Genomic DNA, 144,179 nt, shown 5'->3' on the forward strand with positions numbered 1-144,179 from the left:
CCAGCCACTCACTCATTCCCCATTTTCTTTCGCCGGGTAACAGCACAGGAGTAGTTGTGCTCCGCCCGTAAGAAACACTTTCTTTCCCTTCCTCAGTGCGTTACAGTTGCTCCGGAGTGGGAGTGGGTGTGTCCTTCCCTGGGACCCGCTTGGGGGACCTCCCGCCGCGCGGGCAGCACGTTTCCAGGGGCTGGAACTCCTGGGACTGCCCAGGCTTTGTCCTCTGGCCCGCGGCCGCAGCAGAGGTGAACGCCTCGGCGCCTCCCTCGCCCCGGGTTGGCCCGCGCTCCCCCCTGGGGGCCGGAATGTGTCCGGAGTCTCGCTCCTGGTTCTTTATTCCTTGCTTCAGTCTTTGCTTGACCCCGTGGACCCTAGTCTCCCGCGCTTCCGATCGCTCTCAGTCTCAATCGCTTGGCCCGGTGCTTATCTCCTCGCCCCCCTCCGGGTTCGTCCTTAGGGGTCGCCTCCCAGCCCTCCCGCCCCGGCCTGCCCTGACTCCCTCGCTCTCGTCCCTTCCCTGATACACTCTGGAGTTCACAGAGACCCGGACACTGCCCTTCCGGACCCTTCAACCTTGCAAAGTTGGGCCGGACTCCGCTTACCGCGCGCTCCCTCCCGCCACCCCGCGTCCGCTGCGGAGCTGTAACTTGGAGGCTCAGCTCTCAACTTCGGGTGATTTTTCTTGGCTATCCGCTCCTCCGGCAAAGTTTCCCTAGCAGAGCCACGGGCTCGGGGCTTTCGCTTCGGCCCCGGACATCCGCACGCGGGGAGCGAGCGCGGCGGCGGTGGCGGGGAGGGGAAGTGGGTGTGCGCACGGAGGAGGGTGTCCGGGAGCAACTCTACCTGGCGTCCCTCCTCCCGCGCTTCCCCGGCCCCGGGCTGCATCCTCCTCGGGTACTCTTGCGGCTGCGACTGCTTCTTCTTCTTTTTTAAAATAACCTTTCATTTTTTGAGTCCGCGTGCGGGGGGGGGGGGGGGAGTAGCAAGGCGCACGTCTTGCCCCCCCCCCCCCCCGCCGCCCCTTTCTTCTTTCGTGGCCAAGCCGCCGCCTCCGCGCTCGCTGCGGCCACTGGTGAGCCCGCGGCCCCAGCGCCCCCTCCCATCCGCCGCCCCTCCCCCGGGGGCCGCGTCTGGCGTCTGCTGAGCCCCCCGCCCGCACCTCCCCCGCCCCGCACTGGCCATTGGCTTGTCCTGGTCTCTTTTTCATGTCCAGCCCCTGATGTGTGTCCATTGGTGTGAGCTTCCCCTTCCCTCCTCCCCTTCTCTCCTGCTCGCCCTGCCCATGTTTTGTGTGTCTCTGTCCATCCAGACTCCTGACGTTCAAGTTCGCAGGGACGTCACGTCCGCACTTGAACTTGCAGCTCAGGGGGGCTTTTGCCATTTTTTTCATCTCTCTCTCTCTCCCTCTATCTCTCTGCTCTCTCTCTCTCTCTCTCTTTTTTTTTGCTTAAAAAAAAAAGCCATGACGGCTCTCCCACAATTCATCTTCCCTGCGCCATCTTTGTATTATTTCTAATTTATTTTGGATGTCAAAAGGCACTGATGAAGATATTTTCTCTGGAGTCTCCTTCTTTCTAACCCGGCTCTCCCGATGTGAACCGAGCCGTCGTCCGCCCGCCGCCGCCGCCGCCGCCGCCGCCCGCCCCGCAGCCCACCATGTCTCGCCGCAAGCAAGGCAAACCCCAGCACTTAAGCAAACGGGAATTCTCGCGTAAGTAACCCAATAATAGTAATAATAATTATTAATAATCACGAGAGCGCGCAGGACAAGAAGCTAGAGCGAGGGGGAGAGAGGGGTGTGTGCGTGCATCTAATTTTTTTCCACGAGAAAAATCTCCTATAGTTGGGCTAAAAAAAAAAAAATTAAAGGGGGAGGGAAAAAAAAGCCCTCATACCATCCCAAACCATAACGCTGTGTACACTTTTGGGGATAGCACAGACCTTTTAATTTAATTTAATTAAAAAAAAACGTGTCTCCTCCTCTTTCCTGCTTTCCGCTGTCTTATTTCGCCTTTGGAAAAGGACTGCTATGATTTCTCCTTCAGTTTTGCAAAAATAATGAACAATGCTAAGGATGAGTACAACTCTTGCAAACCTAGAGGAAGGAGCTGGAGGGAGCGAAAGGGGGTTGTTTGCACTCACCGTAGGAAAATGGAGTGGGGTGGGGGAGGGAGTTCAAACCTAAAGAAAAAAAAAATCCCGGGGAGAAAAAGAAGTGAGACTGGCCCTCGGACACCCGCGCGCTCACGGTCAAGTGTGCATGGGAGCAAAGTAGTCATCTCCACAATAGTGAGAAAGTGGGACCATGGGGGGGCCCCCGGCGTTCGGGACTCAGCCGAGTCTGGAAAGGGGCCGCGGCTGCAGGGAGAGCCAGGCGGCGGGGAAGGACCGGAGGCGCGGCCGGCTCTGCTGCCTTTTGTTCCGGCCCGAGGTGGGTGTTTGTCCCGTGGCCTTTTGTGCCGGCTCCTCGCGTTTGCCCTCCCGCGCCGCCTTCGAAGGGCAGGAGGAACGGCCAGGGGCCAGCGGGAGAGGGAAGGGAGGGCGCCCGAACTGCGATCGCTGGATTTGCCCTGCCCGCCCCTCCCGGCTGAACCTTAGTGGCGGCGAGAAGACATGCAAAATGAAAAGAAATAAAAATAAAATAAAAGAGACATGAAAAAGAGAAAACCTCCTGCCTAAACAGAAGCAAGCGTTCCGCCGGCGATTTTTTTTTTTTTTGCAACGGTCTTCTCTTTACACTCCCCGCCCCCCCCCCCGCAAAAATCTTATGATCCCTAATTGAAGGGGGGTAAAAATTTACCCCCTTCCCCAAAATCCTTTTAGTTGCAAACTTAGAGCGCCAGCGACACGGAGAGGGAGCGAGGAACTCCCTCCTCTTACTATTTTTTGGAAGATTTTCAAAAAAAGTGGAAGTGGATTTTGATTGGGAAAAATCTCGTGTCTGAATGTTTACAAGCACCGCGTGTGCGGGAGCCTCCTGCCAACAAACAGACAGAGGACCGAGCGCAGCGCGGCAGCCCAGAAGCGGGTGGCGGCGGCGGCTGGGCCTCGCCGGGCCTCACCGCGCCCCCGCCCCGCCCGCGATCGCCCACCCGGCGCCCGCCGCCCGCCCGCCCGCACAGCGGCAGGCCGCGCTGCGACTCCGCGCCAGCCGGGTCCAAGGTCTCGCCTCGCCCCCAGCACAATGCGCAGACCGCCTCCCGGCCAGATCGACTGCAAAATCGGCCGGGGAAAAACTTGACTTTCCAAAGCATCATCATCATCATCATTATTATTATTTTTAAATGTTGCGAAGCTACTGGAAAAGCGCGTTTTCTGTTCTCTCCTCGGCCCCTCCCCCGCCCCAATTCTTGTCCACAGTACAGGACAGAGGGGAGGTCACCACGTGCTTTCCCTAACTGCCCCCAACTCCTCCCCCCACCCCACCTTTGGGTCTGGCTACTAATTCCTGGCGCTCCAGTGAGGCCCGGCCAGGTGGGAGTGACGGTGGGGGCGGGGTGGACAGGAGAGACATATGTTCAAATGTGCGTTTTGGAATGCTTGACCCAGGAACACTGCGCACTTCACCTTTGAGTTCTTACCCTCGGTTCCGGACCGGGGTCGGTGGATACTTGCATGTGTGGGGATGTGAAGGAGGGGGTTAAACGGTCCTTCTGAGTCTATGTACAGAACTGTCTCAAGTCTAATCAAACACGCCTGCAAGAGCGTGGGTACTTACTAAAGTTTGATAGCAGGAAAAAAAGGCGTGAGAAGGCCCACAATCATTCCCCTTTTCATACTTGACTAATTTTAATTTTTGGTGCCGGTTTAAAGGAAGATATATATATATATCTCATATATATATATATATATATATATATATATATATGTATATCTCCAGGTCTCCAGTTCTGTACTTTTTAAGGGAGGTGCGCATAGGTTTTGAATTTTTCACTGGGCTCTGGAACTTGTCATATACTTCGGAAGCTCCCCCGCCCCGGCACGTTGCGGGGCCCTCCCTCTCCCCACCCCCGCGCATCCCTCCCTCACCACTCTCCCCCGCCCCCTACTCCCCCGGCAGCGCCGGATACGCAGCAGACACGGCGCGCAGCGGTGTGAAGTTACAACCCGGCCAGGTACCGGCGGGAAGGAAGGGCAGTGTTCGCAGGACTCGGGAAAGGCTGGCCCTTTTGCGCAAGGATGCGCTGGGGGGCTCAGAAAACGGACTGGGGCTTGCTGTCGGGCTGCCCGCCCCAAACCCCCATCCCGGGCTCATCTCGGGACAGTGCAGGCTGGGCGAGTTAGTCCCTGTCTTCCCCAACCCCAAGGAGAAGTTTTAGATTATAGGACCAATTTGGAAGGGCTGCTGCTTCTTTTCTGGGTGTTAGAGGGGGGCGGGAACCCTCCAGTCCGCAGGACCCCCTCTCCCCCCCATCCACCGCTCTTGGGCTGAATGAACCATTCGGTCGCTAGGAGGCAGAACAAGATCAAAAAAGCTCAGCGAACTTGAACCTGTACCAGCGCCTCCCCCAACCCCCTGTTCGGCGTTTCTCAGCCGGGGAGGGACCAGCTTTGCGAGGGTGGGGGTGGGGGAAACGGACGGTTAGGCAGAATTCCTTTTCTCCCCCCACCCCCTTCACCCCTTAAGTCTTTGTTCTTCCTTTTGACTTTAAAAATGCTTCTGGCCTGGGCTTCAGAGACGAGCCCGTGCGCGCGGCCGACACCCCCGCATGCCCAGCACCTAGCGGGGTGCAGTTTTCTCTTTCTCTCGGGGAGGGGTTTTTTTCCTTTTCTTTTCTTCTTTTTTGTTTGTTTTTTTTTGGTAAGAAGGAAAGGGGAGTGAGCTACGGGGCGAGGCCAAAGGGCAAGATGTGGCTAGTTTGCACTTCGTGTTGAGGTTCACTTCTTCCACCTCCTTATCCCCTGCGCTAAGAACTGACCCCGGCGGCAGCGGCGGGCTTGCTTGCGGGGCAGATCTGCAGTCCAGCCCCCCTGCCCCACCCCCCACCCCACCTCCTGCAGCTCTCGCCTTGGAGCCCGAAATCACAACAATAGTAATAGTTATCATCATAATGATGCGGGCAAGCAGCGTCATTAATAATGAATAACCGCAGCCGCCGCCGCCTCGCTGCGCACACCGGTCCCGGGAATTGCGGGAGAAATGCATTTACAGAGATTAACACTCCCCCCACCCCCAAAGTAAAAAGTGTGAGCTTGTGGACACAACGAATTTCAGGACCCGCGCTCGAGGTGCGCGGGGTGATTAACGAGACGGAATCAGGCTAACCGGCCGGGTTTCCCAAACCTCACTCCTTCTTCAACTGCCGGGCCCTAGGAACCGTGGTCACCCGCTGCGGGGCTGGATCGGCGCTGGAGCGACAGTCGGGGGTCCCTAGCCGCCCGCTACCGGCAGATCGCCGACCCTGGGTCTCCCCCAGCTCGGCCGCCGCCGTTGCACGTGTTCACCGCGAACACTGCCCGAGCCGGCGGCCAGCAAGCTGCGCGCTTTGTGCCCCAGAGTCCCCGCGCCCAACTTCACTTCTACTCGTTACGCCCCCGCCGGTCCCCCTGCCCCGGACCTGTCGCCCTTGCTTTCTCTTTTGTTGCTTTACTTTTTCCTTTCTGCATTTCACCAGCGGTTGGCTTCCTTGCTCTGTTAAGACAATCAAAGAGAAGAACTTGGAAAGCAAACTTGAAGGCTTAGCCCCCCCTCTCCCCCTCCCCTAAGCAGTCCTCGTTTCCCTTCTCTACATTTCTTCTAAGTGTTAGCCCCCCCCCGCTCCCCCCTCCCCCCCCCCCCACCCCGGCTTCACACACACCCTTTCTTTCTTGTTGTTGTAAATTTATTCCTCCGCAATTGCAGAGAGAGGAAAGGGACCTTAGTCTGCCGCTGGGCTATTGAGACATTACATTCTGTCTTGCTGTTTGAACGCAGAAACATTTTATTTCAATTTCTTTCTCCCCTTACAGAAAATCCGCGGCTAATTATTACGATTATTTGCCCACTCCCTTCCACTTTAATTCTGGACTCCTATCTTTGTAGCTGAGACTGGAGTTTAGAAACGATGGTATTGTGGGGGTGAAGAAGGATAGAGTTGAATTGAGGGAGGGGGGTAAAATGGCTGAGGTTAGGAATGTTTTTAGGGAAAAAGGAATTTGCATTAAAATACAGAGAAATTATCAGATGCCCAGAAAGGAAATGTTGATTGCCTCTGAGAAAAGATGTCAATGCAAATCAGACTACACCAAGAGAATTGTATTTTCATATTTTCTTTGTGCCCCATTTCCTCTGATTTTTAATAATACAGCAGTAATAATAAGAACACTTTGGTATTTCTCTGAACATCTCTAGCTAAATGTTTGCAAGGAGCCCTATGTTAAGCGTATTTCATACATTAGGATATAATTCTTGTTAATTAGCAATAATTTACGTTAAGAGCATAGAAAATGTTGAGGTTACAGGTTTTATATCTGTACATTTGATCATCTTGTTATTTTCAAGAACTTTGCCTCCTATAAAATTAATTAGGTGAAATGTGGAGGTGTAATCAGCAACCTCTGAATTACCACTTCATTTCCTGGTTTTGATTGTAAGTCAGTTCAGTCACTACATTTAGAAGACTTTAACCAAGTCTGTTTTGTACTGCATTACCTTTAACTGTTTGGTACCTAGAAGAATATTTCCTTTTGCTCCTAAATAATATTTTTATTTTTATGAATGTTTTAGGCCTTGGGAATAAGAAGCCAATCTTAGCAGTGGGATTAAAATATACTTTGCCCCCCAAAAGGTTCAACATACTACAAACTTTAGTAAAATTAATTTTTTCCAAGTTTTTAATCCAGGAACTTTAGATGTTGTAGTTAACACTGAACAAAAAAGAGACATATTTGACAATGTGTTTATAAAATCCTTAGTATGATCATTAGGGATCCTAGAGAATGACTTCTCTATTCAAGTTGCTCAGTTGGTCAAAATGAAAGCAAATATGGGAGAAAAATGACATAGAGATACAATGCAAAAGCACTTCCATTTGTCTCCATATTTGAAAAGTCTGCCTGTGTATTTTGTATTTATCTTTGGTCAGTATGTTGGGCAAAGTGCTTACCTTGCTGCCTTTATTAGTAAGGAAATAACCTTCATATTCCTGTGGTGACCTTACATTAAATTGGGAGGAGTACCAGAGGCTAGAAATGATGACATGTCCTACTTGAGCACAGGTGCAGCTAGGCTGGGCCCTCTCAATATTATTTCACCCAGCACATCTGGGAGTTACTCCAGATCTTCCCCCTCAATATGCAGCCCGGGTAGGGTTGAAATAAATTTAACCTGAGTTCACTGGATTTTTGCACTTTATCAAAATCTGTTCCAATATTCTACACTCAAATTAAAATCTATTTTTTGATTCTCTGTGGCTTTAAGTTCATTAAATGTGAAATTGGCAGCTTGCTAAAGAAGGTCAGACTGATTAACTGTTTAAGACTTGTACATTTTCTGCTTCAGTTTTATTAACTTGCAGCATCACAGATGTGTTTTGTATTTTGTGAGAAAAAATTTTTTTAAGTATAAGGTTTTAGGAGTCAAGAGACCAACTCTCTTTTTCTTCTTTGGAAGGTTAAAAAATGATAGACACTGTTCAAATAGATGCTGGAGTATATATGGTGCAAAGTTTGAAAAAAAAAGAAAAAGGAAAACAGGATCGAAACACATATCTACCTTGTTCTACCATCCGCTAGTGATTATGTGTGTAGAAATAGTTCCATAATGAAGCGTTTTGGAGCTCATTCAGAAAATTAGTCAACTTTGACAACATTAGAAGAAGTATTTCAAGTCTGAAGAAAGAGCTTCTCAGCCTTGTTCTGAAATGTGGCGTTTGCTTGACCATTCTGATTTTTATGTGATGGAGGCCACCAAGTGCAAACATGTTTAGAATATTTTAGGCATTCCTTTCTTCAGAATGAAAAAATGACTAATTGGCTTATTTTCTTAAGTACTCAAAAGTATCCCATTTAGCTAATGTGTCTGAGAAGAATTGCCAGTGAATTTGGTATTTCTTTGATTTTGTGGCACTGCTGAGAGTGAGATCAGAAAGGTTTTTGGCAGTGTGAATTATGCTGCGTTATGATTATTATTTAGATCTGTTTCACAGGTGAATGCATTCGTTTTCTTATTACAATAGTGAAAATGTGGCACATTTTCTGTGTGATGTAGTAGCTTTTAAATTTATGAGGCTATATCTCTGTATTGTATACTTAGGAGTATATCCACATACAAAGGCTGTGTGTGTTTATTCACCTCTTTCATTCTTTGGCACAATAGACTACTTAATCTCTAAGGAAAAAAATAAACAAATTTGGTTTCAATTCATATTTTTGCCATTTGGGGAGGCTAGTTATTATTTAAGTTTTCTTTATGTTGCCTATGTTAACTATTTATTTGACATTCATAGTCTCTATAAACTCACAAGGCAGACACCTGTGTTGTGCGAGTGTGCATGCGTGCGTGCGTGCGTGCGTACGTGTGTGTGTGTGTGTGTGCTGTGTATATGTGTGCATTTTTCTCTAGAGTTGAGCAAATCAGGCAGTTTTCTTGAAATTCATGCTGATTTATCTCATGGATAAAAATTGCTTTCTTGTTGATTATCTCCATATCCTGGTGCATTGTAGGTGCTCACATATTCTGAGTGTTAGCTGGAGAAGACTAAGATTGTTCTGCATAATGTGGTTTGGGGTGGGCTGGGGTTGAGAATGTATATCCCCTTTTCCCTCCTGTCTGGCACTCTAATAATTGTGCTTTTGTTTTTCCAACCACAGCCGAACCTCTTGAAGCCATTCTTACAGATGATGAACCAGACCACGGCCCTTTGGGAGCGCCAGAAGGGGACCATGACCTCCTCACGTGTGGGCAGTGCCAGATGAACTTCCCATTGGGGGACATTCTTATTTTTATCGAGCACAAACGGAAACAATGCAATGGCAGCCTCTGCTTAGAAAAAGCTGTGGATAAGCCACCTTCCCCTTCACCAATCGAGATGAAAAAAGCATCCAATCCCGTGGAGGTTGGCATCCAGGTCACGCCAGAGGATGACGATTGTTTATCAACGTCATCTAGAGGAATTTGCCCCAAACAGGAACACATAGCAGGTAAATGAGAAGCAAGGAGAAAAGCTGTTTGCATGTTTTCTTTTCATTTTTAGAGGTGCTATAGCCAAGCACTAAGGAGTGGTGGAGTGATTTCTGTATTTCTCCCTGTGACTGTCTGTGACAGCCTGTAATGCTAAAATCATCATTCCTCTTATATCCAGAGTACACACACAAATAAATATTTTCCACTTCACTGAGTCAGATGTGGGCGGACTAGGTACACACACCTGATAACCCTCTCTCTGCCTGAGTTGATTCTCTATTCCTTTCCCTTTTCCTCTCCATCTCCCTTTTGGGGTTTGAAACTTACCACACTGCACCCACTTTGTGTTGCCCATTTCTAGCCTTGGTGATGAGTCAAAGGCAAAGTGGCCATGCAGAAGCCTATGTAGTTGGGCTAATGACCCGTTTGGATCAGAATGCCTGTTCTGGCCTCCAGTTAGTTGCCAAGGCTTCTGTGAGGTGGGGTGGGCTGGCAGGGCATTTGGGAGGGGTGGAAAGAGTTAACTGAGCTTCAGGGCTAGCCTTGGATCCATATTGGCTGTCAGCCCTTATGGGGCTGTAATTAAACACAGCCCATGGTGGGATGACACCGTGACCTTGACTTTAAGATGCCATTTTCGACTGGCCAGGCCAGAGTAGAGAGGGCAGTTGCTGAAGCGCACAGACATGCTTACTCGAAAAGTTTAAGGGCATGTTGGAAATTTCAAAAGGTTGGTTTGACAGGAACGGCTGCTCCCTGCAGCCTGCCTCCTCGGCTAAATGATAAATGCTTCTCTGTGCTCTCTCTTGTCTCTGATGTGGTTTTGACAGATGTATCTTGATTTTGTTTGTGGTTTACACAACCACATGTCACCCTTACAAATGTCCAGTCCAGACTTCCACTGTTTCTGCTAACACAATGTAAAAATTCTCTTGGAAAAAAAATACACTCTTCTTCAACAGCTCTCCTTCCTTTGTTAATTTTAGCAGAGAGGTAATAGCTAGGTGTGTGGGTTTCTCAGCAGCCCAGGGGAGAAGGAATTAAAGGCTAACAGAGGGACTTAAATCCCTACTCTCAATGATAAACAGCAGCACTAGATAGTGGCCCTTAAAACATGTTTTTAGGAAAACAATAGTGATTTAACACATAGGACAAAGTGAGTGTAGATTCTGTGATGACAGAAACGGGCATGCCTGTTCATACATCTCCTTCCTCTCCTAATAACAGAGGTTTGTTCACTTTTAGGAAGGACAGGGCCTCTGATCAGTGGACTCTTAGAAACTTGTCTCTTCGACCTAGTTTGACCACAGAGTTGAACTGCTGTAGACCGGTGGTCTGGAGGGAATTAAATGTCATGTATTTCTCTACTCCCCCTCCAGAATTTGAGCATGAAAATCAAACGTGGCGTTTTCTTTCTTTTTAAAAATGCTTTCTACAATAGCACTCAGATACTTTTGCTTTAGTGAAGTGAGAAATCTGCTCCTAGGATGCATTTACAAAATATATTTTTCCTGAACCTACCACCTTTAGCTTATGTGACATATAGGTTAAGATTTTATCTTGTCCCTCCCCACCTACCTCCCAGTAGGAGATGGCAATGACCATTTCCATGTGCTGTTTTGTGACTGGAAGGAAAATGAACAGAAGTGTAAGGCATGATTAATGAAGCAAGAGCAAGCGGAAGGGGGATTTGTCGTCTTCCGAGATCCAAAGCCTTTCTAAATCACCAAATATGGAGTAACACTTGCGTGATGTAACATCGTATTTACATATCGAGCTGCTCGTTTAAAAGACAAAACACAGTGTCTGTCAAGCAAGAATTAAAACCACACTTCTAACTGAGGTCCCAAATAGGTTATTCAGTCTCAGATTAACCGACTCAGAAATTCTGTGCCTCTGTACTTAGTGGAGGAATGTTAAAGCTGGGAAGAAGGCCCTATATATAGTTAAGGCTTTTTACTGCTACATTGTAAATTTATGTAAGGAAAGAAAAGATATTTTCCTTAACTCTGGTTGTCATAAAGATTATACTGTGTTGTTTCTTTCTCTCTTTCTTTCTTTCTTTCTTTCTTTCTTTCTTTCTTTCTTTCTTTCTTTCTTCTAGTACAATAGCCGGGTCCAGGGAAACCAAACAAAGCAAAACAAAACGGCAACTTTAAAATGTTTTATAGGGCTGTCACCAAATAATTTCACTGAGATGAAAAGCTGTCTGAGGTATCTAAGATATTCAATGGGTGCACAGGTGCTGTGACCCAGGTGAGGCAAACCTCTCATGCATGAATAATTGCAAAGTCTTGATTCCTCTCATTGGGTTTAATCACCTGTCCTCACCCTGGAATTGGTGGAACATAAATAGCCTGGTCACATCTCAAAACGAGACATCAGTAACTAGAATCACAACTTCTCATAATTCACAACAATGTAAGAGTTTCCTATAGTGAAATTAACATTCTGCCATTGCACATAAATTAAGATGCTCAGGCTTCTTTGCTGCCTCTGGAGTGAAGTTCTGGAAGTCAGCTCTGCCCTCCCAGCCTGTGGCTCTCAAGCACGTCTTTGCAATTCCAAGTCTGTTTTTCTTTTTATGATGAGGAAGGAAACAATAAGAGTAATCATTCAGTAGATACTTGAATTGTGTCACAGAGAGAAAGGAGAAGCAACGCTCTGTATTAGGAAGGGGATACATTGATGAATCTCTAGAAGAATATGTTTGGCAACCACATAAAAGGTAGCCATTGAAGTGCGCCATGGAGGGAAGTCTTTATTAAAGTGATGTAAGTTGGATTCCGGTTGTCTTGTGTGCTCTGTGCATTTTATAGGCAGGAAGCAGGAATGAAACAGTGACACATTTTCTTCCTGACATAAATAAGGTTTGGAATTTGAGGCTTTCAAATAGAAGAATGAAGTAGAGTTCTTTAAATGATCAGTAAAATGGTGTGCATCTCGACTGTACAAAGGCCTCTCCTAGCTGAGTATTTTTTCGGAAGGTTGATTTTTACCTGTAAATAAGTGTCTACGCTCCATCGCTGCACTCATGTACAAATGCTCAGACCACACCTATCTGTGGATCAGGCTGTTTTTAAATATTTTATTCAAATATTCAAAATATCTTGTGATTGATCCAGTGAGATCTTTGAACTATTATTTTGATTGAAAACGAGCAGATTATACTGTCTGAGGCCCATTTCATCACTGTGTCTGTCAAATATCCACCATGGCCTTTGACTGGCAGTTCCGACATTTAATAAGAACTTTGTTTTTTAGTTACACATTTTATGACAGGAGAAATAATCATGGAAGATCAATGAATGTGAAACTACTGTTCCCTTCTAGAAAATTAAAAAATATATATATATATTATTCTGCAACGTCAAACTTTTTACTTCTTACATATCAAAATCTTTAAATTAGGACCGGGTTGTCATAAAGTTACTTGCTTTTTGAGAGAATTAGAGTAAATATGACAAGTTCTTTAAATATAGTAAAATCTACTACAGTTGATATGCAGCATTTTTCCCCTTTAAAATCATGAACATAGACATATTAGAATATTAAAAAGTTATTTGCTTAGGCAATATGCCTCATAACTAAATAATCATGTGTAAGGCCTCTAAGACAGGTAGTCCAGTAAAGAGAGAATTACCCATTTAAAACAAAACATTAGAATGTTACTTAAAATTAAAGCAAATATAAGACATTTGTGCTTTTCATAATTTAGAAAATCAAATTGCCTGTTCTTTTTTGTACCCTTTCTAATTCCTTTTTAGGTCAGATTGAACTGGAGGATATATTTGTATGCTTTCTAGTATAATTGTAAATGAGACTATAAATTATAGTATGCCATCATAACTACTTATTTTTTTATTTCTCTTTATTTGTGTGATTCTGAATAAAAGCTAACCGGCTTCTAAAGTGAATTTTTAGCATGGCAGTTAAAAGGAACAACTACCAACATCCTATCCCCTGAAGCCCCCCACCCCCATCAGCTCATATAGTGGTGAATATTTTACTTACTTTCAGAATCCAGAGAACAGGGAATAGTGTTTCCTAAGATTTTCTTAGGGAGCCTATGTTTGTGAGGCCACTACCCAAAGATTCATGTTCAGGAGACTGGGAGTCCTATATACAAGCTGTATTTGTAAATAAGACACAGAAAGGTTGTGAACTGGCAGCTTGGATGTTTTGTCAAAGTACAATGTCAGAGAAACTCTTTCTAAGACAAATTGTAAATAGAACTGTCACAGTGATTGCATGATTGAGCCGCAGAAGTGTCTTACAATTGTTGGCATTGTCAGAGGACTTTTGAAAGCTTAATTAAACACAGTGGCCCGCATGGCTGCTAAATTTACTTCGGGAAGCCAAAAAGAAAAAAAAATCTAAAATGTGGAAGGTTCCCCAGATCCCAAAATTCCTCAGACATTACTCTTTCTGTGCCACGGAAAAGATCCATTTTGCATTTTCCTGGTTATCTTTTATAAATCATAGTTTTGAGAATAGGTTCACGTGATATGAAGATCATCCTGTGTGTGATGTGGAGATTGTGTTAGTTTTTCTGTCTCCTGCTGTTACGGACAGTTAATGTAAAAATGGCCTTTTATTGGAAACACAAATATGTATTCACTTCAAGAACAGGAGCAGAGGGGAAAGTTTCCCTCCCATTCTCTCTGTTTATTCCGTGAAAGCTTGAAGAAAAAAAAACCACCAAAGCACTGTGCTACAATTTCTTGAGTCACCCCATTCCTTGTTATGTTGCAAGGTGTGCCTTTTATTTTGAAGGATCTGGAATCTGTTTTGCACACCTTTCTCCTAGTGAATGTGGCATTTAATTGTGGAGCTGCCCATGGGCTGGAAAATGCAATTGGGTGTAGAAACGAGCAGGCAATGTCAGGACAACAAACCTCAAGCTAAGGGAAGAAGCGAGTTGGATGCATATTAATGGCACATTTTAGAGTCCTGGAAAATCATTAATTTCACTATGCAACCTCAGCGTAGTTTGGCTAATGTGGGAGGACTAAATTGGAGAATATAACAAATGTGCAAATTTGTTATCCCCCTGCCCCCTAGAATTTTTGTGATTTCTTAATGAAAGTGTTTAATCAGGGTGGCTAGGTGAATGGTGGCTTCACACCCTGATCAGTGTGAACGGAAGAAAGTTGGACTTCCCTTTGGGAGAAAATATGAAATTGAAGTGAAGCAGTGCAGCTAGGGAGATGCACAGAAGTTGCATCATTCGATGTTAATTTAATCTACTTTGGTTAGTCTGTTCACACCCTTTATTGCACAAAGAAATCATTTGAACAAAATTTACCCCAAGCCTAAGTCTGTTTTTATATACAGTAGTACCAGCTTTGTGCAATAAAAAGCACTTAGCATCAAGCTGGACCCAGCCTGGCACATTGCCACTTTTTTAGCAAGAGATTTAATCACCAAGGATCTTTAGTACCTTTCTGCTTGTTCAGATTTCATTTAGGTCATGGTTTTGTCAGCAGTGTTGTTATTACAAGGATTAAATTTTTTTTAACTTAGTGCCCACTTTTAACATTATCTCAAATGAAGCAGGTTTTAATCTTATGTGTCAGTTTGGAAGACATTAATAAAGTTCATAAAGTATGCTCATATTATATAATTTATTGGGTAACTAGTATTTTTATTTGTATGGCAAATAGAAAATTGGTCAAGGTAGCCATCCTTCCTCTGTTTCCTCCTTCCCAGGTAAATACTTTCTGTCTAGGGTATAGACTACTGGCCAATATCAGTAAATTTACCTTTGTAATTTGCCATGTAGCTTTTACAACAATGACCTAATTAATTTGAGCACTAACCATATTATTGCTACTAGAGTCATTTTCTGTCACAAACTTCATTTCCAGGAAATGTAACCTGATGAATAAGAATGCGTTAACTCTCCACATGTGCTCCTAGAAACCAAAGGCAGATTTAAAATAATAATAAAAAAATGCCAGTATTATTAAAGCCAGTATGCTTGATGCCAAACTCAATTTGAAGCCAGTAAACATCAGGCTGTATTTCTAATCAGTTTGAGAATGTAACGTATTCCACATTGGGTTTGCTGGAATTTGTCTCTCTGCTTTTTTACTGGCCAGCTGCACTCCCTATGCATTTTTAAAACATTTCAGCAAAGGCTTTTGCTGTTCTTAGCAGGGTTAGTAACTTGGGGTCTATTTCTGAGCTCATTCGTCATTCTGTGATGGCATTGAGTTAGGTTGGCAAGGGAGGAATTTGAGGCGTGGGGGGTGCTGAGGTCACTTCTGACCCCAGCAGGGAATAGGTGAGCTTCATTTGCCTTTACAATAGGCGCACACTGACTGCACCTTGGCAGAGCTCTCAGGTGCCGCTCAGATGGGCGCATGTAAATGCCCTGTCAGATGCGGAGCCGGAATATTAATGCTGCTTCAACTACCACACCATAATAAAGCTGTACACAGCAAGCTTAATATGCGGCTTAGTCCGGGGAATTGTGTAAACTTAGATAGCCCAGTGTGAGAGACAGCGATGTGAAAATGCTCGATACACCACAGTTTCTACTCGTGTTTGTCTTTGATCTAGAGCAAAATGAACACATCATCCTTACCTCCTTTTGGAGTTGTCTCCCCAACTCTGCCACCTCCCAATCTACCACCATGGTTTTTTTTTTTTTTTGCATGTGCTGGTATGGAGAAATGCGCCATAATTTGTTTCATATGGTTAATTACAGGCATTTGACTATTTAAAAATTTAAATAGCCGAGTTTCAGCTTTTCCTGTTAAAAGTATGTGATTTGAACAAAGGGAGTACAGTGTAAATATTTGTCATGATTTGCAACATCCCTCTTTCCCATTAGACAGACAGAGAGACAGACACGCACACACGTGCACACACATGGCCATTCAGTTTCAATCTTGTGCTGACTTAAAGGACTTCTGTATTCTTCATTTGTACTTTTTTTTTGAAAGCCAACTTTCAACTGGAACTCCATTAAAATATTTTATCATTATTTTTGAGTCCACTCTTGCTTGAGGTTTTAAAGAGGGCTTTTTTTTTTTTAATAATGTGTTCACTTAACAGAATCAACAGCTGTCAGAACCAGTTGTGGTAAATCCACAAAACATACAAAGAAAAACACACACATTTCCTGAAACCAAACACTTGGAAAATTAAGCTGCCAAGAACTGGCAAATGGGAAGTTTGCAGACGGGGCATGAGAGTATTTCATCTCTGGGCTCACCCTGGAGACGGATGTGAGCGGATCTGATGCAATGCCGCTGGAAGGCTTACCTGGACAGGTGGCTCCTGTGCTAGGCTGGGCTCCCTCCTCTGTCCTCGTTTTGCTTTTTGATCTCTTTAGAAAAATGTAATACCACGTTCTTGGAGTGCTAAACAACAAATTAGACCCACCAAAGGTGAGAGGATCAGATTTAAACTTCCTGTAAAAGAGGCGAGAAGGCGCCCGGCACGCCCTTTTTCAGATCAGGTAGGTAGTGTGTTATTCAGAATGGAAAGGGCCCTGCCAGGGAATTCCCAGAGGAAACAGGCATGTTGATGAAGGGGATACCTGGGGACCTTTGGTCACTCACAATGCGTCTCTGTTTGTACCTTCACTGTGGTTAGCATTCGTGATGAACAATTACACCTGTGCTTTGGTTGGAGTTTTAGATAGGGGTGAGCCCACTGATTTGAAAAAATCCATTAAAATGAAGAATGGAATTATTGTGAAACTGAAAAGGTGCTTTTTCACAAAGAACATGGGGGTCATTATATATCCCCCCTTTTCTTTTTGAACTTTCTTAAAACTACAAGCCTCCTACTAAGCATCAGGGCATTTACACTGATGTTCATCAATTGTTCATTTTCTTCGTATATAATGATGCATAAAAAAGCTGCATAAGAAGCAGAGCAGTTAATTTTCAGGGAAATCAGGTGTACCTGATTGGGTTCTTACCTGAGTTGGCACATAGTGCCATGTCTCATCTTTCACATGTTAAATGTGGACTTTTTTCTATGAGCTCCCAAAACATTTCTCTTTACTCAAGAGATCCCATGATTTTCTGACATTCGCATTTTAGGGGAGCTCACAGTGAACCTTTTACTGCTCACTTTAGCACTCGTCCCCAGTCTTTGAGTACTCAGTTAAAACAATATATTCACCCATATTAAAATTTGAATCTCTTGAGTTTCCATCTCTCACTGCATTCCACCTTAAGATTTTTTTTAAAAGGTTATATATATATATAAATATAAAATATTATTTAAAAGTGAACATTGGCTACTGAAGACTGATTTAAAGACTGAGGAAATTTTTAATAATAAATCGTAACCTTCTCATGTTATGTTTTTGTTATGTTAAGGGGAAAAATCAATAAGGAAAAATTTAATTCTGATAAAGATACTCTTGGATCTTTGAAAACAACTGCTGTCCTTTTAACTAAAACATTTGAGCAGCTTCAAAGACTATGTATTTCTTCTGATCTTGGAGCTGTGTGACTGGTAGCAAGAAAGGAAAAAAAATCTTATTCTACATACAAGTGGATTGCTTAACAAGTCTGCACAGACACGTACTTGTTTGTACAATAGAGATAAAAATTCCTGTATAAAAATAATTCAGCTGCTGACAGCAGGCATTGTTGTTGGACCTGTCTTTTGTGCTTGTCCCAGCTCTGGGCCCCCACCTCCCGTATCTGCTTGGGGCAGCTTGCTGCCTGCAGACTCCTGACCAGAAGTTAATTGCTGTGTATTAAGTATATAGGTATTATATCTATAGAGGAGCATCTTAGGGTTTCCTATACTTATTCACCCTTTTTTTAAAAGGTGGGATTGCAGCTTTGCCTGCAGTGGGGTGACAGGGAAATAAATACTCTAATAGGGAAAATGATGTGAAGGCAGTTAGGGGAAATTTGGCCTTCAAGTCCCATTTGCTCTTCAGTGTAGCATTGGTTTCTAAACTTTTGTTTTTAATCTAATTCTGATTTACTCTGTCACATCCCATATCAACCCTCATTGAACTCTACTCATGTAGAGTAACATTAGTGTCAAATGGAATTGGTCAGGACTGTGGACCTGTGGCTCATACAGATGGTGGTGGATGCGGTCCTGCAGTCTGTTCTTTCGAAGAAACATTGGAAAGTGGCAGGTTTCTGAGCAGGACCTATGGATGAGAGAGTTAAGGAGTCAGGGTTCAGGCCTGAAGCGTTCTCCCATCTCTGTCTCATTTCCTTCTTCTCTCCCATATTTTAGGTAATCTCAGCTCTTAAGCTCTGTGGGTCATGATGGGGCAGGGAGTTAGTGTGGTGAAGGATGAGGAGGGAGAGCCAGGTGGCCAAGGGATTGAAATATTTTTAATAGGAATTCAAATGTGGTAATGTGGCCACCAGACAGAGATCCTGTCAGGTCTGGCAGTGGATGTGTGGGAGCAGGCACCCTGGTCCTTTCAAAGTCCTTCTTAATCTGACTTGCAGTCTAGATGAGAGGGGGCTTTCATGTCTTCACCTGGGTTGGGGTTTTGGAAAGCCAGAAAAGGAGGACTGTCTTGGGAATGCTAGCCATGGAATTCTTCCAGTGTCTTGAGTTCAGGAAGGTGTGGGTTGGCATTCAAGGTGGGAGTTTGATTCTTCTCTAGACAGGTCGTTGGCAAACTGGAAAATGCCTATTCCCACTGCACTTTAATAAGAGGAGTGATTTGATGCGTTTGGTGGCTGGACCCCATGGCTCTCTGGATCATAGTTGCTCTTGGATGCAGCGCAGTCAGTGTAGGAGGGGGGGACACCAGGAGGAGAAATACTGAACGACAGGATTTTTAACTTCTCGGAAGTAAACCAGATCTCGTGCCCCTGCCTCATAGCTTCTCCTTTCTTGCTCTTTTCTCTTTGGAAGCAGAAACTTCTAAAATGAATGCCAGTCGATGAAAAAGCTGTTTTTATACCATAGTGGATGTTTACACAGGAGACTCAACTTGAGGGGAAAAAGGCTTTTTGGGAGGGTGGTGGGACTTGTGTTAATCTGTTTTGTTGGAGGCCTGTGCAGTATTGCCTATGAGCAACTCTGGGCTGTTTTTGATAAATTACCATGTTTAGAGATAGGTTTGGCTCTTAAGGGCTTAGTTTTATGAACAAAGTCCGTAACGATGTTTGCAGCCTCTGTTTGTCTCTTAGCCCCTTTGGCTTCACTAGAAGCTCAATGTTTAGTTTAAGCTCAGTCTGGAAGATATAACAATTTTGCATTAAAAAAATGAGGAAATCATAGGAAGAAAAACCCTTTGCTTTTTGGATGAATCTTACTGATAATTTGCTAAAGCTCATTTGAATTTTAAGCACTTCTTTAATCTTCAAAGGCTAAATTGCTTTATGAATATGCATGGTGTGGGCAGACTTCAGTTCATTACCTAGTTGTAAATTCTAATGACCATTAGGTCCTTCCAGTAATTGCGAATTGTTTTGCATTTTTGATTGGCCTATTAACATGTACATTCGGTGCACATCAGGCTGGCCTGTCAGCCTGCTGAAGGAGAAAAAAAAGGTGAAAATTGTTTGTAGCACCAAGATTCTTAGATTTTTCAATCTTGCAAAATTGATGATGTAAAAAAATTAAAGCTGTGTTTTTTCTTCTCAAGATTGAAAGTTCACCAAGAGATTTGACATATTTAATTTACATGATGACTTTGCACTCCTTCATTAATGCAATTTGCATATGAAGCTGTTGTTAATCACTTTTGATCATGTTTTGTGTATTAGCTGCCTCAGTGGCTCTACTCCTCAGATGCCCCAGTAGAAAGGAGCAAAATGATGCATCTTCTTGCCAAGTTTTCTTTAGTGAATTGAGGAATTAGAAGTCTAACCTAGAGTAATTACATATGTTTTATCCGTTTTCTTTTAACGTTAAGTACAGTTTGTGGAAGTGTTGGCTGGAAGTCGTTCTCATTTGGGGGGAAGACTGTACAATTTAAGTGTTTGATTGAGGCCCATCCTGATACGCACAGAAATAAGCGCAGAAATATCGCTCGTCCCTGTTCTCTCAGTAAAGTTGCTGCCACTCTCATTGTTAGCAGTGCAATGGCAGAGAGACTTGAGTCTAACAGTGGATTAAGACATCAGACTCCTTTGGAAGAGAGACTGCTGCAAACGACAGACCTTAACAATGCACAGGATTCCTTCTCTTAGACCCGCAGCAGGCCCTATTTGCCTGGGCTGGGCTGTCTTATTTGGCTTTTTGCTCAGGTCCCAAACCCTGTGGCCTTGGTGGCGAATGCTTTCAGCTGCTCCGTATCCTCCCCTAGCCACCAAAGGAAACTTTGGTTTCTGGGCTCCCAGGTGCCTTCCTCAAGGTACAACCAGTGCCCTGGTTGTGAAAGTCAGGTGCTCACTAACGGTTTCCAGTGTTTGAGAGCTTGTGATTGGGGTGGGGGTGGGGGGGTGTTTTTGCTGGGGAATACCTGCGCTCTTATTGATGTTCATCTTGGAGTCTATGAGTTTATGGCTGGTTAATCAGCAGAATCAGAATCCTGAAACTGATAGTCTGATGAAAAGGAATGTTTAATGAAAGGAAATAAGTTGTGCTGGAAAACGAACAGTGTGTAAGAAACAGAACTATAATTTTAACCGCCCAGGGACCCTAGGGCTGCCCCTCGGTGACTTCTAGCCATACCATACTAAAAGCATGCCTTAGTTCAAAGTTGTTAATATTCAGCTGGGAAACAGTATCCAGAACACAAATAAATTATTAAGTGCATGAACTTTTTAGGCAGTAAGATGAACTGATGGGGTCCATCTGTGAGATCCAGGGGCTTTTTATTTGTGTGTGTCGAGCGATTCTGCCCTCTCCGACTTCACAGCCTTTGGTCTTCGGCCAACTGCATGCATAATTGATTCCACACGCACTATCATTTTCTTGATGTAATTGCTTTACTAAGATATGATGAAATCTAATGGATAATTTGCTATTTGAAAATAGGCAAAAACATATTCATACTTTTTATTGGGTAGGGGGAGAGCGCTAGGGAAGGGTATTCAGATGACCTGGTATTTAAAAAAAAACGTGACAGAATGAAAAAGACAAAACGAACTTCTGCACCCTGTTTCAATCGTGTGGGCTGTGAGGAAGAAAGTCTTTGTAAGTGGAAGCCAGTGTGTAAATCTCTCTCTCTCTCTTTCTCATATCACACATTCCCCCCACCCCCTTCATTCCTTCTTTCTATGTCTCTCCCCCAAACTTTACAAGAAAAGGATCTCTAACCAGGTAAAAAGTAAACAATTTAGTCATCACAAGCCTTATTATTCAGTCTATCCAGGAGTTTTGCCATGTCGGTTTATTTAACTTCCAGGAATGTAAACACTGACACAGCCCTAGAAGCAGCAAGAAAGATTACAGTATTAGAGTTAAAAACCGTGAGCAGGGAGCAGCTTGTGCTTTATACACAGCTATAGTCATACTTTACATTGAAGCATAATGGCAAGTCAAGACTGACTGGAAACTTCTGCTTATATGGAGCACAAATTTCATTCTAATAGATAGGCACAATCTTGCAGACTCAGAGTAGATTGTTATATAATGGAGAAACTGTGTAAGTGTCAAGTACACAAATAATTCCACAGGAAGTAAATGAAAAGTATTAGAATTTCTTAAACCACCATTAAATTTTGTTGGTGGGACAATCTCATTAGCTCCCTCAAAATCATGTGTGGCTTTGCATCAGTCTTAAAAACATATTTTGAGGGAATTTACAGATGTTGAAACATTACATTGTTTTAATCCAAACCAGTTCATGCTTAAATGTACCTTAAAAAAATTGTTCTGTTTTTCGAAGTCCTGAAAGGGAGTGGAGGGGTAGAGAGCATATAAAGCAAATCCATCTCACTGTGGCAAACTGTTTTTCAAGTAAAGTCATAATAATGAACAACACATGATCTGAAATTTGATCAGCAAACATATACTTATGCCAAGGAATTTTCTTCTTTTTTTTCTTTTTCTTCCCGCACCCCCCCCACCCCGCCCCCCGCCCCGCCATTCACATACCAAGTTTCTGTAAATCAGTAAACCAGGCTATCGGAAAGAGAGAGGCTAAATCATAGTATATAGGATAGCACAGCTTACTTAGCTGTCTTTGGGGAAGAAACATTAAAACTAGCATTACCAACAAAAACAAAAATGATAAAGTGTTTTACAAAACTGGAAATGACAGATTAGTTTTAAAGGAGGGGGAAAAATCTATCCTACCTTCGGATGCTCAAAACTTCAAACTATTAATAGACCACCAGTGAGAGAGACTGTCTTTGTGCCTTGAAATGCAAAACCAGGGAAATAATTAGCAGAGGGACAAAATTCTCAAAATTTGAAGAACTTCTGTGATTACTGGGGTACAGTGAAAAGGAAATGCAAATTTCTTCCTGATCTTAATTAGATTCGATTGTGCGGTGGGTGTGTTGGATTTGGGGGAGAGGGAAGGGGAGGGGGCAGCTGGGGGTAAAGCCAGGGGCTGTTGGGATGTGGTGACAGGTAAACAGGGCCTTGGTGGCGGTGGGAAGAAAGGCGACTTCCAGGGCTGGAGCTGTTGACTGGACTGAGAGACCAGCCTGAGTCACTTGGTCAGGCTCATTTCATTCTGGGTCTAGGGGGTGTCATTCTTTATATGGGGGGTGGGTCGGGAGGTAAAGGGTGGCCACTGCCAGAACAGCCTGGGCTGCCTTGGGAAGAGGAAGCAGCCTGTGGGTAACTTTTCCCAGCTGCTTGGGGAAGCTGTCTTGGGAGTGAGACATTGTGGACTCTGCCTCGTACTGTGACCAGGGGCCTCTCATGGGGGCATTTCCAGAACCCCCAGTTCCAGGCCACTGTTCTTCCCTTCATCCCCATTTGTTCAGTAACGGTCAATGGTGGTGGCTGGCTGGCCGAAGGGCATATGTGCAGCGACTTCCACTGGCTGTGTTTCCCCTGGTGTGAAATAATAAAAGCTCAAGCCAAGGCTTATGAATCTATTTTTGTTTCATTAATATTATTTATTATGTATTTTATGAATATTTTTAGGAGGGACTGTGCTCTTATTTGACCATTTGTAGTTATAATTAATACATTCCGTACTGGTTGTAAAAAGTGTACTTGCATTTAATTGCAAGTCAGGATAAATTAATGGATATGATTTAAAACAAAACCAACTTCAAGTATTCTTGCAGGGAGCGAAACAGGGGGCAGTCCCTGTGTTTAATTTTCTTGGTGAGTATCTGTGGTGAGAGGGTCGAAAGGACTGTGGGGGTCTTCCAGGAGTCCTGCAGGAGTTCGGGGGCTATGGGGGCCACAGAGGGGGAGGAGGGAAACCTGGGAAGGAGGAGGGGCAGCTGGGGTCTCCTTTTCTTTAATTTCTGAGGTTGCCAGGAGGGCTTTAAGCAAAGTGGTCAAGTCCATCTGCTCCGGAGAAGGTGGGAAAGAAAAGAGGTTAGTGGCAAGAGGGAAGGAGCACAAAGGGAAAATTGTACATTGGGAGAGTTGCTCTCGCTGGCCGAGTTGTAGCCAGACTGGTTTAGCAGACAGAATGATAGATTGTTTTGTCAAGGGTCCCAGGGTGTGCCCTGAACTTGAAGCACTTTGTTTATCTTGAATAGAAAGGGAAAAGCGCAGACATAATCGATGTCTAGTTTTTAGGAGCTCGAAAGAGGTAGGAGAACAGAGAAGAGTCGGGTGGTGGGGGAGGTGCAGGGCCTGGTTGTGGCTGTCCATTAACAGATGAACTTGGCTGAGGGCCAAGCTTTAGATGAGAGCGTGTCAGCACCCGGTGCAGCCAAGCCTTTTCAGTGTGTGTGAGTGTGTGTGTGTGTGTGTGTGTGTGTGTGTTGTGGTTCCATTTTTCTCTTTTTCTTTTCCTTTTCATTCCTTCTCCTCCTCCTTTCTTTTTTAAAATACCTGCTGACTATACATCAAATGCTTTCAGGACTTTGGCTAAAGGCAATTAAAAAAAAAAAAAGCAAACCACACACGGTTCCATTTTCTACGCTCAGAACCAGTTGAGGCCAGTCTTTTGGCTACACATACAGGTTCTATCATCTTTGCTGGCTTGCCACTGGGAAAAAACGTGTTGTGATAATTCCAGTAACCCTAGGGGCTGGGACAGGAAGGGATTGTTGTATTGGGAGACCAGTGTGTGTGAATGCATATGTCAACATAGGTGTGCAAAGCTGGAGCAGGGCCCCGGTATGCTGGTAAGAAAGGAGTAGAAATGATTGTTGAAAACATTTTTAAGAAATGCTATATTGGGGTCACGTCCAGTGGTGCTCAGGGGCCACTTCCAGCTTATGTTCTAACCATATGTTCTATGGTTGCTTTAAGTGGTATACAGGGAACCATGTGGTACCAGGGATTGAACCCAGGCCTCTCATGCAAACTGTTTGCTCAGCCCATTGAGATATCTCTCTGGCCCTAGTTGGTTTTTTAAAATTTGTGTGTGTGTGTGTGTGTGTGTGTGTGTGTGTGTGTGTTTTAAATGATTGAATTCAGACTCAGTGTTGGAAAAGACTCATGAGCAAATCTAGATACACACACACCAGCCAGGCCCAGGAAGGGCAGGGCGGGAGTAAGGAGCGCCTTTGGAAGGTAGCTTCTCCTGCTCTGGGTGGAGGGCAGCCCTTGTGTCTGGGCTTGTTTTGTTCTTGATTATGTTATCTTTGCTGGTCTGTTGCTGTGTTTTTCAGTTTATTGTGACATTATGCATTCACTTAGGAGTGTTGGCAAGCGAGAATTGTCAGCCCAATAACTTCTTGACAGTTTTAGCTCTTTTACTGTGCAGTCTTTGCCCTCCCGCCATGAGGCAAGGCCATTGAATTTCCCTCTGACTGGCAGGAGGCAGGTTTTGGCTCCCACTGGAGGGTATATGGGGCTAAATTGGGATTCCTAGAATTTTGCCTAGGGGACAGCTAAGGTCTTTAGGTGTTTTGGAGGCCTGTCTGAAATACATTTCACACAGTAAAAAAAAAAAATTTCCCCCCACTAAAGGGTGACTTGAGAAAACCCCTTTGTGAACATCTGTATAAAACACGAGAAGATCATGTTTACTTCTCAGGACTGAAACCATATTGCCCACTTATCTAGTAGCAAATAGAAACCGGAAAATTTGGAGGTCTCTGGACTCATCCCACAAAGAACCCCCCCAAATCAGGCAATCTTTGAGATGCCATCCTGGGTGCCACTCAGTGCAGTGCTCTGGTCAAAAAGGGACCCAGGTCCACAAAACAGGACTTGAGCCCTGAATTTATGTCTCTTTCCTTGGATCTCTTCCTTCCCTTCAGCCTTATCATTCCAGGAAATAAAGTGGACCAGCAGAACAGCATGTGAGCTGCGGGGGGCCAGATTGGTATCTTCATGTCCCTGAACTTCAGTTTCCTCATCTGACGAGTAGGGAATATGCAGAAGCCCCTCATGAGAGAAGCTGGCCCCTGAAGCTGTAAGCACTAGGGAAACTCCAGTTACTAGGGTGATACTGACTCCTTCTCTAAGAACTGGAGTCTGGAGATAAGTTCCTCCATGTGTGGGCTGAGCAGGTTCAGGTGAGGGGAGACCCAGGCAGAGAGGACTCGAATGCCCACAAAACCTCTTTCTGCCCACGGGTGGAGTTGTATGTGTGTGTATATGTGTGTGTGAGTGTGTGGGTCTGTGTACATGTATCTGTGGTCATTAGGTGGAAACAGTCCAGTAACCCCTGAAAATGATTTGGGTTGATGAAGCGGGGAGGTTTCTCTCCATTGGCAGCCTACTCAGTGCTTGGGGTTTCCCTTTCCCCATGAACATGGGCTGCATCGCCAGAATTGTGTACCTGGTGTGGGAGAGTTGTTCTGGTTTGAATTCCAGTACCCCCACTGACTGGAAGAGTTTGGGCACGCCAAGTAGCCTCCCTGATGTGGAGAACAACCCAGAGTCCCTCCTTTGGAGGTCTCTGCAGAGCCTGTATAGGTTTGTGACCCATCCTTCTCTCTGAGTGTGGCTACCACATCACTATGTGCCCCAAGCATTGCCACTTTATCCCATAGCACCCCTCAGAAAGGAAGTTCTATTAAAAGAGGGAATTGGGGCTCACTAAAGGTTAAAAACATTCCCTGAGGGCCCAGAGCTATTAAGGGTTGAGTCCTTAATCCTTCTTTTGCTAGCTACCTTCTCCAAATGTTTGCAGCTTGGTGCTCTCTCTCTCTCTCTCTCTCTCTCTCTCTCTCTCTCTCTCTCTCTCTGTGTTTGTTATACAGGGGTGGAGTACTTGGCTGGACCCCATTTGGGTGGGAAGTTCTACTATGAGTGCTGTGTCCTCTTCTGGGTTTGTTTTGGGGTTTTTCTGTGTTTAGGGTTCAGGGTCTTCTGGGCAATAGCAGTATGTTTTCATTCTGTCCAGAATGGCTGGCCTGGCATGCCAGAGGCACCTTTCAGGTTTTGAAAACTTGCACCTGTAAAGATCCCTACTCTGCAAGGAATCACTTCATCCTTTGCCCAGGGTGATCCAGAAATGAGTCGAGGGCTTGTGAAGAAGAGGGAGGTGGTTTTATTATTTGTGTGTGACTTAGTTGCAGCAGCAGTAGGCTGACCAAGCAACTGAGCAAGGACTTTGAAGAGCCAGTGAATCTGATTTTCAGCCCATCTCTTCTATTGTCCTTTTTTGTATTTTAAAGGTGGGGTGAAACAGAATTTTACTGGAGTAGGGGGAAGGAAGAAAAATCTGGGGATGTTGCGTGCTGGGGATATACTGGGGGGCTAATAATCTGCTTAGAGGAGGTTTTCACTTCTGACAGAATGAGCACTGTGGTAAGGCAAGTCCGGAAGGTATGCTAGGAGACTTGAGGGAATTTTTGGAAACTACAGTCAACAACTCTGTATGATCCACATGTGGCTTTTCCTGAGGCAAGTCTTCAATTGCATGGTGGCCTCCCCCAGTCACTCTGCAGGCTGCTCTGCTCTGACACCATTAATATTTGCTGAAGCAAGACCTGAGGTTCATTGCAGAGGGATTACATAAAATATTCCAAAACCAAATGTCAGTGTTTTCCTGTCATTATCTATCATTTAAAATTAGCTGGGCCATTATGGACCTTCATCTAGGTACTGTTGTGGGATAGCTCAGAGTTACCTACTGTGTGCATAGACTCTGCCCATGATGGCTTCAGTGCTGATTATTGAGTGGCATGTAGGCACTTCCTTGGTCATTCCTCTGCTCCAAACCTAGTATGGACTCAGCTCCACTGCCAAGACGTTATCATTGACTTGGAGCCAGGCAGTGTTTTTAGTTCAAGGTGGCATGGAGGTTGCTGCTAAGGATACCTGTGGGCCAAGTACTATGGTTCAGTTCTTACTCTGCCCCAGTACTGTCCTGTCTGTCCCCGATGAACTTTGTTTTCTCCCATGTCTTCGAGCTCTTTACAAGGTCTCTGCAGGCCCAGGGCTCAGAACCAATCTGATTTATTCCCTGCTAGTTGCAGGAGAAGTGCTCAATGGGACTTGGGGAGCATGGGGTGGGGGCGTGGATCTAGATTGACAGCTGCATTGATAAAGGAAAGACCATGGCTTTCAAGCCCACCTAGTTTTCTCTCCATTCCCTTGACTATCAAACTATTTCTCAGCCAGTAGCCTTTTGTTTCTTTTCCTTTTTTTGGTTCTGCCTTCGTTAAGGTAAGCACAAATTTAATGTCCCAAGAGGCAGACCGGTGACCCTCCAGGCCAAGTGCCTGAATGTGACAACACTGTAATAAATATTGAATGGTGAGAGCAATGGAAATTTAACAAAGCCATAACCAAGGAGACCGCAGAGGGACAGCAGACTGGTTAAGAGGCTATTGGATAAGCTGGGTAGTATTTCTACTTCAACCTGATTGAAATGTCGACTAAAAATCAATGCTGTTGACTAGTGATAATTTACAACGTTCCCTGCGCTAAGTAGTTCCCCGTTTAAGAATGTGTTGGCCGGGCAGAGATTAGTGCCGGGAGTTGTGTGTGTCACAATGAATCAGACGCATTATAGGTCAGCCCTTTATTTGTTTCCTCATGACTTTTACACAGTTGTCATGTAATTTATGGCTGCTTTCACATTGTCAAACATTTTCATTGCATCTTCTTCTTTAACACACTCCTGACACAGACGCGCTGTCTTGGAAGGCCTGCTATTATTTCATAATCTGAGAGGAGGCCTATAAACCATCAAATTACGCTATCTTCAGGCTGGTCTAAATGCACGGCAGATTAAAATCAGAGCTCATTTGTCCCTGATGCAAATTATTAAGTTCTAATTATAAATATCCATTTAATTACCCCATACATTTTTATTTTGCGGACCCTTTTGAGCACTGCTGTCTGCAGCGGGGGGAGTCACATAGGAGACAATCTGCAGTAATTAATGTACACTTCCCAAATGGTAAAGGATAAACATATGCTGCTTTGTTCCTCTTATTTATTGATTGATGAGAGAGAGAGAGAGTGAGAGAGAGAGAGAGAGAGAGAGAGAGAGAGAGAGAGAGAGAGAGAGAGAGAGATTTTGGCATTGGCACAACCCGAAGTTAAAATCTTTTAAAAAACAAAAACTATTTTAAATATCTTTCGGGGAAGAAAAAAAAATATAACCTGTCAAGTGTTCTCTGCTAGAACCATCATCCTCGGATTTTCACTGGATCTGGAATTTCACAAAGTCTTGATTATGCACAAGGGTGAGAGAAATCCTACCTGTTTGGTACCTAGGAGGTGAAATCATTGCTATAGAAGAAACTCTCAAGTCTTATAAAGAATAGTACCCTTGTTTTCAGAGCTGTTGCCATTCTCCTCTAGGAAATGTCTGCCTGTGATAAGAAGACAGAGCTATTGACAGCCTTATACTTTTGATTACAGGACAAGAAAGTGGAAAAGGATAAAGATTTGTAAAGGTCTTACAACTAAAGATTTACTCGTCCATAAAGGCAATGGAAAAATGAATAAGACTGGTTGATTTTATGTGCCTGTGCATGTGTGTGTGTGTGTATTTGGGTGTGTGTTTGGGTGTGTATGGGTATGTATGGATGTGCGTGGGAGGTGGAAAGAAGAGGGTGGGGAATCAGGTCTTTTGGTGATTACAAATTTTTTTAGATCCAAACTTCAACTTTCAATGTTAGTGACTGAGGAACCAGGATTCCTGATTCTGTCATCAAGCTGTAAGATTTTGGGCACCTTCAACCTTTGGCATTTTAGTTTCCTTATTTGTGAAATGGTTACTTTGAACCTCTTTAATCTCTAAATGCCTACCTGTTCTAGCCCACTCTAGCCCACTCTGAATCCCACTCCATAGACCCATTCACCACTTCTTTTCCACCCTGCTTCTAGTTGCAATCTACTTGCTAAATGGGACCCACCTGCAAAATGGGCAGAATTTTTTTTTTATTTGCCTGAAAGACAGAAGCTAATGTGGAAATGAAGGATCGCTTAGCAGAAAACTTAAGAGCAATTTTCAAATCCCTGGAAGCAAAATTAAAGCACCGTATAATGCAATGGTGAGATTGCACAGAAGTTTCCAGCCTTACAAGATATCTTCATCTTTTTTAATTGTTGCAAGCTGTTTTTTTTTTAAATAAACTCGAAGGAGTATAATGTGTATTTCTTCAAGCTTGCTTTTTTTGGCAACTGTAGCTATGTCAAAATAGAAATATGTTTGACAAAGAAATCAGTTGAATTTAAACAACCAGGTATTTTAAATTCAATTAACTGACTGAATTCAGTGATATTTTCCTCTTCCTCTTCCCCAAAGCTGGTTTCTCTGTATGGACATAGCCTACATATGCTGAGTTCTTGGAGTTAAGAATTCTTGCTTGTTAAAGGCACCGATGCAACATGTTTAGAAGAACTCTCCCTCTGTTAGTGTTGAAGGCAGCATAAATTGAGGAGAAAATGTTCTTTTTTTATTCATCATGTAGGTAAAAGCATATGGCCTGTTTTGGGAAGATGATCTTTGCGATCCATTTTCTAAACTTGGTGTTTTACCATTGCTTTTAGTACAGATGTTTCTGTTTTCTACACTGTCCAGCAAATAACAGTTATACATGGCATTAAGTTAGATATAAAATGATGTTTTCAGGAGTATGCTAAAAAGAACATTCAAAGTTATTCTTTGAATAATAAAACTTTCTTTTATTATTTCATGTGCTGAGAATAAGGGAGAAATGAACCAGTTGTGAAATACATGTTCCTTGTAGGACACAGGCACTCTTGAGATCCATTGCTTTAATAAAAAGTAATTTATTTAAATTACTGCCTCTTTCATTTATAGTGTTTTGGGGATTTTTATTGGAAATGCTCTATTAGGGCAGTGATAATGAGCTACTTCAAATTCTGTATGTCCTCTGTCTCTAGCAAACAAAAAATACCCCACAGAAAAACAGAGAGAGGAAAAAGTAAAAGTTGGAAGTTCATTAGGAAGATAAGGGACTGACTGAATAGACCAGCCACCCAGAAGCATTACTTTCCTATTCTGTTATTACTTGAACACAAAGCACAATAATATTCTTGCCAAAGAGAGCAGTGATGGAATATGTATTTGGCTGTGAAGTTTAGGATTTCATGGTCCTCTCGTCTGTCTCAGCTCCACACCCTTGGCTGGAGGGTGCAAATGTGTCAGCTGTTGTGTTGTGAATGTAGGAAAGACTGTTGCTCGCTAGGACAGTCTTGGCTCACTAATGGGGTCAGCGTGTCACAATGTGATATATGGATTATGTTTACCATGGCATATTTTGTTTGTGAGCTGGGCTGTGAGATGAGAGCAGATGATAAATGAAGAGACCCTACTGCTTTCACAACAGTTTCTGTGGACCTGAGTTTCCCCAACAGTCAGGCACACTTAATACTGGAGAGGTATTATGGACGTAATTGACATCCAAGTTTTAGTTCTCTGGATAAAGTTTAAGATGTGATAGTCCATTATACCAATGTCTTCCCCTGAAGCCCCTTTCCAAGTAAATTATTTTTGAGTTTGTTGTTAAAATCTCAGGAAATTCTCAAACTTTCTGGCTAAAAAACTTTCTAGTGGCTTTCTGTGTCTTCACAATTCCTTGGCCTGGGCTCCTGTGTTTGTATAGTTTCTGGATGTATTCTCAAGTTTCACTGGCAGCCAATGGCTTTTCTTACTTGAGTTTTATGTGGCATACCTATAAAACATTTACTACTTCTGGAAAAAAAAGTTCCCAAATACATCAACACATTCCTACAAATGATACAATTTTCCATTTAACGCATATGTGTATAGAAATAGTGTGTGACAGAGAGAGCATGAAGATCTTTAGAATTTATCTGGATGCAGTTAAGTTGGTCTAGAAATTTAAAAAAATTGCTTTTGTTATCATATCAACACATATAAAATTCTGGCTTAGGTAAATCAGTTGTAATGCTATTCTTCTCTGAGGATCTGACAGTCACATACCCTGGATGGAGGGGCACAGTTGCTAATTTGGGATGAATTCTCAAGTCAGAATTCTGACTTGCAGACTGTCCTTTGCCTGCACTGAGCTGGAATCCCCTTTTCTTTTCTTTTTCTTTCTTTTTTTATTTTTTGATGACTACAGCACCTGTTGCCTTGAAGTTGCTTCTTTAGAGTTTCTGTCATGAGTGTATTTCCCGGGATCTGCTTCTGCATCTGGTTAAACAGACTTCAGTAATCAGTGCACAGTACTCCTTCATTATTCTTTATTTTGAAAGATAATAAACCCAACAAGCTTTTTACTCATGGATTCTGCTGAAAAAACAGTCAGGCAATTTTTTGTTTCAATATTGGTGTCCCTCTAGAGTGCTAGTTCCAGAGGCTGATCAATAGGTTTTATTGTAGACCTCAACTGTCTCTAAAAGCATTGTGACCTTATCCTGTCTAAAAATAGTATTTGCTCTTGCCTGCAGAACCTTGACCTGTGAAAACCCATTTGGAACATAACTGACATATCTAGTCAGCTGTATATCCAAGACATGCTCTGTGAATGAATTCTGTACTGTACCATCCTACAGAATTGTAGCTTCGAAGAAAAGTAGCTACCAGTTCCAAAAGCTGGGAGCACCCCTGCTTGCTCAATGTGTGGATGAGACTGGGGTGTGAATGAGGAAGACTTTATGTCGGGGAGGGGAGATAAGGACCCTTCTAGAGGACTCTTGGAGGTGCATTCTCTCCCCAGGAGAGCTGGAACTTGGGCCAAAGGGCAAGGTAGCTTTCAGCAAGGTCTGTGACCCCATTTAGAGAATGTGGCTCTTCAAATGCTTTCCTTGGCAGCTTCAATCTTAAACCTTAGTGGAAAGGATCTTGTGATGCTGGGGCCAACTGCGAAGATGTGCTCTGAATTTCAGGTCGCTCCTCTATTCAATCATAAGAAATTATTGACATTTTATTCCTTTTTTTTAAGGCGAGGTAATGATTTTGTGGTTAGGAAAAAAAGTATCTTTATCTCTTGAAAATACATATGGAAGCTCTTGACTGATGAAATGATAGGCATTTGGAATCAGTTTCGTAAGCCAGTAGGAAAAGCTGACAAGAGTCCAGATGAAACAAGATTGTTGCTGAGCTGCTAGTGGTTGAAGTGGAGTTCTGTGTCCCTGGAGGTCCGTTGATACCAGTTTCTCTGATTTTGTGGTAGTTGAGATCCTGCTGTAAACAAAGGTGCTGCCTGACTGGCAATGAGCAAAGTGACCTTGTTCAGCAGGGCTCGTTCCTTGGCTCAAGGTTTGGTCCAGAGTAAGTGGGGTCTGGTGTCCTTTGGGGCAGAAAGTACTTGAAGTGGAGCTCTGGTCTCCTGTCTGGAGAGCCCATGGCTGAGCGAGTCATCCTAGCATCTCCTCCAGGCAATGTGTTTATTGGTCCTGTGAGAAAAGAGGCCTTAGGGTCTCATTCAGTGCAAGAAGAAGAGCTGGAAATCATCTGAATTTGGGCACTTGGGCCTCTTTCTGCCGTGGTGTCTGTTGGTAAGAATTTGCTAGGAAGTGTCTGCTTCTAAGGGGGTGTGGATGACCAGAAGGCTCTGGGGCTTCCTGTAGCTACAGTGGAAGATGTTGTCCTGAGAGACCACAGTCTGGGGAAGAAGGGCACCAAGTCCAGTAAAGGGAGGAAGGGAGATGCGTAGCATCTAACCTTTCACAAAGGTGAAAAGGTATGGTATAGTTAGAGCGGGGCAGTTTTGCTCCCCTATTTAGCAAAGCTAGGACTGACACTGTAAAGTGCCAAAGCGAGGTCATGGCGGTCTGTAGCCATTGTCCAGGCCACCAGGGTGGACTGGTCTCTGCCGTGTCTGCTGCCTGCAAGCCCAGCCCGGCCGGGCCTCCTCGGTTCCCAGGTGCAGGACTCTCTGGTTTACAAAATGTCCGCCTGACTCGCCTCATGCAGAGGCTATTATTAGCAAGTGTCACTCAGTTATCGCAGAGTGGTGCTTTTAGCTGCCATCTAAGTGCCTGACACTTGGGCTTACAACAGATTAAATTAAATTTTAGGCTGGTTTGGCCTCACTGGCAGTAGACAATAGGAGCAGCTGTTGTAGAAGTGTAACCTGGCACCCTCAAGGCCGAGTGTGTATGTGTGTGTGTGTGTGTGTGTGTGTGTGTGTGTGTTGCATGCACATGAGCGTCAGTGCGTGTATGCATGTGGGTATGTGTGGGTCCAAGTGCGTGTTGCTGTGAGGGGTGTAAGTGGTTTATACATGTGTGCCTTTAGGACTTCTAACCATGCAGGTAACTCTTCAGTGATTAGGGATCTGACAGGCCACCAAAGTGGATATGGCGAAGGTGCTGTTGCTGCAGCTGGCAGTTGGTGACACCTTTTCTCTTCTTCCATCTCTTCCTTAAAAAGTGTTGGCGCAGACTAACAGTTTCTCCAGCTTGTTTTTATCCTGCTTGGGTGACAACATGTGTAGGAAGCTGGGAAGATCTCTTTTTTTTTCTAAAATTGTTCTACAAAGAAAGGGCTGACCCTCAAGGAAACCCGCCCGAACCAGGCAATAGACGACTTTCAGCTCGTTGCCACCTGGTGAGCCAGTGGATCTGGTGGAAGCAGAGTAGGTGGCCGCTCCTCTATCCTGCTTCTTTGTCTCAGACCCCCAGAGGCACACTAGAGTGGAGTTTATGAAGCTCTGCTCTTTGAGTGCAAAGCTCTGGGTTCTCCTTGGCCAGTGTGCAGGGGTTGGCATGGCTGTGCCCCCGACCTTTATGCCTTTCTTTGGAATTAGAACATAGCAGCTCACATCTCCATCACTTATTTAAAATTCCCCAGAAGTCCATGCAGACAATTTCTCCTCACAAATGGAATGCAAATGTATACATTATTCTACCAAAGGGCGAGGCTCTTTACTTTTATAATCCAGATTTAAAAAAAATTGCATGGCACTGATTTCAGTTGCTCAGACTCCAAAATTTATACTCACTGATTAGTAATACATTATGCAAATAATTCAGTTTACATATCTAAATACTGTTTTGCATCATTCACACCTCATGTCTTGAAAAAAAAAGTGAAATGTTTCCTCAAAATAAACAGAACCTGCAGAAGAGTTTATTGTAGGGGTGAAAATTAAAGAGGCACCGGTTTTCCTGGGAACTTTTGAGGAAATATTTAATGCTCCTGCATAAATAATTCTGCAAGGTTTATTTTTACGTTGAGGGACTTCTCCCTCTAGGACATGCCATTCAAGGTATGTTATATGTTTTTGAATTTTTCAATCTTTAGAGAAAAGAAGCTATATATTACAGCAGGTGCACATTTATGCATTTATACATCCAGCCCTCAATGAACATTTGAGCTGAGTTATTTGAAGGTGGTACAAGAGTTACTGCCTAGTGACATGATTTTTCTACCAGAATGAGGGGGAGAATCAGAACCTTTTCAATACTCCATGTGAAGAGAGTGAATGCAGCTATGAATGCTATGATTCTACATTGGTGCAGGGGGATACTCTGCCAAAAGTACCATTTGCTTTTTGTGGGTTTTTATTCTTAAGCCTTCACTCTGTGACTTGGAGCCCTTGTCTGAAGCTTCCTGTTCCCATGCCCCCAGAAGAGTATATACCAGTGGTTTTGCCTTCATGCGTCCAGATAGAATTGGCCTCAGACATCTGCTCAAGGAATCCCGAGGCCTCAATCTCACTCTGGAGCAGTTCACTTACTGCTGCCACTCAGATTACTGATTTCAGAAGGAATTTTCCTTCTAAGGCAGGAAGGGCAGGAAGGAAGGGACGAGAGCAAGCCAGGACCTTGTCTTTTCTCTGCGGCGTGAGCTGTCATCTTTCCCGGACGATGTTCCACACCCAACCCTCCTCACAGGTTATAGACACATTTTTGGCATGGCGTGAGATAAGTGTTCCAACATGTTTTTTAATCCTGAACTTTCACATTGTTAAATGTCTGACAGACTGATTTTCAGCTGCCTGGAGATAGTTCAGGGTATTGCACCTGACAGGTGTAGTGTTTTGTGTTTTATGTCTCTCGATGTGGAGATATAGAATCAAAAAGGCCACTAAATACCTTAAAGATGTAGCACTGTAGCACTGTCCTCCTGTTGTTCATCGATTTTTCTCGAGAAGGCATCAGTAACGTCTCCATTGTGAGACTTCTTAAAGATGTAGATACCCATTATACCAAGCACATGCCACCCTCAGGTTCCTCTTTCCATTTTGACATTCATACCTGAATTGGAAAGGGGCCTTTGGTATATTTAGGCCACAAGAAACTTCTTGGCAAGGCATTACCTCCTCAAGTGTCAGCTCCAAGGTGTCCCATGTCTCTCCACCTTCTCTCAGGACTGAGAAAGGGCACAATTGCCCTTTGAAAGGAACTCTCAGGGAACTGGTTCCAGAGATAGAGCATGAACCTTATGTGTAAGAGGCTCTGAATTGAATCCCTGGACCCACAGGGACTGAACCCTGCTGGATATTGACCCTACCTGGCCCAAGCACTGAATTTTCAGAGGATGCATCCCATCCCTGGGAATGGAACCAGGTCACCACAGCACCCAATGTGGTCCCTCTGGAAAAATGATAGCAGAGTGCTCCCTCCTATGGACATGAATTATAGGGAGGCCCAACTGGGTGGGTTTTATGGCCTCCCAGAGATGACCAGGTGAGGAACACCCAGTCCCAGTACTTCTTGCATTGGGAACTCTGCTCTATGTTCCCCAGAGTGGAGCTAGCCTAGTGGTTATTGGATTCCCAGGATCCCCAGGGGTAGCCCTTCATTATTTCTGGTTTTATATGGACCTTTCAGGCACTCTGTAATGATAAGTTCATGCTTGAAATTGGCTAAGTATTCATGGATGAGTCTCTGTGTCATGCTATCTCTGGTCTGGGGTGTGGTGTTTCTCAGTTGATGGTGTCTGTGCCTTGATAAATTGATGTTCTTAAGTGGATGCTCTCCATGTGTGATTTCTGCTTCTCCCCATCTCTTCCTATGACCATACAGAAATTAGGGTAAGTTAGAGTGTCATTTTATGGGCGTAATCCAGAGTCTTCTCTAACACAGACACTTACAAGGTAAATAATTTTTATTAGTGTTGAGTAGTAACATGAGCCTTTGGTCTTAACTTCCTGCCTGAGGTGGCTGGTGGTGGCCACCTAAAATTTATTTTCAGGGCCCGTTTCTTGCTCTTCAGGGAGCAGTTGAGGAATCGTAGAGGAGAGGACAGTTTCTTGAGCAGTGCCTTTTCCCTACAGGAGGGGCGGTCCATGTTTATTGGTGTCATTCAGCAGACCCAGAATGGTGAAGTCCTGCTGTTTATCCTTGCACTTTTCAGGTGAGATAGGTTGAGGCCGAGGTGGCAGCCATGGGCTCACAGCCACTCAGCAGGCAGAAGCAGAATTGGCCAAGAGCCTGGGCCTCACACTTTCATTCCTGGCTCCTGAGCCGGCTGGTGCAGCCTTGCCTCGCCCAGCATGACCCAGGATTGCTGCTGAGAAGATTGTGCTACTGCCATTGCTTTTCTGCATGAAGGCAAGAATCCTTTTCAGAACTGAGGCTCTGCTGGAGGAAACCCCAGAGGCCTCTAGGCAATGCTAACCTAAGGATCTCACTGTAAAAACACGCATACACTCACACACACACACACACACACACACACACACACACACACCACACCACACCACACCACACCACACCACATACCACCATACTCCCTATCCCTGCTTTATCTTCTGCTCCTTTCTACCCTTCCACCCCCATACACACACACACACACACATACACACACACACACACACACACACACACTCCTTGAATGATTGGTTTTGACCTTTCAGTCCTTCTTCCTTTGCTTCATGCCCTGGTTTGAGCAGGCCCTCCTCCTGCCATGCTTCTTGACAGGCTTCCAAGGTGTGCCACATCTATGGCTGGTACCTTGTGCTTATGGGCCAACGTGGTGTTTTGATCCTGAACATTGAGCAATAAGGGATAGATGTGGAACCTGCACCTTCCTAGTGACAGGCAGGGGTGAGAGTTGACAAGCCTGGTCTCTTTATTCTTTACATGGGTTCTGCTTTTTCACTTTTTCAACTAAAATTTGGTGATGAGAACTAAACCCTGAGACTTATCGATATGAACCTACACTCCTCTCCTGAGCTCTATCTCTGGCCACATGGGCATTTTTTTAAATTTTATTGAATCACCGTGAGATAGTTATATTTTTAAATTTATATTTTATTGTAGCTTAGACAGCATAGTTACCACGACATTAATTTTCATGGTTTTGATGAACTTTCACCATCACCGAAGTACCTAAAACCCCTCACCACTATCCTTGTGTCATTTCTAGTTTGCTTTTACCCCCTTATATTTCCTCCTCAGTTATGCTCTCAAGGGCCAAGGGTTTGAACTTATTCAATATTGTCTTTTATCTTGTTTCATTTTTTTATAGCACAAATTATTATTATCCATCAAGTATTTGTCCTCCCTTGACTTATTTTATTTAAACCTATTTTATTTAAACCTCCTGTTCCATCCAAGTGACAGTGAACTTCAAGCTTTCATCTCTTCTTATAGCTGCATAGTATTTTATTATATATATATGTATATAATTACTGGGGAATTATGACTTCTTCATCAAGATCATGAACGATCGGTTTGAGTCTCTTCGTGTTCCTAGAATGAACAGACGCCATTGGGCTACACTAGCACGCGACAGGGAGAAATGGAGACGTTACTGGCACCCGCTTGAGCAAATTGACGATTAACGGGAAGTCAAGTGATCAAGTGATATGTATATACACACATATTCAATGCATATATATTTCAATTTATCTAAATATATGCATATCACAACTAATTTATCCATTCACCTATTGTTGGACATTTTGTTTATTTTCATATTCTAGCTATTATACCAAGCACTGTAATGAACACAGGTGTTCTATTTCTATGAGACATGTCTAAATTATAGGTAACCCTTTCTTCTGTCTACCTTTAACCCCATTTCTCAGGATTCTGTTATTTATTTATTAAAAATTTTTTTCGGGATTCTGTTTTTAAGAGATGTGTCTCAATTACAGGTAGCCCTTCCTTCTGTCTACCTTAAATCCCTTAGCCTTCAGTTTCACCCCTTTTCTTCTCATTTCAAGGAAGACTCCTCACCAGCTTTGGGACAAAGTTCCTCATGTGTTAGAATCCTTTCCTCTGCTTCTGGCTTCTGCTCTTTTCTAAGTAATTTTTAGCCCTTGAACTTGACTCCTTTATCTGGTTTCCTGAACTGCATTGATAGCACAGCGGGTAGGGCGTTCGCCTTACACGCAGCCAACATGGCCGACCCGAGTTCGATTCCTCCGCCCCTCTCGGAGAGCCTGGCAAGCTACCGAGAGTATTCGATATGCCAGACACAGTAACAACAAAGTCTCCATTGGAGACGTTACTGGGCCCGCTCGAGCAAATCGACGATCAACGGGAGGGCCTTTTACTTCTCTTCAGAAACTCGTGATCTTCTGCTTCTCTTATTCAAACTCATCTGATCACTACAGAGTACAAACTTCTTTAGTGCTTTCCACCATTCCTATTCCCGGGCCTATGCCCAGGTGACTTGCTTGCTTTACAAAAGCCAGCACTTCACTGCTGCCGCATACTCAGTTGAGGGACACCAGAGTCCCTAGATCTTCCTTCATTGTTTTCAAATGCAGTTAAACTCACTCCTAACAGCTTTGATTCCATGTCTCACTTATTATTGATAGAACACTGTTCATGGCTTTCTGCTGACATCTGGAGCACAGAGGTTTTGAAGGAGCAGAGCTCACATTTCCCTGTGAGCCAGAGCCAAGTCTTATGAGTTTCCAGCACAACCTGGTTATAATCTTGGCAGTGGGTCACTATGTTTATCTTTTACTTTATTTTTTTCCAGCCACACCCAGCTGTACTCAGGGCTAACTCCTGACACTCCTTGGGGGAACCATATGGGAAGCCAGGGATTGAGCCCAGGTCAGTTATGTGCCCAAGGCAAGCACCATACCCCCAGTACTTCCTCTCTGGTCTCCAGTCACTGTTTAAGAGTAAAACTAAACCTCTGTGCCTGGAATATGAACATCTTCCCTGGGTGCCGGGGTGAGAAGAGGTGACCGTTGTGTGTAGGATGATAGCAGAAGCATGACAGACCTGGGGAGGCATTTCAGAGCACACAAACATGGCATGAGTAATCCCAGGGCAAGCAGCCACAGGCTAGATTTTCAACCCCAGTCTACCCTGTTTGATACTCTAGTTTAATTATTTCAGAAATAAAAGGCAGCCAGAGAAGAGAGACTGCCTATCCTTAAGACTCCTGTGGAGCTCAGGACCTCCAAGGGTACTGGCCCACTAGAACCCAGAGAATATTTCTTCGACTGGACCTTTCCTGGAGTGACTTGCTCATTTCCTGTTCTGCCCAGCCCAGAGGTGATTCGGTAATCCCCATGGCATGACCTCACTGTGGGCGCAATGGCCTGGGAACTTCTGCTGCCAGTTTCAAGTCAGGAGCAGAAGTGGAAAAGCTGGGAAGTGGGGTAATGAAACTCAGTGTCAAGCCTTCCTCCTATCTGTCTTCTGATCATCCCTGTTTTTTCCTTGCCTGAAAGTCCTGGATTCTTTTCAAGGAAAGAAGAGGGCAGCAGGCCCCATATACAGGCATTATGGGCATCTCTATCACCTCCCAGATCAGGCCACAGAGTGCAGACATTTCTCCAAGGAACAATGCGTCTGGCTCCCACCAGGCAGAGCAACTCCAAGGCCCAGGCTCATTTTGGAGGCTCTGAGACAGAGAGTGCATACTCGACCTTCATTGTCCAGAGTTTTGGTCTGTCCTTCTTCCCAAACTCTAACCCTGTGAGGGAGGAGTCTTATTTATTTTTTATTTTTTATTTATTCTTTGCATTTTCATGCTCTCCATGATTTTGGCTTATATATAGTATTGAAGGGCTGGAGCGATAGCACAGCGGGTAGGGTGTTCGCCTTACAAGCGGCCAACATGGCCGACCCGAGTTCGATTCCTCCGCCCCTCTCGGAGAGCCCGGCAAGCTACCGAGAGTATTTGATATGCCAGACACAGTAACAACAAAGTCTCCAATGGAGACGTTACTGGGCCCGCTCGAGCAAATCGACGATCAACGGGAGGGCCTTTACCTTTACCTTTATAGTATTGAAGGGCTGGAGCAATAGCACAGCGGGCAGGGTGTTTGCCTTGCATGCAGCCGAATTCATACTTGACTCAAATGGATTAGAAATAACAGTGCTGTGAGTTGGGTTCCCTGGCCCCTTCATGGAAAGGTACTAAGGCTAGGGTGAGTTCATTTTCCTCCAGATCACCATGTGGAGAAGATGGAAAAGGGCTGGAGTTGGGTTCAGGGATGATATCTGTGCAGCCTTCACTCCTTGGGCTTGTTCACTTGTGGTCAAGCATCAGCCCAAGCTTGCAGCTTTTGCTTCTTCCAATCTGGAAATTAGCATTGAGAGGCTCATCAGGGCTGGGAAGACAACTGGCAAGTCAACTAGGGAATCCCTGGGGATGTAGAAATTTTAGTGTGGCATCCTGTAAACAGCTCAGACATGCTAGAAAGGTGTGTGGTCTGGATTCAGAAAGGCTTAAGTCCTGCTTTTCTTTAGATAGATCTGGCTGGCCCTGGTTTCACTGGTAAATCTCTCTCCCCTTTTTCAGAGTAAGTGTATGCAAAACCTGTGATGTTTGAGTCAGGAAGTCCTTTCATTTCAATGGAATTCACTGACTCTGGAAGGGTGGTACCTTTTTTCAGTGTGTTGGAAGGAGAGTCATCCAGAACAATGAGACTTATTTGCACAGTTCTGATTTCTTTTATAAGGAAAAAGAATTACCAACTGAGTCCTCTGTTTAGATGGTTGATTCTCCAGAGCTGTCCAGAGTCGGGTAGCTCAACAAGATCCAGACTCAACATTGCCATCCAATCCATGGCCAGGGCCATGCAGGCCTTCTAGTTAGTTGTACTGATTGTCTCTGTAGATATGCTGCCCCTCCTACCTGCACTGCTGGAGATGGTCCAACAGGAAAGCCTCAGGGAGCACAGCCTGCTTTCAGGGCTCTCAGGAGAGTCCCAGAGGAAATAGCTGTGGCACCATCTCAGCCCATGTCACTCCTCCCATCTCCCTTCTGCTTTCTTTTTTTTTCCATTTCCTCTCATCTCATCTGCTCTCCTTCTCTGCTCTCCCCGATCTCTTTCCTCCACTCTCTTGCTTTCCCTGTACTCCTTTGGGGATTTCGGGATCTGAACTTAAGCAATTCACCAGCGTTGATCTAGAATCCAGTTCTCTGACTTAAGTCTAGAGTATTTTCCCACCACGGATTTGGAGGCAGCTTCTCTTCCCTGGAGGTGTCTATCAGTGGATGGCAGCCCCAGGCTGACTTGCTGAGATGTGTGGCCACCTGACCTTTGGACCCTGTGGAATCTGTAGCACCTGCTCCCTTTGAGGAGATTGACCCAGTGCTGCTCCATTCTCAAGCTGGGTCTCATATCTTCTTTCCACAATAGTGGCTTGGTGTGAGTGTAAGTTGTGGCAGGAGATTTTCAAACCCCTCTTGGGTAGAGGTGAGCGGATTCCATTGAGGGAGTGAGTGGGCAGCCCCTTGGAGAAGTGGATGTCTAGTAGGAAGAGAGCAGGACTGGGGAGATCTGGATAGGACTTGTACGGGAGTTCCAGTAAGAGAAGAAGCAGGAGTTCTTGCAGGAGGCTGACCTGCAGAGGCAGCTCTGGGAAGGGGGGAGGTTGGCTCTGGGCCTGCTGGGCAGCAGATTGTGCGGTGGAAAAGCCTCTAAGGGGGAATGGACGCCCTGAGAAGTGGGTCCCATGGGACAAGAACATTGCTAATGGCCACTTTAAAGACTAAATTCTTTGTCTCCTCCCTGTCTTATCTTCTCCATTTGCACAGCTTGAGGATGAGGACATGTTAAGAGTGTGCCTTTGACCTTGTCGACCTGCAGGCCCCCAACTGTGGCTAACCTCTTCCCAAGGGAGAGTCTTTCAGAGTCTGGTCAAATGAGTGAGCAAACAACCCTACAAGTCCATCAGGCCTATGGATTTGTGTGGGAAGGTGAGGCCTTGCTGGTCCCTGCAATCCTCCCCTCAGGGTGATTGTTCTTATGATCCTCTTTTCTTAGCTTTTCTCAGGGGGATCCAGAGGTGATGGTTGGTGGAATGTGACATACTGCTATGGGGTGAGAGGCAGCCTCGAGCGCGCTGAGTGGGGAAACTGGTGGAGGCCAGGTGGGTGGGCCATGGGCCTCTCATCTCCTCACTACAGATGTGAACTGCGGTGAGACCTGCCTGTTCTCCTACCCCTCATTAACGGTGACTCATGGTTGAGAGACTAAAAGAAAATAAACCGTCTTCCTCACACTGTCATCTTCTTCAGGCTCTTAAACCAATTCCGAATAACCTGGGGATGTCCGCCTGCCCACAGCGTCGGGGCCCCTTCCGTGAGATAGCAGCGTGCAGTTCTGGAGGACTTGCATTCTCCCAGGAGCAAGGCTTCTGAGCTGGGAGGAGAGGCGATACCATCTAATCTGATTTCTGCCGCCAGCCTGTGTTGATTTTACTTATTTATTTATTTATTTTTGGGCCACACTTGGAGGTGCTCCTGGTTTATACCTGACTCTGCGCTCAGGGGTAACTCCTGGCCAGCCCGTTTTTATTGAGAACATATTCCACACTCTGCATTGTCCTGGGTGCTGAGGATGTAGAGATGAGCAAGACCTGGTAAGGTCTGTTTGGGAAGGCCCACAGACACACTTAGGAGAAGGGTGTCTGTCTAAGTCTCTTCAGCCTAGAGTCAGGAGAGCTGCAGCACTCAGGCCAGCCTACCTTGTTCCTGCCCAGCTCAGACACAAGTCAAGTCTTTGTTTCCGAGTCTCAGGCATGCCAGGCAGCCTCTTCCAGCGACTCAGTGCTTATGGGTGGGGCCCTAGGCCTCCCTCTCATTGTTCCTTTACTTTAATGAGTTAATTAATTTTTCAGGGTAGGGACTGAACTTGGAGCCTCCCCTTTAAGCCTCCTAGGTAAGCAGGCTTCCTCTCTTTTTGTTTTGGGGAGGCACACCCTGCACTGCTGAAGGCTTATTTCTACCTTTACGCTCAGGGATCACTCCTGGCGGTGCTCAGGTAACCAGATGGGGTGCCAGGATCTCACTCTGGCCAGCCGCGTGCAAGGCAAGAGCCTTCCTGCTGTGCTGTCTCTCTGGCCCCGGCTTTCCCTCTTGACAACACTCCAGGGAAGATGAGTACACAGAGTCTTTGTGAGTCCCACTCTAGTGGCTCTTCGTCTGTTATATTGTTTGGATGGAATTGCAGGCTCTGGACCTGCATGTATACTTATTTTGTTGTGTTAAAATCTTATATGTCCCTGGTAGAGTGACTGTCTCTTTGGCCTAGTCAGTACTGAGCACCGAGACATCACTTTTCATTGACCCCCTTCAAACCCTCCACCTAGATACTCGAACAGATTGATACATAGGGGGATAGATTAAAAACCTCCAATTCTTAGTGATTTGTTTTGGGAGAAAGAAAAATTTCCACTTGCCATTCAACTTCTTGTCTTCATAGGAACAATGTACGAAGCTTGGAGAGGAATTCATGGTATTACCACCCTTCCCCACCCCCCAAATAAGTCTTATGTTTTGAGCTTCTTCTATACCCAGTACATTTTCAATGTATTACAGCTTTTCTATAGCTTAGAAAATACCTTGACTGAGTGATGATTGTTTTCATGAAACGGTGCAACATGTAAAGCAGTGGTTGTCATTAATAGTGCAGTTATGTAGAGTGTAGCTCTTTAAGCCTTCAGTTTCAAATCAGATTAGCGCTCTGTTAACTTAAAATAGCCCCAAAAAAGAAGAAAGGGAAAAAAAGAACTGTCGGAAATCAGAAGGAAATATTAGCATTATGAAACATGTTAACAAGTGGCCATTAGCACTTTATGTCTGCATGAATAGCATCTTTAAGTGTTTTATTGGTAACAGAATAGAGTGGAGTCACATAGAATGGCATTACTTTTCAAATTGGCAAGTTCTTTTAATTCAGACTTCTTCTTGTTATTGCCTACTGGGGAGCATTTATTCACCTGTCAAAATGTTCACTGGGTGGGAAAAGGCACTTTAGTTTTTTTCTGATTGATCCTGGGCTCTTAGATATAAGAGATTTGTCCCCTCATCATGCTCCCCCCCAGAATCCCTCCTCACTAGGAGGAGGAAGAATGTGAAGGACAACTGATGTTGTTGAGGAAAGAATATGCTCAGAGGATGCTGGGGGTCAGGGCCTGGTCCCCTTTTGCCACACTCTCACATGCCTAGGGCATGAGTCTGACCATCCCAGTGAGCCTAGTGTGGGTGAGGACTGCTAAGACAGAGGACCTCTGAAGCCCTTCTCTTTCTAGAAGCTCCTCAATAAATCTTGAAGAAGAGACTTTCATTTGATCTTGATCAACCCCCTCAAGAGCCCCTCATTCCTTTCCTTTCCTCAAAATCAGTTACTCCCTGCATTTTTATAGTGTAATGCAAAATGCAGTTCCCTCAGGCCTCTGGAGAAAATGGAATTTAGCCAAAACTCAGACTTCAAAGTGAAAGGATCCCTAGGTCAGACTGTCAACCTGGTAGTTTGATAGAGATGGCAGGAGTGGCCCCTTGGCAGCTTGGATTGGAAGGGTCACACATGTCTTTTGAGTACCTGCCAAGTGTGCCAGGAAGTATTCTCAGTCATGAACTTAGATCAATGCCCCCAAATGTTCAACAGCCCATTTTTCGATGGACAGAAAACAAACATGTGAATTATACTGCATGCCAGAGATGATCCGGACACTTTGGGGAAAAACATGGGGCCGAGAACTAGGGAAGATGTGGTGGGTTTTAAATAGGACGGTTAGGAATGGCCCCTCTGAGGCTCTGAGGAAGCCAGATAGGCAGGTGGATTTCTGTGGAAAGTGCTTTCTGGCCTCAGTGAATTGTGAGGGCCATGTGCACCATCCGGCTGGCTGCTGGAGGAGTGAGGGGGCCCTGGGTGGGAGTAGGAGGGAGTGTGGGGAACTGAGGTCAGAGTTCGGGGGAACCAGACTTGCTAGACTTTGTGAGAACTTCGGCTCTGACTCCAAGGCAGGTGGAACAACTAGAGATGCGGTGCCAGGGGACTTAGGTTTCTAGAAGGTCACTTTGGCTCCATATGAGACGAGTGTAGGAAGGTGGCAGCCTCAGTCAGGGGGCTGTTACCATAATTCAGGTGGGATGATGGTGGCTCAGTCCATTGGTTGTGGATGTTTGGTTTTGTGACTGCAGGGTTGATTGGCTGTGCTCCAAAGGGTCAGGATACTCTGATCAAATGAAGGGCTTCTTCCTCCACATCTCCCTTTTTCCCTCCACCTGCTGCCCTCACCCCGCTCCCTTAGGCCCAGGGGTGGGTGTTGGATTATCTCTGGCTCGAAGGATTGGGAGGGATGGGAAGGCCCCAGATGGACCAGTGAAGTGGACTGCTCATGATGGCCATGACTGACCAGCCTTCAGTAGAGAAAGTGTTTTAATTTCAATCACTGTATGCAATTTTCTTTTCCATGTTCTTTAGTACCCCAAGACAACCTAACCTTAGGAACTTAGAAATGTGTGCTTGTTACTTGCGTTTCTTGTTTGCTTGGGTAAACAATAATGGTCAGAGGCTGGTACTCGAGATGGAAGGAACTCTCAGCTTCTCTCAGGTCTGTGGCCGTGGTACCCCACTGCTCTGAAGAGGAGCCTCTTTCCTGATGAGCCCCTCGTGGCTCGGACATGCCAGTCCGCTGGGTCTGGAATTTCCTGTGGAAATCACAGTCCTCCTTTCCATGGTTCTCCTCCCTTTTCCCATTCCTGGAAAGAAGCTGGCTGGCAGATAGAGGGGTTTTTCCTTGAAAGGAGAGTGGAGAGCCCTCTAATGGAAAAGCAAAATAATTCTTGGAATCCTGCTCACACCTAAGCTGGGCAAAACGGAGACCAAGGGAGTTATCTGGGGGAAACTTGCCAGTGCTGGAATCACACTGATGGCTTCTTTGCCCTAAAGATTGAATCCAGACCATATGCCTGTGATTAGGAGTCTGGTACGAAGGAGGAGCTGGCAAATCTGTTGGAATCACATTTGCTGGGACAGATCTTCTAGGCTTTGGAGGACACTGGTGAAAATCTTTGCACCTGGAGCAAACTGGCCAAGAGAGAAAGCTTCTCTGCTCCTCAAGCCTCAGTAAGGACCTCAGACAGTCGCTTTTAGAGATATTATCCCTAGGGCAAATTTTGCTTTTTATATATCTCTCTATACCGCTGCTTGGCCACACTGCAAATAAATTATTCTGAAATCATAGATGACCCAGGCAAGAAACCCTAGAACAATCTGGCCTGTCAGCTACAAGGTCGTGGAGACTCCAGAAAGTGCAAAGGTCACCGATATTCCCCAGGTTCCCCGTATAGCTGAGCTGGGGTACAGAACCCATCTTTCTGGTGGAGTTAACTGTCTTTCCTCGAGAGTTTGCTGAAGTGCTCAGGCCAGCTTCCTTCTCCTGCCAATCATGTCCCTATTCAATGCAGAAGGCAAACTCTAACCACAACCCCCTAAACTTCCAAGGGGAGAAGTTTGATGGAGTTCCACATGTGGACTTATAGCTTCCATCCTTTTGGGGGTGGGGGATGTTTGTCTCCAAGCAGCTACCTGCCTTCTTCATTTCATAAATGTCACACTCAGTGACTTAGCCTGCAATAACATCCTATGTCCCCACCCCAAACCTTTCACGCTCCTTCCTCTCAAGCATTTGCTGCCATGTTCAAGTTTGCTTTCCTCCTAACTTAAATTCACATGATTTGGAGCTGGGGGGTTGTCCTTTGGAAGGGGTGGGTTACCTGGGGGCGGTCAACATTTCAGGTTGGGTTCTAGGAGATGAATACCTACTTAGATATTGCTCCTACTTTTGTTTGTGAAAGAAATGGCAGAAAGCACCATGACATAAGGGAATTTCAGGTTTATTGTGATTTCTTTTTGTGTTTGCATCTATCCTGCTTGGTGAGGGCATTCCCTGTAACCCCAGAGGAGCCCAAACTGAAGATGGTGCAATTTGAAAGCTTTAGAAAGCTGTGTGTATAATACGTCTTTTGTGAAAAAGAAAAGAAAACAAAAACCGAAAACATTTTTTTTTGTTCTTTTGCTTCAGAAACTGTAATAATAATGTGTAGTAGGGGCACTATATTAGTGTGAAAATTTAGTGTAAACTGAATAGTGTCCTCTATACGGTTTCAACAGCTTAATTTTGCTTCTCCCTTTTATTCCCATCTAGCTATCCCCTGTCCCTTGTGTTCCGTGCCTCCCCCCCATCCCCCCTCTGCTTTCTGTCTTGTGCTATTTGGAAGACAATTTCCACATTTCTTCCTTATGTCTTAGGAAAGCTCAGGACTTAGAGGCAGTAACTGACTTAGGGCAGGGAGCTTAGTTCAGGTGGAAAGGACAGCCCTGGGTAGCGGTGACTGTTATGCAGCCGGCGAGCTGTTGAAACAGCTGCATTTGGAAATAGTACTTCCCCTGGCTTGCCCTCTTTTCTTGAGAGACTCCCAGACATCTGAAATGCAAAAGCACTTCACTAGGTTTTAACTTTTCTAACTTGAACAGAAGCAGCTTCAAATCAACAAGAGCACAGTAGCCTTTGTGTGTTTTATACACATTTTCCCTACTTTTCAAGAAATATGAGTGTTTTTCTCTTTTCTTTTTTTTTTCTCTCCCTTCCTGCCATTCTTCTTTTTATTCTTTCAAACAACAACAAAAAAATTTTTGGTGCCTTGTTTTGCATTCTGCTGAACTGGAAGAGCTTTTAATCCTTGGCCTCCTGTCTGTTGAGATATTATGTTTTTTTAATAGTGCTTGTTTATGACTAAGGTCAAAGACAGTATTTCAGAACAAAAATTAGAGTTAGTTCATAATTGAGTACATATGTATGTAACTGTTTATTTTTATAGTTTGCTAATTTATTTTTAAACAGTTCAGTTATGCCAACATGTTTATAGCTCCGTTCATCACATGCCTTACCAGTCGGGGTGTTAAAAGGCACATGTTTTTCAATAGTTTGGATCCCAACTTAAATTAGATAATGCCGTCAGGTAGCAATTTAATTACATTAATTGAATGTTTAGGCGGAAAGGTAGTTTTTCAGAGGCTATAATGAAATCACATTTATAAGCACACATGTATAAATCTCGGCATCATAGACATTATTGGAGGTGGCTGACAGAAAAATGGATATATATCAGGAGGGAGTGAGGAGACTCTCATCAGTGGTAAATGCTGCCTGCGCAATTTTGGAGGCCGCTGGGCATAGCCCTTCCCTCCGTGAGCTGCCTTTATCATTAGTGCTTTGAGCAGAGACACACAAAGGCACTTGGGTGTGTTTTGTACAGCCAGGGATTTCCTGGGCGGCAGCATGCCAGTTGGGCTGGCTCACTGAGCCAGAAAAGGCGAGACACAGTCTGGTGAGATCTTTGTCACCTTGGAGGGTCGAGGCTTGGCACACTTGGCTTTATCTCCCTGCTACTCCATGCCAGCTCTGTCTGAAGCAGGAGGAGGGCTGTCTCGGGGCTCTGAGGGGTTTTTCTGGCCAGGATGGAAGCTTGAAGCCTAGACTGGCCAGTCAGCTAGTAGCTCTTGCCTTGGAAAGGTGACTTTCCCTGGGAGTCAGAGAGAGTTCAAGGAGGGGGCCCAAGCAACAGCCCCTGGTCAGCTGTCTGTCCTTCATACCCCTGGACTAGACAGGAAGCACGACATTCAAATAGGCTGAGTCTCATTCCTTGGCCTTTGGGTAAGACTGTGTGGAATAGGACAAGCTATTCTGGGCCCAGGTGTTCTTTGCTACCTCGCTGATGGAGTGTGGTAGGTGTTAAATGATGGCTAGAAAACAGAGATTTTTTAGGTGTGCTAACAACAGATTCGTTGCCTATGAGTAATTCTTTGTCTTCTGACACCATCTGCTTTCACCCAGGCTGCAAAGCCTAGTGTGGTGTCCCGTCCCCTGCAAAACCTTCTGTGGGTTCTTTGCCAAATGCCACCACGCCTCCCCCACAGCGTCTGGCAGAGAAATCAGGTGGAGCCGCTTTCACGGCTGGCTGGCTGATGGCTGGTTGCGAATTTTTCTGTCCCTACCATCGTTTGGGGTGGTGGTGGTGGGGGGGTTTATCCCTCTCCCTCAGGGGGAGTTGAAGCCCAGTGAGACTTCCTCAGCACTCAGCCATGAGTAAGTTCTCTGAAGTGAAAGACCTAGAGGGAACAGAGAGTGACACCCTTGTGTCCCCTGCCTCTTTAGGAGGACAGGCAGTGGGGGCTTCCTATTCACCACACCTCTGTCTGGTGGCCTGAGGGTCTCTGTCTTTTGAAAGGTTGTTGGGGGAGCTGAAGGAAGGGTGGGAAGGTGTGCTTTTGAGGAAAGGGGGCCCACTGGAAGAAAGTTCTGCTCTGGTGCGGACCTGTGTTTGTCCAGCTGAACACGGCCCCACTCCACTGACTACCTGACGAGTGATTTTCTCCAAGCTGACAGCTGCTCCAACACATTTCACCTACATGTCCTGACAAAGTGGTGTGTTCTTTGGGGGCTGTTATTCCTACCACCGGCATTTAGAAGATTCTGGAAAAAGAACAACCTTGAAGTAATTTCTGAGTAGCTGCTTCTGACTTTCTTATCCATCCTACACTTTAGGGGCGGGTGGTTATAAGACATCAAGCTCATCCCTTTCATATACTCATTGTGCTACTGGTAATGAGGTGGGAATTAAAATTGTGGAGTGTTTTATGGTTCTGGAATAAGCCCTCTGATGAGTATTGTTATATTAGAGTCTCACCTCAGGGGCAGCCTTGTGGACGGGGCAGAGGAGGTGGTGCTTCCCAGAGGGACTCACTCAGCCCTTGGGTGCTGAGTTGGGCTTCAGACCAGGGCTTCTCAAGTTGGTCTCCTGCGCCTCCTCTATGGGACAGCCTGTCAGGCTGCAGAAGGCTGGATTTGGGTAGAAGATTTATTTGCAGCTTTGGAAAAATGGTAGGGATGGAGGTGGTAGGAATGAATTTGCTCTTTGAAGGATTAGCAGGGACAGAAATGTGCCTGACATTTAGCCTTGCCGTACAATTCCAAGGATTTCTTGTCAGTGTCCCCTACGCAGCAGAACAAATGTTAACTTGAAGAGCTTCTCAGGAATGACCTGGTGAGCAGTGATACCTGTTCCTTGGGTCTGTTTCTGGCTGGCTGCAACACTTAAGAGCAGAGGGTTTGAGGAGACACATGGGGTGGCCAGTTTTCCTCACTCAACCTGCCTTCTCTGGCTTGAGATTTGACTCTCTGCCTTGTGGGATGCTAAGCTCTCATCTGAAGAACATTAATGTACACAAAACTCATCGTAGAGGCAAAATTATTTTCTTACCTATTCCTCTTTGGGAGAGCAGGCTGGCAGGGGCAGGGGGCAGTTCAAGTGTGGGGAATATTCTGGCATTCGGATTGGTGGCCTCTCAATTTAGCAGTGTGTCTGGTGAAGTTCTGGGAGGACTTTGAAAAGGACAGGCTGGCCTGACCTCTGGAGGACCAAACATCTTCCTCAAGGCTTGTCTAGAGCCTCTCATTGAAGACCTGACGGATTTGCTCTTTTGTTTGGGTTGGTACTTCCTGTCAGGCAAGTCTGAATGAAAAAGGATATGAGGACACCCTGGAACACAGGGGTGGTGGAGGCTGAGTGATTCCTGGCAGAGATCTTAGAACACATTCCCTTTCTAGTGGTGCCACCCTCCCCCGCCCCCCCCCACCTCTCCCCGCCACACACACACACACACACACACACACACACACACACACAGAGCTCAGTGCACTGTGAGCCCAGGTTTGGCCTGACTGCTTAGAGATTCCTTGTCTTTCTTTCCCTACAACCTTCCCCTCCTTCCTTTTCTTCTCTCACACACTCTCCTCTTTGATCAATTAAGCAGCAGTGGGGTTCAATATGCAAATTATCAATAAAAATATTTATAATAAAAGAATGAAACTGAGCAAAGATCTAGAATGCCATTCCTCTTGATGATTACTTGGTTTCCACCTTGTCGCATCCTCGAAATGGCTTCTGTTGTGCTCCCCAGTGGGGCCACGAGGCTTTTGCTGAAAGCCCTTTACCCTGGTTGTGACCTTGTGAGTGTGGACAGCACTTGGATCTCTGTTTCTCAAGTCTTCCTGGGCCGTGAACAGAGGGGACATCTGACCAGGTAGGTGGGGACTAGTGTTCATCCCTGGGTAGAGAAGGGGCAGTATGGCACAAAGGAACTAGTCCTGGGGCCCCAAGTGTGGCAGGGTGAAAAATCTGAACTGGGAGGACTGGTTAGGGTGAAGCAGCAGAAGTAGGATTTCAAGAGGCCAGGACCTCTGGAGACACGAGGCTCCTTTGCAGATTTTTCTTTGGGGTCCCCAGCTACATTTTAGGTTGGTCCTTGCCTCTGTGTGGAGACCCCCAATGCCTTCAGAAGGGATTGGCATGGGGGCATGTGTACTCCCCACTCCTGTTTGACTTCCTCCTCTGGTTCTTAAGTCTGGGGCTGCCCCTTTCCCATAGAGAACTTTCTTATGGGCTCTGCTCCTTAGTTGAGGAGACACACGCTGGTCCGGGGAGTTCCCGTCCACACTTGCTGGGCTCTGTGCCCGGGAGTTGGGTCGGCATTTGGAGAAAGTCAGCAGTGAGCCTTCCTCTGGAAGCCCCAGGTGACCAGTGCTCCCCTCCCTCCTCTTTCCCCTCTCCCTCTTTTCCTCTCTTCCTTTCCTCCTTCCCACCCTCTCTCTTTCTCACCTCCTGCTCTCTCTCACCCTTCCCATCTCCTTATTCAGGAGAAACTCCCCGTCTTTGAGCATAGAAGCCTCTTTTTGGTCACAGAGCTTCTTAGTGCCAGGCGAGGATGTGGCTAATCTTTTGATTACCGACCCACAGCTTTCTCTGTACTGCTCCATTCCCAGGATCAGAGCTCATTTTGCTTCTCTGTGATTGGAATTTCTTAAACGCATATTTTCATCTGAGTAAACAGGGGATTGAAGGTGAAGAATACTTTTTGATGGAGGAGGAAGTTGAGGGAGGAAGGGCTAAGGGACAATTGTGGGGAGCGGGGTCCAAAGTTTGGGAGTCCGACCGGCACCGCAGGGATGGCAGAGCGCAAGGCTGTGCGGGCAGGGCCACTGTGCGGTACTTCTGAATTCCACGGGGCGGTTCATCTCTCTGTGTAATTTTATTAGGCCGAGACTTTTTCCGATGGTTTATTTTTCCGTTTGCTCACAGCCCATAGAAGGGAGCCAGGGAGGGAAGCCAACACGTTTGTACTATTTACCTACTCTCTGACTCTGGAACTCAGCAGAGCTGCGTGCGTGGCTTTGTTTTGCCGACTTTTACAAATCAGGACAATAAACTGTAAGCACATCAGCTCACTTCAAGGGACCCGATATCTGATTGTTGCTTTGATAAGTATCTGTACAAATATTTATATGATTCGGATAGTCTTGAGTTGTGTTGTTACAACATGCAGAGTTGTCAGGTTTCCAGGACTTCTGGTGGTGGAGGATTGTTTGCGAGCTGGCCTTTCTTCCCTGCAACCCACTTAGCCTGAGATTTCACCTAGTGCAATAAAAGCATAGAAAGAAAGCTACCCCACACTTACCTCCTTCTATGTTCACTAATCAAATAACTAGCTGGGGCCAGACTGAAATGCAGAGAGCTGGTATCATTTCTTCAAACTTGTCTTCCTGTCCACCCAACTTCCATTTTCCAGGAGAGTTGAGTCTATTTCTGTAATTAAGAGAACAGGGTGGTAATTTGGAGAAAACTTTCTCTCTTGCCATTCAAGTGAGCGCCTAAAAGAGTACTTCTAAACAGCTTAGAAGTGACAATCAGAGTACAAAAGTATTCTTCATATCCTTGAAGGGTCCCTGTCTTCCTGGGACACTTGTATATTTTCACATCATTCCGGATTCCAGCAACTAGACTGTGAGCTCCTTGAGGACAAGGAAGAGAAATAGCATTTTATTTTGTTCTTCCAGCCATTAGTAGCATGTATTTGCAACCACTGAATAAAATTGGCTGCCACTGAATATCAAGCAGAAAAAAGGGAGCATTTCTGAACAATGATGCAAATAAGTGCAGAGCTAGTAACTGACAGCTTTCCAGAAGCTGGCTTAGTAGGGGAAGATGAGCCAAGAGCATCTCCTGAGGAAGGGCCTTGGGTGGCAGTTGGAGACCTCTGTGGTTGATTTATTTAACTGGGAGTCACACCAAGCCATGAAGGTTTCCCCATGTTGAGCTGCAGATGGGCCCCCGCACCCTCTTGGCAGGATGACTGGGTGCCAGTGGTGCTGGGCTGAGTGTTTCAGACACCATTTCAATCAGCTTCCACTGCCACCCGGCCAAGGATGGCATGTCAAGGATTGATGCACAGGAAGTAAAGAGACTCTGGAACATGAAAGAGCTGCTCAGGCTTATACTGGCCAGGAAGATTCCAGAGTTTTCACCTGCCTAACTCAGGAGTCAGAATATTCCCCTTGCTGGCCCGCAGGGGCTTGTGCCGGGTGGCCTGCTCTGAGCCCCGAGTTTGCTGTTTGTGGGGCTTGTCTGCCTCACCCCTGGGCTGTTGGCAGGTGCTTCTAGAGGTGGAGAGAACTGCCAGCTGCCAGCCTGGCTCTGGACTTGGTCCCAGAGGGTTGGAGGGTATGGGGGGGGGCATCCTTCATTTGTTGTTGCACTTCCCTGTCTTTCCCAGGGCCTCACCTTCCTGCCCTACCTGGAGACTGTTTGCCTGGCTCTGGGGCAGGTCACTTGCTCAGTGCATTCCTGACAGGATTATGGCTCTGGCCAGGCCAGGCTGATGCTCCCCACCCCTCCATGAAGGCATGCCAGTCGGCCTGGAGGGGTGCGGTTCATGGGGTAGAGAAGTCAGAGTCTGCTTGGCCTGAAGGAATTGGGACTGGGGAGCCTCACCTATCCCCCAGATTCCTGAGCCCAGCTGGAGTTCAGGGTGGCCTCACTCTCAGGTGCATCTATCTCTCCCCCTACATGCTCTGCTGCCCAGGTAGCACCCCGACTCTTTCCTGGCCCTCTGTGCATTTTTCGTCCCCAGGCAGAGCCGCAGGACTGCGCTGCTGTCACGTCCCAACCTTGAGTGCCCAGGGCAGAGCCCTGACATGCAGTCGCCCTGGCAAGCAGCTTTGGGCAGGTCTGGGCAGAGGACAAAAAGAAGGAGACGGGAGCTGCCACAGACCAGCCGGGAGACAGCAGCTCCAGAGCAAGCAACCTGGCAGGTGTGTGTGTGTGTGTGTGTGTGTGTGTGTGTGTGTGTGTGTGTGTGTGTGTATTGGAGGGTGGCCCCAGAGGCCACCCTGGGAGGAGTCAGGCTGGTACCTGCTTTAGGCCTGCTGGAGGCTGGCCAAGGCTTTGTGGGGGGTCAGAGCACAGAGTCTGCGAGGCTGCGGTTGTGGGTTGGCAGCAGAAGGAGAGAGCTGATGTGCTGGGGCCTGTGTCCCCTTCCTCACAGCGCACCAGGGTCCAGATGTTGCCCCAGAGCCCGTTAGCAGCAGCCACCCCACTGAAGGCCACATATTATTGCTAGGGCAGATTCTGTTCCCCAGAGTCCTCTGACACCTCTTCCCAGGGCTGCTGGGAGGAACAGCATCTTGAGAAGGCAGGGCTCTGTCTTGAAAGCTTCGTACATGCACACAGGGTTCCTTCACATGCTGGCTGGGTGGCCTGAAACAAGTTGATCAACCCCATGGAGCCTCAGGCTCCTTATCTGTAAAATGGGGTTAATTATCCTTCCTGTCCACTGGGAAGAAATGCTCTCCCTGGCTCTCACTCAGATGCCTCTGCAGGCTGTTGTTTTGGAAGGACCACAGCATGGTGGTCCTTTGGCTTCAGCCTCAGTCAATGTGGGTCTGAACCCTGTGGCTGGGGAAGGCATGTACCCTATAGGGATTGGGTTCTTATAGCCCACTGAAGTGTGCTATCTGCTGACTGTACACATGTGTGGTGGCTGCAGCTCCCTGGGTTCCCCCAGGTTCTGTGACCAGAACTGCTTCTCCAGCAACTTGGCTCTGGAGACCACAAAGGGCTCTGAGGACCGGAGCTCTGGCTGGTGAGTACTGTGGATACGGCATTTGCTTGGTCCTGGCAAGCTTTGTTCTCTCTCAAGTACCACCAAGGGTCACCTGGATAATCCCCAGCTCTACAGGAGCCAAGCAGCACCACATCCTTATAACCCTGCATTAAACTGACCACCACACTAGCCAAGCGGCACTACATCCTTATAACCCTGCATTAAATTGGCCAATTAATGCATGCTGGCTGAGAACTTCCAGGAGGGGCCACTGGGCCTTCTTGCATCTAGGGGAGATGTGTACGGTCATCTCCCAGGTAAGGCAGAGAGCAAAGGGTCTACATGGCAGATGCTTAGTTTTGAATGCCCAGGTTTGGAGACAGAAGAGAGGAGAATGGGTGGACCCTGCTCTCTGCTAGAGGATCATCTGGGCTTGAGAGAAGTTTCTGGATGATTGAAATATCATAATGCACTTCATTCATACAGAAACCTGAGAGTCTCCTCTGAGCAAAGAGCCTCCAAGACTCTTGGGAATCAGTGGCTTGACCTACAATGGGGTACACTTGGAGGGGGACCATGGGCCTATAGGTGATCTCAGCTGACCCCTCCCCCTCTCCCCACCATGCCTCTGCTTCTGTCCTCTCCTTCATGCCTGTTTTGCTCTCCTTTTCTGTGTTGGGGAGTGGCTGGTCAGATCCTCTTTTCTTTCTTGTCTTCGCTCATCATCTGTTTTGCAATTACATTTGGAAGCATAAGAGCAGTTCACTGAGGAGGTTGTGTTCTGGGTATCCTGGGCCTCTTCCAGGAAGGGGAGTAGGTGTGGGCAGCACAGGGATGTGAGCACCTTCCCGGTAGCGTGATGCAGTGTTAGGATGCTGTCTCCTCCCCTCCCCTTCAGTGCACGCCCTTGCAACCTTGCAGGGACCCCTCCAACCTGCTTGGTCTGGCATACATCTTCTGTGCTTGGTCGGCACTGATAGGGGTGCTCGCTGGGGAGGTGTCCTCTTCGCACGTACTCTGAGCTGGTGTCCTGGGCCTCCTCTGCCAGGGCCCTGCTGGTTATCACTGTGGGCATTATCTCTACTCACCACCACTGTGCCCAGGCTTGGGGTGTCCCCTGAGAAGCCCCACGCCCAACTACCCAGAGGGCTTTACTCTTAGTCTGACCTAATCCTTCCCTCCTCCAGGGATCTTTTACTCCACCCAACACTACTCAGAATAACGTGCCTCTACAAAGAGCTGAAATTGGCTCTCCATGTCCCCCCTCCTCCGAAGTTCCTCATCTTCTTGGGCCACATTGGGTGGTTTTCTGCAATCTCCCCAACATCTAAACCTTTGTGAGTTTTTTCGGGGGGGAGTCTTGACTGGTGAAGTTTTTTTTTGTAGGGTTTTGCCCTTTTATGTTTGACATGTCCTGCCATTGGTAGAGGGAGAAATAGTACAAGTGGGAATGGGATCCTTTGGGGAAGTGTGCACTTATGGTAAGGTGACAGCACAGAAGAAGAGGAGAGTAGAAGACTGGTCTTGAAAACCTTCAAAGGAACTCTGGTTTATAAAATTGCTGTATAAACTGCAAAGTGCCATTCAGAGGAAGCTATTATTATTTTCATCATCATAATGGTCATTATCATCACCATTATAGGATATGGCAATGAGGTAGGAGGTAAATGTTGAGCACTGATGGAGTTTTCAGCTGATGACTGAGTTTAGGGGCCATGAATTTGTCTACCCAGAATATTCTAGTTCTGTTCAGGGGCTAGGGTTTGAGTCTAAATGTCAGAACTCTCTGCTATTTCTTTACTTACTCAATTGAGAGCAAGTTTCTAGGGTTTGACTTGAACAACTTATATGAATATGACTCACTCAGATAGGACAACTGAAATTATCAGAAGGGGTGATGCTTTATTTTACGAATCAATCTTATGGAAGAACATGCAGTGGCTGTGTAATCCTTTCCCATGGACTGTTACTCTAACTCAGTAAGTGCTTATAGGTCACTCACTGCTCCTTAGGAAAAATTTGGTAGAGGAAGGGAAGGCTGCAAGGAAAGATGCCAGCTCAGATGTTGCTGGTTAAATAGAATTAGAATCTATTAGCCAACAGCTGCCTGCTAACCACACCCTGCACTCAGCATAGGCATCCTTCCCTAAGGAGTTACAGGCCTTATAGAAGCAAACTTCTCATGTAGTGGTTGTGTAGACCAGTGTTTCTCAACTGGGGAACATATCCTCCCCTCCCCACCCCGCTTATGGCTTCCAGGATATTCTAAAGGAGGCATAGGTATAGTTGAAAATAATGAATGCGGGCAGGGCCATAGTATAAGAAAGCCTTGGGCGGGGGGTGTCACACATTGGTAGGAAACAAGGTGGAAGGGGGCCATGGTCAGAAAAGGATTGATTAACACTGTCAAAGACACAGTCACAAAGATGGAAGTCTGGTGCTAAGCCATGTTAACTCAGTCTCTTTGGATTGTGGGTGGGGAGAGAGGTCATTGTTCATAAACCTTAACCTCCAGCGAGCTTTTCAGAATTACAGCAAGGGAGGTCTGAGAAAGAGCTGGCCTAAGATTCATCTTGGGACAAGAAGAGAACTCATGATATCATGTGGAGGGGATACTGAAGGGTGGTCTGGGACTTAGGTCTGTGATGAGGGCATGTGCTCTAGAAACAGCCTATAGGCTGCAGGGAAAGAGATGGTTGAGGAGAGATAGTGCAAGCGTGAAGAGGGGGCACACAATAGACCTTTTCCAAGGGCTAGCTGGCTGTGGAGCTAATGGCAAAATTGAAGATGATGCTTCTTTCCCTCCACCTGCTACTCTGAGCTCATTTTTGCTGTACCCGGAAAGCTGACTTGGCGCATGTGTGACTGATCATGAGCCTGTCAGCACCAGCTCCATCTCTGTCTATATGTGGAAAGGGTCCAAAAGACTCTGGGCTCTGGTCTTGGTGCCTGCCTCAGAGGGGCACCTGCTTGTCCCTTTTGATGGCAGCTCTCCCCTGTTCCCTGGGGTATGTCAGCCTATATCACCTTGCCACAGGCTTGCTGTCCTTGCTTAGTGGACATTGTTGAACATGTGATACATTTTTTTTCAGTGTGCAAGGTCTGGGTGTTTGGGATTTCATGAACAAGTCCATGTTCTCCCGATGCTTTGTGATAAACATTTCTCTCATTCACCATCCCTGTTGCTCTCCTACCAGCCTTGACCATCAGTGGCGCCTAGGAGAGTAGCCTGGGTCCCTTCTCTGTAGTTTTTTTCTCCTCTTCTGGCAATTTTTTTCCAGATCTCTGGTATGTTTCTTAGTTTTTTTTTTATTAAAAGGAATGGGGGAGGTTGAGGGAGAGTACTCTGGTGCTGTAACATTGTATGCATGAAAGTATCATTAACAGTGAACAGTGCTGTAAGTCATGGTGCTTTTCAGCAAAATTAAAAATTAACAAATAAATTTTAAAAAAATAAAAAAGGTTCCTAGAACAATGGAAACATCCTTGTCACTAGAAGACTTGGGTATACAATAGCCTTGTCTGCCCATGACTGCCCCTGCCCTGCCTTTCTGGAGCACCGGAGCACCGGGTTTGGGTTGGGGGAGGATGGAACTGCCTGTCTAAGCAGAAGGGAAATGGGGTTTACTGAATACTTTCCCTCTGCAGACAGAAAGTGCTTTTAGACACTTTTACATCCAGCAACACCCCAGGATTTCAGGTCCTTCTGCCTCCCAGCCTAGAAAGCAGCTTGATTGCCCCACTGACCAAATTGGGCTCTGTTCTAGAGGATTCCTCCTGGAAGCCTCACGATGCCCTCCTGGTGGGTTCCACGTACAGCCCAGTGAGGATAGAGGCAGCTTGGACAGCGGGATGGTGGGGGGGGCGGTGTCTGTGAAGTTATGAGTGAAGTTAGGTACGTGGGATCCCTGAGCAGGTAGCTGATTCCAGAACAAAATTTGGTCTGGTGCAAGCTAACAGTTGTTTTATCACTGGCCCCATAGAAGGGTTTGGCTTCATCTGATTGGGGTGGGGGTGAGGGTGGAGGGGCAGAGGAGTGAGGGTGGAAGGGCAGAGGAGTGATAGGTCTCCAGGGCTGTGGCCAGTTGGCTGGTGGCCTCTGTCCAAAGGTCCTTTAGTGGGTGGAGAATTCTATATTCTTTCTCAATGGGAAGAAAATGATTTTTGTTTCAGGCCAGGTAGGTTAGATCATTCCCCCCTAATTGTAAAAAGAGACCATGGTTACCCTGGAAATTGTGCTACCTCATGACTGTCCATCTAGTTTTCCTCTCTCCTTTCCATCCATCTGTCCTGTAGAGGCATCTAGCAGATCCCAGCAATGGTGGCAGGACCTGCTTTCTCAATGGCCTTCCCTCCCAGCCTCATGCTCTCTCCTCTTTCTCCCTCTTTGCTTCTTTTTAAAGATTGAACTTCCTCAAGGGAAAGAAGGGAGTGACCTCATTTCTGCTTAGGTGTAATTAATAATCACCAGACGTGTGTGCTTTATTTCACAGAGCATTTCCTCTTAGTACTTTACAAATACACATTTTATTTTTTATAATAATTCCATATCTGTTCCCATTTCACAGATTCCCATTTTACAGCGTTGTTCCCCTCTACCCAGCTTTAAAAAAATCCCACCTCTAAGGAAATAAAATCTGGTATTGAGGCACTAGTAGCAAATGAGGAATTGTGTTCTGTCTTCCCTGGTCTGGCTTTGTCAACCTGAGATAGAGTAGTTAGAATGACCTTGTCCTCCCTTACCCCCAACTCACCCCACTTGGTATCGTAGCAAGCACTGGGCCGTTTCCACTCTCATCCTTCCTTATTCCTACTTTGGCAAAATTGTCCATGGTTTGTAAGACAGGAAGATGTTAGAGATCACTGATTTCAACCCCCTTGTGTACTGTGTCAGGATCTAGCTATAGTTCACGTGTCCAGTGAGTGACAATGTGCCTAGAAGAGGCCAGGGCTGTCTGTTCTTAGCCCTACATCCTCCCCCACCCCATCCTCAACATCCTCCTATTTTGCAGCCTCACAGTCCCAGCCCCAGGAGCCAGAATCTACTCAGGTGTCAAAGTAGTGCAGGCGTGCATTCCCCCAGACCTTTGTTTTCTCTTTCTGCCCCTATGGCCAGGAGTGCTCGGTTCTCTTTTCTCCAGTGCCTTCGCCATGCATTGTTGACTTTCTATGTAAGATGGCCACCCCCTTCTCTGGTCTGTCCACCTTGCACTTCTGCTACACTGTGCTAGAGGCCTTCGTGGTGCTTCTGCTACCCGTACACCTGTTGTCCTCCAGCCCTGCCCAGTCCTGCGTAGGAGTGGGGAAGAGGAGCAGGGTTCTCTGTTGTCCCCAGAACGGAGCTGCAGCTGTCCACCTTGGGTGTTGTGTGTCAGAGGCCTCGATGTTATCTTTCTTCCCAAGGTATTTTGGCCAACTAGAAGTTCTCTCCAGGACCCTTGGCTGCCATTCAACAACTTCACTAACCGGGAAAGGTTGAACACGTTCCTCTCCAACCTGCTGGAGGATCTTACTGTTCTCAATTCCTTATTGAATAATGAACCCTGACTCTGTCTAAGTGAATCCCCATTATAGAAAGTTTTAAGGGGTATCTTTCCATCATTTCTTCACTTAGAGAAGTGGAAAGGTATCTGCTAGGAATCAGGGGAATTTGGTAATTGATCCCAACAGATGGGGTCAGTTACCAAATTGGCAATTTCAAAGCTAGGACACAGGCTTTGGAATTGCATTTTAGGGCATGTCTGCAAGATAATGAAATGGGGACTCGGTGTGCTTTCAAACTTGAAACCTCTTCTCAAAATTTGAATTACACTTGGTATGTACCAATGAGACATGAAGAAACGCCATCATACATCATACATGTAGATACATGTTCACTGTAGCGTTGTGCACAACAGTTCAAAAAAGAGTAACATTTAAATGCCCATTAGTAGGTGAACATTGAATAGTGAATTGAAGGGTAGTCATACACTGTCTATTCTGGATAAGAATGAAGTAGTAACACACGACAATGTGGATGAATCTCAAAACCACTATGCTTAGTGAAAGAAATTAAACACAAATGGCAATGCGTTATATGCTTCCATTTATACAAAATTCTAGAACTGTTTTTTCAAGTACTATGGGGAGAAGATCAATGATTGAAAGATCAGACATCAAGGGAGGGAATTGGGGATAGAGGGACATGAGGAAAGTAGTGATAATGTTCTCTCTTAATTTTGGGCAGAGGTTAACCAACTGTATACATTTAACAAAATTTACCAAACTGTACAGTTAAAATGAGTAACTTTTACTGTATGTAAGTGATGACTCAATAAAGTTAAAAAATAAAAAAGAGTTGCTTGAATTTGACCATCTTCGAAGACTGTCTATCTCATCTATAGCTTTTAACTGCATTTTCTCAAGACTTCAAGTGATTTGCTGGGAGGGGAGAAAGTATGTTTCAGGGGGAAACCTGAATGCCTTTGAGTTCTGCAGAGTTCATAGAAATTATTAATGACTGGGTGAAAGGCAAAGGTAGAATGAGAGGCATCATACACCACTAGCAGAGCCTGCATGCTGTGTGAGAGGATGCCTGGGTGCTTTTGTGCATTTACGAGGCAAGCGGGTGACAAGGCAGGGAACATAGTGCAGAGCCTCCTTCAAGAACGGAAAGAGTGAGAATCTCCAAGTCAGTCTTAACTCTTCTCTTGCAGGGAGATCCCAACTGTGTAAGTGTTTGGTGAATTCCTGGGAGTAAATGCTTTTACTGAAATTTCTCTTTGATTTGGCAGGTCAGTGTGGAGGGCCTATTCTGAACCCAAAGTGGGACTAAACTTTGGGAGTTGCGTCCTTACCCTAGAAAACCTCTCTTTGTGTGAAATGGGGTCCATTTGAACATGTGGCCTGACCTCATGTTCTGGCTATTAAGGGGGAGTTAGGATACCCATGGCATTTTGACACCCAAGAACATACCAATCCTGAGACTAGAGGACAGTGATTCTAATAATAGGTCTTCTTTATACTGTAACCAATAGATAAAGGAGGCTAAGGCATGTTTGCACTACTCTGGCATCAAAGGTTTCTCTAGCATCAGCACGAGTCCTTTTAGTGGTGCTGGATTTAAAAAATATTAGACACATGTTTTCAGAACTCAGGTCCTTAGCGGAGGATGTGCCCCTGCTGAACCTAACTTCTTTGCCATGACTGTGGTTAAAAAACTGCTAAAGAGTTGCACAACCTTCAAGTTGGGTTTCACCTGCAGAAGATGTTATTATTTTTTGGTAACTCTGACAGCCAGACTTGTTCGACCTGGCTCTGGTTGGCACATGCTTTTCACGTCGGCTCTTCTCCAGGGTGTGGGGTGGCTGTTTAAAGAGGGTGGGTATTAATTCTAATCTCTATGTAGCATAACATGTTACCACCACTTGCCTTTGTTATCTGGAAGTTCAAGCAGGTATCAGAAGGGAACTGTTTGTGGGTACAGAGATAGTTGACATTACAATTATGAACAGTAAATGATACTGAGAAAAGTAACTTCTCTTTTAGAAAGGTAAATTGGTCACTTAGCTACTATTTGTTGAATACTTAGGATATATGTAGATCACATTTGTTGAATTCCTGGAATATATGTACTATGCTGAGTACTTTGAAATACGATACCCATAAGTAGAAGACAGAGTCTCTGCACTAGAGAGTGGGAAGATAGAGATTAGATCGAGGCATAGAGAGGTAGCCAGTGATGAGTATGAGTCCAGGACAGTTCAGAAATGACTGTGCTACAGGGTTAGAGAAGGCATAGACTCATGCTTGGATCATTAGTTGACCATAAACTGGGCCTTGAAGTATGAAGAGGATTTCAGGAAGTTATAGGGGAAGAGGAGCCAGCAAGGGATTTTCATCTGAGCAGTTATTTTTGTTGGTGCAGAGAAGGCGCTAAGCCTGGAATAGAAATTTGAGGCTGGATGATGGAGGCCAGAAATGGCAGCTGAAGGAATCACACCCAATCCTGTAGTTAATGGGTGGCTGTTGGAATGTTCTGTGCAGAGGATGAAAGCAGCAGATCAAGTATGTAAACTGAGGACTCTGTCCAGGGGTGATATAAGAGAGTTGTTGGAATTCTCTCTGTCAGTTCCTGCATGCTGAATTTTCCCCATGTTGACATATATGTTCTAGAGCAAGGAGATTGATTAACTTTCACAAACAGTAGGGAACCAGGCAGGATAGGAGACTAGCAAATGCAACTGTTATTAATGCAGGAGAAATATTAAGTTATTGGAGACTTAAAATTTTGACAATATTACAGTTGGGGAGTCAACAGGAGTGGGGTTGGCCACATGATCCCATCACTTTCTACTTTGTTCCCTTGTCCCTCTGCTTCAGACCACAGATATACGCAGGGGAGCTGTCCAGGGCAAGGACAGTTCTCTATGATGACATTAATCATTCAGAAATCATGGGATGAAGGAAGGCAGGCTCCAAAATCCATTCCCTAACTTCCTTTAATTGCACCCTCCTACACTTGGAGTTCGTAAGCTAGCCTGAATTGCACAAACTTTTTCTGGATAGTATAAGAGAGATGCTGATGAAAGGGGCCACAGATAGGCATGTAGAAAGGAAAGAAACTGTGGGGTTCAGAAGACTAACCAGGGAAGCACAAAAAACCCAATGGCAAGCAGAGACTCCCATGAGCCCACCATGGAAGAGGAGAACATTAGGCTGTGAAGTAGTTGGAGCCTCTTTTTAGCTTCTGACATGGCAATTCTTCCTCTAGCCAGATTTTGTGTGTGTGAAACAAGTGGTCAAACAAGCATTTGTTTATGGTTGGTCACTTGGCATACAGCAGGACAACTTGTGTGAGACAATGAGGAAGCCCTTTTAACGGTGAGCAGGGCTGCTATGTGCTCATTCTTGTCTGTTGCAAAAGAATAATAGCTTCTCAGAGACATGGTGGCTTTGGGGGGGCGTGAGGGAGGAACTCAGTGGCAGGAATTAATTAGAAAGTAGAATAGAACTGACTTCTCTAGACTGGTATTATATGGATTTGAATATGCTATGGGCAAAATGACACACAGGAAGTGGAATGAAAAATAAGTATTAGTGACTGAGGGGATCTGTTGGCCAGGGGACTGGGGCAGACTGGCACCTGTGGGTCAGGTAGGTGTCTCAACTTCGTCTTCCCAAGTCTCTAAAGAATGATTTTACTCCCTTAAGAAACTTCTTGGCCACCTATTATTTATGACCAACAGCAATTTTACTCTCTTTTTTTCCTTGAAGGTAAATTTATTTTGGGTGGTAAGGTCTTTAAGCTATTTTTGTATTTCAAATCTTTGGTTATTGACTTGGATTGATCAGCTTACTTTTATTTTACTTAAAAATCATTTTTCACATTGATCAAAACTAGAAAGTATCAATAAATTCCCATGCTGTATTACAATTTTTTTTTAATCAGGGAAGTAAACGACATATAGCCATAAGAGGGTTAACGATGAATTGTTTAAGTGATACTGACTTTTGTCTCAGCAGATAAATAAATAAATAACCCCAAACAAAAACTGATCATAGCTGACATTACTTAAATGACAGTGCCGACGTGTGTCCTTTCTTTCACATTTGCTGTAATCCTGTTATGGCATTGTCCTATTACCTCAAGCACTGTCATCTTTAAATGCTGTCACATCATAACTGGATTGGCAAGGACAGAAGAAGGAATCATGGTGTTTCCCACCAGGTCTCAGAGCCGGCCCTTTGCCTGGCTCACAGGTGGAAGTCTTAAAGAAACTGCATCATTAAAATAATGTCTCAAGTATTTCTTACTGGCTTTTCTGAATTAGCCGGATTTATCCTCCATGTTCCTAGATAGAAAGAAATAGCCAGTGAGACAGACTTCCAAGATATTAATTCCAAGATATTAATGTTACAGTAACAACAAGTCTCACAATGGAGATGTTACTGGGCCCGCTCGAGCAAATTGATGAACAATGGGAGGACAGTGACAGTTACAGTGACTGCATAATAAGAATGTGTTGCTTTTAAATTTTTTAAATAGGGTCACTCCAAGCTGAGCTCGAAGTCCTTGGTGCTTGGAATTCACCAGGGCCATTCTCAGCATCAGCATAGCTGTTCTTGGAGGCTAGAAGGCCACACTCCGCAGGTCTTGGGAGACTATACAATGCTGGGGATCTGAATTCAGGACTTTTCTCATGCTACGCATGTGCATTATCACCTGAGTTATCTTGCTAGTCTGAAAATGCACGCTAAGCATTATCACCATGCTTTTAAATCAAGTCAAAAGTTAGAGCACAAAGGGTTCTATCTCAGAGTTTAGCAACCAATTAATCTCTCTGTTTCTCCAAATGTGGCTAGGAAATTCCATTTAATTTATTTTTCAGTTTTGTTTTTGGGTCTCACCTTGCAGTACTCAAGGGTTATTCCTGGCTTAGTGCTCAGGAGTAACCCCTGATAGTGCTCAGGGAACCATATGCAGTGCTTGGGAATGAAATGAGATTGGTCTCATGCAGGGCAATTTCCTTGACCCCTGTATTATCTCTTCAACCCCTACAGAATTCTATTTCAGAGAGGAGGAGACTGAGCCATGAGACAGTAGAGTCAGCAGATCATCAAACACTAGTTCTGCTTGTACCACATGTCCACTCTCTAAATACATTCTGTTCCAATTTTTACATAAAGACTCATAAATCTCCACTCTTCACCTTTCTGCAGTTTTTAAAAATGCAGTTGTTAATCACTATCACTGTCCTCCTGTTGTTCATCAATTTTCTCGAGTGGACCCAGTAACATCTCCATTGTGAGACTTTGTTTTTAACTGTGTTTGGCATATCGAATATGTCACAAGGAGCTTGCCAGTCTTTCCCGTGCGGGTGAGAAACTCTCGGTAGCTTGCTGAGCTCTCAGAGAGGGGTGGAGAAATCGAACTCGGGTCGGCCATGTTGGATGCATGCAAGGCAAATGCCCTACCCGCTGTGCTATCGCTCTAGCCCAGTAGTTAATATCAAATAAAAATAAAGTCTTTTGTATTTTGCATTCCATAGAAGTGGGAAATGGTTACATTGACTGTCCTTAGTAAGACTCTTTCATCTGCCAGAGAATGGGGCTAAACTTTAGAGGACTGAATAAGACTTCTGTTTCAATTTTTTTTTTTGCTTTGGATTCTTAACGGTATAATTTAGTTTTTCCTTGATCTGATTCTGTATTCATTTTTAAATATATAATGTTGATGAGTATGTTCTATTATTTATAACCTTCCAGAAGGATCTCAAGGGAAGATAATCTCCATTTGAGAAGATGATTTCCAAATTTCCATACAGATGGCAAAACAGCAACTGCCCACTGCACACCCTTCTCCCCCACCTTAACCCCCTCCTTGAGTCTTCTGATGCTCTATGTGTGTGTGGCACTGGGTGTGTAGCTGCAGATACCCAGAAGCCTTACTGGAGGTGCAACATGGGATGTGCTGACATTAACGCGAAAGGACTGGCTAATTGACTTGCAAAATATAGGTTAGGGAGTTTTATGGGATATCAAATTATCTTACTCTTTCTCTGATTAAAGACAAAATATTATATTAAGTAGATCATTACATGGGGAAAAGGCTAGAACTTCACATACTTTGAGGTGTAGCACTGACTCTTCCCTCCTGCTGTGGCAAAAGCTTGTGGCAAATAACGGACAAAGACAGGAAGCTTACAGTTCGAAGACCCGAGGCCACTTCAGCAGGCTGAGTTAGACTCAGAGTGGGTGTGGGCCTTGGCTTTGAAGACCTGAGTCTTTTTGATTTGGGAAGAATAGTCATCTTAAAATTAAATATTAATTTGTTCTGTTAGCAGGGAGAGGGTGAATCTGTGATGGGAGTTACGTGCAGCAGACAGAGAGATGGATGAGAGATGGAGGTCCAGCTCAGGCTGCCTGCACGTGCACAGGGCGCTGGGTGAAAGGTGGCTCTGTGAGGGGATGCACACGACCTAAGATGACAGCTTCCCTGTCACACCACAGTCCACCGTTGAGTTCTGCAATGGTCTTCTTGAATCTTAGAGCCCAGTCCTGATGTGAAGTTGGCATTTCTGCATATCTGAATATGATCTGCTGACTAACCCAGCAGGCCACCTATTTCTGTGCCTTATTTATTTTAAAACCTGAGGACTTTGTGTCTGTCACAGGGTTTGTGACAGAAAGGGAAAATTTCAAGGCTGTTTTAGATGTAGCCTTTTTCTTTCAATATTGTATATTGATAGGTCTTTAGAAATGATCCCCCCCTCACTCTGTGTGTGTGTGTGTGTGTGTGTGTGTCTGTGTGTGTGAGAGAGAGAGAGAGACACTATTGGGTTCTTTAACTCCCTTGTTTCAGTATGAAATTTCACCTATGTGCGTTTGGCTTCTTTCTTATTGTGTGAGAAATAGGGAGGATTGCCAAATTGATGGTGGGACATGTGAACTAGGAGGGTTGTAATTGGTGTTCTGATTTGATGTGTAGGGGAAAAAACAATTCACAAGTCATTCTCTAGAAATCAGGCATTGTCCACCTGAAGATCCATGACCCTGAAAAGGTGTCTTTACCTTCTGCAGGCAAATTCTTTCCAAGAGAACAACTTACCACTGTTCACTACTCCTGACCCACTGACAAAGCAGTCTACGAAGCTTTGGGTAGATATGAAAATAGGTCCCTAAACATAGTCAACATCTCTCTCTCTCGCCCCTTTCTTTCCTCTTCTTCCTCTCTCTCTCTCTCTCTCTCTCTCTCTCTCTCTCTCTCTCTCTCTCTGTGTTGAGAAAGAATTGGAATAGGGGTTTGGACAAAGAAAAAAAAACAAAAATGAGCCATCTTCCTATGGAAAATGAGAATCAGATGTAGCAATATGTATTTACAGAAGAAGACAAAGTCATTTCTTTGGTGAAAAGGTTTGTTGGAGCAGGGGAGTATGTGTGTGTGTGTGGGGGGGGGTACTGAAATTGCTGTGTGACCTTAGGGAAACACTTACGTTCTCTGGGCTGAGCTCAGTCCATTGTTCACAAGGGCCAGTGCTGATATTTATAGACCATGTTTAACAGTCCCCAGTGAGAGGCAACTTCACTTCTCACCCCAGAATAGCAAGTGTCCTCATATCTAGGTTGCTGGGCCAGCTTCCTAGGAACCTCATATTCAGCAGCTGTGTGACGTTGGAGGGTTTTTCTTCTTTCAAATGAAACCAATTGGTTGGTTTTCATCACTTTTCTCATTCTTTTCCAATTGTAGATTTTCTTGTACTTTCCCCTTGCAGGCAGCATCTGAGTGACAAGGGAATCTGTCCTAGTGTGCCCCACCCTGATTTTCAGGAAGGCACTGAGGGTCAGTACCCACGATGGCAGCAGCAGCATGTCCGTGGAGTAAGGGTACTCCCTGGAGTTTAGCCGCTCCTCACCCCCTGGATGTTCTTGGGTTTCTTTCCAGGGTCACATTCCACCTCTGCCCTGGTCACTGTGACTTTACCTAATTCTGCCTTTATATGAATTTGACAATCCAGCCTATGGCATTCCACCCCCTCTCACTCCATGGCCTTGTCTATGCCAACAACTCCTGGCCAGGCTCCTGTTACCCTCAACCTCCTGCCCTTGTGTTCAGGGAACATAGGGAAGAATTGGGGATTCTTAGGGAACGGAGCTTTGCCCTGTGACATAAGTCATCTTGGGAGCGCTGGTAGCAGGGTGAGCTTATTCTCCCAGGGTGTGCCTTGGTGGCAGCGGTGGGGTTGCAAATAGTCTTTCCATTTCCTCTTTTGAATTAAATACTGGTCTCTTTTTTTGGTCAAGTCCCAAGCAAGTGTCAAGATAATTTATTTGTGACTTGAACTTGAAAATTAGATGAACTTGATGGAAAGCAAGTTTATTCACACATGATCAAGGATACATACATCACCCCAGTCCAACCTGGCACCTAGTCATAAGGTCCCATTCTGAGGTGGGAGTCCTTATTACTTGGGTTTTTTGGGGGGGGAGGTATGGAGATGGGGGAAAGATCTTGGTTTATTTTGGCCACAAAGAGTGGTGCCCAGAGCTTACTCCTTGCTCTGTGCTCAGATAGTGATTTTGGTGGGCTTTGATCCCTATCATTTGAAGTCTTACCCTGGAAAGATGAGAAGGGCAAAAACACCTCAGTCCCATCTGCATTTTTTGAGTTGTTGATAATTCTTCCTGTGCCCACCTCCACCCTCCCTTTTCAAGGCCCCCCTTCTCAGAATGACGAACACAAGCATAAGCATTTCTGGAATGTTGAAAGTGTAGTCTCAACCTCTGGCTCACCAGGTGCAACTACTGACCTGTGCAAAAGAGGGAGAAAAGGGGGCTTGTGTGGATTTATCTTAGAGAAGGGTATAGTTTCTGTTCCACAATCACTACTATTTCAATAAAAAGCAACTTGGTTTATCTGTCAAACCTACTTCCCGTTCTGATGACTGTGACCATTATCCCTAGCAGAGGACCCTGCCTGGGGTGGGGGTGGGAGTGGGGGTGGGGTAAGTGAGAAGGGAGGTGTAGGAATGGGATGGAAAGGAGGGAAATAGAGATGGAAAGAAAAAGGGAAGAGAGAAGGCAGGGGGGACTTGGGGAAGAGGGTTAACTTTAGATATTTTTAGTTGATAGGAATGCAGATTTCAGCCAAGTTGCTGGCTGTGGGGAAAAGTGCCTAAGTGTCGGTCACCTTCCCTGTAACTTCCTGTGAAGCGGCTGTGGCAACACTGGCTTTTTTTTTTGACACTGTCAGAGTTTGAACAACCCTGCCAGCTTCTGGAAGGGCAGCCTGACAACTGTCACAGGCGAAGTATCAAAAGCGGGAGCTGTCGATAGTGACCTGCATTTGCAGAAAATCCAAGGGCTTTCTAATTAACGGAGGAGCTCTAAATTAGAGGAAAGCTGTTCGACAAGCCCCCTTGTCCGCAGTAAGTGTCACGGCGCAGATAATCATTACATCTAACAAGCTTCTGATTTTTAACTGAAGCTATGAGGCAAGCTTGCTGGTAATGGCTCATTTTAAAAGGGTGGAGAGAAGCAAGTATCTTCCCCAAGAAAAAGAAGAAAAAAAGGAGGAAGGGAAGAAAGAATAACAAGAAGAGGGGGAAAGTGGTAGGAGATGAAAGGAAATTCTCACTTTAGTGCTTTGGGCAAATATTCAAATCCCGGTCCTGAATGCCTGCTTTTGTAGCTATTAGACGCATTTAGATCCATCTTCTATTTTAGATTTTCTGAAATGTTGCCTCCCTGAGTTATTTCTGATCCCCATAGCCTCCTGTGGGGATCTGATTTGCTGAAAGCAATGCCCCCAACTTTGACAACATGACCATGATAATCTAAATGTGAGATGCAGATGAGATGGGCTTGGTTTCTGCCTTGGAACTGACAAATGGGCCGAGGGGCCTGGATTGAAAAGGACCTTGAGGACTTGCCTGAAATTTCTTGGGACTTGCTTGAACTCAAGCCTCTAGAGGATGGAGTGGGCTCCTGGCATGAAGCAGAGTCCTGATTTGAGACAAGGACTTAAACTAGTTTGCAAAGGCCTGCATAGTTCATGATTTATGTGCCTTCCTTTCTGAGTGCTCCCCCTATCATGGCTGCTTCTCTACCATCAGAGAGGGGGGATGTGGAGGAGACTTCGGGAGCTTTGCTGGCAGGTGGCATTGTTCAGGAAGTATAGCTTTAGAAGTGGCACTTCTCTTGCCCAAGTTGACTCCCTCCAAACTCCTCATCCTAGCCTTGCAATTATTCCTGGGAAAGAATCTAAATCACAGAGCCTGATTCTTCTGTAGCAGCTCACCAAGTAATCACAGGCTGAAGTGCAGGTTTTCTTACGTTGTCTTTATCCGTAAATCAGGTTTTGAGTATTTATCAGCAAAAGTTAGATTTAAGCATCATTCCTGTAATGTTTGAAAGGAAGAAGATTTGTTGCAGTAGGGATTCTGCCAATCAGCGCTCCTCCAGCTTGACTCTGCTATCAATTATTGCTGCAATTATTTGTCTGGTTGGATATATAAAATGTCATCAGAGAGAGATGATTACATATTCCAGAAAGCAAAGCACTGTATAATCAGATGAACTGAATCCAGTTAAATGTAGTGTAGCACCAACCTGTCCTTCAAAGTAGAATTCCTAGGCTACCTCGCAGCAGCTACCTTCTGCCGGGGTTTCAGGAAGCTGATCTTCACCTCGGGAAGCTGCGCGCTGCCAGTGCCGGGTGAGACTCAATTATGGGAAGGCTTCCAAGTCTGAAAATGGAATAGCTCCTTCAGATACATGAGAAGCTCATTTTGGTTATCTCATTCAATTCATCTGCAAATCTATAAATAAGAAGTCCCTCCATTCTTCTTGCTTCCTGTGGATTTAAATGCCAAATCCTGATTTGTGGCAAAGTTGTCACATGCCCCCTTTCCCACTCACTGTGCCTGGTGCCCAGGATCTAAGCAGTGGCAGTAGAAATTACAACTGTTTAGAAGCCAAGAAAAAGCTCCATTTCTCACTTTTCTCCAATTCCGGATATTCTCGGCCCTGCTCCATCTATCAGCCTTCTCCCCACGCACCTCCTCCCCGGCATACCCTCCTTCTGTCCGTTCTGAACAGGAAACAAATACAGATCCAACTTTGTATTTTTTTTAAGGAAAAGAAACCACAACTTGCACAAACAACAAAAAACTCCAGCCAAACTAAACTCTCTGGATAGAATGATCCCAAATGTTCCAAGCATATAGGAATCACTCCAGAATAAGTCTGCAGCATATCCCAGGTGTTAGGGGGAACCTTGATGAGGCTATTGAATTTGAAATGATGGCTACCATTGGCCAGGATACATGAGGTCACTGCCGTTCCTCTGACACCAAGATGAGAATCATTTTCTCTAGCTGGATGGTGCGTGGGAATGGATAGGACTGGGTTCACGAGTTCTAGAATTTTTGGTGGGGGCTTTCTATCAAGTTGTTTTCCCAAGTTGCTTCCCAGATTGCATATTGAGCTCTTATGATCCCTGAACATCACTGTGGTGAAAAGTTTGTCCTATCATAGCATAAGCTCTATTAGAGGTAAGTTAGAAAATTGACATCAGTGAAAGAAGAAAAATACCTATTAAAATAGTCAAGCCTTGAGATGTAGGTGCTGGAGTGTGTGGGAGAGAAATGTAGGGGGTGGAACAACAACAACAAAATCACATCCCATTGAAATGGAGCAGAATTACTGCCTGCTGTTGTCACGCTTGGCTAGGAGTAGGTAGAGGCCCTGGACCCATTGTCCACTCTTTCCCTTACCAGCTCAGGACCCTCATCTTGCCTGATTTTCCCTGCTAGACTTTCAGCTCAAAGCATGGACAATCTAGGATTGGGATGACCTGGGTCAGCTGATCACTCTTGCCTGAGTGGGGGGAGATAAGTTGCTCTGCCCCTTGAAAGCATGTTACAGGCTTGTGGTGGGTGAGGTGCACCATGATAAAACCACAAAGCAGAGGTGTGAAGGGTCTGGTTTCTCTCTTGGGGGACTGAGAAGCCCTGGGTTATAATGCTTTTAACTTTTCTGTCCCAGTTTTGTTTTCAAGGTGTATGTGCTTCTCTCTTCATAGCCCTCCTCCTACAGCATATCCTTAGCAAAGTTGGGGGCCTGGGCTTGTGCACAGGCTCTGGCTTGGAAGGAACTCTTTGCCAGGGTTCCCTCGAAGCCGGGGTCCTTGCCAGGCATTCAACTGGGAAGCCACAGTGAGCACAGGAAGACTTCGCATCCTTTGCTGGGCTTCTGGGCCCAGCTGAGGTCTCGTCCAGCCTGCTGGTGAGAGGTGGGTGTGGCAGGGGTCTCCCTGCAAGGAGGACAGACAGCTTGATGAATCAGCTTTAGCGAACCTCCATAGTCCGTGTCCCAGCCTTGTTTAAGCTCCTGAAGTGGAGCAAAACTATGGGTTCGAAGTAGTTCCACATGAAGGAAAGAATTTCGTGCTGCTTTTTTCCTCTGGGAGCAGAAAGACAGAGGTGAGGGGGATGGAGGGAATGAAAAAGTGTGGGAGATTGTTAAAAACAAAACAGGAGATACAGAGTAGGTAATTGGGACTGGTTCATCAGAAGACTAAAGGTAAAAGGATATCTCTTATATCTCTTCTAAGTGTGCAATTACACACATTTGGAAAGTGAATGATTTACCTGATCATCCGTAACAACCATTGAGTAAATATACAATTACAGGTTGCCACAATTGTACAGTGAACCAATGGGCCCAGCCATTTTCAAGGGACACTCATCATCTCCCCGGTCAAGTCTGCCCCCGAGGCTTCTTGGTTAGTGAAACATTTACAGAAGGGACACTTGAGCCTGCAGGAAGAGAAGGTTGCCAGGTACCTGCTAGCTGGCTTCATGGCAGGTCCTTCTATCCAGTTGCTTAGGACAAGGAGAGGGCCACTCTCCAGGACCTCCTTTCCTTGACCCATGGTGTTGGGCTGGGCAGTGAGGGGTGGATATCACAGTCTTAGTTCTCAGAAGGATTTAGTTGGGAAATTTTCATCCACCATTAGTGGGAGACCCAGCTTTGCAAGAAATTACTCCAGGTCCCTGTATTCATTAACCTTAGAGACATAGAGTATAGAGGGTGTCCCTCCATCCTCTAAACAGGGACTGTCCCCAGCCCCCTGACCTGAAGGGCAGCCGTCAGCTTATAGGGGCCTCTTCCCGGGAAAGTCCGCAGCCTGCTCCACCCAGAGAAGCCAGCCAGCCAAGAGCCGCAGGTCATAAATGCAAAGTATGGTTTAACAAAAGCAGCTTTTGAGTGAGAAAGCAGAGTGGAGTTGTCCCAACCTGTCAACTTCAGATTTCTTTCCTCCTCCCCATAAATCAAAAAACGGTTGGTGGAAGGGAGGGACAGAAGCGTTTCATTTTCAGATTTTGTAAGAAAATCAAATCAAATCAAAAGAACTTGTCCCACGCTGATACCTTACATGCCAGGTTTGAGCCTGAGGCAAATTTTTGCGGCCATGTAATAAGCCTCTTTAAAATGGTGACAGACCCTTGACTCTTTGCCTTGAATTACATTGATAAAAGACATTTTATTGCGTTAGAGCCGGGGCAGGAGTACAGGACGGTTCTTGCCTGGTCGGCCTCTTTGAAACCGTGTCAGTCCTGCTGTCCACACTCCCCACCGCCTGACAGAGTTGGAGCCGGGTGGCTGTGGAGATCTGTGGGCTGGTGACAGAGGGAGCTTTCTACCCAGCAGTTGAAAGTTGAGACTCTGGAAGCAAAAGGATTTCCACCTGAGTGGCTTGTTAGGGAGAGTGGAGTGTCTCCAGTCCCCAGGACGCAGGAGGAGGCCTGATACCAGTGCCCAGGTCAGCCTCCCTGTATAGAAAATGTGGAAATAGAATGCTGCCCCTCCTCCCCCAGATTTTAGTTGGAGGGAGACTGAGGGATTAAGAATAGAAACCAAACCAAACACACACACACAGACCCATTCCCCTCACCCTCTCTAAATCTACCACAAAAACCATCACACCACACACATACCATACCACTCACACACACACACACACACACACACACACACACATACACACAATCCACCACACACACACACACACACTGGTTAGAGAAATAGTATAGTGGGTAGATATCCTGCCTTGCATGCAGTCAACCCATAATTGATCCCTGGTACCACATATGGTCCCCCTAGACCTGAGAACAGTCAGGAGTGATCCCTGAGCTTAGAGCCAGAAGTAAGCCCTGAGCACATGCAGATATGGCCCCCAGATAAAACAAAACAAACAAAAAACCCAAATGAAAACCATCCTGGATCTGCCACGGAGTGTGGGTCTCTTTACCCTCTTACTCCCCAGCTTCCTGCTGCTTATTTAGAAAGAAAAGGGGGTGTGAGCTCTTGGTCCAGAGAGCCTGATCTGCACAGATTAAGCTACCAAGTAGACCTAGAGAAATGGTAGGTAGAAAAAAGTTAAAAAGATGGTGCATTTTGGGTTTAAGGAGCTTGGCGAAATCTGATAACCTTGGGTCTCCCCATTCTCTTGAATCAACAAGTCATGTCCCTGTCCCCCAACACCTGGCAGGCTCAACCCTGTAACTGGATTGAGACCACTCACATGATAGCGGATTATGCACATGAGTATTTCTTTTTCACTCAGGAAATTCTTTCCAGGTTGGTCAGTGGTATAAATGAAGGATTAAAGATAGGTTAAAACACCAGGAAAGTCAGGAGGAAGCCAAGAACACAGGCCTCAGATACATAGGTTTTGTCTGCTGAGCCTTTGTTCTGTGAGATCTTTCTGAGAGGTTTGCAGTGAGCCTGCAGGAGGGAAGTGCTGAGGGACTGAGGAGACAGAAGCACAGGTCGGAGGAGCTGATGGGCGGGCAGAGGCCTGTTTCTGAGGGAAGGACTTGCCGCCCTGGGACACGGCCTGGCCTCACAGCACCAGAGCCCTCCTCTATTCAATCTCACCTCCGGCAAGAGGGCAACCTAGTTTTATTCCTGAAGAAATGTCAGAGCCTGACCTGCTAGACCATTTTTTCTTAGCCTGTAGAACTTTGAAGACTTAAATTAGTTCTTACAATTTCTGAGCAGTTCTGTACTAGCTGTAGGATATAATAAGTTTTAGTTCTGGAGAATGGCCAGTTCCGGTTCTAAGAGTCTCTTGGCTGGAGCAGTCACTGAGTCTTAGGTCCAGAGTGGGTACCTTTTCCATTCCTGGCACACTGGGCAGTCCAACGGCTGCCTGTGGGTAGCTATAAGACTCAGGTATGTGGCTCATATTCTGCTTTGTCCCCCTTGAGGACTTCTGAGATTCTGGTTGTAATTAGGGGCAAAGCTTGGTTCCTAAGCAGTTTGTCGGGATTTTGACTGCCAGCCTTGACCTCGCTACGTACGTGGGGATTCTTCTGGATCTTACATCCCTCATTGGGGAGATGATGGTAAGACCTTCCCTCATTCCAGAGAGTTTTGTGGTGAGAGAAGAGTTGGGAGAACACTTTGAGAGGAAGGTAAATCACTCATAAGTTTCAGGATGTACTTCCTTAAGAAGGTTGAACTTGAAGCTTTGGCAGAGCCTGACAGGGGCTGCCCATTCTTATTGACCCATTTGCCCTTGCAAGTTTGCCTAGGCCAGTCATGGTAGGAGAGATCAGAAAAGTCACTACCCTGCAGGGCAGTAGTTCTGTCTGGGCCTGATCACATGTACAAGCTTCACTGCTCCTGTCTTCTTTCTCCAGCACCTTCATCACCCCACCCTGCCAACTTCTCTTCCTCCAGGTCCAAGAACACTTGGAAACATCAAGGTTTATCTTTCTTCTGTGAAACTTGGTTTTCTGAAGTGTCTTCTGGCTTTTTTTTTTTTTTTTTTTTTTTTTGGTGACTGATGAAAGTGTTTATGGAGACCCATAGATGACATTTGTTGTGACTTGACACAGAGAACAAGGCTCAGGATGGCCTTTTCAGAGTAATGTGGGAGGTTCATGTCCTGCTGTTTGGATGTCAAGTCTATCTCTGCCCTGGCTAGTATTAGTATTAGAACAAAATGTTTGCTAAGCAACGACCAGTCTCCTTGGATCTGCCCTCAGTTCCAGTGCTATTTTCTCCCAGTGGAAAACGCTCTCTCCACCTTCCTCGGGCATCAATTCAGAGGATCTCAAATGTAGGTTTCAAGGCTTTCCAGGTGTCTCATTCCATGATTTTCCATCCTGTGCTTCACTTCTTGGGTTGGGTTGGGAGGCGCTAGTGTTGTCTGCAGCTGCACACCCAGGTGAGGCTGGACAAACCTGGTGGAAGAAACACATTCAAGGCTGCATCTTGGGTTGTTCATCCCTTCTTGCCCCCATGAAGGTATTTTTCATTTGAACCCCACCTTTTGAGATCCCTATACACGGAACATCTCATCAATGGAAACTGATAAATTAGAGGGTGATTCTTCACATTACTCAAAGATTGTTAACTTTTCAAAAGGTTTCACCACAGGGTTCCTTTAAATAGTGAGCTCCCCCACTGAATTTAAAGTGTTTGTTTACAGATCATTAACTACTTGACTGAGAGGTTGGGGTTGGGATGGGGGTTGGGGGAGAAGAGAAGAAGCACTTAAAAGGTAAAATGTTAGAAGTCCTGCCAATTTTCAATGAACCTGGAAGGGTGACGAAACATCTCTGAAATGATGTCGGTGAGCCAACATAATTCGTTTTACAGAAATTCTTTTTACACAAGGCTTTCCAGGAACCTTTCAAGTGGGTGAAGGGCAGGACCACTGCGTGCAGGGACCTTGCTGCCCCAGTGTGAAGGGGCTGGGAGAGAACTGTCCCTTTTCTGAGAGCCTTGTGGGTGCCCTCATGGGCAGTGGAGCCAGGCTCTGGCCTGAGGCCCAGCTTTGCCACTGGCCTTCTGGCATGAGCTGTGGAGACCTTTTCCCCTGACATTTAGCTTTGCGTTTGTGTGAAGTTTCTTCCTGGTTCTCTTTGACCTTCAGTCTCTTTGTTTCTGAACTCACCTAGAGTTCCTCCTTGAAGCTCAGACAGTTGTGATTTTGCAAGACTGTGCCCAGGAGAAAGGAATTCACCACTAGGTCTCTCCTTGGTGTGGGAGAATTAGCTTGGTGGCCCATCCTGGCAAGGTCACAAAGGACATAGGCTTATTGGGACTGGCCCTACAGTGGTCCATAGATAGGACCTCAGAACTAGGTCTGGTGTCAAGAAGACTCAAATTGGCATGGTCAATAGGAGAACAAAGTAATCTATCTAACTCAGTCTTCTCTGTTTAAAGTCAGAAAACATAGTTCCCTAGAGGAAGAACTTACTCTAGTGGGTAAGTAGAGTGGCAGAGTTGGAACTGAGAACTTACATTCCTTTGTTCCAACACTATTTCCAATGGAATGAGTTGCTGGTGTCCTAAAGGAAGAAAAGGCTATGGGGTGAGGTTCACTGGAATTCATGAAATACAGTGGGGAAGGGCATCCTTAAAATTACTCCTATAAATATCCCCAAAGAACCAGATAGAGACAGACTCGTGAGCACATAATATTTATCCCCCAACAAATTCCTCACATAATCTCAAATAAGAGATCAGGGTACTAATAGACTTACCCCACCCATGATTTTGAAGAGAAGAAAGAAGGGAAATTTGGAGGGAAGGTGAGGTCGATGATAGAAGAGACAAAGCAGTGTAGGCAAATCTCCACACTTCTCACCAGTCGTTTGTCGAAAATGTGTCAGCAAGTACAAGCCCATCTTCAGCTGGTAATGAAACATCTGAATTAGATTATTGACGCCAGGGAGGCAGTATTGCAGAAAAGAACATGTCTATCAGCACTCATCTGTGTGGCTCAGAGGAACGAAACAGTGAGTTCTGTCTTAGCAGACCACCCACCATTCATGGGGGTGGGGGAATCAACTTGGGGGAAAGCATAGCAATTGCCTACAGATGATGCCCCTTATTTTAATAAAACATGATTCTGAAAAAGATGGACTTGAGAAAGCTGAAAACTTTCCCTCAATCTTCATATGGTTTAGTTAGATGAGCTTCTCTTGTCCATCAAATGCATTGATGGAAAATATTCCCATTTAAATGTAACTACCTGTTTAGCTCCAATGGCTCAGTGTACACCTTGTGCTTTACTTTCTTAAAAGTGTCTGAAATGTGCCTAAGACTCAACTATCAGTAATTTTGTAAATCGTGGTTCTTTAATGAAAAAAATGAAAAAAATTGAGAAATCAAAAATAAATAAAAGTGCCTACAATGGGGGTAATTTCCCTTTCTTGGAATTCTTTAAGCCGTTTAGCTGTTCCTATCTCATGACTCACTTTCAGTGTCCCAGTGGAATGCTTTTTTGGGGGTAGATAGAGTGCTTTCAGTGCGGTGCAAGCTTCTCTACTAGCTGACGGTCTCCTGCAGACTTCTCTCTGGAGGTCTCCCTGTGCGCCCTCTGAGGCCAGCCTGCTGCTTTGGGCATTATAGGCAATCAGTGCATAGTAGCTGAATGAATGTACAAAAGAATGAATTCTTGGAACTTATTCTGGGTGTACATGTTTTGTATAGGGAGGTACACAGTTAAATAAAGGGGGGGAAAACTGTCTGAAGACAATTTATCTTTTATGCAGCTGCCCTTCCAGTCTCCTCCAGAAGTTCCACCATTCTAAGGCAAACGCTTAAAGCGTAATAAAAATTTATCTAATTCACGATCAAGTGAAAATACTTTGGGCCCAGAGCCAAAGAATATTATTGGAGTGAACTTTTTTCAACACCCTAAATTTAACCAGCTGGAATTCTTTTTTTAAGTACCATCCTATTCAACCTTTTGAAATGAAGGATTTGCCTTTTAGTGGGAAATCTGCATTTCAACACAAAGATGGAACACAATGTCTTTGGCTTAGTTATTCTTTAGAAAAGCAAGCTCTCTCCCTCTCTCTCTTTATTTTTGAATTTTGTGCTTTGCTTATGTTAAAGACACAGATTGCAGAAAATTTTGTTTAGGCCTGACAGATTGGTGGCTTTCATTTTTTGCATTTTATAGATGTCATCGTTTCTTCCCCTCAACATAGGACAAATGCCTAGAGTGAAAAACTCTTAAAAGGTGAAATTAGTGACGAGTTATTTAAATAATCTGGGTCTGAGAGGATATAATTACTTAAAGAAGACCTCACCTCCTGCCTCCATAACATACATTTTTGTTTGTTTTTGTACTGGGATCACACTGGGCTGTGTTCAGGACTTATTCCTGGCTATGTGCTCAGAGATCACTCCTGGAGGGCTCTGGGGACCATATGGGGTGCCAAGGATCAAACGTGGGTCAGCTGCATACAAGGCAAGTGCTCTACCCACTGTATTACCTCTATGGTCCCCACAATGCTCTTTTGGGCACCATGACTCAATCAAAACTTAGCTAGTTTAAAAAATTTGAAAAAAAATGCTTATATAAACTCTTATTTCTAGAACAAAAGTGAATGTGATTTGATAACATCAGAATGCCAGTTAATAAATTTGTTAACAATGATAAGGTTGGCACGTTTTCAGTTCAGATGGACAGAGCTCAATCACAGGCCCAGATAATATTTACTCTTACTTCTGTAAGTCACAGAATCTAAGAGAAGAGCTGGTATCTGTCATAAACAGAGGGTCAAAAGCTAGGCTATTGAGTGGATTTACTTTCCTGTTAGATCAAAAAACCTCTAGCTCAGACTGGCCGCAATGTTATTTTTGTGATTTGGATCCAGTAATACTGATAGACTAAAATTGATTTGTTCAGGGAACTTTACAAATTTCAGGGATGCATTTTAGAAGATATTTTAGATAGTTTAGAAGATAACTGCTCACTAGGTGGGTAGAAGGCCCTTGAGATTCTTACTTGGAAGAATCTTTATGTTGCTTGGAAGTATCTTTATTTTGCCTTGTCACCACTAGAGACACTTTTCCATCATAGTGGGTTGTCCTCCTGCCATCCTGCCTTTTCGTGAAGGCCTGGGGTGAAAAGCAACTACATGGTTTCACAAGATAGCCATTCCAGGTAGGGATGTCTTTACTTTTATGTCCTTTTGTTTTTGTTTTTGCAGTACCAGGACTTGAACTCCAGGCCTAGTGCATGCTAGTCATGTACTCTACCACTTAAAGCCTTCTCCTTACCCACTTGTATCTTGTTTTGTTTAAAAACAGGAGAGCGATCTAAAAAGCTAAGAAAATATGTATGCTTAATGAATGGTGAACATCTGTATATCACATACGCTAGAGAGGCCAGGGATTTTAAAAACTGATGAAAATTGTGCACTTGGGGCCAGAGCAATAGTACAGTGGGTAGGGTGTTTACCTTGCACACAGCTGACCCAGATTCAACCCCTGGTATCCCATATGGTCTCCTGAGTACCACCAGGAGTAATTCCTGAGTGCAGAGCCAGGAGTAACCTCTGAGCATAGCTGGGTGTGACCCAAAAAGAAAAAAAAATTGGGTACTCCAAGTGGTTGTGATATGAAGTATGTTAAGGTGATGCTGAGCTGTTTAGGCACTTTTTTTGGTCAGAGGTGGGGGTGGATGGTGCCACAGTCAACTGTGCTAAGGGATCACTCCTAGCAGTGCTGGGGGAACCATAGGAGGTACCTGGGATCAAAATCAGGTTAGGTCAGCTGTGTGCAAGGCAAGTGACCCACCTACTGTACTATCTCTCTGGTACCTGATCTGACATATTTCTAGATCAACAGTGATAACTTGGTGATCAGTGGGCAACAGTATATCCAGAAACAAATGGCATTGATCTGTTAGAGGAGTCTTTGGAATGTTCTGAGAAACTAAAACTTGACTTAATATTACGGATACCCTACAGGGCTTCTTAATTTCTGAATCAGAAATTCTTAACCAAGGAAATAGCTAGGAAAACTGGAACACATGCTTCCTATGCAGAAGTCTTGGTTTAACCCCTGACACTGCCTAGTCCCCTGAGCACCACAGGGAGCTATCCCAGACTACTGGGTCAGGAGGTGCTCCTGAGCACTGTGGATGTGTTCTCTCCCCAAAAGTTCTTAACCAACGTATGTATAAATACCAATAGAAAGTGATCAGAGTAGAACATGAAACCAGAAGCATTCCCAATTGACTGCAGGTTTTTAACAAAGACCCAAGAAGTATGATTCTTTATTCTTTATTCAGTCATAAGGATACTTTGCAATCTCATCATGCTTAAGATGAGGGTCCAATTGGGTTAAAACCTCTCACTAGAGGGGAGTACAAGGCATTTGACAAATGACTGGTTCAGAGAAGGACCACATTTCCCAGGCGAGAGCAGAGAGGGCATAGGGAGTGAGGTTGTGCATGTCACAGCTGATCCCTTAGACAGTGCAGCTTCCCTGCAAGCTAAGAGCACTCCATCTGCTCCACACATGCTGCTTAGGAACTGTCTGATACGAAAAGGTTCCCTGCCTGATGGAGAACCAATTTCCTGCCCTGGCCAATGAGATCTGCTAGAGACTCAAGTTCCAAGGAGGTGTCTTGAGGGATTCCCCAAGCTACCTCTGTTTTGAATTGTTCCATCCTAAAAATGGTGATTCTGAAACAGAAGGGAAAACTGCCAAAGGGTCTTGTCAAAGCTTCCAGTGCCCATGCCCTCATTCCCCAGATAGTACCAATGAATTAGATTATGTATCCGAATCATCTGGAGGACCTATTCAATAAATGTTTCTTATACTCCTTGTTTCTGATTTAGTAAATCATGGGTAGGAGTTACTGAGAGGTTGCATTTACAGCATCCCAGGTGATACTGGTGCTGATTTGGGTCAGTACTTGAAGACCCACCACTCAAAAAAGAGAGACCCCCAAGAAGGTCACCCATTTAAATCACCTGAGTCCATCCATCTCTCTATGGGAGGATGAAATTGAAGGTGAAGACTTTGAGACTCTCAACAAGACCAGCTCTTGTGCCCTCTCAGCCTGGAAGACTGAACTCCTGGCTGGCTTGACACTTAGAAGCATTAATTGTGAGACTTTACTCTGTCTAAACCGTGATGAAATAATTGAAAGCATCATAGCAAGAAGTTAAGCCCTAGGGAGGCTATTAACAATTTAGCATTTCCAGTTCCTGTGGGAATGTTGATTCTACTTACCACTGAGAATGTTGTGACCACGTTCAGTGGGAGAAGCAGCAGAATCAACCAGAGTTCCCAATAGACTTGATCCTGACACCCTTCGCTGAAGAAGGGAAATGTGAGTTTCTATCACAAAGACAATGTGCTCTTCCCACTCCTCACACCCCCAAGAAAAGAACTTGTTGGGCTCATGGGAATGAATTGTTTTTCTTCAGCTGGCTAATGCTGCAAGGAAGCAGAAGTAGAGGGTGAAATACTGGGACATGTCAAAAAACACAGGAAGCAGGTCAGGTGTGGTTTTACAATATGGAAACCAGTCAGTTTATTTGGACCTTCTGAACGGCCTATTTCATATCTTTGGACTGGAGCCTCCCCCACAAAAGCAATCACTAAAAATGTTTCTGTTAATAGGCCAGGAGAAAGAGAAAACCCTTCCATCCTGTTTCTCAGATAGTAAAGATAAGATGGCAACAGGGAGGAACTAGAGGAACATTGCATGGGTTGGGATAAAACTTCTGTTCACAGTGTGGTCAGCAGTCAATATTATCATGAGTCACTTGTTTCATTGCCTAAGGTGTCCATTTCCCTGTCTGTCCAATGATAGCATAGATGTGATAATCTCTAAAGATTTTTGAATCTTTAGAGATTCAAAAAAAAAAAAACCCAAACCAAACAACCCCAAAGCAACCCATAGATACAACTAAATCATGATGCCAGACACACAGATAGTGGCCTAGAAAAATCAAACTTGGCTTTGCCATGTGGCCAGCAGTGGGAAAACCCTTTCGTATTTGTTGGCAGCTCTGCCATCAGAGATCCATGCCAGTGGCCAGGGCTGGATTCTGTTAGCAGTCTTGTCCCTTTGCTGGATGCCTATTATGGGGGTTTCTTCTTAGAGCTAAGTGGCAAGGAATTTAAAATCAGACTCACCATGTGTAAGGGTGCAAGAACCTTGTTTTTATGCTGGGGTCACAGAGGTACCTGGTTGTGTGGCTCTCCTGAGAAAATGATTTCAGTCTTGGCAACAAACACACTTATTAAAGAGCAGAGGCAAAAGGACAAGTGCAAAAATGGAATTGCAGACTTCTTGTTAAAAAGACACGACTGAATCTGTAGTTAATTTTACCTTCTACTTTCACAACATTTAGCATAAACAGTCAAATGGAGATATACTTCCTTTTTTTAAGTTTTCCCACATTTGTTAATTCACTCTGTTTCAGGGATAGGAGCTTAGGTCACATCTCATGGTGCTCAGGGGCTACTCCTGGGTCTGTGCTTGGGGGTTCATGTGGTACCAAGGGTCGAAACTGTACTATTCTGTAGCCCACATTAATTTACTTTTTTATTTTGATTTTGTGTTGGGTCAGAAAGGAGGAAATGTCTTTAGGGGTTCTCAGACTAGTTGGATCCTCAGAAGAAGTTTCTGTGCAGGCTTGGTATTAATAAATCACTGCTGTCTGCTTGCAGCTCTCCTAAACATTGTGCCATTGTTGCCCACCAGGCAACTATGCAAAGAAACCTTGTATCTGTTGACCATCCTGGAAGTTGTTGGCAATGGAATCTAGAGAACAGGGTGCATTTTACACTTGAGACCTGCTATCCTAGAGTATAACAACACTTTTCAATGTTCTTAATATTAAGATAATAGAAAACACTCTGTTTACTCACCATCAAAGTCTGTTTTTCTTCTCTCCCTCCTCCAATCATCACAAGCTCTGGGTCTCAAGTACTAACCCAGCCTCTTCTGCACCATCCATCTGCCCTGCACTGTCTCAGGGTTGACCTCTGCATGCTTGGTTAGCTCAACACGGACTTGGAAAAGCTAGGAACTTACCACAGAAACCATATAATCCCCATATTGCACAAACCAAGTATTTCCTTTCTCATAAAAAATCTTGGTGTTAGAAATGCTTGATTTACTGCTAGATTTATGTTTATTAGAGTGAGAAGTCTTCTTTATTTTCCTTACCAGAGTGTTTCAAAGTGCAATAGAATGAAGAAGGTGGGACACATTTTCTTGGGTCCTGTTATGGTCGAAATGTGGATTTTTTTCTGTAAGATTCTCATAGGAGGATTTCTCACCCTCAAGGTGGGGTTTGGATTAATGATACTTTAACTCCAAAAATTTAGTCTTCACTCTTCACAGCTCTAAGCAGCCCTTTGTATGTGGGATCTTCTGTTGGTAGAATTCTAGAATGTAGCCAAGTAAAGGCCAGAAATGCCAAATGTTTCCCTGACATTGGATGTGTGGGAAGAAGGGAACAGTGGGATGGGAAAGGTAGAGTGGGGCTCACTGTTCTAGAAGAAATGGTTCATAAATCTATTCGCTTCCTATTAGCATGTTGTTTGTTGCTTAATCTTGCCTATTAAGTAAAATAAACGTATGCACGTAAACCAGCCTTTCAGATAAATTCACCCACTTTCCCAGCCAATTCGGAATATTACTCATTTTTCTTGTGCTATTTATGCATCCATTTTTATAAGAGAACAATAAAACAATAAATAAACAAGCAATGAACAAACCAAAGACACTCCCCTGATGCCTGAAACAAGTCTTTTCCCTTTTGTCAGAAAAAAACAAATTAAAAAAAAAATCCTGAAACTGTGGGAAAGAACTCACCACTGTACTTTTGATATAGGCCTTGGGCCTGTTAACTATCTGCAAGGCTGTTGTAATGATGTTAATCTATTTTAATGGAATTGAAATGTGATATCCTGTGGTTTACTGATGCACATTGTTTATAGCTCTAGTGCTTGATTTTGGGTTTCTTTCACAGATAAACTTCTGCACTGGAGGGGTCTCTCTTCCCCTCGTTCTGCACATGGAGCTCTAATCCCCACGCCCGGGATGAGTGCAGAATATGCCCCGCAGGGTATTTGTAAGTTGAGCATTATTTCTTCTACAAATGTTCATGTGTGTATATAGAGATGAGAGTTTCCGGAATTTGCCCTTACTTTTTAATAAGGGAGTTACTTCTAAAATAGACTGGCATCTGCATATGTAATATTCCATTACTCACTTGGCATCCACTCTTCAATCCTCAGCCCCCAGTGACTTTTTCCCTCCCCCCCTTTTCCCTTTCCTCACTGAAGGCAGGGAGCTGACAGCAGATGTCCCTGTGGGTCTCCTCCCCAGGGTCTTGTATGGCTCCACCACTGGCGACCACATTGGTCTGAGCTTCCAGGTCCTATTTTATTGCTTGACGTTCACTTCCACAGCCTAATTTAGGACTTTGAATAGAATCCATGGCACATTTCTGCTCAGATCATGGCCTATTAGCAGAGGCCAGAACCAAAAGGAGTAAGTTTAATTACTCCAGAGTTATTCTTCATGCATATTTTATGTGAATTTACATGTATATCAAAACATGGCATATTTTGGTGTGGATATATATAAATAAGCTATTTTATATGTATCTAACTTGCTTTGCACCTAGATTTAGGGAAAAATGAATAGTTCTTTTGGTTACCACACCACCACCATCACTACCATCCAACTTCTATGATGAGGAGCTTTGTATGAAATTTAAATTTGTATGTTTATAAAAATGTTTTTGAAAGATACTGATTAAGAAGGTAATGCAGTTTGCTTCTCCAGGTAGGAATAAATGGTATGAGCCATCCACAGCTAAAAACTGGAGAAGGAAAGAGGGTTGATTCCACCTTAAACACATATATACACACATATGCACACACACACACAATCACACACACACACACACACACACACACAGAACATCTGCGCCTAAGCCTGGGTTAGGTCACAGATTGCAGAGAGTTCTGGGGTCTGGGCTATGATTTCAAATCTCTTCCTTCTTACTGAGTGGGGAGAGCTCTCCTCATTTTGATGGGTGTGCCTGAGGCCCATGTTTGGCTGATAGTGCAGGGAAAGGATTCTAGTAGGACATTAGAGGGAGGAGCAGTTGACAGACTGAGCTGCTGGCCTGGGAAACAGTGTAGTTATATCTCTGCTGTCCCAGGGAGTTTGACTGGAAGGAAAGGACACCAGACCTTGAAGTGGGGATCCCTGTCATCTTCCCCACCTCAAAGAAAGGGAGAATCCATAGTTTTCAGGTGCCCATGCTAACAGGACTAGTTTAGGAGTGAGCAGAATGAGGTATGTGGAAAGGAGTTGTAGTGTTCCAGAAAACTCTCAGGCAAAAAAAACCCCTGAAGCTCAGAGAAATGAAGTGTCTGTCCCAGAGTCACACGCTAATAGTAGCTAGAACCTAGTTAAGACCTCCTTGTTCTTCAAAATTTTGAGGTCACTTGAGAATTTAGTCATGTGACCAATTAGAAGGAGGGGGGTCATTCCTTCCCATACAATAAAATAAAATAAAATAAAACAAATGCTGGTGGGGAAGCTAATAGCTGATTTTTTTTAACTGCTTTGATGCCGTAAGTACCCATACTTGGGGCCAGGTCTCAGTTTATTGCTCTAAATCAAAGCAATCCCTGTGAATGCCCAATGAGGCTCTCAAATTGAGAAGTTGATTTTCATCAGAGTAAATGAAGAATATTATTATATTTTACACGTCAATAAATCAATGTAGCCCTAATTTTGCCACGCAGGAAATCAATTCTGGTCTTTCTAAACCATCAAAGATGTTATGAACAAAGTAATTTCACAAATTATGGCAAGTAACACATTTATTGATGACTGCAGTTTAGGAATTTAGAATCTGTGAGCTCTGTAATATAATATGGTACACTGGCATGAGCTGAGTGAAATACAGATTATATGGTGAAACTGTAATGCATCATTTGCTATTAGTGGACTGGTAATAATTACCAGTTTCAAAGCAGCTCTTTCCATGTAATCTTTAGTCTAAATCGTAACAGCCCTTCTCATTGACATTATGATTACACTAGCTGCCCTCATGATCTAGACTATCTAGTTGATGGGAATACTAAAATGTGATAGTGGAAACTGTATGTTGTATGCTCATTATAAGATAAAATGCCATTTTCCCTGACCTGATGTACGAGAGGGGAAGGAGACAGCAGAGTGTTAACATATTACACAATCACACAACTAGCTCTGCAAACAAAATATGTGCATGCTCCGGACAGCAAAATAAAAAGCGTTTTTCTAATTTAAGTCTTTGGGAATGAAGACAAGAGGAGAGCCTTGACTGAAAGCTGTAGATTTGAGAATCGATCAGTGGTCTCCTCCATAGTGCCTGCAAAGGCCACATCACTAATAATGCATCCAGACCAGGGTTTCAATACAATAGTAAATGGTAAAATATGATTTAAGGCATTTGGAGTGCTGAAAGTGTTAAAAGCTTGCTTCAACTGACAAATCTCTTTTTTACTTGCCTGCTTCAGATTGTCAGTCTAAATATATGATAAAATCACAGAGTCTTAGAAGGGGAGAGGAGAAATCCAGAGAGGGTCAACCAGAATGGGAACCAGATCGCTTTTCCCCTTCCTATTTAGCACCCAAGTCATTGTTCAACAACAACAAAACATTTATGAAAATACACTCAATGATGCTTTTTATTTCCCTTTGAAGACAGGAGGCAAACAAAAATAGGAAGATAATGTGAGACTAATGTCAGCATTTTCTTTCAAAATCATTCTGCCTTTCTCCCCCCCTCCCCGACCCCCCCCCCCACACACACACACATATTAGGCAAATGCTTGAAACCTAATTTTGGTATCTTATCGTCTAATCTTGTTAAAGAGATTTACCCATGAGTGAGATTATAAAAGCATTGTAAAGTAAATTACAAGGCCAGGGCAGGGAGTCCGTTATGCAGACCAGTACCTAAATGAGGCTGGCAGGTTTTGGAATAAGAATATTTGGGACTCCTGAGAAGATCAGATCATGCCAGCTTTTTGTTTCTGACTTTCTAAATGGAGGAATCACAGCTGATTAATTCTTCCTTCTCCCATTTTAGCTTCATGATTATTTTTAAAATATTCTTTTAAAAAAAGTTACTGACAAACAGGAGTGAAGTCTTAAGGACTCCCCTGGCCTCTCTTTTAAAAGATGGGTTAAAGTTTATTAGTTCACATTTGTATTTTATACAGCCATTTTTGGAATCCCTGGGAAGTTATCCGTTTTTCTCATCCTTATCCATTGGCTACCAACATCTGCACATTTTTTAATACCACAGTTGCCTGGTAAACTGTTCAGTTGGTCTTGGGGTATATATGTTTTTTAATTTAGCTATCTCCCAAAATGAATGATTGTGAAGTCAAGCTGGCCCCTCTTTGCCAAAGTGGCATTTACCACTCTCGATTCTTTTCAGCGAGAGAAATAATATGACTTAAGCAGGGCCCTTCTCCAGACTGCTTGGCTACTGGCCAAAGAGTTGACTAGCTGAACTGTATCTTTCTGTTTCTTTCTCAACTGGAGCTGAGGCTCAGACGAGGGCGCAGGATGTTGTATAATTTGGTTCACCGTTGTTAGCCTCTCAAAATAATGAGGAGGAGGAGAGTGTAGCATTTCTCAGCCTGCTGCCCGTCATGGTGCTGGCGGCTTTAACTGTTCTTAAACGAGGATGCAGAGTCTGCTGAAGTTGGCAGCAGTCACTCTTCCTGACTTCTCCAGACTTGCACTTGTAGACTGGAGAAAGGACTCCAAAAGCCTTGGTGAAGCCTCATTGGCTAAATCCGAATCAAGCTTCCCTTTGGAGATGCTTGCACCATTCCTGGAGATACCAATGGGAGAGCCCAAGGGGTGTTGTGGGCACTGGGACCCTCTGGCCCCCATGCAGGTTGGGATGGAGGCTTGCCTGCTATTGCTCTCCTGCAGAATTATTTTATGAGTGCCTTCTCATTTTTAGCACATCAACAATTAGTGTACTCTAGGCTAAGATGAAAAGCATCTCTATGGCCGTAGAGAATTGTAATGAGTTGACCTTCTCATTTTTGATACCTCCATGAAATGATTGCCTATTTAGAAAGTTCACCTGCCACCCAGAGGGTTACTAGAATGATGGGTTTTAGGACGTAGAAAAGTTTCTCCTAGGTCACCTTGTCCAAGTGTCTCATATAGGTAACAAATGAGGAAACAGAGGCCCAGAGAGAAAACAGCTTGCCATCACAACTGCAGCTGGAGAAAGGCAGGGAAAGTTCCAAAGGTATTGGAGAGGTTCACTGTAAGGTAGGCTTGTCACCTTCAAGCTTGAATTGGTCTAGATGTTGTGCTTTGTTTAAATTCTTAGAACTGCGTGAAATGGCAGGGAGATAGAACAAATTATCCACCAGACACCCCCTCCAGCCACATGTTGCCAGGTACCATCCCCACACAGAGGGTGAATCTCACAGGGGATCTCTCTCAGGGGATCTCTCTCAGTCAGAGGTCAGGCCTGAGGGTGAGGCTGGGTGCAGGGACAGCTGGAGATGGAACAGAAGTAAGCAATTGCTAATGCCTCCTCAGTGATTAAACATTGATGTTGGTGTTGTATTATTTTGCAGGTAAAGATGAGCCCAGCAGCTACACATGTACAACTTGCAAACAGCCATTCACCAGTGCATGGTTTCTCTTGCAACACGCACAGAACACTCATGGATTAAGAATCTACTTAGAAAGCGAACACGGAAGTCCCCTGACCCCGCGGGTTGGTATCCCTTCAGGACTAGGTGCAGAATGTCCTTCCCAGCCACCTCTCCATGGGATTCATATTGCAGACAATAACCCCTTTAACCTGCTAAGAATACCAGGATCAGTATCGAGAGAGGCTTCCGGCCTGGCAGAAGGGCGCTTTCCACCCACTCCCCCCTTGTTTAGTCCACCACCAAGACATCACTTGGACCCCCATCGCATAGAGCGCCTGGGGGCGGAAGAGATGGCCCTGGCCACCCATCACCCGAGTGCCTTTGACAGGGTGCTGCGGTTGAATCCAATGGCTATGGAGCCTCCCGCCATGGATTTCTCTAGGAGACTTAGAGAGCTGGCAGGGAACACGTCTAGCCCACCGCTGTCCCCAGGCCGGCCCAGCCCTATGCAAAGGTTACTGCAACCATTCCAGCCAGGTAGCAAGCCGCCCTTCCTGGCCACGCCCCCCCTCCCTCCTCTGCAATCTGCCCCTCCTCCCTCCCAGCCCCCGGTCAAGTCCAAGTCATGCGAGTTCTGCGGCAAGACGTTCAAATTTCAGAGCAACCTAGTGGTGCACCGGCGCAGCCACACGGGCGAGAAGCCCTACAAGTGCAACCTGTGCGACCACGCGTGCACGCAGGCCAGCAAGCTGAAGCGCCACATGAAGACACACATGCACAAGTCGTCCCCCATGACGGTCAAGTCCGACGACGGCCTCTCCACCGCCAGCTCCCCAGAACCCGGCACCAGCGACCTGGTGGGCAGCGCCAGCAGCGCGCTCAAGTCCGTGGTGGCCAAGTTCAAGAGCGAGAACGACCCCAACCTGATTCCGGAGAACGGGGACGAGGAGGAAGAGGAGGACGACGAGGAAGAGGAAGAAGAGGAGGAAGAGGAGGAGGAGGAGCTGACGGAGAGCGAGAGGGTGGACTACGGCTTTGGGCTGAGCCTGGAGGCGGCGCGCCACCACGAGAACAGCTCGCGGGGCGCGGTGGTGGGCGTGGGCGACGAGGGCCGCGCCCTGCCCGATGTCATGCAGGGCATGGTGCTCAGCTCCATGCAGCACTTCAGCGAGGCCTTCCACCAGGTCCTGGGCGAGAAGCATAAGCGGGGCCACCTGGCCGAGGCCGAGGGCCACAGGGACACTTGCGACGAAGACTCTGTGGCCGGTGAGTCGGACCGCATAGACGATGGCACTGTTAACGGCCGTGGCTGCTCCCCGGGCGAGTCGGCCTCGGGGGGCCTGTCCAAAAAGCTGCTGCTGGGCAGCCCCAGCTCGCTGAGCCCCTTCTCCAAGCGCATCAAGCTCGAGAAGGAGTTCGACCTACCCCCGGCTGCGATGCCCAACACGGAGAACGTGTACTCGCAGTGGCTCGCGGGCTACGCGGCCTCCAGGCAGCTCAAAGATCCCTTCCTTAGCTTCGGAGACTCCAGACAATCGCCTTTCGCCTCCTCGTCGGAGCACTCCTCGGAGAATGGGAGCTTGCGCTTCTCCACGCCGCCGGGGGAGCTGGACGGAGGGATCTCGGGGCGCAGCGGCACGGGAAGTGGAGGGAGCACGCCCCATATTAGTGGTCCGGGCCCGGGCAGGCCCAGCTCAAAAGAGGGCAGACGCAGCGACACTTGTGAGTACTGTGGGAAAGTCTTCAAGAACTGTAGCAATCTCACTGTCCACAGGAGAAGCCACACGGGCGAAAGGCCTTATAAATGCGAGCTGTGCAACTATGCCTGTGCCCAGAGTAGCAAGCTCACCAGGCACATGAAAACGCATGGCCAGGTGGGGAAGGACGTTTACAAATGTGAAATTTGTAAGATGCCTTTTAGCGTGTACAGTACCCTGGAGAAACACATGAAAAAATGGCACAGCGATCGAGTGTTGAATAATGATATAAAAACTGAATAGAGGTATATTAATACCCTGCCCTCACTCCCACCTGACACTTCCTTTTTCACTCCCCTTCCCTATAGTCCCCCAGCCCCACTCCCCCCGTAGGATTTTTTTCTAGTCCCATGTGATTTAAACAAACAAAACAAAACAAACAAGTAATGGAAGCTAAGAATATGAGAGTGCTTGTCACCAGCACACCTGTTTTTTTTTTCCGTTTTCTTTTTTTTTCTTTTTCTTTTTCTTTTTTTTAAATTCCTTTACGTTCTCACCGTTTGAATGCATGATCTGTATGGGGCAATACTATTGCATTTTACGCAAACTTTGAGCCTTTCTCTTGTGCAATAATTTACATGTTGTGTATGTTTTTTATTTTTTTAAACTTAGACAGCATGTATGGTATGGTATGTTATGGCTATTTTAAATTGTCCCTGATTCGTTGCTGAGCAAACATGTTGCTATTTCCAGTTCCGTTCTGAGAGAGAGAGAAGAGAGAGAGAGAGAGAGAGAGAGAGAGAGAGAGAGAGAACGAGAGAGAGAACGAGAGAGAGAACGAGAGAGAGACCATGCTGCATACATTCTGTAATACATATCATGTACAGTTTTCTTTTATAATGTGAGGAGGAAAGAAGTCTTTGGATTAACCCTCAATAGACAGAATAGATAGCACTGAAAAAAATCTCTATGGGCTAAATGTCTGTCTCTAAAGGGTTAAGTGAATCAATTGGAGAGGGAAAAAAAGGCCTTGAATCTACAAATTCACAGAAAAACAAAAGTTTATTCTATCATTTGGTTTTGAAATGAGTGCCTTGGATCTATTAAAACCACATTGATGGTTCTTTCTACTTGTTATAAACTTGTAGCTTAATTCAGCATTGGGTGAGGTGATAAACCTTAGGACCAAGCATATAATTCTATATTGTATTTCTCACAACAATGGCTACCTAAAAATATGACCCATTATGTCCTAGTTAATCATCATTTCCCCCTTAGTTTAATCTTGTAAACAAAACTGATTATACCAGTATAAAAACTATTTTGCTCCTGGTGAGAGCTTAAAAGAAAAGGGCTTTTGGCCCAGAGTTTTATTTTTATTTTTTAAATGACGATTAAATTGAATGTGTAATGAGCAAAAGCCCTGAAACATGATTAAATATATTAGAAAAGAATGCTTTCAAGAAAATGCTTGTTTAAATAATGTCTTTAAAAAGTTCTGGCATCAAAAGAAATAGATCCATATCTGCTTGGTTGTCAAATGGACAATCAAACAATAAACTTTAAGACCTTGTATACCATATTAAAAAGAAGAGGCTGACAATAAGGTTTGACAGAGGGCAACAGAGGAACAAAATATGTGATTTATTAGCACAATGTGGTACTATTTGCCATTTTAAACTATAACAGATAAATAAGCTAATATTGATACAATGATGATTAACTATGAATTCTTAAGACTTGCATTTAAATGTGACATTCTAAAAAAGAAGAGAAAGAATTTTTAAGAGTAGCAGTATATATGTCTGTGCTCCCTAAAAGTTGTACTTCATTTCTTTTCCATACACTTGTGTGCTATTTGTGTTAACATGGAAGAGGATTCATTGTTTTTATTTTATTTTTTATTTGTTTTTCTTTTTTATTTTTATTAAGCTAGCATCTGCCCCAGTTGGTGTTCAAATAGCACTTGACTCTGCCTGTGATGTCTGTATCTTTTCTCTAATCAGAGATACAGAGGTTGAGTATAAAATAAACCTGCTCAGATAGGACAATTAAGTGCACTGTACAATTTTCCCAGTTTACAGGTCTATACTTAAGGGAAAAGTTGCAAGAATGCTGAAAAAAAAATTGAACACAATCTCAATGATGAGCATTTAAAAAAAACTAAAAAAACTTTGCCAGCCATTTACTTGACTAATGAGCTTACTTACTTGGACTCAACATTGCAAGCGCTGTGAATGGAAAACAGAATACACTTAACATAGAAATGAATGATTGCTTTCGCTTCTACAGTGCAAGGATTTTTTTGTACAAAACTTTTTAAAATATAAATGTTAAGAAAAATTTTTTAAAAAACACTTCATTATGTTTAGGGGGGAACTGCATTTTAGGGTTCCATTGTCTTGGTGGTGTTACAAGACTTGTTATCCATTTAAAAATGGTAGTGGAAATTTTATGCCTTGGATACACACCGCTCTTCAGGTTGTAAAAAAAAAAACATACATTGGGGAAAGGTTTAAGATTATATAGTACTTAAATATAGGAAAATGCACACTCATGTTGATTCCTATGCTAAAACACATTTATGGTCTTTTTTCTGTATTTCTAGAATGGTATTTGAATTAAATGTTCATCTAGTGTTAGGCACTATAGTATTTATATTGAAGCTTGTATTTTTAACTGTTGCTTGTTCTCTTAAAAGGTATCACTGTACCTTTTTTGGTAGTGGAAAAAAAAAGACAGGCTGCCACAGTATATTTTTTTAATTTGGCAGGATAATATAGTGCAAATTATTTGTATGCTTCAAAAAAAAAGAGAGAAACAAAAAAGTGTGACATTATACAGATGAGAAGCCATATAATGGCGGTTTGGGGGAGCCTGCTAGAATGTCACACGGATGGCTGTCATAGGGGTTGTACATATCCTTTTTTGTTCCTTTTTCCTGCTGCCATACTGTATGCAGTACTGCAAGCGAATAACGTTGGTTTGTTATGTAGTGTGCTTTTTGTCCCTTTCCTTCTCCCACCCTACATTCCAGCATCTTACCTTCATATGCAGTAAAAGAAAGAAAAAGAAAAAAAAAACAACCAATGTTTTGCAGTTTTTTTCATTGCCAAAAACTAAATGGTGCTTTATATTTAGATTGGAAAGAATTTCATATGCAAAGCATATTAAAGAGAAAGCCCGCTTTAGTCAATACTTTTTTGTAAATGGCAATGCAGAATATTTTGTTATTGGCCTTTTCTATTCCTGTAATGAAAGCTGTTTGTCGTAACTTGAAATTTTATCTTTTACTATGGGAGTCACTATTTATTATTGCTTCTGTGCCCTGTTCAAAACAGAGGCACTTAATTTGATCTTTATTTTTCTTTGTTTTTATTTTTTTTTATTTGGATGACCAAAGGTCATTACAACCTGGCTTTTTATTGTATTTGTTTCTGGTCTTTGTTAAGTTCTATTGGAAAAACCACTGTCTGTGTTTTTTTGGCAGTTGTCTGCATTAACCTGTTCATACACCCATTTTGTCCCTTTATTGAAAAAAATAAAAAAAATTAAAGTACACAATGTAAGCTTCTTGTGTCCTCATTTGACACACTCTGTAAATTACTTTCAAGAAAATAGCAGGTTTTAAGAGAAGGCCAGTCAGTCTTTTTCAGGATTATTTCTGTGGGCATTTTGATGCGTGTATTATACCTTAAAGGAAGATAAAGTATTCTATGCTAAAATAGACATCTCAAATCATGGAAATAGTAAATTTAGACTTTATAGTTGTAGAATTATTTTCAAGAAATGCAAGGTGTTTTCAATCTGACATTAAAACTTCCCCTTCATCTCTTAGCCATAATACATTCAGATATAAATGAAAAAAATTTACTGGCAATAAATAGCATCTTAAACTTTTATTTCCTTTGGAATTTTTTGCTGTTCTTGTTGTTCTTTTCTATTCTCCCACCCTTGCCCTATCTTCGACCATAATGTAAAAATGATGAAAAATTAGCTCTCTCATTTCCACATAAGTCTTTTCTCATATTTAAAATAATCCCCACCCCATCGAAAAATACAGAAACAAAGGCATCAGATTAAAATTATGAGAGAGAGAGAGAGAGAGAGAGAGAGAAAGAGGGAGGGAGAGAGGGAGGGAGGGAGGAAGGGAGAGAGAGAGAGAGAGAGAGAGAGGGTAGTGATGATGAGTTTACCCAAATTTGTGGAATCAACCATTGGTTATCTGATATGTGTGGTGGTAGCAGTTGTCTTGTGTTCTGGGATCCAAGGGACCCTAGACAGGACATGTTTTCAGTGTTCTTATTTTCTTATTGGGTCTTCCTGGCTGATAGAAAGTGAGGGTAGGAATACCATTTAGTGATCTATTGACCAACCTATTTATGAAATGAAAGGTTTTGGAAAGCAAATTAATTATATTTCTTTTTTTTAAAGTGTGGTCATTTTACAAATGCAGCATCTGTTTGCTTCATGAAGACATATAGCACTGCTATACTGTCTCCCTGTTCCCAGTGCAGACTAATGGTTACAACATTGTTCTTATTTTTGGAAAAACCAAAACAAAACTCATTTTGCTGTCATCTTGTGGTAGCATTTTTTCTTTTGCTTAGTTTGATGCTTTGCTCCCTGTGAGGTGGTTTTTGCCTGTCACACCTTACACCTGAAGCAGGAGTAATGTGATCTTTCTCAAAGAGCAAGAAGATGTTTGTGGATTTTTTTTTTTCCTTTTTGTGCCTGTTTGGGTGGGAAGCAGAGTTAAAGCTGAGAGGAATCTAGTAGGAGAGCATTGGGGTGGATTGAAGGATCAGGTTCTCAAGTTCTTGAAGAACTTGAGAATTGGCAGTGAACTGAGAGGAGAAGATAGATGGGATTAGGTTACTTCACAGCTGAATCCAGAATGTTGTTCAAGGCAGAAATACTCCCCAGCGCCACACCAGGTTTAAACATGGTAACTGCTGCCTCACCATATTGAATGTCCGTAAAACCTCTGTGTGTTTGTAGGACTCTTATATTAGGCACTCCAAGTGCAGCTGTACAGACTTTATATACAGCATTCATTTTCATTTCTCAGTATAGGGTGCTCTTAGTGTAATTAGGTTTTGCATCCTGACAGGCAAATTAATGGTGGATATTGTACACTTCTCTGTTCAAATTTCTTAAATCAAAAGGGGGGAGTGGAAAGGGGTGAGGACCTCTGGGGATTCATCACAGATCACGTTAGTTTTCCATGATCCCAATGTTAAATGCTTGGATTGGGAGACAGTTTCTTTCAGGTAATTTGTCTCCTAGTTTTTTTTTGAAGTTCTTTTGGAAAATGATATTTCTGAAATGAAATGAACAATGAAAACCTAGGCAGTGAGAACATAACTTATATGTTATAACTTGTCTCCAGACACTGAAAAAAATGTTAATATGAAATACCAAAAATGCCATGTACAACCACAGGATGAATTTGTGATATATTTTTTTAAAATGAAGAAATATCAAGGGCACTAACAGTTTTTCAAAATTCTCAAGTAAGTTTGTATGACACAGTACTTGACATTACCCCAACTCCTGGTGCTTTAAATCTTCCCTTTAATTTTTGTTTTGAGAATAACTTAATAAATAGGAAGTCAGCAAATGTAGTTTCTCACAGATTTTAATCCAGAAACTCTTCCATTGTCTTTACACTACCCCTCCATCTATTTACATTCCTCTCTTTGTTTAGGACACACAAATGGACTGAAATGAACACACTTAAGAGGTTGCTAAGAAGTGAGGTAGACACTTGACTCTTCATTTGTACCAGTATTGGCAGGAAGTGTGAAGTAGTTGAGTTTTTTCCAAGGCATTCTGTGATAGAATAGTTTATTTAAATACCATTTTTGTTTATGTAATAGGTACCTACTGTATATATGCATAAAACTTGAAGTGAGATTTGGAAAGGAAGCAGTGGTGGGGGTTAGGTATAAAGTTATTTGCAGAAATAAGGAAAGAGGTGTTTTATGCACAGACACTAAAAGTTTGTTAGAAGGTTCCGGGATATTTCAGGCCTTCCTGCAAAGGAGATGAGAAGTTTTGGGCCTTATCCTGTCCTGCTGTAAGCACTTGACTCATAGAGAATAAGAGAGGAAATACAGTTTTCTTTTTTTAAACCTCTTTCCCCTATACACGCACCCCCACCCCTGCACACACACACACATACACACACACACAAACATGCTATTTGATGGCTGTGTTGTAATCGTATGTTCTTCATTATGATTCTGTTACTCCACTGACCCTGGGCATCATAAGTTCAAAAATGTGCCCATTTTTTTCTTTTTTTTTTTCAGACAACTTCCTATTGAAAAAATATATAAGGATTTTGTCAGTATGAGATGAGATTGACAGTGTTCTTGAAACCTGCAAGGAAATGGCTTTGAAAAAGTCTGCTAACTTTTCAAAAGCATGAGCCACGTAGGAAATTTTCCTAAGTATCTCTTAAGGCCCTGCAGGTTTCCAATTAAGAATAAATGAAACCAGCTTTAGAGAGACTTGGGATCATGTTCACTTATTCCAGGATGACTGTAGCTACAAATCAGAGACAGGATTTGTTAGGAGTGCATTTTTGCTTGCTGTCATCTTGTTATCCCATTAGCCCACTCTTTTATTTACTAAAACACAAGGTCCATGGATCAGCCTATAGGGGGATGAGCCTGTTTCTCTCTCTCTCTCTCTCTCTCTCTCTCTCTCTCTCTCTCTCTCTTTCTCTCCCTCTCTCTCTCTCTCTCTCTCTGGTTTTGGGATGTGATTAATTCTTCCTTTTCAAATGGAAAAGGCGACCCAAACAGTTCACATGGGACATTAAACTCAAGTACCTCAACTTGGCTGGACAGAACTCAATGATTAATCTAAATACTGTTTTTCCTTTTGATAAAGAGGCAAAGACTACCAAAGGAAGCACAAATGAATCAGGTCTTTTAAGACAGCAGAAAAGGCAAATTAAGAAGTCTCCCCAAAGTCTTATCATTTAAAGCAGAATCCCTCAATTCTTGGGGGGTGTGGTGGGGGTCATGCTTTAAAATAATCATGAATGCACTATATGCCCATACTCCACTTTGACTGCTAGGGCTATACATTTTGGTAACAGGTCTGACAAAGGGGGTTGATTGGGGTATCAGCCAAAGGGGCTTCATGGACAGTGACCTGGGCTGAATGGGGAATGGGATTCCCCAGAGCCCACCTGAACCCAAAGGGGCCCCCACTCACTCAGCCATGGTCTCTACTTTGGGGGTAGTGGGATGCAGGAGAGCAGCTGAGCTCCAGATCCTGGGCCTTCTATTGCGCCAAGTCAGGGGAGAAGAGGGCCCCAGGCCCCTGCTTCAGGTCGCCATGGCAACGAGGTCTGGAATGCCACAGTGTAGCCCTCTTCCTCTGCATATCCGGAGTCCCCCCATCAGCTGCTTCAAGTGAATGTGCACAGCCAGGGAGGAACCCCAGAGGAAAATAACCATTCCCTTCTTCCCTTCACCATTGCCTTCCCCCTTCCAAAAACGAAAAAAAAAAAAGAATAAAAATAAATAAAGAAAAGAAAACTGCATGTCTGAAAGAAACTGCAGGCAGTTTTTGGTGCCATTTGGGAGCAACTGTTTTGGGTTCTGATTTCCTCTTCAGAGATTTGTTCGCCTCTTGTAAATTGTTAGCTGCTTTGACCGTTGAACTTGATGACATTTCATGTTTTTGTTGTGCTGCTTTTACATCAATTTTGATTTTTTCGTTTCTTTATAGTTTTATTATTATTTTAAGGAAATGTCCCCGTTCCCCTCCTCCCCGCCCCTGTTCTCCTCAAGTAAAGGACCGTTTCCTACTCAGTCTGCTCAGTTCTAAGGGCTAGTGTTTCTTTCCAGGTGTGTCCCCAGCATTTTAGGTCTCTCATAGGCTGGGGCAGGGGATCTGGGCCTTTTGGGGAAGAAAGTGGGGAGGTAGGGGGAAGGGACTCAGCAGTCAGAGCTTGGGGGAGGTATGGATGGAGGAGATGGCATTGGCCATCATATCTCAGATGCCAGTGGCATAACCTGTGGTTGACTTAAGTGATAATTTTAAGGACTTAGTTAGAGAACAGAAAATCACTGGGCCAAGTCACACCTGTACTTTTTTTTTCCCCCCTCCCTCCTCTGTCTCCAACCTCTTTCTAGGTTCTTCACACACCCCCATTCGGCGTAGCACCCAGAGAGCTCAAGATGTGTGGCAGTTTTCGGATGGAAGCTCGAGAGCCCTTAAGTTCTGAGAAAATTTGAAGCCCCCTGGGGCGGGGTGGACACATACCGCCCAGCCGACGTCACCGTGGTCTGTCATCCTGCTAGTTTGTGATGTTTTCTGACAGTAGCCTCCAAGAAGCCGTTGTGCGAAGACAGAGTCCTGCAGAGTCCTTCCTGCCTGGGCCTGCAGTGCCATTTTATTTATATTTTTTAATAAAAAGTAAAAACAAAAAAACAAACCCACATTGGAACAGTGAATAAGTCCCATAGAGAGGCACCCCTCCTCCCCTCCCCCCTGCCCCACCATCGCTGTCCAGAGCGCGGCATCCTGGCCCTTTTGAAACCAGCCAACCTAATTACCCGTATTGTGGAAATGAGCATGAGCCCCCCACCCCTTGTTTCTATACATTCTATGTTGTCTTTTAAAAAGTGTGCTTAACATTGACACAATAAATGTTGGAGCTTTAGGTGGTGTTTGCTTGTTCTTTAATTATTAATGCTTATAAGACAATGCAGCTGCTTAGGACTTTGTATTTCTGTATCCGTTTCCTGCAGACATCCATCGGGTGGGTAGGAGGAACAGATTTGAGGAATGGGTAGGAGGTGTGTGTGGGGGGGATAGGTTACTGCTTATCAGATGGCATAAATTTTCAAGGAGAATCAAAATGCAAAACTTGGGAATAAATCTTAGCAATATCATAATTAATGTAGTAGTAATGTTGCTGTTTATTAATGCTGAAGTGTGGATTCCTTAACTGTCTGACTTATAATTTGCATACCATTAAATAATGCATAATAAGGCACACTGAATTCTGTTTTTCAAATATATGCTTTTGGTGGCTACCATGCAGGGTTTGAATTTGTCTTTTAATTTAGTTCAAGAAAGATAACATCGCGAGGTCAGTGGTAAATCCCAAGGAAGGTGATAAATGTCAGTAGTTGCTTATTAAATATTCTAATTTTAGGTTACCAAACCTGCTGCAAATATATCTTAATGCAGACAAACAAACAAACATAAAACTTCTTTATTACTTACATAGGGAAAGTTGGGGCAGATTTTATAAGGGAAAACATTCAAGAAGGCAAGAGAAAAAGATTTGATTGTAGGCAGTGCTCTGGTAACTTCAATAATGCTATGCTCTTTAGAAGTTAGTGGCACAAATAGGTTAGGTTTACAAACAGGTGGCAAGAATTTCCCTGGCCCAGTTAATTTGCAAAGAACTTTTCTCAGTTTGGTGTTTTCTATTGCCTGGAGATTCAGAAGAGTGCTGGAAACAATATAGCATATTAAAATAAGTTTATAAATAATGGAACTCAGACACCTGTGTATTATAGATTAACATACTGGCTGTGAACACAAGTGGGGAAAATCTTATCCGCTCACCCTCTGGCTAGATTACCTAGCCTAGTGAAAAGATAGTAAAATAATTGGCTTCGGAATTCTTTCCTTCTTATTCATCATACATAATCACACCTTACAGGAATACATTGCCTTCCACTTTACACAGACGGGGCTTTTCTAGAAGTTTTGTTGGACCCTCCTTGCAACAGAGCTCACAACATCCACTTTATGGATGACAAAACTGAGTCTGAGGTTTCAGAACTTGTACAAGGTACACCAATGAGAGAAGCATGTGTCTAGTCCACAGCTAATGACCCTGCAATCCATAGCTCAGAGAAGGGACTGTCTGCCATATTTAGTATGCCAGTGACCATGAACCCACACATGCATCACTTCTATGCACTATCAGATCAAAGATGTCTGTGGAGAAAGACATGAGGTGTTTTCTCTTCCTACCCATCACTGCATTACTGCTAGAGATCTTGGGGCCTCTTTGATATCTCTTTGCCTCAGTGGCTTTCTCATGAAAGATAAAGACCATGATTGATTAGGTAGCCTCAGTGTGTTTTTGAGTGTTTCCTCTCACCATGGTGAGCTGGAACTTAAAGACAGGAGATTTTTCCCGAGAAACACTCTTTCTACCGTATGCTGTACTTCTGTGTTGTGGAAACCTATGGCCCTTCAGGGTTCTGGGACAGCAGCTTCTTGAACATGCCAAGCTTCTTGCTGACACCTGGAGTGACACCACTTCAAAAGGGAGAACCGACTGAGAGAACACCTGTGGTTTAGGGGGCAGCAGCAGCCTTGACAATTGCAGTTGGCATTCACTAAACTCCAATTTCTGGTCTGTTGCCACCTCCACCTTTGATTTCTTTTAAAAGTCAGTCTGCACAGATAGGGGCTTTCCAAGAAGGGATTCTTTTGGGTTGGGGTGGATGCAGAGGAAATGGGTAAAATATATCTCGTTACCCTTTACCTTTGGAAAATATAAATATTCATTTAAAAACACTCTCAGAGAGCCCAGAAAGCTACTAAGAGTATCCCGCCTGCACAGCAGAGCCTGGCAAGCTCCCCGTGGTGTATTCGATATGCCAAAAACAGTAACAACAAGTTTCACAATGGAGATGTTACTGGTACCTGCTTGAGGAAATCGATGAACAACGGGAGGACAGTCTACAGGACAGTGCTACATTAAAAACAATAATGAACCCTGGCACTTCTGGCTCCTGTAGAGGCCCTAGCCCGGACTGAGCACCAAATTGTCAGTATTGGGAGTGGTCCTTGGGTTCTCAATTGCTCCTGGGGGAGCCCTACTAACATCCCCCCAACCAATTTCTTTCTCCATACTCTTCTAAGTTGGAAGGGAATAAAAAGTCATTATGAAAAGAAGGCTTTATGTAAGAGCTAGGACATTGGAAAATCCATACAAGATTAATGATCAAGGAAGTGTCTCCCTGTGTGATATATCAAGGTCCTGGTTACCCATGAATGGTGGAAGCAGCAGAAGTGACTGACAAATCAGACTAGGGTCTTCATCGTGCTCTCTCCTGGGAGTGATACTTCAAATTGCAGAGAGATCAATGGGTTACCCAGCATGCACTAAACATAGATTACAAGACAGTGTCCCAGGAACTGAGGAGTGAAGGTACCAAATACCAGACATTGTTGTTACCCTCCCAAATATGCCTGGCTTATGTATATTAATTTTACTATTATACAGATTTTCAATAATAAAGGTCTGTCAGACTTCAGAATCCACCAAGTCTTGCAAAGAAGCTCCTGCAATATCTAGTATCCAGCCTAGGTGGGAGTTTAAAAAAATCTTTTCTTTTTGTAGTGCCAAGAATCAAACCAAGAACTAGCAGATGCAAGGCTCCTCTACCATCAAGTCACATGTACGACCCTGAAGACAAACCTCAGGCAGGGAGAGCAATCCTGGTGTGGTCTAATAAGTGCCTCAAAGCTAGGCAGAATGTTTCCTTGGCACTTTTGCTTGGCATTTTCAAGACCATGTGTATTGGAGCCAAGTCTTTGATTCCAACAAGGAAAAAATATTTTTTTAAATTTCCCTTGCAATGACATAAGTTTCTTAGTTTGAGGACTGGAGAGGTTAAAGTTGAAGAAGATAATTATTTACCAATTTTTTCTCTGCATTAGTGTTTCTGCCTATCTAGAATTCTGATTTTAATAATCTGTCTCCAGACAGTAGCAGTAGGGAGAAAAAGAAGTGAAGCATTTTGTCAGCTGTTGACTCTCTTACATACCACATAACTCTTACTTCTTTAAGCAAGAGTGTGAGAGAAGGGACTGGGGAAACTTTTAATCTGTTGGAACTTGGAAAACAATTACTGTCGCAAGAACACGTTGCATTATGGAGGATGCATCTAGCTGAGCTCTTACCCATGGAGGATAATGGCGGGGGGGTAGTTGCTTAGTTTTGACACCAACAGAGACACCACCGTTCAGAGGGTGCTCACTCCCTCAGGGTTCTGTCTCACCTCTAGCAAGACTTAGAGTGGTTTTCCTTCCTATCTCAGCATACATGAAGATGACTTATGGTCCATCACATTACTTTTTTTTTTCTGGCTTAACGTTTTTTAAAAAAATGCTTTCAGGCAATGTGTAAAGTTTGTAGGATATTGACAAACACATAATAGAGTCAATCTTCCTAAAGATTCTAAAAATGAGGTAGGAAAACATACAGCAAAGTTGAGTTGGAGCGATGGTACAGTGGGAAGGGCAGTAGATCTTCTCACAGATGAATGGGGTTCAATATCACATGTAGTCCCTTGAGGCCTAGGAGAAGTGAACCCTGAACACAGAACTAGGACTAAGCCCTAAGCACTGCTGGGTGGCCCCCACCCCCCAAAAAAAACAACAAAAAACAACAAGAACTAAAAGGAACCACATACTCATTTGTTTTACTCACTTGAGGCAACAGAGTCCCAAAGACTAAGGAAGAGACCTAAGGATCTCACAGCTGGAGAAGAAAGTGAGAGCCACCTGCAATCACCCAATTAGTGGCTCACTCTGAATTGGAACCCAAGCCTCCTGGTTCTGAGCAGAGGAATTCAAGCAGTAAATCACTCCCTTGTGACCTACTAAATTTAAAAGTGGGAATAGCAGAAAAGTGTGCATGGCAGAGGATTTAAGAATGAAATCAAAGCTTGCTTTGGTGCCAGTCCTAGTGGGGAACATGTAAGCATGCCCTATATTTCAAGGGTTTCTAAGCAGCATCCTGATGACAGAGAACATTTAGGTCACTACCTGGAAGGATTCTTCCTTTACTTCACCCCTCTCTGATGGTAGAAATAAATGAAGGGACCAGAATGGCTGGGAGACAGCTTTTAAAGTTAAAAGGGCATAAAAAAGAACTACTCATCAAACCAAATTCATCTCAAATGACTTAAATAGAACCCACAATCTGCTCTATTCTCTAGACAGGAGTTAAGAGAAACACCCACTAAATTTGAATTTTGAGGCCACATCCCATTCCATTAGAGAACACAGCTAGCCAATAGCGTGGCCTGAATCTTGTTACTGGACTCTTTGAGTTTTGAGTTCAAAGGTGGAGAAACAGCAATGCAGGAAAAAGAGGATGGACCAAAATTTGATACAACTCTGGGCTGTGAGGAGGATTCCATTCAATATGTTTTTTATGCCGCACATTCTATTTCTGAGCAAGATGAAATCTTTTTAATTTTCCCTTTTGATCAAGGGTTTCTGGCTCTATTTAGAGATGTACAAGTACTACCTCACCCTTTATTAGATCTGCTGCATTCAGCAATTCTACAGCCATGTGCTACTCTTGCCAGCCACACTATGTTCACATTTACTTCTCTGAATAGACTCGACACTGACTGTCTTGAGGGTACAGTATGGCTGCAGCAGCTATGTGTGGTAGCAGTTTGGAGTATGCATGGGCCAAGTCATCCTTGAAACAGGAGCAGGACAGAGGGAAGTCTCAGAAAACAAGGACAAGTCAAATATGCCTGTTAAAGACAGTTTGAGAAGTCATCTGCCTTCTCATAGTTTCAACTTCCCACCCCACCCCGCCTTCTTCCCCAGAGTTGGCTGAATTCCTTGACACTGCAAGGCAAACAGCCACCTTTGATTGCTGTTGCTACCCCTTCTGCTCCACAGTACCTGCTGAACAGTTTTCTCATCCCAGATACACAGAAAGCTAGGGGAAAGTCATACGAAGCCACTTTTCCTTTCTGCCTCAAGATATGCACAATCACCCCTATTTTCTGAGTGCCTGATCTTACCTCTTTCTTATCTACAAAGGGAAAAAAAACCACAATGGAAAAACACCCCCAGTGCAAATAAATGCTCAAAGCTCAGAACTAAGAAGCAAGAGAGATTTCCCTCTAATATGATCTACTTAGTGTGGATTTGCCTAGAGTCACTTCTGGGCTATTGTTAAAAATTTTGATTTTTATTTATTCATTTTTTATATAACTTCTGGGCCCTTTTGGGTCCAGCTGGTGGATGGTGTTGCTTGCTGGCCTGCAGCTGGGAGGAGTGATCTGGATGTTAGCTATGCTTGCCCACCTTTCTATATAATTAACCCCATTTAAGACTCATTCCTGAGGATCCCATGCTGAAACCACCCCAAAGGGTAGAAAATAGCCTGTTTTCTATATCCTGTTCCCCAGGAATACCCAATAGTCACCACAATGTGAACCGTCCAACCATTTTGGGCTTGACTTAGAAGAGGGGGTGTTATATTCAGTTATGAGATTGATGGGCATATGGACTGTGGGTCATTTTAAATGTGGGATTTTCTTTACTTCTCATCAAATACATTTTGTTTATACATTCATGGAACAGGAAAAAAATGTTGTAGCAATTTTTGTTTGGCATCTAAATCTGTCATGTTTAAAAGAGGCTCCCATTTTTGAAAGGCTGCATTTGCAGTGGCCAGGCTACAGCTGATCATTGAGGCTTGGACCTCATGATTGGATGTTCTTCTCTCCTCTTCTCTCTGCTGGAGGGGAGTACAGAGGATCAAAGGGCTTTTTCAAAGGTGTATGCCATCGAGGGCTGCTGAGTACCACATGTCTTCTGCTGCCTGGAGACATAAGTGTACACTATGTCTGAAATGTGACATCTTGTTGCATACAGAGCCAATCCTGAGTGAAGGGCTGTGAATACCACTGCAGAATACAGGACTGCACCCAGCAGTGCACTGGCTGCAGGGGGTTTGAAGATCATAAAAAGCCTGCCACATGAAAGGTGTGTGCCAAACACCTGTGCTGTATCTCTGACCCATGCTTTTTGGGGGAGCTCATTTTAATTTGTTTGGGGGGCATGTTGCTAATGCTCAGGGCTGACTCCTGGCTCTGTGCTCAGGGATCACTCTTAGCAGGGCTCAGGGTATCATATGGGGTGCTGGGAATTGAACCCTTGGCTGAACACAAGGCAAGTGTTCTACACAATCTCTTCAGGCTTGAACCCAACACTCCTTATCTGCACCTGTCAGAATGTCTGAAGCTTGGGAAGGAGCAAATTATAAGTTCAAGCTGTAATAAGAAAATCAGCTGATGTTTACTGAGAATTTACTAGGCTCACAGATATAAGAGTTTTATATTTATGTTTTCATTTCTTCATAACAATCTTGAAGGGTCGATACTTTATTATTTCCATTTAATGGACACTTAGAAAAACTAAGTGGCATGTCCAAGGTGATACAATTGATATTGAACAGTAGTAAAGATTCTAGAACTTTTATTTTTAACCTCTGTACGCTGACCTCCAGAATCTATCTCTTTCTAGAATATATTGTCACCATATGTATGCCAAGGTTGAAATACCATAGGAAAAAAGTGACAACAGTGCTAATTAATCTGTTTAGGAAGCATGCTCAAAGTGACTTTGCTTTCAGAGTTCTGGTCTTGTTGGCTTTTGGGCAAGGCTAGTGTCAGGATTTCCCATGGAGCTTGCATTGCTATCTGTCCTTTAGCACTGGGAGACTGGCTTGATTCTAAGATGCATGTCCAGGGAATTCACTAGTGAATCTTCTTCAACTACAGTAAGGCACAGTCATTTGTTCAATCAACAAATATTTATTAGGCCCTGCTATATGCAACCCACTGTGCTAAGTGCTAGGAAAGGAACACAAAGAGGTAAGAAGCACAGTCATTGCCCATCAGAAATCACCACCAATGGAGAACTAAATTAATTAGAATTCTACTAAGTAACTAGTCGCAGTTAAGCTGATGTGGTAAGAAGAGAGGGCTTTTAAAAATGCTAATATATAATTCACTTAGCCAATGTAGACAGCAAAACCAGGGAAAAAAGCATCAGCTGCCTTCAGTGAATGGGGATGTTATTCTTTTACATCTAATTTTTTTGGGGGGGCCACATCAGTGGTTGCTTAGGGGCTATTCTCTGCTCGATGTTTAGGAGTAAACTCTGACTATGTATGGAGGATCTTATGCAGTGCTGGAGATTCAAACTAGCACCAGTGAGATTCAAAACAAAGATGCATAACCCCTGGACTAGCTCTTAGGCCCTTATTCTTTATACCATATCTAAGTGAAATACTTTAGATTTTTTTCAGCTGGTAGAAATGAGTATACATTTGATGTCTTCTCATGAATTTGGCTTTCTTTGCGAAAATGAACAGCAGATGAGTTGGAAGAAAAGTAGTAATAGAAACCAGTTTTGTTGTGCTGTCCTTGTCCTAATCAAGTTAAATGATCTATACGGGTGTAAATATATGTATTCTAATCCCTTGAGCTGACTTGGAACTGATTACCTGCTGCTAATGCATTCTAAATGGAACCTGACCAAGAAATCTCCATTTCTCCTCTGTATAGTCCCTATGAGGTCTCCTGGAATATCAGCATAAACCAAGTTGATTTCCTCCACCTACAGTGTGCAAGGTGAAGTTCTAAGCCCCATAGGTGACTTAAAAGAAGAAAAAAAATCCCAATGCTTGTCTTTAAAGGAATTACAACTTGTCTTGAGGGGATGGGTAGAGTGATATTGTCAATATAAAACCAGACAATTAAAGATGCAAAGATACAATATGATTAATTCATAAGGGAGAGACACACACTCCATAGGATTGTGAAAGATCACTTTTCTGGGGCCCACAGAAGCGTTAGGTTTTCAGATGGTCACCAAAGAGCATGTAATATTTAGATATAAGAGAAAAGATGAGAGCAAACAAGCTTAATGGAGTGCCATAGTGTTTGGAGGGGAATGGTTAGATCATGGGGCAAAATAGAAGAGTTGTCTATGAAAATAATGGAATGTTAAGTCTGAAAATTAATTTCAGCTATATTTCAGGGACCTGCAGGTGATATGCCAGGTAGGAATAATTTCAAAATCATGTTCAAAGGGAAATTTTAGACAGATTATAGCGGGCACTGGAATGAATGGAAGGAAACTGAAAGGAGGTCAAGAGATAAGTAGTAGGTTGATCTGGGAAGGTGTTGGAATTTCCTAGAGAATGGACTGGGCTTTGAGTATTTATTGGATTAAATTGTGTAATAATAATAATACTAATTATTATAAAGAAAACAGTGACTCTATTGTTCAGTGGTATATAGAAATTCCCCATCTGTTCTGGTCTTGATTCATCTCAGACTGTCTAGAAAGGCCAACAAAAGATCTTCTTATGGGGTGATAATTGTTAGACACCCATACAAGAAAGAGACTAAAGATAAAGACCCGGAGTCCTGAACAGGTCACTTTGTTCCTAGAGAGAAATTGTTTTCTATCTTTAACACAAAAAATTGAATACCTTAGCATAAAGTCTGAGAAAAATGAGAACTTCAACTGGGAAAAACAGAAAAATTTTTGTAGGTTGATATTTCTAAGGACTTTGGTGCAGGGTGGGGTATGGGGGGTGGTGGCTAAGGTGGGAAGGGAGAGATGTAATAAAGTTTTTGATTCACCAGCCTATTTATAAATGTTGTATGTTGATTTTTTTCTTTTAATTTGGGGGACTTTTGGGCCACACCCTGTGGTGGTTGGGAATTATTCAACTCTGTGTTCAGAGGCTGTTGACTGTGGTACTGGGAACAACCTCATGCAAGGTAAGCACCTAAGGCCCTCTGCTGTCTCTCTGGCCCAGATACTGACTTTTTAAATTGGCTGTATTCTCAGCTCAGATAGAGAAGGGAACAATGGTAAAATGTGGTTGGAGGACCCGCTTGGGATGCGAGATGTGTGCTGAAAGTAGACTATAGATCAAACACAAAGGTCACTCAATACCTCTATTGCAAACCACAACACCCAAAAGAAGAGAGAACAAAAGGGAATGCCCTGCCACAGAGGTGGGGTGGGGGGGCTGGGGTGGGGGGTGGGAGGTCATCGGTGGTGGAGAATGGGCACTGGTAGAGGGATGGGTACTCGAGCATTGTATGACTGAATCACAAGCATGAAAGTTTGTAAGTCTGTAACTGTACCTCATGGTGATTCACCAATAAAACATTATAATAAATAAATTGGCCATATTATTGTTGCTAAATATACTTATATTGGTCACAGCATTAAATAAATTTTCTAATGAAGGCATGGATCAAAAATAAGCAAGTGTATTTTGAGGGAATCAGAGGAAGATTCTCTGCGCAATAAGACTGAGCAGGTTGGGGCTTTTTTTTTTCTTGAAACTTGGATTTCAGAAGTAAGACCTTTGTGTTCTTGTGTCATGGCCTTATCATCTGATCCCTTTCTTAGTTCCTTCCTCTTGCCTCCTACTCTCTTCCTCCCAGAAGCAAGGTAGCTTATCCCACACCAGAGCTATTGTCAGGACATTCAAGGAACATTAAGAATTCCTGTTTGACACTGAACTGTGAACTCTGCATTTCACCCTGGTTTCTTCTGGAACTCCCCCTTCAATTGCCAAAAGCAGAACCCTTCCCCAGAACCCTACTCAGAATATGGGCAGCAGGTGGCAGTTGACAAGGATGATCCTGAAGAGGTCCTGGCACTTCCTGACCAAGAACTTTTGGATGAAAAGCTGGTAGATGCAATGGCAAGAGGACAGATCAACAAAAACCAAGTGCAAGAGCTAAGGGCTAGAAAAGTGAAGTCTTCAAGGAAAAGAACTAGACCACTTGCTTGAGATTTTTGCCACAATGAACAGGGTTGCAGTGATCACAGAAAATTATGACTTTAATTTTGAAAGGGCATGTATGTTTAGGTCAGGTTTGCAAGATGTTTTGAGTGTCCGCCAGAATTATGTTAGAAAAATGCATGCAGCTAAGAAGTCAAACCTGCTCTCTATTTCAAGACTTCCACATCAGCCATGGCAGGCAATGAAATTCAGTTTTCAACATTGAGGTAGGCAGACAGAGAATATGGGGGTTGATATGATCAATTTGCCTGCCCTCCTGGATTCAGATAGCAATGATACACTCTTCCTCTCACCTCCCTGTCTGTCTTCTGTACTTCCTATTATTCCATCCTCCACAACTCAGCCAACGCAACAACCGACCTTCACTTCTCAGACCCTGGGGAGAGCAATCCCTTACTGACTCAGAAAGCAATCCCTTCTTCCTGAGTCAGTAAGGGAAAACATAGCATATAAACATGATTTCACTTTCTATGCAGACTAGATGTTTATCAGATAACCCCTGCTTTTACTATAGATTGTCTTAGTGTTTTTGGTGCTATTTGATAAAATATGATGTGTTATTTTTAGATTCTGAACATTTTCAAAATCTTTCCATATGAATTTGAGGTCCTTTTGTCTTCAATTGACTTGCGTTTCATCTTGTACAAGGTTGCCTTGGCACAGTCTGTAAAGGGGAACCTATTTTACAGTAAGGCAGTGCCTGCACATGGTTTAACCCCCAGTTCCTTGTGCATATGCTCCTTAGAGTACACACCTATTCATGTCTTATGGGTGCTGCTCGTTGGTTGTGAGTGGGATGATACCAGCCTAATGGAACTGGACCTCATGCTCTAGTTTCTAGAGTCCTGTCTTCAGAAACTTTTCTGTATCCTAAATACCCACACTCCAGGTAGTAGAGGGAAATGTCAGAAAGCTGGGTCTTTCCCTCTAACATGGTATCTGGCCTGAGGAGTCATTGTGTCTACAGAACAGATGTGGGATGGGCAGGAGCTGAGTAAACCTATCCCCTCTCCTACTGGAAATCATATTTAACTCTGACCCAAGAGGCCTCTGTGTCGCAAATGGAGAGGTAATTAAGCTTCCAGACTCTGAGCCTTTTGAGGTGTGAAGGCTTAGTTTTCACATGTACATCCATAGTGTATGTGTGTGTGTGTGTCTGTGTGTGTATACATTCGAACAGCAGAGGTTGGGGTCAGAGAGGTATGGAAGAGAGGCCTTGAAGAGAATAGAAACAAAATGGCAGGATCTGGAATACTGCCATTGGGTGGCACTCAGGAATAGAATGTAATAAATAATTCTAGTTTTCAACAGTGTGAAGAATTCAGCCAGCATTGTAGGTGCTGGGACAGAGAACGGGGGATACCAAGTTGGTCAGTGAAGAAAGCATATGGACTGAAAAGTGCCTTTTATAATCCATATTATTATTTAAGAACATGACTGTTGAAGTGGAAAGTTTCACCTGCAGAGACCTGGAGTGAGACCTCGAAGGACAGGACGCTGGTAACGACACTTGGTTGTCAACCAACACAGCCAAGGCCCGAGCCCAGTGACCTAGAGGGAGATGGCTGAGGTAACCAATCCCCAGGAGCAGTCCCCTGAGGAGTGTTGGTCCCACTTCAGCCACTCCCAGCAAGGAACATTCCACTTGCCATGGCTCTGCATTGGTTTAGACCATCCCTCCTGGGTGTGTGGCTGCAGCAGAGTCTGGAAAATCTGAAGCAAGAGGGAAGATTTGAGATTTCCATTGAGGAAAGTTGACACCTTCCCCTGTTCAAGGGACACAGGGTGTGTGTGTGTGTGTGTGTGTGTGTGTGTGTGTGTGTGTGTGTGTGTGGTCAGTCTCTTCTCTCACACCCAGCTATGTTAGAACAGATGAAGTGGAAGGGGCTGCCATACCCTGCACCCCCCTCTTGGAAACCAAGTGAGAGCACACTCCAGCATGGGCATCCTGAGTTTTTTTTTTTTTGATGGGCCAAGCTTACAGTTTTCAAAGTGCTATGACAGGATGGTTGCAAAAATAAAAAGCTAGTGAAAGCTTAGTCACAATATTTCTATAGCTGGCAATCAAAAGATCATATTGCATGCAACTGGCAAAATCATCATAGGGAAATTATGCATTTTCCAGAATACCTTATTCCCTTCTGTGTATTAAACATTACTTTAATATTCTGGTGACAATGTTTTATAATTAATCTAAATGTAAGGGAATGAACACACCAGAGATTATGTCTCAGTGCAAAGAGGTGAAAGGCGCTCTCTTCTCAGGGACAGATCAGATTCCCGTCTTGACTACTCTCACTGAAGAACTGGCCTGGCTCTCACTAAGGGCTAATATCCCATCCCATCCTCCAGTGAATGCAAACATTCTGTACACTTCGGGGAGCAAAGCTTTTTCACTCATAAGGGTGTTAATGTTAACATAGAAGAAAAGCATTTTAAAAATTGCATTAGTTCATAGACTTATATTGAACTCATGAGGGGGAATCTAGCCCCAGAGAGATAAAAACTAAAGAGCTGTGCCATAAACCAGTATGATAACATCCTTATTATAAGATGCAAATTGAGGGACCCAATTCACTAAAACACATGTTACTGGTATTTAATTTTGCTTGTGGGAATATATCAGAAGTTGGCCTATGCCTTTTGCACAATGTACTTAAAACGAGGGTGAGTAACTTTAGCTATAAAAAAAAAAGTGATAAAGCTGCACAGGGCAAGCCAGGATTGAGAGATAATTGCAAGGATCTAATTTAAGTGTCAGTGTACACAGCTTTCTTTCCTGTCTTGGGCTTAGAGGCGCTGTGTTGGGGTGGGAAGGCCAGCAGAGCTGTGCTCCTGACTGCAGAGGCAGGGTGGAAGGGGTGGGGTGTTGGTGGTGCAGGGTGGGGGGTGTGTGGGCAGAGTGTGGGGGGCAGGGGGTGGGGCAGGGGGAGGGGAAAACGTCTGCCTTACTGGTTGGCCCAGACCTGGGGTGGGGGTGAAAGGGAGATTGGGAGGAAGCAGCAGTGGGGAGGGTTTACCCAGGCCCAGTGGTCACTGCAGGAACTTCACCTGAGCTGGCATGGCTGTATGCCTGTGGTTTAGAGAAGATGCAGTTCCCTATGAGAAAATGGTCAGTTCCTCTTTTCTCAGCTGGCACAGACAGCTTGCATGTCCTAGGACTTCCTGTTACCACTTCTACCCCCAGAAGGTGAATTATGTTTCCCCTCTGGCTGACACCATGAGGTTGTACCCCCACATGACTCCAGGTGGCCATCCCTGGTGGGAGAGCCGGTGAGGCTTGGCTTCCCCCAGCTCCTACCTCCTCTCATTTTCCTAGATGGCTAATAGAGAGCCAGAATCTGACCCTGCAAGACCCCACGTGCCACCAGTGGACCATAGAGTGAAGACACCACCTGGAGTCTGGTAGAAAAGCAATGCCTGCAGCCTTTGGGCAGATTGACCACATCACAACGGGCATTGTGAGGATTTAGAACGAGTCTTTGAGAACTATGTCCAACCCCATCTTCTAGTCTAGGGCATGAGTCCCTAATATGGTATTGGCTATTTAGGATGTATAACATTTGTGTCATGAAGAGAGGATCCTCTAAGCACTTATTTGTGTGTGTGTGTGTGTGTGTGTGTGTGTGTGTGTGTGTGTGTAGGAGGGGCTGGTGGTATCACAAGAGATTTGCTATGAGACGGGCAACTATCATAGGAAGTACCAATGCATTGAGGTTTTTCAGGGTATAAGAACCACATATGCATGACAGATGTTACCTTAGAGAACACTAGGGTCACCTTGCTCTTAGCTCTATGGGAAAGGGGCACAAAAGGTGTGGAAGCATATTACCTGTGGGGATATGTTTGCCTGACTGCATTGGGTGGAGTCCCAGGAGCACTGATATGCATAAGTGTCATTGGTTCCCATCTAACCCTCACCCTCAGTGGCTTCTGTCACCTACTTGGGAATAGTCACTGGCAGGAGGGGAGAGACCCTTTGACCACTGTAGATGGTTACACTCTGCTGACCTGAGGCAGATTGGATACTCCACAGTGACCTCATGGGCTATTTGGACTAACTTGCTGCTGCCACTGACTTGCTAATGTCTCAAATTCTTTTAATTGGATGAAATGTCCTTAAGAGTACAATTAGGAGAGAAACAGTTATGCTGGGAAGGTTGGGTGAAGGAAGCACTCTCTGTGAATTGCTGCAGTCCCCACATGAAAATCTGCTCTCTTGTTCTTCAGGACGGGCCAACGCTGTCTGGGAAAAGGGTTGGATGAGGAACATGAATTTCAAAGTCTCTATTCCTTTTTTAGGAGTGGGGCCCAGTTGTCTTTACACTGAGCAAGAGGTGTGGAAGCATCTAGAAGTATTTCTGTCATGTAGAAGCAAAGGTCAAAGTTCAAATAGGCATTATTCAGTTTAGGTGGCTGTTGTCTGTTTTAGAGCCCGGGTTATTTCATACACAGGAACTTTTCTCCTTGTACTTTATACATTGAAGCATTTCAATGTTTCAAGTATACTGAAGCATTTCAATAAGACTTAAATGTCTTATCTCGTCACTTGTCCCCTGTCCACACTTCTTGACTGTTCCTGGAGCCAACACAGTGCCTACACCTAATTTCTATGTGAAAGACAAACTGTAAAGATGCCAGGCTGTAGATGGTCCCATGGAAGAACCAAAAGCCTTTCCATGGGACAATATCCTTTCTCGGGATGGATTGCCTCAGTATGTTATCATCAGAATACTCCACGTGTTATTAAACTTAATTTCATTCTTCCATGCTTAAAAGCAAAGACAATATTTTTCATGAGGCTTTTCATTTCTATTTTTGGGAGATGGGGTTTGGGTCACACCTAGTGGTGCTCAGGTGATACCCCCAGTTTTGTGCTCAGAGTTTGAGGGAGTACATGGTACTGGGGAATTGCAGGTTTGACTTTTATCCCTGGACTATCACTTTGTCCCATCCATGCTCCAATTTTATCTTCAGTCCTGAAGAGAAAGATACAGGTGGCAGAGCATAGGCCTCACATTAGTGAGATCTGGTTTGATCCTCATCTCCACAAGCTCCGCACCTCTGTACCATAGCGGGTAGCCATGTTAGCTTCAAAATTGTGATCTAAGTTCTACCTCTTCTTCTCATATGGCCCTTGAGCAGGCCTCTCTCCTACTATTTCCTATGGACAATGAGCCTCCCTTTGTAGAACCCACCCCCCACCCCTCCTTTTCCAAATCATTACCCTCTCTCCTAGACCCTGTTCTTTCTCTGCTTCCTCTTTTGCGTCTGCCTGTTTAGACTGTTCTGTTCTTTTTAACCCTGGCAAATTTGCAATTTAGTTGCATGAAGTACTTTTATCGTGCAGTTCACCCATCACCACCATCCCTCTCCAGAACTTTTTTTCATCCCCAACATATAGTCCAAACCCACTGAATGACAACTCCACTTCCCTCCTTTCTTCCAGTGCCTGGTAACTATTCTACTGTGTTTTTGTGATTTTGCCTGTCCTGGGTATCTCATAAAAATGGAATTATGTAATATTTGTTCTCTGGGGGTGAGGGATACTCCTATGGGCCTGAGTCTCCTTCTGAGAAACTGATTCAATGTCCCCCCAACCTCAACCCCACTCCACTCTGTGACCCCCACCTCCATCCCCAAGGAAGGGCTGATTCTTTACTACACAGTATGCCTGGAGCCCTGGGCAGCAGAGGGATCCACTTCAAATTTATTTATGTGTTTTGTCCCTAGAGTGGGATAAACAGCTGTGAAACTGACCTGATATTTATGTCCATTTTAAGACTAGTGGTTGCTGTGAAATGCTTTCTAGATGAAGTTCACCCTCAAAGCTGTTTCTTTTAGTGTAAGTTTTCTATTGGGGAGGAGAATTGGGAAAAGTCCTTCTGCACTTGCTGCTTTCTCTAATTATAGCCTAATTTTAAAATAATTTCTGAGCACATAGGAAGTATAAGAAGTGGGTCCCCTTAAAGTTGGGTGTGCATTCAAAGACAGGAAACTTGTTTCCTGCTGGGGCTGGGCTCTTGATGTGTGTGAAATCTTCTTTTATCATTCTGGAAAGGTCAAATTGTCTATATTACTTGTTAGGAAATGTGGAATATCTGACTTTCAAACTTGCAAATTGTAGCCAGTCTTTTAATTTATATGGTCAGTCTGTGATTATTTAGAGTTCCCACCCCTCTTTTTTTTCACCCTGATTCAAGGAAGAGGTGGTATATCACAGCCTTTGCCTGCAGAATTCTCTGCCTTTCACACTAAAGGTTCATGTCTTTATCAGAAAGAGACTGGATGCAAGGTGTGAACACTGAACTAAAACAGAGGTGGGGAAAAGCTTACAGCTTGGCATCCACCAGCCTGTATGAATTTGAAGGTCAAGAATGAGTTTCAGCAGTAAAGGCATTTGAGGGACTTGAAGTTATATTCTGAGTTCAGAATACCCCTCTCTCCCTACTTCTGCCTCTGATTTGCTTTCAGGTAAGTTTTTAGCAAGAATTTTTTGATGTGGAAAATAGACAGATGATTGCAATTTATTTTTTTCTAAGTGATTTTATCTTCTGAGTCCTGAGCCCTGGTCAAAAACTTCCCCTTTTTATCTTATTTTAAAAAGAAATCAGTTGGTAAAGGCTATATTTCATTGCAAGGGAATTTAAGCAGGAGGAGAGACTAATTCTTACAAACTCCCTGGTAAATCTGGGAATTCCCTGAAAGGATTACAAAGAAACCTTGTGAGTCTGTGTCTGGGAGGAGGGCAAGGAAGTGATTGTATTATTACTAATAACATAATGAGATAATCATACCTTTGAAATCAGACCTTTCTCAAACAGTTTTTATTTTCTCATTGGGTCCTCATGATCCCCAGGCATTAGCCTCATTTTGAACATGAGTAAACTGTGGCCCAGAGCAGCCCATGGTGGTGGGGACTCCAGGCTTCTTAAAGGATCACTGTCACGTCACTGTCCTTCCGTTGTTCATCGATTTGCTTGAGTGGACCCAGTAACATTGTGAGACTTGTTGTTACGGTGTTTGGCATATCGAATACATCACGGGGAGTTTGCCAGGCTTTGCCTTGTGGGCGAGATATTCTCGGTAGCTTGCTGGACTTTCTGAGAGGGGCAGAGGAATCAAACTCAGGTCAGCCAGGTCGGCCACGTGCAAGGCAAACGCCCTGCCTGCTGTGGTATCGCTCCAGTCCTCTTAAAGGATGAGGAGGGAATTAGGACTCAGCCTTTGACCAACCTTCCTTCAAGTTTTATTATTTTATCAAAATAAAGGGGTCGATGTTGGGATATACCTGGATTCGTTCAGGGGCTACTTTGGGCTCTGGCAGTGCTGGGGGTTGGGGTTGGGCATCTACAGTGCTGGGGATCAAACCTATGTCAGCTGCGTGCATGGCAAATAACTTAGCCTCTGCTCGATCTCTTGGGGTTTTAAATCTGTCCTTTGCGGAGACAACCATTCCAAGGCTCAGACTTCGGTGCTGGATGCAGAGGGAATGCGTGTGTGTGGAGAGTTGGGGCTCTTGGAGGCTTGTGTGGACAGGCTTGGAGGAGTTCGCACCCTGCCAGAGTAAGATGACTGGACTGGTGGCAGAACCTTGCCTGGAAGAGCTGTCCAGCTATGGATGTGCGTTCTTAGTGATTCTGTTCAGGCTGGTAGATTTTCTAGCACTTTCTCTAAGACTTCTGAGGCTTGCCTGGCAGTAGGGAAGTAGGGAGGGGTCCTCATGGTGCACCCCACCTTTTCCCAGGGTTCCTGGGCTGCCCTGTGCACAAACCTTTTCCTTCAGAAAGTCCCTGCGGAAGCAGCTCACCCCACCTGGGTGGGGTCCACTGTGTCCTTCAGTCACAGGGATTCCTCTATCAGATCTCCTCCTTCTTTCCTTAACCATTGTAGAAGGCAGGGAGTCAGGCAAGATCACTAAGATGAGGCGGGTTGGCAGGGTCATTGGCTGTGGCCTCAGCTATAAAGACACCCCTGTGCTCCCGCAGGACCTCCCTGGCTGGGGCTGCTAAGGATGGCTTCTGGCCACCTGTCCCAGTGCATACCTGGAGTCTAGTCCTATGTTTTAAATTCTTTCTATCCTGTGTGTGAAAGGACAACCCGGGGACCCAGAAGCTGGCTCACAGCTCAGGATGCCTCCAGAGCAAACACTCCAGAGATAGAAACTCAGTGCCAGGCGCTGCCATGTGCCCACATGATCCTGGCCAGCCACCCCTCGACCTTGGTTTCCCAGCAAAGAGAACATGGAAAAATAAAGGAAAATAAAAGACAGATGATTTCTGCCTCAATTCTGGGAGGGAGAACCCTGGAGTGACCAGACACAGGAGGCAGCAGGGAATCTGAGTTGCCATGGCCAGAGCAATGAGCAATGAGTGGAGAGCAGTAGAGGTCAGTCAAGGAGGCACAGCAGGGCACTAGATAAGGAGCTTTTGCTCTTATCTAGGTGCTGTGCTAGCCATGTAGCCCAAGCAACGTAGGTTTTGCGCTAGGAGCAAACAAACTGGCTCAGGGTATCAACTTGGTTAGGAAAGGAAAAGGAATAAAAGGAATGCTTTTTTAAAAAAATTTTTTTAAAGGAAATAAATCCAAGCGGGTCTTTTATCTTGTTTAGAAATCATAAATTTAACATGTATTGGGGTTAGTAGACCAGTTGAGGGGCTGCTTGGGGGCACGGGTTCATTAGACTGGGAGTGTTTATGAGGCAGGGTTTAAAGGGCACCATTCAACAATTCTTGGCCCAGGGCTGTTTTGGCTGCAGCTTTGGGTGAGCTTTTGGAGTTCCGTTTCATTGAAATATAGTTTAGAGCACAAAGAAGCAAATGCCGTTTGAAAACATTTCTCCTCCCACCCCAACTAGTAAAATCCCCAACATGTTTGAATCACAATTATGATTCAAGTTTACAAGCACAAATGGTGTGCTTCAGTGTCTTACCAGGCTCAGGGCGCAGTGTGAGTTTGTTTTGAGGGAAACAACAATGAATGACACTAGGGCCACAGCAGTTGACTCAAAATAACCTTCTAAATTGTAATATATTTGGAATGTTCCTTCTCAGAGAAGAAGACACCCAACATACATGTCTGTGGAGACTTTTAAGTATGTTTTGCTATAGGTCTTGGTCTTGGTTTCTGGAAACTTTTTTTTACAGTGTGTAAGTCAGACTTCATCTTAACAGATATTGTAGACATGTCCGAGAACAAGCACTTAAATAAAAAGAAGATTCTCTGGCCCAGGGATGTGAGTCTATGATGGTACACCTGCCTTGCATGTGTGGGGTTACCAATTTGATCCCGGGCACCTCTTCACATCTTTGTGTTTGATCCTTGGCATTATAACAAGTGTAAGCCCTGGTGGCATGCATCACAACCAAGTGTGCCATTCCTACACATCACAGCAACAACAAAGAGAAGGAGGGGGTAAGCTGACTCTGGATTATACACTGATGTAGACAATCAATAAGTGAAAGTTTACTTACCAGGGACGTGGCAAAGAAATAGGGCCCTGTGTTCTTAAGCAGTTGTATTTTGCTTATTCCTCAGGGGCCATGAAATGTTGTCATTTTTCACTTGAAGAAGCTGAGGCTTAATCTTGTTAAATGCCTTAATAAAGGTCATCTTACTAGCAAGAGGCAAAGTCAATCTGATTCACCTGTATTCTTATTTACTCCTTAATTCATCAAATAAGAAGTGAGTGTTCTTGTTAAACACACTGCCTCTATGAGGAGCATTCTGTGGACTCCCAAGAAGAGATCTCATTCGTGAGGGGAGGCACAATGCAGCATAGTTTCTAAGTGCTGCTTAAAATATATTATTTTTTATTTAGTCACTATGATTTACAAAGCTGTTAATCTTTGAATTTCTGGTATACAATGTTCTACCTCTGATCTACCACCAGTGTCTTCCTTCATCAATGTCCCCAGTCTGCTTCATTAACATGCAAATTTTTTAACATTTAATCATTGTGGTTTGGGTCCCATGCTTACATAGTGTTGGCTCTGGTGGTTTGATGTATGCGGAAACCTCACCTTTACACCACTAATATTTCCTTTGCCTGCATGTTACCTCCAGGCCACCTCGTCTCCCTGCTTTGTTTCTCTTCTTCAGTAAGTACTACTTTAAGAGTGACATGAATTCAAAGTAGGTGGGATGAAGAGGCTTGATGAAGCATCTTACAGGAGATTTTCAACTGGGTGTCAGAGCATAAACCAATTTTGTCAGGACAAAGAGCAGAGAGGAAGAACACTGTGTTTTTGGGTGGGGCCAAAGGGCAGTGAGGTGCAGAGATAAACCAGAACAGGTGGCTTAACTTTGCAAAATAATAAATAGACTTTCTCATTCAAATATGTCTGCATGAATTATCTTTCTTTTTGTTTTGTTTTGTTTTGTTTTGGGGGGGCACACCAAGTGCTGTTCCAGCTTACTCCTGGCTCTGTGCTCAGGGACCACTCAGGGCTTTAAACTTTGTTCTAAACTCACTTATATATCTGTCTGGCCTAAACACTCTGCATGGATCTCTGACCCCTGCCTGAATGACCTTTCAATTCTTCAACTGTTAGAGAGGTTGCGAGTAACCAGTATTGTCTTACACCATCTGCTTTAACAGTGACTGTCTCTAAGTGTGGAAGGAGAGCTGACAGGGATAAGAATATAAGATAATTACTCTTTTATGACAATTTCCACCTGCTTCCTAAAACAATGCCCAACCTGAATTACCTTGCTACAGGTACATCTATGCTGATGAGGCTTAATAAATCTGAAATAATAACTGTAGGAGCTATAACAGTAATGATTTTAAAAGCCCCATGGTCCCAAGAGGCATATGCTAGCTGCACAGCACTCCATTCTGGGTGTGATCAAAATCTCTTCTGTTCCTCTTAGAAATAAGATATATGTCAGTAGACACGTCATGGTTGAAATAGTTACAAGGCTGCTTTCTTGGTTTTTGAGGACAGGAATGACATTGCTACAGAATCAACCTGAGCAGATAGATATTTTAATAATCTAAAAAATTGCTGATTGCGGCTGGAGCAATAGCACAGCAGGTAGGGCGTTTGCCTTGCACGAGTCCGACCCGGATTCGATTCCCAGCATCCCATATGGTCCCCCAAGCACCGCCAGGAGTAACTCCTGAGTGCAGAGCCAGGAGTAACCCCTGAGTGTTGCTGGATGTGATCTAAAAAGGAGGAAAAAATTGCTGATAAATTAGGGGAGGCCTGGGGATATGACTCAGTGGTGAAGGTCTTGCCTTGCATGAGTAGAACCTTGGGTTTTGTTAATTAAAGTAAAACAAAGCAATAAAGGGATTATTGGGAGTCTGTCATGGTGGCTCTAACACTGCATCTCATACCAAGTTTGCCCTTCTTTACCTTCTTTTCCAGCCTCATAGAACCCTGAGGAGGTGGCATGAGAGAAGCATGTAGGAGAGTGGGTCAGAGGAGGCTGGAACCACAAAAGGGCCTGGTAGCCCTGGGTGTGTGGTGCAATCTCCACCACTCTGATGCTCCCCAAGGACAGGCTGTCGTCTTCTTCTTCTCCTCCACCACTAGTAGTGACTGTTGGGAACATTTCTCCTAGGAGTTGGGAGGGATGTCCAGGTGCATCTCTTGGGGCCTATTAAATTGGTTGCTTGGGTGTTCTAGTGACGGATTCATGAGGGGAGGTGGAAAGGGCTCCAGATTAGGAAAAAATATTGTATGGAGGTTCCAGGGTGGAATTGTGGCCCCTGAAGATCAGCCTCAGCCTTGGCCACATCTGCCAGGCAGGCTTGCATGGAAGACTTTCACTCTCTCCAGCTTTGCTTCCTTATTTGTCATCTAGACGGTTGCACGAGATAACCTCTGAACAGCTTCCCTAGGGTCTGTGACTAGAGGCCAAAGTTGTAAATTCTGTCTTCTCGAGGGAGAAATAATGTGTATTGTGCCAGAGTCAGAGACACAGGCCCTCACTTGCCCCCATACTGACTCCTTTAGCAGGGACAGTCAGTAGTTTAGCCCTTGTCATGTTGGATAAAAAAGCTCCTACTTGATCTTGACAAGGAAATTGTATAGCAGGACCAAGGTAACTTGCCATGCTGGTTTGCCAGAAAACAGAGGAGTTTGCTTATGTTTTTAAAATCAGCAAAGTCCTGAAGTGGTGACCTCAGGAAGGACAATGTCTGCTCATTTGTCAGAAGAATGCTGATCAGGGTCAGTGAATATATCACTAAAAAATATAGAAGCTCCTAGAAAGCTCCAATTTTCTCTAGGCATTCCCTAGGATTTTCCCTACCAGCCTCTTTTAGGTATCTGTTAGGAAAATATTGAACTCTAAGTGATGAACTATTCCTCATTGCTCCTGTACCTCACTGTACCAGTAAATACTTCCTCTCTCAGAGGCTTTTGCTACTGGTCTAACAGGCCTTGCAGCGCATGTCCGTGAAACCACCTTTTCTATCACTATCAAGCCTCCTCATGCAGCCTCACAGGAGTAGGGCAGGAGAGACAATCCATTTGGGTCTAATAGTACCCTGCAATTCTCACATGCTTCATGCCCCTCTTCCTATACCTGGGAGGGAGAAACCTGCCCTTCAGAACTCTAAAGATTTTCTGCCTGGTTTGCTAAGCGAGAAATGCATTACCGCAGGAGAGGAGCCGTTAGCAGTTTGTGTGGATATTTCATGCCCAGGATCTGAGATGCCCCGATTCAGGTAGCTGATTCTTAGAGGGAGGTTCTGAAAATGACCATAGAGTTGGAAAGGTCCATGTTGGCTCAACTTGGTCCATTTTGCCGGTAATAATCTTCGCAGTGGCCTCTGGATTTCATTCATCAGTTGCAGAGTGTTTCCCCCTCCTGCACCTCTTTCGAGTGGAGGAGCCAGGGAAGAGTCCCTTTCCTTTCATCAGATTCGATATATATTCCCAGCTTTGTCACAAGGACCATCTATTTATGTTCTGAGGTCACAGAAAAGACAGTGGCCACTTGGATTTTCTAAAATGGATTTGAACAGAATTTACAGATATTAGATATCATAATATGAAGATACAGAATTCATATACAGATCTTTGTTGAAAAAATTCAAATTTTATCTATCTGTTGGGTGGTAAATAATTTGTTCCCTTAAACAATATAGTGTATGCTACATTTAGTGGTGCTCAGGGGGACCATGTAATACTGGGAATCAAACCCAGGGCCTCACACACGCAAGGCTTGTGTCCTACAGGCACACACCATTTCCAGCATTGGTTTATACATTTCTGTGGGTCTCTGTGTGGAGCAGGCCCACCTCAAGCCCCTTTCCCCAATAACCTACACCAGACTGTGGTACAAGTGAGAAATACAGTTTTATTAGGTTAACATGGCGTTGTTTACTAATAAATTCCAGGGCATTGCAAATAAGAGCAGAAGAAAGAAATTGTATCTTCTTGACAAAATTCTACCCAAGCCTTAGTCTTACTAGGACTGGGTGCAGAACTGACTGCACTTCCCAAGACTGAGCCCCTGTGAAATCCCAACCAAGTGCATAGAATTGAAATAGCCTCCCCCCTCCCCTATTTCTCTCTCCCTCCCATACCATCCTTTCCCCATTGTCTTTGTGAATATTCTTTCTTTTCTCTCTTCCAATTTGTAGAAATAAAATGGAACTGTGCAAAGGTTAAAATAGGCCAATGATTCTTTGGCTATGTCAGCGCATAACAAATTGGGGTGGAGAATTTTAACAATTAAAAATATTCTTTCTGCATCTTCCTTTGGCCTTAAGTACTATCTAGATAATTAATGCCACTGTGGTATCTCTTCCCTCGTTGGGTGACTAAATATTTGCACCTCGGCTCCCTCCTTCTCTTTGTGTATGTGTATAGAAATAATTTCAATGCCCTAGCTTAAGATCTGGCAGAGAAAAATATCCTTATCCCCTTGGAGAAGGTCATCCAATTCTGGAAAAGCTGCCTCAAGAAAGGACCATATACAGGTTTTTTGTAAAAGCTTGATTATTAAGTTTCAGGTTTATTATCATGCAAATGCTTCTATTTCCCCTCTTACCCCACCCAATCCCCTCCTATCACTGTGACTAAAATGACATCTGGGACGTTGGGAATTTAACCAGCCAGTCAAGAAGGCCGAACAATGTTTCCTCAGCCGGTGGTTCATGGGGTCTCAGAGGGCCAGTGTGGGCAACTTAAGGAGTTGTTTCTTTAAACAAGGTGCCGGCTTAGCTCACATTTTAAACCACCTTTGCTTTCAAAGTTAAGTGTTTCTCTTCTTGGGACTATGAATTGGTGCAACCTTTCGGGAAAGCAATTTGGAAGCACACCTAAGAGCTTTGAAAAACTTGACCTGGCAGTTCTACTTCTAGGGCTTGATACTAAGGAAATAATCATCGATGTGATGATGTGATTGCAGATGTATGCACAGTGTGCTTGACGGGTGCCAAACATCTGGACAAGGTCTTCTTGCTGAATCAGGAGAGGAAGGCAAATGGGCTCCCTAATAGAATATTATGTTGCCTTTAAAAATAGTGATTTCAGAGCTCAGGGATGTGACCCAGTGGGAGAGCAGCTGGCTGGCAGATGTGAGGCCCCAAGTTCTATCCCCCATACTGCCCTACATTTCTGGTGAGACCCAGGTGTGACACTATTTTGAGATCTCTGGATCCACTAGAATGCAGTAGCCCTGAATTGAGAATGTGACCCTTAGACAATTCAATGTGCAAGCAAGACTTCTAGTTTGCAATCCCTGGACTCTCAAAAGATAAAAACAAAGGAAAGGGGTAAAAAAGTAGTGGTTGCAGGAATGAAAGTTGAGGACAAGGGGAAGTGCTCATAATAAAGTGGTAAGAGAAAAAGCAGGGTAACAAAACAAAGTTGACTTTATTTAATGATAATTTATTTAGTCATACTCAGAAAAGGCAAGGAATAAACACCAATAAAAATAATTTGGTTCTAACTATATCGCTGACATATTCTAACTGCTTAGCATTGTACAAGTGGTTTAAACCCTCTGAAATTTTGATAGGGTTGTACAAGTATCTGAATGAACATTTGCAAAGTTCCCTGCTCATAAGAATTGCTCAATCAATGGCAGTAGCTGTTATTGTTATGATTCTTATCACTATTATTAATTAGCAGTGAGAGTTTGTTAGTGATGAGGATCAAGTTGGAGTGGTGTTGTAAGGATAGCCTCCCTGTTCTTCTCAACTCAGTTCCCACAGTTGTCAGCCCACTCTCTTCTGGGAGGTGGTTCCACCTACAATTCAGACAAAACAAACCCCAGGCCCTGAAGCAAAGATCAGTGCAGGGATAAAATCTCCTGGAAAATACATGGATAGGCATTTAGAGGAGAGCAGAGTCTCCTGTGGTTGCTCAAATGAAACAAGGGATGTATTTACGGAATTAACTTATTTACTGGGTGAAAAATCAATGGAATCATACATCACTGGTTGACTCACTATTTATTTATCATTTTTATGGTACTAGAGATGAACCCAGGGCCTCACACCCACAAGACAGATGCAGTCCTCCTGCACACATCCCAACTGGTACCTCAATATTCCAGTGATCTGATCTCACAGGAGGAAGCATTCCTGTGAAGTAGCCACTGTGGTCCCATCTCCTGTGTGTTATCTATTACTTCATAACAGATCACGCCCAAATTTAGCACTTACCTCAGCACATACTTGTTATAACACATTTTCTATGGTCAGAAATACAATTGCTCCTTAGCTGGGCTGAGGGTCTGAGAAGAGAGTGCAATCAAGGTAGAGGCCAAACCTATAATCTTCTTGAGGTTCAGCTGCACTGGATCCACTTCCGAACTTGCTTGGAGATTGTTGGCAGGATTCAGTTCCTTGTGGGTCTTTGAACTGAGGGTGTTGGTTGGAGGCCATTTTTGGTTCCTTGTTCATGATTCTCTAAAAACAGCTCAAAACATGACAGCTAGCTTCATCAGAGAAAGTTGAGAGAAAGAGAAGAGAGACAGACAAACTAACAGAGACAGAAAGACAGAGATAGAGAGAGAAAAAGAGAGAAAGAATAAAAGAATTTTTATAACCCAATCTTTGAATGGACTCCATTATTTTTTTGCTCTATTCTTTTTATTAAAAGGCCTTAGATTCAACCCACATTCAAGAAGAGTGGGTTGACTACAAAAGGGCGTGGAAACCAGAAGACCGAGCCATTGAGGCCAGTTAGAAGGCTGCCTACCACATTTCCTTTTTGTAGCAGAGGGAACCAAATCTTAGCAAGGATGCATGACTTTCCTTAGATCATTCTGGAGAAAGACCCAAACTACAATCATTTGGTTTCCACAGCCTGTACTCCATCCATTCTATCATGCAAACCTCTACTCATCCAATTCCAGCATGAACCTCATGCATAAAGGCATGCATGATATAATTTGTTGAGTGCTTAAAGGTTTTTGTACAATAAAAATATCCTAACAAATCTGCAACATTTTATGATATTCTATGATGGGGGGCACATTTTGGAGACAGATAGAAAAATGTAGTGGTAATTAGAAAAATATACAGAGCCTCCATTACCCACAAATGCCATTCAGAGTTTCACAGAAGAGGGCCTGGAAAATAGTTCTTTAGGCCATCCAGGGTAACAGTGATGATTAATTCCAAGCTGTTAAAGCATTTTATTATGCAAATACTCCAGCTACTCAGCCATGGAGAAAGTCTGGCCCCGCCCCCACCCCATTCACTCTGGACACTCAATTTGCATGGAAATGTAGTCCTCTCTGTAGGAGAGGAGACAGTTTGGTTCTTCTTGGGGGTGGGAGTGGGGGGTGAGGAGTGGGATGTGAGTGGAGAGGTGGCTGGGGAGAGATCCAGCTACCCATTAGTGACATGGATCATTTTAATGCCATTTGTGGTTAGAAAAACAATGATGGTACCTTAATTTAGTAATTAAATTACTCTAAGCAGGAGAGATAAGCAAAGCCTAAGGTCAGTACCAGGCACACTGAGTTTTAGTCCTTCCAGGAATGGGAGTTAAGTCCTGCATTACCAGGAAGGAGGTTCATATTCTCTCAGTGTTGAGCCTTAGCAAAGACATGTGTATGGAGGGGCTTTCCTTTCTGGGGGGAGAGAGGCAAGCAAAAGAAACACATCTCTGGGAAACAGATAGAGTTTTATCTGGGACATTTTTGTTATTGCTGTTGCTGTTGTTTTGGGTCACACCAGGCAGTGCTCATGGTTTAGTCTTGACTCTTTGCTCAGGGTTCACTCCTTGAGGACTCAGGGAAGCATATGGGATGCCAGAGATCAAACAAGGCATGGTTGTGAGCAAGGCAAGCTCCTTACCCACTATACTATTGCTCCAGTTCCTACCTGTGACTTTTTATTTAGTTAGTTATATTTTAATTTAATTTAATTTTTTGTTTTGTTTTGGGGACCACACTCAGCTGTTCTTAGAGTTTATTTCTGGCCCTGCATTCAGGGATCACTCCTGACAGACTTCAGGAATTCTATAGGCTACCAGAGATAGAACATAGGTCAGTGGCATGCAAAAGAAAGCACCTTACCTGCTGTACCATCACTCCAGTCTCTTATCTGGGACTTTTTGGGGTGCCCAGTGCTTGGGTAAGCACAGTGCTGAAGATCAAATCAGGGTTGGACGCATGCAAGGTCTTAGACTTGTATTATCTCTTGTAGTATCTGGTTCTCACTGAGGGGATTTTCTCTTGTAAGTTCCTCTTAATACTTTGGTGTATTCAATGAATGAACAACTTTAGTTTAGACATGGCAGGCTAGTTGGGGGAATTTGGTCTTGAGCAGTGTTGAAAAATCAAATCAGGGATACTCCTAGAAGTCTCTCAAATAGTGGTCCAGATTGTTGGATCAACTGAGAAGGTAGAGTAAGGGATCCTGCAGGTTGAGGCTTTGAGCAGTATAATTATCTAGGTATAGCTGGGGTTTCTAAGACTAGAACAACGAGAACAAATCACTCAAAGAAGGTCCTATTTCTGGAAGGAGAATGGGCAAGGAGAATGGAGAGGTGGGAAGAGAGCTAGGATGCCTACTCACCACCACAGAGAAAACTAACACACACACACACACACACACACACACACACACACACACACGGAATGAAGGGAGCAAATCAAATATTCCTATAAATAAGGAAGGAGTTCAATGACAGGAAATAGCGTATGTATGTGAAGGAGATAGCCCCTAAACATCCTTGTTAATTCTATATCTGTACCAACGTTTCAGCAAAAGCACGTTGGGGGTGGGATTGTCAGCCTCATCCCTACCCTTTCCACTTTATGCATTTTATAGTCATTTGAAGACATTTTGCTTGTTTTTCTCACTATAAGCCTCAAGCAAAGAAGGACGCTTCTGTTGTTGTCCTCGTTTGACTGAGGACACGATGGCTTGGAGAAATGCAATGAAACATCTAGGTTGTGTTGGGGGTGGGGATAGGGGACAAGTGACCCAGAGAGTAGCTCTCCTGAATTCTAAGTTCAGAGCCCTTCCAGTTTCAAGTAAGTAATGGGGAATAACAAAGCTGGTTTAAACATTCAAGGCAGAGGAATGAGGCACAATCACAGCAGTTTTAAGAAGTCACTAAGGTTTCTTGAAAATGGTTTCTGTTAATGAAAATAGGGGGGTTCATCAGAGAGACCTATAGACCAGCTCTGACTTTCTGGAACAGCCATCTGATTAACTTCTTAGAGTTCAAGTTCTATGTAGTAAATGACTTTGTCTGTTGACAGGCCGAGAGGACACACATTGCCAAGAAAAGAGGCTGGGATATAGAGGAAAGGTCACTGACTCTAGTACAGAAGCCTCATATTGTTTTTTACGCCCAATTGTGCTACTAACTCACTAATTCTGTGACCTCAGTGTCTCTAGTTTTTGTTTGGATCACTTGATGGAGTAGATGATCTTTAAGACCTTTCTAAAAGGAAACTAAGGGGAACAGAAATGAAATAAGTTTCCATTTCAACTTCTTGGTAATGGGTTACCAGATTCCAGACTTCATGAACCCTAGCTTCTCTTTCTAGAATTTTCATGTACTGAACATTTTTAGACATTCTATGATAATAAAATTCAATTACCTTGACTAAAAGAGACACTGACTTCTCCTTAGTCACTACTTTCCTGTGCCAGTCTCAAGATATATATAACATCACCCAAGATTTCCCATTTGTTATTCTATGTCTGTATATGATTTCAACATTCCTTACCTGACTCAGCTCTGCCTTCTCCCACTCAGTCTTCAGCTTCCTTGCTTCCATCATTAGTCACATTTTCCTGAAGAAGCAAGTGTTTGGCCATCATTTAGAAACCATGAGAAAATACAGGTGTAATAAGGTAGGCTCCTTGTCCTCCAAGGGCTGAAAATATAACGAAAAAGAAACTGATCAATAGACTCAATGAAAATGCAATAAAAATCCTAGTCAGAATTTTTGTTGGAGCTGAAAAACAGCTTTTGAAATGTATACAAAAATGAAAATACCTAGGATAGCCAAACAGTTTTTAAACATATACACAAAGTTGGTTCACTTAAACATCCACAAAGTGAAATGATAAAGTTAGTTCAAAATAAAATTATAGGAAAATAATTTTATTGTTTTTAAAATATAGGAACTAAAACTATGAAAGAATAGTATGAGAGAAATCTGTGTGATCTTGGGCTTAATAAAAGTTTTAAAAGAGGAAACATACATATAACCACTGAACTATTGATAAATTGGACATTACGAAATTTTAAAACTTTTGCCCTTTAAAAGGCATTTTTTTGGGGGAAGGGGAAGAGTGAGGATTTGGGCCATATTTGGCAGTGTTCAGGGACTAATCTTGACTCTATTTTCAGGAGGCACCAGATGATGCTCAGGGGAACTTTTCGGTGCTAGGGACCAAACTGGTATTGTCTGCCTGCAATGGGACTTTTCGGTGCTAGGGACCAAACTGGTATTGTCTGCCTTACCTCCTGTGCTATTTTTCCAGTCTTCCTCCTGGAACATTATTAACAAAATGGGGGAAAAAAGAGAAAGACAGGAAATTGAGAGAAAATATTTGCAAAAAAACATATCTGATAAAGAACTTGTTCCAGAAGAAAGGAGTTTTACAACTCAATAATAAGTAACAAATCAGTAACAGTGGCAAAAGATTGAAATAACAGACATTTCACCAAAGAAGATACATGATGATAAATAAGAATATGGATAGAGGCTTAACACAATAGTATTTAAAGAAAAGCAAATTAAAATCACAAGATGGTAAAATTACATATGCATCAAAATGACTAAGAAAAAAAACAAGACAGTAACAAGTAAGCATTGGCAAATATGGGAAGCAATGGGAATGCTCATTCATAGGGATGTAAGATGATACAGTCCCTTAGGAGAAGAGTTTGGCAGTCTCTTCTAAAGTTAAATTTACACTGACTACTTCCAGCAATTCCTCTGTTAATGAGAGAAATGAAAAGATATGTCTGCACAAAACCTTGCGTTCAAATATACATGGCAGCATTATTTGTTATAGTGAAAAGCTGGATAAAACTGGGATAGCCACTGAAAAAGTGAAAGGACAAATAAATTGTAAAATGGCCTATTCTATCACAGTGAAATACTACTCACTAATAAAATGAACCCAAGGACTGAGGCATACAACAATATGGATGAAGCTAAGAACATTTTACTAAATGAATGAAACAAAAAAGAATCCATACTGAATAACTTCATTTAAGTGAAAGTCTAGAAAAGGCAAAATAATTGTGATATCAACCAGATCAGTGGTTTCTAAGAGCCAGGGAATCTTGGTGAGGGGCTGACTGCAATGGCTTGAGATACGAGATTCCTGTTATACACATGATGATGCTGGTGGTTATCAAGCTGGTGGTTATATGAGGGTACAAACTAAACCTTCTCTTAAAGTTGGCCTCAGCTTTTCGGAAACTCTGACTTGAAGTGAAACAACTGGTGACAAAACCAGGACCTCAAATCATAGCACACTGTTCAGTGTTGCTCCTGATTTCTCCCCCTCATAACTTTATAAGGAAACCTACTGAGATAAATGACAGAATCTGAAAGTCTACTGTACATCTGCTAGACCTCATTAAAATGGCACAATTGGTGAGTTTGACTTAGAAAAATTACTCCTCAGTGAAGTTGACTAACAGGGAAATAAAATGGGGCGGGGTCAGGAGTGGTGGGCAGAGAAAGCATGTGGACAAGAAAGAAGCCTGACCCAGGAAGAGAGTGCCCAAACAACTGCCAAGGGAGCTCCTTAGGCATATCAAGAGGAGACTAAGCTTCCCCGACTCCATAGGGAATGGCTGGGGCCAGGTGGGGAGAACCAGGACTGGTGAGTGTGGGGCTGAGGGCTTGGTCGAGTTGGCACTGGGGGAGGAGAAGGGCAGGGGCTTAGCCGTGTACAGCAGCAGCCTGGGGGACACAGCTTCTCCAGGACATGGGGGGGAGGCGGAAGCGTGGGAGTCACCGCGGTTGTGGTCAGCGCGTCTACAGTAAGCCTTGGGGAAGTGCACAGTCGCTGGAGTGTAGCCGTGCTTGTGGCCCTGATACCCGCTCCGTTCCCCCACCCTCCACCCTGTACCGTCCAACCCCCCATAGGTCACGTTCAACCGGAAAGCGAAACAGGCTCCCCTGTATGATTTATGGGGAGGGGGCCCTTGTGTTTTGGGGATGTGATACTGCAAGCTGGGTTGGAGGATAGGGACATCTGTTTCCAGGAGGGCGTGCCCTCTGACCAGGGTGCTCTCCCACCAGGGCACTTTTGCCCCCTCACAGAGCTGCATCTTTCATTGGGGTTGTTTGTTAGTCTATTAGGGCCTTCTTGTGACAAGTGGACTCACTGTGTGTGGGCGGGCGGGGCTTGGGTCAGTGGGGAGGTGAGAAGGGCTGCCTTGGGTGCCACCCTGGCCCTCAGATGGTGTCTAGCGGTGCAGTAAACTGTGGGATTAGGGAGTGTGCCATCTGTCAGATGCCAAAGGCAGGCTCCCACTAACAATGAAGTTTCAGTCATTTATCTGATTACATTTCAGGGATGCTAACTGTCCCTGTGCGGATTCTTGTCCCTTACTAGGAAACTTTCCTGCCAATAGATCTTGGCCCACAACCCTTTCTCACCAGGAGACCCATATCTCCAGGAGGGCTGAAGCAGGAAGTGTAGAATCAGGAATTATCCTGGCCAGTGGGACTTTTTCATGCTTCGAGCTCCATGTCTTACTTCACAGATGACAAAACTGAGGCTAGTGAGTGACAGGGAGTGGGAAGGATGGGCCTTGTTCAGTGTCCCTCAATCTGTTAAATTTGACAAGGACCTCGTGTTTCTAGCCTCAGGGTTTTCGCTACATCTTGAGTCTCATCCTTTTGGGTTTGCAAGGGATGCAGGGCTGGCCTGGCGTGTGTAGGGACACAGACGCAGGAGAGAGCCTACCTCTTGCCTTTTCTCTGAAGGGAAAAGTGTGGACCTTCGCTTCTGCCTATCTTCCCGTGCCAGATTTGTTTGGAGCCTCATTAATTTTTGATTGTTGACTTTGGGTCACACTGGCCAATGCTCCTGGGATACTCCAGGCTTGGTGGCTCCTTGTGGTGCTTAGGGGACCATGCAGTACCGGGAACTGAGCATGTCTCCAGTATGATAAGCATGCACACCAGAACTCTGAGACATTTTTCCAGTTTCCCTTCATTATATTTTTTCCTTGGGATGGTAGTTTAGTATAAAGTGCGTTATTACTATTACTGTTATTATTTTTGGTGCTATCATCCCCTTTTGCTTGTGTGTGTGTGTGTGTGTGTGTGTGTGTGTGTGTGTGTGTGTGTGTGTGTGTGTAGTGTGACAAATGAAACCCAGGTCCTACACATTCTTCTACTTTGAAAAAAAATACAAACTCTCAAATCTTAGGGATATCTTTAATTTAAATCCTAGGGACTTTGTTTTGTCAAAGATTTTTTTGAGATTCTGGAAGACCTACCTGCTTAGTTTTAATTCTCCCACGAATTCCGTTTTACCCAGAGGCCCTGCTGGGCAGTATTCATGGTCTCTGAGCATATCTGGCTGAATCCTCCAAGCTCTCACCTCCAAAACGTCCTGCACCCCTTGAGCCCCATGAGATTAGTTTTGAAAGACTGTGTACAAGCCCCTCCCAAATGCACCATATGTGGGATGGAACAATCACTGTATAAGTAAAATTAACATGTATTAACTTTCCTTCCAGATGCCCCCTGATAGCAAGTTTAATTACTCTGGACATAATTGAGTTTAGGAAATTAGAAATATAAGAGGTTAGTGAAGAACTTACATTTATGGGATGGGAAGGAGGGAGAAAATTTAATTCTGGAGTCTTTTGTCACTTGGTGGAATGGGTGTTGGGATGTAGGAGGGATGAGGAAATGCTTGGGCAGACACAGCCTGAGGAGGGCTTCAGGAGAGCTGAACCAGTATGAATGGAGACCTTATGCCTGGGCACCTTTCCAGAGATTCAGAGAGGCCTTTTCTGTAGACTTGGGGAAGACAGTCCAGATAAGGAGAAGTCCAGCAATCAGCTCATTGAGTTGGCTTCTTGCTTGCTTGTAGGTGTGGCCCCTGTGGTGAACTTGAACTCAAGCTGAAGTCTTCAGATGTCATGTTTCTCTTCAACAACAGAACTACCTTCCTGGTGTGAGGGATACTTTGATTCTCTGGTGCACTGTCTCCCTCCAGGGACTAGAGCCTCAACCTAGTTCTGACTTAAAGAGCAAGGGATACAGATGGCTTCAGTAGACACCCCTGCTCCTCCAACCAGCTGGTTAATCAGACACTATTTCTCTGTTATAAAATTCATACACACAAATGGTGTACGTAGATGTGCACGAGGATGTGCACTAATAGACAAATGCACGCACACAGACTTACCATGCATTAATACATAAGGTATACTCAGTTGCATCAATATGCATATATACAGTGACATATTCTCATCCACAAACTCACAGGGATGGATATACATGAACACATATACACATTTATGCACATTCTCAGAATGCAAACACATTACACAAGAAAATCATACATACCTACATGAATACCTATGTGACTCCCTTATTCAAGTAATATACAATGTGCATATATTCATAAGCACCAATTATGGGCACGTGTATATACATGGCCCCATTCTTTTTTGTTGTTGTTGTTTGTTTGTTTTTTTGGGTCACACCTGGCAATGCACAGGAGTTACTCCTGGCTCTGCACTCAGGAGTTACTCCTGGCAGTGCTCAGGGGATCATGTGGGATGCTGGGAATCGAACCTAGGTCAGGCACGTGCAAGGCAAATGCCCTACCCGCTGTGTTATGGCTCTCCAGCCCCAACATGGCTCCATTCTTGCTCTAACACAAGCAGCATTAGCACTCAGAACTCAATGGTCTGTACTTGGGAGAAGAGAGCCTCTTTGTGACTAATTTTCCTCTGAGTCCTTCCCTTCAGAATCCAGTTTTTCATCTGGTGGAACTTTCTTGCCTCTGATTGGAAAAGGCAGTTGTGGTTTGCTAAATTTTTCATCTGCACAGGGCAGAAGGATATTCTTCTTTGTGGTTTAGAATTTCATGCTAGAAAGTTAGAAACAGATTTCCACATCCTTTCTTAAGGTGACTTTCCCTGCACTAGGTCTGTTTTAGAAAGGTTTCCTTTTAAAACGGCATATACATGTATATCTTACATTATTTGTATATATATATCTATATTCAAAAAAAGAAAAAGGAAAGAAAAAAATGAAAGCATCAAGACGCGAATGAATAATGAAAGTTAAGGCAAAGCCAGCCTGAGGAGATAAAGTGGAAATTCTGTTACATTTGAGTCTTGGGTTGAGGGTGGGGGCTGGGACCGCCAACTGCTATAATGGTGTTTAGAAATAGAGTCTGTGTTATGTCTAGTGGTCCTAGTATTTTGTGTTACTCTGACCCTGGCATTGTGTCATTTCAATGCAGCGGGGTGTGCAAATGTTCAGTTCTGGTTGGTGGGAACTGTTTTGTATTCAAGCCAAATCTACATTTCAGATATGAAATGGGGGGAGCGGGGATGGAGAGGAGGGGTGGAGCTGGTAGGGGGCAAAGGTCGCAGGTCTGAGACCATGTTTTATATCACATGACACCTTTGTCAAACAGAGTGTCACCCTCCCTCCCCTTACACACACAGGCTGTCTGGGTGTCTGCACTTAAGGGACTGTCCTCTGTGTTTCTTTTCTGTTCAAATTCTCAGACTTGCTTTCTGCAAACAAGAAGAAATGAAGGAAATTTGACCTGTCACTTTGTTTTTTCAAGGTAGTGGCATGAGGATGCTGGAGAGTTTTGTTCTCACTTCTCTCTCTGCTCAAGCCTGTCTGAACCCCAGGCCCAGAGGCTCTCTGAAGCCCGAGGGATTGATGAGGGTGGATAACTGGCATTATATTTCATGATTGCCCTGGAAGGTGAAACTCAGGTCCGCAGCCCAGAGTCAGGTTATGCCAGAAAACCTCAAAGGAGGTGACTAAAACCCCAGCAGTCAGTCAGAGGCACTTGAAATGGCCTTATAGAGACCTGATTACAGCTTCCTGTCTGCCGACCTGTGGTGGTGGGGTGGTAGGGAGGGCACATGGGAGTGGACTGAAGATCTGTCCCAGTGTGAACTAGACTTGCCTCTGGCTTTGATCTTCACCTGAGCTCTGGTGGACATGAGTTTCTCTCCACATGGTCCCTGCATAAGTGCTGCAGCTTTGGAGGGGCCCTGGTTGGGCAGATGCAGTGGCCCATTTCTCTGTGTTCTTTGTCTCTGAGTCACCCTGTGGATGCTTAGTAAATGGAACAAGAATGGAGGGTATCTTTCTCTGCCTTTCTAACACCAAGTTTGAAGACTGTGGGGGTGCAGGGGGAGAGAGAGAGAAAAAAACAATAGCAAATAGCAGTTTCCTGGCTAACTTGATTTGAGCTTTATAGAAAACCACTGGGGTCATATGTCAGCAAGGGCAAGAGAACTTTGGATTCATATTCAGGGTGTCACTTGAAGGGTGATCCACTTCCTTGCCTCATCGTGTGTTTTTTTTTGGGAGGGATCATACCTGACAACATTCAGGGATTACTCAGTTCTGTACTCAGGACTCACCTGGCAGTGCTCTGGGGACCAAAAGGGATGCTGAAGACAAACCTGGGTTGGCCATGTCCAAGGCAAGAGGATTACCTGCTGTACTATCTCTCCTGCCCCTTCCCTCCTCATCTTGAGGATAGAAAAATTAATAACTCAACTCTGAAGTTACTGTGGATATTGCACGAGTCGTTGCATGCAAAGCAGCTGGCATAGAATTGGCCTTAAATAAATTCTAGTCATCATTCATTTCTTTCTTTTTTTTTCTTTTTGGGTCACACCTGGCGATACACAGGGGTTACTCCTGGCTCTGCACTCAGGAGTTACTCCTGGTGGTGCTCAGGGGGACCATATGGGATGCTGGGAATCGAACCTGGGTCGCGCGTGCAAGGCAAATGCCCTACCTGCTGTGCGATCTCTCCAGCTCCCATCATTCATTTCTTAAGGTTTATATTCGACCCCTGTTTCCAACAACTAGAGGCAGTTTAAACTTAAAACCATGAAGCAAAATTTGAGAACTATGCTTTTGGAAGGGGCTGGGAGCGTATGTTTAGTGATGAGGCATGAATTCTCCTCTTAACCAATACTTTTGATCAAATTAAGGTTTTCTTTATTTCTGTTCTGGTGCATTGAAGTGGGGATAATCCATTCAGGCAATATCCACAGAAAAGGTATAAAATGCCAAGCACCCTGAGGTGACCTGACCAGCTGCCATTTTAAAGACTCTTGTTGGATGGATGGATCAGTTTGGTTTTACCTGCTAATGATCTGCTTGGATGCAGAAACAAGATGTGAGGAACAATTTGGGCAGACTAGACTGTGGCATTGTGCAGAATAGTATAACCTTGTTGCTGCCCTTTCCTGTTGGTGGTCTTCCTTACTCCTATCTCCCAAGTCTTCCTACCAGGGTATAGAAGTTGATTTTCTTCAGAATGAGGTATCTTTTCAGTATGCCCAAGAAAAGATAAATCACACACACCAAGTCAATAATTTTCATCTACATGAGCTTCTTGATTTATTGCCCATACTTAAAGAAAGATGTTCCAGTGTATCAGCTGGCTGCCTATTTGGAAAGTCCTACAATCAAGGCAAAAGCAGGAAAAACTGAGTGGGGGAGATTCCGTGCTGTAGTAGAGAGAACTAGAATTGTATATCATTACATGCTCTGTTACTCATCAGTCATAAGTAGTATTAATGTCCTATGTGAAGTTTAATCTCACTCCTGATACCTAAGTTTTTAAACCTGTAAATTGGAAAGATAGTACCTTCTTTATCTCTTGCCTTTGTTTCCACATCACCGAGACTGCTGAAACCTACGTTATTTCTTTTCTTTGTTTATTTTAAATGTTTATTTACTTTTTTTGTTTTGTTTATTGGCCATACCTGATGGTGCTCAGGGCTTACTCCTGGCTTTGTGCTCAGGGATCACTCCTAACAGGATCAGGAGAGACAATATGGGGTGCTAGGGATCAAACTAGGATTGGCTATATGAGGACATGTACCCTCCCTGCTGAACTATCTCCTCAGCTTCTGGTAATTATATATATATATATACATATATATATATACATACATATATGTATATATATATATGTTAATATTTTGAGGAAATTCCATACTGTTTTTCATAATGACTACACCAATTTAAATCCCCCATCCACAGTGTACAAGGGTTTTCTCTACATCCTCACCATCACTAGTTAATGTTTGTCTTTTTAATAGTGACAATTCTAAGGTATTATATTATAAGATATGAGGTGATAAATTCATTATGGTTTTGATTTGCATTTCTCTGATTATTAGTAATATTGAGCACCTTTTTCACATATCTGTTGACCATCTGTATATTTACTTTGGAATAATATATACTTAAATCCTCTTTCCAGTTTTGAATCAGTTTTTCTTTTGCTTTATTTTATTTGGAAGGTGATGTGGTTTTTCCTTAAGGAAGTTAAACATGATTCACATGGCCAAATAGCATAGGGTTGAAACCCAGCATATTTTCTTGAGTATTAGTAATAATCATCAACAATCCAGATAAAGGCTGGTTTGTTTAACTCATTGGCATCCTACAAACTTGACAAACTGATGAACACCCCCAAGAATCCAGTCTTTCTTGAGACTCTAGATCTTCAGAGGTGACAGTGTGATACTGAAAAGAAGTGAACAAACGCAGGACTTGTTGATGAAGAATAAGGTCAGCAAGTCCAGCCAAGGGGTCAAATTCAGACTACCACCTGCTTTTGTAAATACCACTTTATTGGAACACAGTCATGCTTGTTCTTTTATGGATCTGTGTCTAAGTCTATGACTGCTTTCAAAAACAAAATTGAATAGTTGTGACAGAGCCTGACCCTCAAAGCCAGAAATGTTTACTGCCTGGCTCTTCACAGGAAAAATCTACTGACCCCTGGTATAGAGCATAGATCAAAGTAGGCTACCATACTAGCCTCTTACATGGCTTTCCCAGTTATTTAGCTTTTTTTCAAGTGATGAATTTCTATTTATATCTCAAGGGTGTTGATGCTTAAAGGTAAAACAGGTGAAGCTAATTCTTTTGTTTTCTCTTTATTTTAGAGCATCCTTCATGCTAAGGCAGAAGAAAATTGATCATCCAGGTTTTAAGTGCTTTACATATGCCATTGTTTATTTTTTAAAAATTATAACCCAGTGAAGTATTTTGCATACAGAGACACTCTCAGAGGAGTTAAGCAGTTTAGCCAAAATCACACAGTTGGTATGGGATAAAACCAGGATTTTAATCCAGTGCTATTCTAATGCCAAACACGAGGCTCTTTGCACCAAAGTCTACTTTTTTCATGAACACTCCTCACCAAATGTTGATTTGTCTAGGCCAGAGGTGCCCAAACTTACTTGGCCTAACCTCTTCTTTTCAGAAAAAATATTACTCAGGACCTCCTGGAAGTCTTAGTTCTTTAAACTAATAAAGATAATGTGCCTCTTTCCCATGTTACTCTGGGGAGCATCTGCTCCCCCTATCCAAATTAGTCCAGTGCCCACCAAGGGGTAGTATTACCCACTCTGGGAAACAAAAATCTGACCTTTGGGGACATAAACTAAAGTCAAATAACAAAACATCTATTAGAGCATTTTATGACTCACAATCAATTGTGAATGAAAGGTTTTCTCACCATGGAAAGGATGTTGGCATCCAATTGAAAAATAAAAATTCAAGGAATGGTGACAGAAAATTAGGAAAGTATAGGAGTTTCCTTATAGTCCTAAAAGCACCTCAAGGGGTGCTTATGACCCATATGAAACAAGTCAGAACAGTTGGTAATTTAACTGTATACTCAGACTTTAGGGTCATTCATTCACTTCAGTACTCAGTCCAAATAAATTCTGCAATTTTACTCTATTAGCAACTCTCAAATTTCTCCAGGTTCAGGAGTAGAGACCTGATGAATATGGACTTGGTGGTCTCAGGGTCCAAACTCCTCCTATAAATGTCTGTCCAGCCAGCCCACAGCCTCTCCTCTATAGCAAGGCAAGCAGGCTTTTTGCTGTCCAGTGATGTAGTGATGTCCCTGCTTTTGAAGACAATGGAGTTGTCTTAGATTCTGGAGTCAGCCTGGTAACAGGAACTGTCTGCATTGGCTCAGAGGAACTTCTGGACTGAAGCCAGCCTGGAGAAGAGGCATCTGATCTGTGATAAGAACGAGGGGCCAAAGGCAGCTACGGCTGCCCTCAGACTGGCCTCTTTGCTTAATATATGGTCCCTCTTCTGATGAAAGGGCCGCAGGTTAAAGGTTGGCTTCGAGTTGACTGTTAATATACCTGCCCTCCTTTTGCTCCCTGGGGGAGGAATTTTTTTTTCCTAGAAGGTTAATTTAGGGTAAACACATTATAAGTAGAAGCAGACTTTTTTTTTTCTCATTTAAGGCGGGAACAAAGAAGGCTAACAACACTGTGAGAGTCTGAATTGCAAATCTTGGTAGAGTTTACATCTATTTTTTTTAAAGGTTTAAAGCTTCCAGGCTTATGAAGGAATGATAAATAATAAATATAATTAAATTAAAGATGTACACACTGGCCTCTGAATTCCAGGAAGTTTGGAAATGGATGCTTCCGTCATCATAATTAAACTCTTCAGGAGGGTGCTCTGGCCATGCAATGTGGAAGAAAATATCAAGGGATCCCCTCCAGGGACAGCCCTCCCCACCCCATCTCTGTGTCCCCAGACCTTTTGGAATGTCATAGTTTGGCGCCCTCTTCTTGGAGAGTGAGAGGGACCTAGACCAGGGATAGGGTGGCCTGAGAGTCTTGGCATTAAGAGGAAGAGACTGTGGGATAGACAGACAGGCATCTGTTGTTGAATTTGAAGCTCTTATATACTGGGGTCTCTGCATGCCCAAATCACCCTTGATCCTAGATCTTAGGGAGGAGGACAGAGAAGGAATGAAATCAAGGGGGCTGGGGGGAAGAAAAAGATGAGAAAGGGAAGTTATGGGGGACGAGGGGTCCGGGCTGCAGTTATACCGGTGATATGGGAGATTATTGTAACTATATGTTCAAAACACAGACTCAACACACAAAAGACATGAGATCTAAGCTGCAAACACCAAACTTTGCAATGTGCTTGTCAAGGTGGTAGGGATGGGGAATAGGAACACTGGTAGAGTGAAGTTGACTTTGATGGTGGGATTGTTGTTGAAATATAATACGTCTAAAATTCAACTATCAAATAACTTTGTCAATCATGATTCTTTAATTAAAGAATTAAAATCCTAGGACTTTTGACTAAGTGTGCATTGAATCCAAAGTTGAGAGAAATTTGGGGAGGTTCAGGGCATTGGGTACATAAAACTGTGCAACTCATGTCAGATTTGGTGGGGGTTTGAGGTAGGTCCCATTGAAGTGTCCATGGAAATACTGAGGCTGCCCTTCTGCATAAAAGCACTGAAGAAGGGCACTGAAAGGACCAATAGACAATTATTCAGCCCCCAGTCATACAGAAAGAGGATCCCATCCAATGTGATGTAAGGAAATGAGTCCTGACTCTAGGTATTCTGGCCAGGAGAAGCCAGGCCTCAGGTTGCATGGTTCAAAGCACATCTGGACCCTGGAGAGAATCACTATTGCAGGGAGGTAGCCAGCAGGCATGTGGGGTTTAGTGTTCATGGAGCAGAAGGTTCAGAGGTGCTGACAGTATCTGGAGGGATGGAACCATGGGAAAGTCTGTCTTCTGAAGCCACTCGTGGGGCTGAGGGAATTGGTGTATGTGTGTGGGCTGAGGTGGAGAGGGCTCTAACCTTGGGTTAAGGAAATGACATTTTCCTTTTTTCCTTTAAAGGAAAATAATTACCCCCCGCCCCCCACCAACTGCCTGTGCACACACACGTGTGCGCAAACACACACACACACACACACACACACACACACACACCCACCAATAAATTTCCGACAGTTCATGGTCCTGTTTATTCTCAGACAGAGAGTGGATGGCCCTTTGGAGGTGTCTGACTGTAACGTCCAGCCAGACTGACATCTGGGGGGAGTTCAGGGTTTCCAGTGTTTAGTCTGCATGAGACCCCCAGGCCCCAGCAGGCTCCACTCTGGAGAGGCCCAACTCAACATCCTCGCCAGCTCCTGTGAAACGAGTTGTGCGGGTTTGTGGAGAGAAGTGCCGCTGCCCCTGAAGTCCAGTGGGGAGGCCCCAGTGCAGGGCTGGCATCAAAACTGTCTGGAGCCTCCCCCTGGGGACCAAGTAGAGACTCTAGGTCAGAATTGGGTCACTCACTTCTCCTCCTTTTCTCCTTGGCCTTGACCTCTCCATCCACTTAGCCCACTCTTACTCACTCTCAGTTCCTCATGGCTTGGGCCCCTTAGAGAATTCTGCTTTTTTTCACCCTTTAAAGCTCTAGCTTCTATCACAGTACCTGGCATAAAGCTTTGGTAAGGAAAAGCTTTTAGAATTGGACTGAATGGGGCCTCACCCACCACCCCGCTATCTCCCTGGGTACAGCTACCTGGGCAATGCCCCTCATGCCCTCTTGGCCTCCAGCTTGCTCCCTGCCTTGGAATCTATGCTCCTCTGGGGTTACTGGCCCATCTGGGGACAGAAGAAGGACATCTGGGTCCATTATACAAAGAAGGGAAAGGCAGGGCCTCACTGTACATGGCAGGTGCGCAGTGTGCTAACTACTTTTCCAACTGAGAGTTCTATGTGGCCTGGGGCCGGGAACTCTCTGTGAGTGGCACCAGAATGGGTCTAACTGTTACTAATTTAACTCTTGCCCAAGTAGCAATACAAAAACCGCCATTAAATGAGTCTGGTTCTGAAAATGCATGGTAGCCAGAAAGATGTCTTTTAATCAGTTTAAGTAACACCTTGCTCCTCCTGGTTCCTAGGGACTAAAGGGTGTGACAATGCGATGTCACAAGTCCAAGATCAGTGCAAGCAAGTCAGAATGCAAATAATTTACATTTATGAACATAATTTCATTATGTTCAAATTTTGTTGTAAATTAGCAGGGTCTGAGTTGCACCAATAATGATAAAAAAAAAAAGTCAACCCTCAGGAGTTTGAATTCGTGATGTAATAGTGTTTAATGGATTGAATTAATGCCCAATTTAGAGGAAGCCTCAACTAAGGGTCCTTGTCTTCCTGGGGTCTCTTTTGCAGGTAATACAGTTTAGCTGGTTGAACTCCAGTCACAGCAACTCCAGGATTAGAGATGCTGCATCTTTACCTACCAAGGACAGCTCAGGAGATGGCTGTTTATACTCGTCCTTTGATCTTTGTTGATCCATCTGTACATGGACTGACATTTGTAATGAGCCTACTATGTGACTGGGTAGCCTTGAGCGGCTATAAAGATAATTCCAGAGATAGGAAATGTTCTTGCCCTGAAATAAGTCACGAAGTGGCATGCCTTACCTTCTGCATTATTGACATTTTGGGTAGGAAATTACTTTGTTGTCGGGAGAGTGCTGTGCATTATAGTAGGTTTATAGTGGCATTCCTGCCTCTAACTAGCTACTTGCCAAAGCTCTCCCTCCTCAAACTTTATTTTTTCAGTTGTGACAATCAAATACAACTCCAGACATTGGCAAATGTTCATGTGGGGGTTGAGGAAGAGACTCACTTCTGCTGGAGAACTGCTGACCTAACTGGAGACCGACATGGCTGACATTGAGAAGGGTGTCTAATGCTTTAATAGATGCATGAACAAAGAATTGTGG

At 44.1% G+C, this 144,179-nt stretch overlaps 1 protein-coding gene across 4 annotated transcripts; it reads left to right on the top strand.

Moving 5' to 3' along the window:
* Window positions 1–999: 999 nt before the first annotated feature.
* BCL11A (BCL11 transcription factor A) lies at window positions 1,000–100,968 on the top strand. 4 transcript variants are annotated; one of them, XM_056128892.1, is made up of 6 exons: window positions 1,000–1,072; window positions 1,537–1,711; window positions 8,791–9,120; window positions 85,908–86,009; window positions 90,562–92,584; window positions 100,439–100,968. In XM_056128892.1, the coding sequence occupies exons 2-5, from the start codon at window positions 1,657–1,659 to the stop codon at window positions 92,580–92,582; spliced, it is 2,508 nt and encodes an 835-aa protein (XP_055984867.1). In that variant the 5' UTR covers window positions 1,000–1,072; window positions 1,537–1,656; the 3' UTR covers window positions 92,583–92,584; window positions 100,439–100,968. The 4 variants fall into 4 exon arrangements, with proteins under 4 accessions (XP_055984867.1, XP_055984873.1, XP_055984870.1 ...); XM_056128898.1 differs by lacking the exon at window positions 1,000–1,072 and having other exon boundaries at window positions 1,087–1,711; window positions 90,562–92,456; XM_056128895.1 differs by lacking the exon at window positions 1,000–1,072 and having other exon boundaries at window positions 1,089–1,711; window positions 90,562–92,304.
* Window positions 100,969–144,179: the final 43,211 nt, after the last annotated feature.

The sequence above is a fragment of the Sorex fumeus genome, unplaced genomic scaffold (genome assembly GCF_029834395.1).
Source record: "Sorex fumeus unplaced genomic scaffold, SorFum_2.1 ptg000006l, whole genome shotgun sequence".
Taxonomy (NCBI): domain Eukaryota; kingdom Metazoa; phylum Chordata; class Mammalia; order Eulipotyphla; family Soricidae; genus Sorex; species Sorex fumeus.

Bases quoted from the DNA above. Each gene is read 5' to 3' on its own strand.
- BCL11A (XM_056128892.1), top strand. From the start codon at position 1,657: ATGTCTCGCCGCAAGCAAGGCAAACCCCAGCACTTAAGCAAACGGGAA. The intron at 9,121-85,907 runs GTAAATGAGAAG...TTTCTTTCACAG, and splicing joins CAAACAGGAACACATAGCAG to ATAAACTTCTGCACTGGAGG. The intron at 86,010-90,561 runs GTAAGTTGAGCA...ATTATTTTGCAG, and splicing joins ATATGCCCCGCAGGGTATTT to GTAAAGATGAGCCCAGCAGC.